Source organism: Mercenaria mercenaria, chromosome 1, assembly GCF_021730395.1.
Source record: "Mercenaria mercenaria strain notata chromosome 1, MADL_Memer_1, whole genome shotgun sequence".
In the NCBI taxonomy this organism is placed as follows: Eukaryota; Metazoa; Mollusca; class Bivalvia; order Venerida; family Veneridae; genus Mercenaria; species Mercenaria mercenaria.
Window position 1 is genome coordinate 64,962,509 of NC_069361.1, and position 121,896 is coordinate 65,084,404.

Genomic DNA, 121,896 nt, shown 5'->3' on the forward strand with positions numbered 1-121,896 from the left:
TTGTGAACATTGGAACAAAGGTTTTTGTTTCTGAATTATTTCTAAATGCTAATCAAGAGAAAAAAACATGTCTGTGTCGGCAATCGAACCCGGGTTACCTTGGCAACAGGGTTGTAGTAATGCTAGTGCTAATGCATTAGTAATGCATTTTTTCTTCTCCAAATAATGCCAGGTAATGATTAATGCCACAATTTCAGCATTAAAAATTATGCTAATTTTATGCCAATGTTAGACGTATGCTGTTATTTACACGGGTTATAGCAGTTCTCTAATATAAATAGAAAACGATAACGAAACATTATCGGAAAAGTCAATTATGTCCTTTTTAGTAATCCAGGGTTTACTTTATGGCAAATCATAGTCCATACAATTTAGAAGTAGTATAGAGACCGTACCATAGCTCTTTGCATACTTTGATTTTTCAAACTAAAGTGATTTTTACAAGTGCACCGGTTACGATAAAAAAATGTAAACAACGGACTCTGTCTATGAAACTTTGAAATGAATGAATGACAGTCGATCTTAGTCATAATACTGATTGACAGTGAATGCTAATGACTCCATGTGTTGCAGAAAGGTATTTAGTTTGTAACTGTAATTTCCCATCAATTGAAATCCTCTCAAAACTGGTAAAATAATTACTTATATTTGGCCAAAACTCACCGTCTTTGCCGTTCGACAGCTGCAAAAAGGGCAAATATAAAAGATTCAGTGTAAGTAATATTTCACTGGTACTACCAGTTAGTAAGTTCATACTCTGAACAACACGTCAGAGAAATTTGGGCAGATTTGACCGATTATGACGTTGGCAGCATTAGATTTTATTTTTTCTTTACACAAAAATTGCCGTTAGGTAACAAAGCGAATACGCCGATAATCCGGAGTTCACCGATTATTGTTCCAGTTCACGCAATGTAATCCAGCAATTAAACTGCATAGCTATTAGCTACTGCTGTTATAGGGAAGTGGTAGAGTGTCTGCCTTAGGTGTGAGAGGTCCTGGGTTCGAGTCCCAGTTAGAGCTTAACTATTTAGATTCTGCTAAAGCATTGTTTTGCTGTTAATAGACTGTTCCAGATGTTCTAAATTTTTAGCACACAGTATCATGGATCATTATTTAGCAATCCAGATCAAAGTTGAATGTTAAATCAAATGCACCCAATTAGAAAATATTGACTATATTATGTCCCTTTGATGTTTATGCTCTCCATGTTCAAGAAGAGTTACGTTTTCTTGATCACAAAATTTTCGTTAACATGAAAATATTAAATGCTCATAACTCCACACCTCTGGTTAAAATATTGTCTATATTTCTGTTTTTGAGAAATATATGGACCTTTGTCTTCATTTCAAAGCTTTTTAACTTCAAACCTGTGATTTGAAAAACTTAGGTACTATCTCTAATTAGTAACATTGACAACAAAGACCGTGCGCGAGTAGTAGAGAGTTGTATGTGTTATTAGGGATCCGGACATTTGCCCCCTATGACATTTGCCCCCCCCCCCCATAATGTAGTGGACTGCTGGACATTTGCCCCCCAGTTGAAATGGTAGATAGGACATTTTCCCCCAGTGCTTATTTCTGAAACGGACATTTGCCCCCCCCTCCCTTATTATTTTTGTCCCCTAGTGATTATAACTCAATAATAGGCTATTAGTAACTTAACACCTGAATGTAATTAACATATTCATCAAATTTTTATCAATAAAATAGGGGTTTTTTTTACTGAAAGTTGCCTTTAAGACTAATTTTGATAATAAAACAACATGAAACACTGTATATCTACTGGCACATAGGATAAAAATATGGGGGGGGGGGGGGGGGGGGGGGCAAATGTCCATTCTAGAAATAAGAAGTGGGGGGGGGGGCAAATGTCCTATCTGCCATTTCAACTGGGGTGGGGGGCCAAATGTCCGGTAGTACATTTTTTCATTGAGGGGAAAATGTCCTGGCGGGGCGAGGGGGTCGGCAAATATCCTACAACCGTTTTATTAAACTGTCTAATGGTATAATTGCTTTTTTCAGTGTACATCTGAAAGATTTTGAACTATACAGTTAAAATCAGGGACAGCTCCTAATACAAAGTTATAATAGCTATTAAAGTGTGACATAATTAGTTTTGTTAACCAAAAATATCAAACAGAATCTATTGTTATCTTTTGACACCATTTTATCACTTTATTCTGGTATGCCAGGTATGCGGCCTACGGAGAAAATAAGGTCTGCGTATTGGCGGCAAGGGCCAAATAGGAGAGATCGTGTTTGTATACAAATCCGTTGTATTTTCTATTTTTAGAACTGATAAGACAAGGTCGGGTGGGCAGACGCCGAGCGTCCATGTTTTATTTTGTAAACACTGATGTTTTTTCTAACGGCTTAAACTTTCTTAAAACACAAATGATATCGATATTTTTTTGATAAATGGAAAGGATATAAAACAAGCAATTTATTGATTACTTTTAATTATCATTTCGAAATAAAATGGATTAATTATGAACGCTTAACCTACTGTGTTTTTTTTTGTGTTTTTTTTTTAAATTTTGGAGCATCGTAACGCCGCTGTTAAAATCATATCTCATTTAAAATGGTTTTTCATTTTAAAAAGATATTCAAACAAGAAAATATGAAAATCGTAACCCTTTCCAACAGTGTCTATATGTTTTTTCTTAAATAATTCTTTTACAAATATATAAAATTATTTTATAATTATGTCTCATCATTGCTGGATTTTTTTATTAAAAATAGTTTGTTTGTTTGTTTTGGGTTTAACGCCGTTTTTCAACAGTATTTCAGTCATGTATACGGCGGGCAGTTAACCTAACCAGTGTTCCTGGATTCTGTACCAGTACAAACCTGTTCTCCGCAAGTAACTGCCAACTTCCCCACATGAATCAGAGGTGGAGGACTACTGATTTCAGACACAATGTCGTTTATCAAATAGTCACGGAGAACATACGCCCCGCCCGATGATCGAACTCGCGACCCCGCGATCCGTAGGCCGACGCTCTACCTACTGAGCTAAGCGGGCGGGTAAATAGACGAAAATGCATGCAGGAACCTAGCTTTCATAAATAATGAATTATGTGTATTTTGAACAATGATGTCTCTTTATTGCTGGCTTTTATCATAAATAAAAGAAACTGTATTTAGGCCACACAAAGGGAATTGTATATTCCCAAATCACATTTCTTATACTATCATCATAATTTTATGCAATTAATGAAGTTTTTCGGCGTGCCGTATTAAGCACGATTTTATGACCTCGTATGACCTTATGCCGCCTAATTATGTACCAATCGGATTGCTTGGTAAGGTATTCTCGGTATTTTCAGCCATAATGAGAGATTTTGTAAGAGTGGCGCTGATTGGAGGAAAGGCTGAAAATGCTTCACTCTGAGTCATGTGTGACACTGTAGGGATAATACACGTTTTTTGTGTATTAACGTCTGTAGGAGCCCGCGGGATTGTTCGTAACCGAGACCGAAGGTCGAGGTCACAGACATATCCCAAGGGCTTCTGCAGGCGTTAATACAAAAAACAAACGTGTATTGTCGCTATTCTTGCATAAAAAACATTTCACGACGACTACGACTAAATGCATTGTTTTCATGTGTGATGACTTGACGATTCCGGTACATTTTTTATTTACCATTCTTGTTGTTCTTGGAAACGGTAAACATGTTTTAAATATCCATAACCGGGGCACACATAACAACAACACTACTAAAAGCGTGATTTGAAGGTTTTTGAGCATCTTATTTTTATTTTTAGTTATTACAAACGTTACATTACATATAATTTTGCATATAACTAAAAATATGATAAACAGGAACACAATTATTTTAAGAATAACAACTTTACATTCGAATTATTTTGAGTACGAACAAACAGAGTGCGGATGAGTACGAAGCTAGTGACTAGCTTTCGAGGTTTATTATATGAATTCTGCGAAAAATCAGGTAAAAACAAACCGACTGATACTAACAAAAATCATTAATATAATACCTAAAAACGGGCAATAACACAAGTTACACGCGATACTTATTTATTCACAGTTATTTACAATAACTGAACAGACGCTTTGTAAAGGGAGTAAACTCTAACAGAAGCTAGTGCGTACATTAATGGGGCAGTACGTTTAGGGTTGGAAACTGATAAAGCTAAACATACAATGGATTACATTGTATCTATAATGCTACAAGAAGAGGTTATTATGGAAGAAACAAGATGCAGATGCCAAATATCAGTCTGCGCAGAAATACATACATACGTCCCTGGCAAAGCATTTCAAAAATAAAAATCATGTATTAACAGCACGTGAATTGCCTTGTTTGCACACGATTTTTCTCCCGTTTGTACATGGGCGGATCCAGTGAAAAAAGTAGTTTTTATGCAAGAATGAGTGAAAAACAACGCGTTCGTCATCTATAATCTCTGTAAGTACAGCACCATCGGGTTGTATCTGTACCACTTGAACAGGTGTGCGTAACCAAATATTCATCTGCCTATCCGGACATATTTCTGTTTTGTTAAGTTTTCTTTCCTAAAGTTTTGTTTTTACAAAAAGGTTATTAGTTTTATTCAGTCATTAACTCTTACCATGCATTACAGCAACAATTTCTAACCATTGCAAATCATTACTAACCTGCAACAACATGTCCGATACTGTTAAATTTCTGGAATTGTTGGAAGCAACATGAACCCTTACCCTACTTCAGCTTATTATCAAATTTGTCTATCATTCGGAATATGTATAGTACTGTTTTCATAATTATCTTTCCGGTGAAAACAGTACTGTACATATTCTGAATGATAGACAAATTTGACAATAAGCTGAAGTAGGGTAAGGGTTCATGTTGCTTCCAACAATTCCAGAAATAAAGTATAGAACGTACATGTATTTCAATATTGTTTGCTTACTGTTACCATCTTTTAAGCACCAAAGGCCCAAAGTGAGCTTTTGTGATTGTTTGGTGTCCGTCGTGTGTCCCTCCACAATTTCTAAACACAGTCTTCTTCAGAACTACTGTCCTCATTTATACAAAACTTCACAGATATAAAAACCTCACCAGTTGCAGCTTAATTTGACGTGACATGTAATTTTTAAGCTAGCTTTAACATCACTGTCAGTGTTCAGCTGAAGATCTTTCTAATCAAAGAGCTATAAAAAATAAATTTTGTACTTCTTTGTTCTAATGACACACTATGAAATGTGAAATGTGTTATGTGAACTGACTTATAAGACAAGAAATATCTTTAAAAAAGATGGTCGGCGTGATGTAACTGAAGCACAAGTTACATATGGGCAGAAACCTGTATTTTAAATCTTTTGGCAATGTTGAAAGGGGTCTTCTGGTATTCACTATCAATAGTTTGTAACTGCATTTGATAAGAAGGTTCCCGCCAAGAAATAAATTATTTGCATCGGACCAGCAGTTGTGCTTTATTGTTATCAAAAGACACTGTCTCAAGAATAAATTCTCTGCGTCTGACCAGCTGTAACAGTTTATCGCCATCTGAAGAGCTATCTTTTAAGAATAATGTCTGTTCGCTGGACTAGCTACTCTGCCTTTCTATGGCCTCGCTGTCTTTGTCTCTTTGTTTCACTGAGGGACAGGTCAAATACTTACGGACAATTATACAAGATATGAGCCGTGCCACGGGAAAACCAACATAGTGGGTATGCGACCAGCAGGATCCATGCTGTTCGCTAATAGTTTCTCCAATTCCAATAGGCTTTAAAAGCGAACAGCATGGATCCTGACCAGACTGCGCGGATGCGCAGGCTGGTCTGGATCCATGCTGGTCGCATACCCACTATGTTGGTTTTCTCGTGGCACGGCTCATATACATTTTGTCAAAGGTGTTTCCATTCACTAGTAAATGGCATCTGCAGTTCAGATCGAACATATCGTGAAAATTTCTTATAATAAATACATCTCGTTTTTAACACGAACGTGAGTTGTGTAAGTTGACACATTTTTTTTTCTCTAACGTCATATAGCCTCATACCATGTGGGGGTGAGTGTAAAATTATGTTACATCGCGAAAAATTGAAGTCGGTGACCCCTAAGTATTTATGTGTCTACTAGACGTACACACATTGCGAAACAACATACCAAAATTATACGCTTTTTATCGAGCCGATTTTTATTAAACTGGATTTTAAAGAAACATTTTAAGCAAAACTTGATGTGATTTTTTACGTTCTGACGTCACAATATCGTCACTGACGTCCTAAGCGTCAATTTCATTTCACTGAATTTTATACCATTGAGTAGTATATTCTGTTTGCAAAATGAACATTATTTTGTAATTTTCATTTATATGACATTCAGAGTGCAGGGAAGGAAAAATGCCGAAAACACTCTGACCTCGGCTTTGCATTAAAAGTGACGTTAGGGGCCATGTTGAAAACACGAACAATATGGCGAAAAAGTAAAACCGGAACTCAATCGCATATATCCTGAATTTTGTACAGTATAAATTTCAGGACAATATTCGGCAAAAAAATTTGGGACGCATTCCACCATAAACAGGTACTTGACTTTCTCTTACAATTAAAATGCTCATGAACGCTGTACTTCAACATAAGCATTTTCATAAAGTAATGGTAAAAGAAAAATTCAGATATAATACAAGAAAGTCATACGTGTATTCAGCTATAGATGACCTAGGTAAACTAAAATGCTTAAATAAAAAAAAATAGTGTATGCGAAAGGTAAAGGTAAATTTTATTTACCGTCGCTTTGCGAAACAATTAACGTCATAATCTCTGTAGAGCTTTTGAGAGACCCTATTTTAAGAACAGTGTGATTATAACATGTAATGATTTACAAAATGTAATGTTAATGCTAATGCTAATGCACCCTTTTTCCTACCATCTTTACCAATACACCACAGATGACTTGAAACGCGTTTCTTTTTTCTTTGTAGTCGTACGATCTGGCGGTCAGTCCTTTAAAGGACCACACGCCTATTTTGCCTTAAAATGGCATAAATGGAACAAATTTTAAGTTTTCCTTTACCAATGACTGATGTTACTGGTTGCGAGTTTAGATATAAGCCACACTATTGTATTTGTCTCTAAAACATGTATATTTATGCATCCCCCTCTTCGAAGAAGGAGGGGTATATTGTTTTGCAGATGTCGGTCGGTCGTCGGTCGGTAGGTCGGTCAGTCGGTCGGACTTTCGGTCGGACTGTCGGTATGTAGACCAATCGATTTTCGGATAATAACTCAAGAACGCTTAGAGCTAGGATCATGGAAGTTGATAGGGTGGTTGTTCATAACTAGCAGATGGCCTGTATTGATTTTGAGATCAGTAGGTCAAAGGTCAAGGTCACAGTGACCCGGAACAGTTAAACAGTTTCCAGATGTTAACACAAGATTGCTTGGGTCTAGAATCATGAAAGTTGATAGGGAGGTTGGTCATGATCAGCAGATTTCCTCTATTCACTGTGAGGTCAATATGTCGTAGGTAAAGGTCACAGTGACCACGCACAGTTAAATGGTTTCCGGATGATAATTCAAGAATGCTTAGGTCAAGGATCATGAACGTTGATGGGATAGATGACCACTCCTATTGATTTTGAGGTCAGTAGGTCAAAGGTCAAGGTCACAATGACCCGGAACAGTTAAAAGGTTTCCAGATGATAACTCAAGAACGCTTTGACCTGAGATCAAGAAACTGGATAGGAAAGTTGATCATGATCAACTTTCGACTTCTATTGATTTTTAGGTCAGTAGATCAAAGGTCAAGGTCACAGTGACGCGGAACAATTAAATAGTTTCCGAACAATTAAATAGTTTCCGGATGATAACTCAAGAACGCTTGGATCTTGGATCATAAAAGTTCATAGGGAGGTTGTTAATAATCAGCAGATGACCCCTATTGATTTTAAGGCCAGTAGGCCAAAGGTTAAGGTCACGGTGACCCGGAACAGTTAAACCGTTTCCAGACCAATAACTTGAGAACGCTTGGGCCTATGTGTATCTTGGCCAGCAGATTTTAATGTCAATATGTCAAAGGTCACGGTCACATTGATCTAGAACAGTAGAACTTTTGTATACAGTGACCAAATAACTTCTGTTCCTTGTGCAATTATTGAATGCATTAAGTGGGGTTCGTGTTCTACGAGCTCTTGTTATAGACTGGTATTTGCTTTGTTACCAGTAGAGTGTATAAACTGTCAGATAAGGAATACAATAGTACAATTTCTTGTCTGGAGTATTCCCCCAGCAACCACTGGCTGGAATTCCTTAAAACTTCATTCCAAATAGGAGATTCACATAATTATTATCTTCATGTTTCGTTCAGATGAGTTACTGCCATTTGATTACTCAACATGAGTAAACTATAGCGCCATTATCGTCAGTGGATTCCACTTTTGTTCTTTTAATATGTAATAATGCATAATTTATTATTTCTGGGAGCATCCTACGGTTTTACTGATATATATTTTGTTTCATAAAGTTACATTTTGTACAGGTGTCATGACATTTTTGACAGACAAACTGTAAAGGCAGATGCTACTCACAACCACCAGACGTCTCAAGGCTTTGACTATCAAACTGCATGCAACATTTTGCAATTTATGCAGTTACAGCACGCAGATAAATTCAGAAGGTCAATAAGTGCTCTATATCATATTTATAACCTAAAACGCTGTAGTTAACCATTAGCAACCCGCCACATTCACCAACTAAATGATGTACTTAATGGTTACACTCAGTAGGTATTGCGCAACCTGACATATTAAACCAATGATGAATGAATGAGTAAAAAATTTGGAAACCTCTGGATGTTTGTTGCTAAGGCCCTCGTGGTTAAAGTTCTGCTCACCTGAACTCTCACCAAGGTAAAACAGATGAAAAACAACGCGAATGCTTTGACGCAGGACATGTTTTTTTGTTTAACTGACAAAATATCTAACCATGTTAAATGTTTGAAGCGCGGACCAGTGAAAGAACATTATGGAGTCAACGATGACATCAAATACGAGGATGGGATCAAAAGAATGCCACTGGCTTTTGATAACCTCTATTTTTAGCGCGAGTACAAAATTCACGCCTTGCACGTGTTTCCCGTTGTAATAGCTTTCAATTGACGGATGTAGACACAATATCTCGCTCACAATTCACATTTGCACAAACCCTACTCGTAGGCGGTTAGGCAAAATGTCTGGTAAAAGTGTAAACAAAAAATATCTTTAAAAAGATGGTCGGCGTGATGTAACTGAAGCACATGTTACATTTTGTATATACATTTTGTATGGGCAGAAACCTGTATTTCAAATCTTTTGGCAATGTTGAAAGGGGCCTCTGTGAAGTTTAGTATAAATGGGGACAGTAGTTCTGAAGAAGACTGTGTTTAGAAATTGTGGAGGGACACACGACGGACACCAAACAATCACAAAAGCTCACTTTGAGCCTTTGGTGCTTAAAAGATAGTAACAGTAAGCAAACAATATTGAAATACGTTCTATACTTTATTTCTGGAATTGTTGGAAGAAACATGAACCCTTACCCTATTTCAGCTTATTATCAAATTTGTCTATCATTCAGAATATGTACAGTACTGTTTTCAGTGGAAAGGTTAATTTAAAATTTAGAGTCTAAAATTTAACAGTATCGGACATGTTGTTGCAGGTTAGTAATGATTTGCACTGGTTAGAAATTGTTTCTGTAATGCATGGTAAGAGTAAATGACTGAATAAAACAAATAACCTTTTTGTAAAAACAAAACTTAAGGAAAGGAAACTTAACAAAACAGAAATAACTTAGCAAGAAAACTTAACAAAACAGAAATATGTCCGGATGAGCAGTACGCACACCTGCTCAAGTGGTACGCATACAACCCGATGGTGCTGTACTTATAGAGGTTATAGATGACGAACGCGTTGTCATTTCACTCAGTGTCACACATGACTCAGAGTGAAGTATTTTCAGCCTTTCCTCCAATCAGCGCCACTCTTACAAAATCTCTCATTATGGCTGAATACCGAGAATACCTTACCAAGCAATCTGATTGGTACATTATTCAGGCGGCATAAGGTCATACGAGGTCATAAAATGTCAAAAATGCGCCTAAAGCTGGTCGACCTAAGTCTGCAAGTAGTCTAAGGATTGTTGAAAAAATCAAACAAATACTACTTTCTGACGCAAGATATACTTCTCAGCAGATTGCGGACATGGTTGGCATTTCAAAAGCATCTGTGTTGCGCATTCTGCGAAATATTTTGAAACTGAAGAAGAAAAGTGCTAGGTGGGTCCCGCATTCGCTCACTGATAAGCAAAAACGCACGCGCGTTAACATGGCGCGCAGACTTTTGAAAAGGTTTCCAAGATACGATCAAAAAACATTTATGAATGTAGTAACAGGTGAGGAGTCTTGGATACATTTCTTCGAACCGCATCGAAAAATTAGTAACCGAGTATGGCTCACCAAAAATGCCAGAAGGCCTTGCAAAAGGTTATGTATGCCATATTTTTCACTACTAAAGGTCTCGCCATCCAGGTTCCTGTACCAAAAGGCAAGCCAATGAATGCCAAGTTTTATATGAAAAAAAGTTCTTAAAAAGCGTCTCAAGTATTTCCAGAAACGTCGACCAAAGACGGGTATCCGAGGCATCCATTTGTTACATGACAACTCCTTGAGTCACAAGGCTGGGATTGTGACGTCGTTTTTGAATGAACAGGGAGTATATGTTCCAGAACACCCACCCTATTTTCCGGATCTAGTCCCCTGTGACTTTTTCCTTTTCTCTTGTCTCAAGAAAAAGCTTGCAGGCAGAAAAAATACATCCCGCCAAAAGCTGGGGGCCGCCATATTTAACTTCCTTAGTGATAAACCTGAAAAAAGACTATCAGAAAACTTTTAAGGATTGGATTAAAAGATTGAAACGTTGTGTACCTGTCAAAGGAGATTACTTTGAAGGTTTGAAATAAAGATTTTCTTAACCCAACCTTCAGTTGTCATATAACACCATTGGTTGCATTACTTTTGATCCCACCCTCGAATCGGCATGACGGCCAGTTAATTTCTATTCTGAAGAATAAAGTTCAACATAATATTTATCATCATATTTTAATGAGAATGCTAGAATGAAAATTAAAAAAAAAATGCTTTCTTATAATTTATCGTCCGATTAACAACGTTCAGATGATTGGATATTTAATCACTCTATAACTACACACTTATATAGAAAGAAAGGAAACCCTTCAACAGGATTTTTTAAAAATAGATAGCATCACCTTATATCATTATCCACATGATGAACGTTGGCCTTTAATTAAATGTCACTTTTTATCCCAAACCCATGCACGTTTATGACGAGTGCCTTGTATGTTTTAACCAAAGAGCTATAGAAATAAATGTATCTTATACTTCTTTGTTTTAACGAATAAAATTGAATGATTTCAAGATTAATTATCAGATTTGAACCGGACTTTAAAGACAACGAGAGTAACAGATATACAGATACGGGCTTACGAATGGACCGAGAGAGAGCGAGAGAGGGAGAGAGAGAGTATTTCGAAATGTGTCAAATCTTCAGAAGGTATTAATAAAATAAAATTTTCTTACAGGAACTATAAATTTATAAAAATAAAACTCAACTTGATTACAAAGTTTCATAGTAATTAATACACAGATATAGGAATGTTTTTCAGACCATACGACGGTCATTGATAGGTGGATGAAATTAGTTTGAATTACATGACTTGTCCAGTCTTTATTAAAGGTGAATTTTATTAATGCTATGAACTATCAAATTAAAATTTAGGCAAGTGTCCACTTCATATTTGAATATAACAACGTGCTCGCATTTGCAGTGTCGCAATATTGTTGTTATATCTGGCGAATTATTTGATTCATGTTTACATGTTTCAGTCATACCAACTCAGTAACATGACTCAATAAATCATCGTTTAATTTGTGTTAGTGTTTTATTGTAATATGAATTGATGAATCATTTTTGTATTCCTACGCGTATTTCAGCTGAATCAGATAACAATAGAAGTGTGCACTCTTACATTCTTAGATTCACTAACAGTGACAATGCAATAATGCAGACAAGACCAAACTGAATCAGAGTATATTACCCCTAATAAGGCCATACCAACTTAGACATGTGTTTGAGCGGCAAAACGTACCTACCAGGCAGGCAAAAAAAAACAAGCGAAGACAGTATTGATAAAAATATCTTAACTCCCTTAAGCTTTACAGGCATGAAAAATATACTCGAGTTTTCACTGCAATATATGTAATTTAGGCAAAAAATTATTGTATCATGTATACATATTTACTAAATTGAAATGACCATTGTGGTTATATTTTATACGTCATTGCAGGCCTTTCTAGAATTTTCAGGAATGGTGTTCTTTTCCAATTAGACTGACGAAAACCTACCAGCCCGCTAACATACATCCTATTTTGTACGGCGTAATAAGCTCATTTTCATCAAATTAATCACAGTTTCCATCTGCATCACATGTTTCAGACGATTTCTTCGTAAATGGTGAAAAATCTCCTTGGTCATTTTTGACACTGTCTTGAACCATCGGTACAATTTCCCGCCAAAAGTTCACATCGTCTGCGTGCAAATATTGTCCAACGGAATCTTCCCGGTCAATATTTAGATAATGCTCATCTTCGATGGTATATTTGGGCCAGGGTGTGTCCCCTTCTTCATTAGGGTTGCTGAAATAAGAAGACAAATTATATATACAATGTAGCATAAATTTAAACGTTTGATAAGAGTTGCATATACTGCAAATAATAATTGAATGGCATACTTTATCTAAAATATGTAATCGTTATGGTACAGTAATAATGTAGTTTATTTTCAATATATTTTTCTGGTAAAGTAATAAAATATTGTCTGATTGCGAAAACATACATCAATAAGTTAGCGTATTTAAATGGTGGATCTTTTCTGTCTTGTAGTGCTGTCTTATTTGCGACCCCTACAGAACCACAACGCGACAGCAAACTTGTCGTGTAGCGTTTACGCTAGCACGACAGAATGGGAGCACGACAGAATGCATCTTTATCATGTCCTTACCTGGTCGCGTGACGGCCCCGCCAGCACGACAAAAGACAAAATACTACTTTGTCGTGTCCTCTTCTTGTCGCATGGGGTCCATGCCAGAGTAGTGCAACAACATGACAAAAATCTGTCGTGCCGTTGTGTCCTTGTGCTGTTGTGCTGGTTAGGCGTCCGTAGGACACGACTGCACGAAAAGAATGGTTTACCGTGCTGTCCTGTTGTCTTTCTGGCGAGGGCACGAGGGCACGACACGGCAGCACGACAAGGCAGAAACAAGCCACTGTTGTATATCCTTTACAAACGTTGGAAATCACTTACCCGTATTTAGCAAAATTTGTCCATGCCGTCATCATACGCTCAGACATATCAATTTCCCAATCAGGGGGTGTGTATCCTCCCTTGATGTAGGCTGCCCATTCATAATCAAAATCATAACCAAACACGGGTCCCAGTTCATCAGCATGGTTTGCTGACTCCGACCACGTTGGTGTTTTTACGAAATGTTGTTCCACGAGAGAAGTAAATCTGTACAAATAACTCCCCGGATTTGAGCCGTTAGCGTGCAGTAGACTGAATTCTATTCCAGGGACGTTGAAATATAGATCGCCCAATAGTTTAACAAACTGTTTTCGGACAAGTTTGGGATCGCTTGGATTTTTCCAGTCGGTATATCTCGAGCTAATTAGTGACTTTAAGATTCCAGGAGCCGTTGGAAGGACAGTTGGGATTATTCTATTGTCCATATCTTCTTTCGTTAACAGCAAATCGTCATAGTTCTCCTTTGGACCTTCTACCATAAAAAGCCACATGGCACCTTCCGCTCCATTAAGACCGTTCATTAGTTTTAAAGATCTTAAGAACTCTACTTCAGTGGGTATTTCAGTTTTTGCGAGTTTCATCAACTTAGCTGGGGGCTGTTTTACAAAATCGTTATCAACTGTTGGGGTGAAAACAATCTGCCATAATTTAGCTGGATCATTTAAAGCACTTTTAAATGCATTAAGCATTGCTTCGCTATCGCTATTTTTAATACAATCAAAAACTTGGTCTGTTTTTTCTGTGGTACAGTTAAGCAATTCTGCCAAAAATGTCGCCGCTTGTATATTGTTATCAGTTTGAAAAACATGCGTAAAGGATGGTGATCCGCTTTCCGATATAACATTTGTGAACAGACCCTTATTTTCAGGATACAAAGCCTGCAAGCCAACACTTACTGCGCCGGCCGATTCTCCAAAAATAGTGACCCTATCCTTATCCCCTCCAAAAGATTCAATGTGTTCGTGTACCCATCTAAAAGCCATCTGTTGATCCCATAAACCCATATTTCCCGGAGCTCTTTCGTCATTGAAATCAAGAAAACCCCATATCCAAAGTCTGTAGTTGATTGTTATAACAATTACGTTTCCTACAGAAGATAGACGGTCAGCAATGTATCGGTTTCCTGTGCCAAGGTTGTAGCCACCACCATGGATAAATACCATCACTGCATGTCCGGATACACTGTCCGGTTCCTGGACTGGAACGTAGATATTCAAGAAGAGACAGTCTTCTATGTTAGTGTTTTCAGAAAACTTTTCACCCATAATGTCGATTTGGGCACAAGGTGATCCGAATTTATCAGCCGGAAATGGGTTTGGCGATAAAGGTCCAGCAGGCTCCGGCTTCTTGAATCTAAGCTCCCCAACAGGCGGTTTTGCGTACGGTATCCCAAGAAACCTCTTCACAATAAAATCTCTACTTTTAAATGACACTTCACTGAATATTCCATTTATGACGCCAAGTTTGGTTGACACACTGGGTATTTCTTCAGTATGAACGTTTCCAACAAGTGAAATGGAGAACAGAACGCAAGTAAGGAGATAAAACGCCATTTTTGTGTACAAGTACATTTGTATTTATATAAATTTAAACTTTAATATGTTCGATCGGATTTAATCCACACCGCCAGTCAAAATATAGAACGCAGGCATACGGTACTAATACATGTACAACACAAAATTGGCTTAAAGCTATACATGTATAGCACACTTTGTTTGACGTGGTTAACCGTGAAGCTAACTGCATTCCACGTCAGTTACAACAGCGTAGTTTTACTGCAGACTATATTGCAGACGACAAACTGATGCATGGATCGAACAATGGTCACTTGTGTTAAATTAATTGGAGCGCAGAAACTAATATGTTTCAGTGGATTTGATTGGACAACTGTGATCACTTGTCCGTTGGTTTTAAGAGGTTGCACTGTACAATATCCATGATATATACGTCTGGAAACTATAAATATCTGTCAGTACAATAGGAGACGTTGCACTCAACAGTATAAATGTTTCAAATCTAATGTCAATATCTTTACTTGCAGAAGCGTAAATGTCATGTCGATACCTTTGTACGTTGTCCATACTTTTACAAAAGTTGCATTGTACAGTATACATGTAGAAGTTGACCGACGAATATCAATAGTTTGTATGTGTTTAACACGGCTACTAAACGCTAGCGCCACCACCAAATTATGGTGATAAGGAAAGGAGCTATCGACATTTCCGTGGTGCAGCTATCGCCCGTTTCTACCTGTAAACACGTGAGAGGAATTTATACTTTATCTTATATTTTCATTGATATATTATTTTTCGAAAATCGGAGAATGTAGTTCCGTGTAACAACACTTTTACAACAGGTTGGCTGTGATTTCATTAAAATATTATGCAAATTGTGGTGCCAGGAGCCTTTCTCCCAAATTTGACAGTGGCATATTTTCATATCGGTCAGTATTCGAACACCATTCCGATGATTAGACACACTGTAAGAACATAACTGCGCATGCAAATGGTGTAGAAATGAATTACACGTATTCCCATACACCAAAGAATTACGAAAAACACAGTAAAAAGTAAAAACACGACTATTTTTTAAAGTGGTGGCGCTATCACTCAAGTGGCGACGCTATACAGTAGTGGTGGCGCTGTTGTATATGATTAGTGGCTGATATGTTCAATTTTAATATATGAAAATGTCTTGTCTGCAAGCCACGGAAATTTCTACAATAATCGATGTTATCAACCTATCCCACACACAAAATACATGTAGTAACCTCTACATGATCGCAAAATAATCTACATGTATATGGATTCAGATTGTACATCTAAGTTCTATTGATTAATCATATTTAATCGATTGGAATTGAAAATGCACTGTACTCACCTTTCAGAAAGAATTGTGAAAGTAAGGTCTTTTGTTTACAGTGACATGCAAACGGCATATAAAAACAAAGGGAAGTAACTTTCAGAATCTTAATATAACAAATAAATTCTGCACTATCTTCAAATTATTTCCTGGACACAAATCTTTGTTTGAAATAAAAGTATTGCTACTATTTTTCTTGACCAGAATTTAAAGTACACTTACGTTTGTATTTAAATAGAATATTTAAAGGTTAGAAATAATTCTACATTAACATTTTAAACAAAGGAAAATATTTACTTAGACAACAAGAGTCCCAAGGGTCTGTGAGTATTTTGTTCTTTTTTTTTTCTTAGATAGAGAATGTTTCACAATGGTAAAAAAACTATGATCGTGTTTTTCTTTCTTTAATAACATAATTCCTTGCAGGAAAATTATCAGTTAAGAGAATGTTGGTGTTTGTTTTGTTCCGGATGCGTCAGCAGTTCGTATTGTTGAATGCCGTAACAGCGCCACCACTACTGTATAGCGCCATCACTAGAGTTATAGCGCCACCACTTTTAAAAATCCCGGTATATTTCCTCTAACCCGAGATTCTATTATTCATGGTGTGTGCGTATATAGTTATTTATCATTTCTACACCATTTACATGCGCAGGTATGTTCTTACAGTGTGTCTATTCATCAGAATGGTGTTTGAATACTGACTGATATGAAAATGTGCCACTGTCAAATTCGGAAGAAAAGCTCCTGACACCACAATTTGCATATTATTTTAATGAAATCACAGCCAACCTGTAGTAAAAGTGTTGTTACACGGAACTACATACTCCGATTTTCGAAAAAAGTTCTATCAATAAAAATATAAGATAAAATACAAATTTTACTCCCGTGTTTACAAGCAGAAACGGACGATAGCTGCACCACGGAAATGTCGACAGCTCTTTTCCTTATCACCACAATTTGGTAGTGGCGCTAACGTTTAGTAGCCGTGTTTAAGGAAAAGTTTTAACAGATTAGGATTATACTAAAATGAATGTACCTGTTCAAGGTCGCTCATGTCCTTACCTTGCTAATATTTAAAAACTTAAAGCTTAAAACTGAGTTTCGTAGCGTTTGAAATAGAAAATTTCCCCTACAACGAGTGTTCTTCTTTTAACATTTCGAGTTTATATTCTTCACTATATAACCACAAATGGGCACATTGAATATTAATCATTATTATTATTATTATCATCATCATCATCATCATATTTAATAATGATAAAAATGATAATAATAATAATAGTAATAATAATAAATTCTTTATTTAAAGAGGGTAAAACTCATTAAGTTTTATAAATAACATACAAATCTTATTTTCAATGAGGTTCTCTAATAAAAAGTGTCATAATCTTTCCATAGATCAGATTTGTAAATGAAGATAAACGCACGTTAACATCGTGAATCTCTACATTGTATTCATTAAAAAAAAAGTTTTTAAGTAAGTATTTAAATGCATTTACTGTGTTAGCATTTCTAATTGAGTACGGTATGTCTTTCCAAATCTCTACATGCAGCCATAAAAGAAAAGTTAACGTTTAAGTAAATTTATAATTTAGTTTTAGGTCGAAGGTGCTGTGATCGAAATTCGTTTTAGAACAAAGGGTATAGTATGTATTGTCACAAATTTCAATTGTGTCACACATATAAGGTCGGTCTTGTTTAATGCTTTATAACCCAAAACAAGAATATTGTATTTAATCTTGTTTGGGAAAGTTAACCATTTATGTCTGGAATGGTGCTTTCAATATAGGTCGAGCTGCCCTCTTTTGAATTATAAAGATTTTTTTTCTATATTTGAGCCGTGCCATGAGAAAACCAACATAGTGGCTTTGCGACCAGCATGGATCCAGACCAGCCTGCGCATCTGCGCAGTCTGGTCAGGATCCATGCTGTTCGCTTTCAAAGCCTATTGCAATTAGAGAAACCATTAGCGAATAGCATGGATCCTGACCAGACTGCACGGATGCGCAGGCTGGTCTGGATCCATGCTGGTCGCAAAGCCACTATGTTGGTTTCCCATGGCACGGCTCATTTCCTTTAAAGCAGTTTCCCCATATAGTTCATGTATAGTCAAAAATCGGTAAAACGTATGACTTATCTACATTTCAAAATATTCATACCTCGGCCCTATTAAAAAGACCTGCAAAATACTGCAAACCGTTTAAAAATATAATTCATAGTCTAAAGTCAACTCATTTGAATTAAACTTTGCAACTTTTCCTCCACTTTAATATTAACATTATTGTTTTTTCTTAAATATGAAAAACCGTTGTTCCTTTCTGGCTATTTTGATTATTCAAAAAATGTATATATTTAACGCAATCGAAATGTAATAATTTTCACTTTGAATCGGAACACACTTTACAGAAAGCTATGGTTCGGACACGATCAACATCTGGGTCTACCGACAATTTATCAGAAGAATTTTGCTGTGGACCAGAACCGCTCGACTTCACTTCGCAATGTTGAGCTATTAAAACCCAGACGACGGAATATCTGACTGAAAAGTTCTTGAGTTACGGCAGATCTGCACATCACTAAAACATGAAAAAGATTTTTTTAAAATCTTGAAAATTTTGATATCGGGCTTAAATGTGGTTTAAACACCTGCGCAAATTTAACACAAAAAATTTATAACATACCAATCAAAGCCATGGGAAGACTGATGGGGCGGATATTAGTACACAAATTTTGAAATGTTCTTTGTTCAACACATTGTGTTTAAATTATACTAAATTTCAAAAGTGCATTTTCAGTATTTTTAAACATACTTGGAAAATAAAAAATGGCGGGTTAGCCTGTTTTGTTCGTCGTAGTTAAAAAGCAGTTAATGTCACATGAATGAATGTTAGATATGAATGTTAGATAGATGTTTTGGTACTCAGTCAGAACTCACTTCACAGACATTTGCGGTTCGAAAAAGCTAATTCCCTGAGGTCAGACGAGCGGCTTTCGTCGTTGCATTTTTGCCTTTCTCCCTTTAGCATATAACCATACAACACCAGTGAAAAACGAGATCAATATTTGACAATATTCAAAGAAAATTTAATCAGTTATTGGCGAAAATATATAAAATGATTGTTCTATGGGCCAGAACCGCTCGTCTGGCCTCTCGAAATCTTCAAGACTTACTACTCTGTTATTGACTTTAACTGGTTTCCGTCGTCTTAAGGTAGTGGAAGCGAAGTATCTGCAAAATTTGATTCGTGTAAATTTGCTACTAACAAAGTTATGACAAATTGAAAATTTGCCGTTCTTAAAGTCTACATTGTTGAATCTGAGCCAAGGATGTCGTCATTATTTATTACTGAGCATATACAATATCTAAATACGGATAAACAGATAATAAGGGTTAAAAATATAAATAAAATACATGTATTTGGCAAAAAAAAGCTAAGCAATTGATTGCTAAGTCTTATAAATTTATCAAAATCTATGCTGTTTCACTTTCCTTTAAGTTGATTAAAAACTGTTGAGAAGTTGTTTTACGCCTCGGGCATTCAGTTATCTATCAGTAAAGCATATTTCAGAATTTCATTTCTGTCGTTCCTTTGTGGTGCAAGGTGTGTTATACTTGGAAAAAGATTTTAATTTTGATATAACCGCGAGAATGATTTAACTTTTATACTAATATAAATACTAATATAAAATAATGTATTATTGTTCTTTTTACAATGCTGATAAAATACATTGTTGCGTCTGCTGAATATGTAGCGCGGAGCAGGGCAGGGCAGAGCAGAACAGAACAGAACAGAACATACCTTTATTAACTTAAAACTTATTACAGATAAAAGTGTGGGTGTGGGTGTCCGTATCCCTATTCTGCGTAAGGTAACAAATTTATACATAAAACATGGTTCCAGTTCAGCTAACCAAAAATATGCTTCGTAGGAAAAAAACGTATATTTGACAGCAATTATGAAAAGCGATTGAATTAGATATATCTGTAAGAAAAAAATACATAGAATTTGTTGTAATGATTACGAGAATGGGCGGGGAGTGGGGCGACTGTAAAAATATCATCATGGGGTTACCAGTAGTATACTTTTGTCCCATCGATTATTATTACTACATCCTGGCTTAGGTTCAATCCCTATTTATTATGACTAAAACATATAACAATGAAATTATTTTTTAAAAATAATATATGAAATAATACAATAATTGCACAGAGAATGTTTCACGCGTTCTCTAAGAAATAAATACAAAATACAGTTACAATATTAGGCCTAATCATATCTCAAAGAAAGTTTCCAATACACAACGTCCGATGAATAATTCAAATATAAGAAAGAAAAAGATATATCTCTAATTAACAAGTAGTTTATCCTCGTTTCAGCTCGTAACAACTGCAAGTCTTCGTTACGGTAAAAGGAATTTTGCGTTTTAAAAGCACTGACCTCCAGATTTTGGCTAAATATAATGTTTCTATAATGGACAAGGAATGCCTGAAAATATGTTAATTCTATATAAAAGCCATCCCCAGGCCTTTCATAACGCTGAAAGAATTTTTAAAATCGGAATACATTTCAAATATCTAGAAATTTAACAAGTCTGCCGTTTTGACTTTTTGTTGCCATGAAACTGTGACAAAATTCGTTCAAGTTTCACCCTCATCCAACTATCATAAATTTTCATTCTTCCCTCGTACGTATATCATTGGAATGCCTTGCCTTCAGATGTTGTCAACTCGTCTGGGCCAGTGTTCAGTCAGGCTGTAAGCCAAATTGAGCACATCTCACCTTAAGGTAGTTCTGCACGTTTGATAAACCGGAAGTGATGGCGTAACGTTATCTATCCGGAAAACGTAGAATAAAGCCTGGATTCGGCGTACGAAAATGAAAATCATTTTATCAATCAATGACAACCTGTTAGCAAATATATTAAAATGACACTGTTACATATTTCTAAAGTTAAAATAAAATATTTAAACATATTACACGTTAAATAATTCAAAATAATGTCTCAAAATTAGCGTGGAATATTCGGTGCACTTTAATCATGGTTAAATATCTCAAAAATAAGCGCACGGACCTATACATTTTATTTCACCACATTATAGGCCATATGTTTATTTACAACTGTGAGAAGTTTCATCAAAATCTACATTGTAGAAAAATTTCTATTTGCGAAAATGTTATAAAAGTTTTGATTTTCCCATAGACTCCCATTATGAAAATTGCGTGAGATCTAAATTTTTCAGATCTGTCTAGCAAAAAATCAAGCACACGACCCTATCTTTTTATTTGCCAATTGTTCTAGGTAGGCCTATATTCTAAAGTTTTGAAAAATCGAAGTTTAATCAAATTCTACATTGTAGGAAAAAAAATCGATCCAAACGTGCAGAACTACTTTGTTTTTAACATGTTTTTAACCATTCTCCTTCTTGCTTTTTAGTACTTCTTTTTTACTCGTTTAACATTCTTGCTAGTTGACGCGCAAAGTCTAGGTCCCCAGCAGGGGTTTGACTATATGGAAGATAGATAGATAAATAGACAGATAACATAAAATTTATCGCCAGTTCGGGCCTCTCTATTATCCCCCTTTGCCAAGGGAAGTTATCGGGCATAAAATCTTCAGTCGTGGAGTTACAAAACGGTTATACAGACGATGACATGGCGCGGGTCAAATACTTCATAACTTCTTTGATACTTTTAAACTATGCATTTACATTTACCACACAGGTAGAACTTATGTGTGAGGTTGCAAATGTAAAGGTAGAAAGTGAAGATGGCAGGACGCAGACATTTGAGATGAAAAGGCTTGAATCTGTAAAGGGGGAGGCCTGCTCTCTATGTGCCTTCCCCGCTGTCAACAATGCCCCCGAGTTGTCGGCATTGAAGTCTCAGTTGACACTTTATATATCTGACAAGGAACTATCCCCTGTTTGCGGTAAGAACTTGTTTACTCAAACTCCATAACAAGGAGGGAGTACTGATAGTGGTAAATAATGCCATAATAAATTATATGGAAGTAAATTTTTATATATCTTGCCTTTTATGCCTGTTTCTCGTCGATTCGAGCTTTCTCATCGATTCGAGCCCTTGTATTTTGGTAAAAATCATGCTCAAGTAGTATGTTCTTCCATCAGAAACTTGTGTCATTTACATTTTAAAATGCCTTGGGAAATATTAGTCATGAAACCACTGGGAAATTGAGCAAATACCTCTTTTAATATTTTACATCAAAAATTGCTTATTTCAAAAGGAAAATACACAGTGGGCAATATTGTGACCCAAAATTCCAAATTAAAAGCATCCTGAGCATATTTTGACTGTTGTAACAAGTGAAAAAAAAGTCAATCTTTATAGAAATTTGCTTTATGGAAATAGACTGTGCAAACATTAACACTTATTGACCTACCAAACAAAGGGCTCGAATCGATGAGAAAGGTTTAAAATGATGTGGAGTTTGACCTCCTTCAGTCTTTTGCAAAAAAGTTCATATAAAAGATGAGTAACATTGTAATTCTTATTGTCCATTGTTAAATGCAAATATTTTTGTACCTAAAAACAAAAAATATTTAATTGAACAGGTTTACAAAAATATGCACAACCCTAAAAGATTTAAGAGGCTCGAATCAAGGAGAAAACAGCATATAGACCGCCCCTTTGCAAGGTTAGAGAGATTCAGTTTTCCTGAGTCCCTAAAGGTCATTTTCTTGAGTTGAGATAATCAGATTGAGGAAGATTTAAGCTTCTCCTGTTGTGATATTTCTTGGAGAAGTAAAATGAAAGTATGCCATTTGTTTATCAATGAATGTAGGAAGTGGCGATAGTTCTGGTAACTGGACCTTTAGACCTTGGAATCTAGAGCTCTGGTAATCAACATTTATATACAGTATTACCGGTGTATATGGTATATACTTAGTCCAACTAATTTGACGTGGTTGTAGGAAATATTGATAATTTTTTCATATGGGCAATATTCCCACTCGCGTCAAACACAGGTCTTGAAATACCAAAATAATGGAAGCAATTTCCACTGAAATATTCATCGCTGCTGATGCTTTACATGCTAAAGGTGTAAATGCCGATTATTTCACGAATTGGCCATAAATTCAAATAAAACTTGCATGTATCAAAAGATGATTTAATTCCTCATTGATTAATGTAAAAATTATGAAATAATATCAAAAATTTCGATTTTTCTGGTGTTTAAACATACGTATATACTGTACACGATTAACGTTTACCGTGTCATCATGCAATATGCGCAGGCGATAAAACTAATAACTTTAAATGACTGTGTACTGTGATTTATCTTGATGTTTAGATTGCCCATCACAAATATAAATCTGAACGTCGAATTATTTTGACTAGGTTTATGCTGGAAAAGATATGATTAGTTGTCATAAAGCTGCTGTTATTACGTGTATTTTCTTTATTTTTTTTTATAAATAGCCTCAGGGCTAGAGACATATTGCATATAAAAGTGTAATTTAGTTTTTGTTAGTCGCCTTCACTCAATCTCTAACACGCTTTTAACAACTCTAACACAAAGCCTAAAATACTAAAGAAAAGAATGTTTATTATTTTAATCCTTCAGTCCTGAGAAAAAGCTAAGTTTGTTAAAAGCCTCCAATATAGCAAACAAATTGTTAATTTTACTATTAATTAATTTTATTTTACAGGTGTTTTTTATCGGCCGTTCTTATAGCCCTTATTCGGCTATATTCCCAGTGCCAAAAAGTATGTATTTTTCCCAAAATGAATGCAAAGATTCCCATTCTATATTCTGAAAAAAAAATTCATCATAATTGGACAAATATTGACCAAATTATGGACAATTTTGTAATGGAAGTATGTTAAAGAGGTTGTACAATATGAAACAAGTGTATGAAAATGTGCTTACTACTGTTTGCAGATCAAATTGCCCTTTCGTCTTTTCTTAAATCGATAAACTTGTACCTTTACAGCGATGCTGGAGCTATTTTTGGATCTCGTCTATACAGGTAACTCCGCCTTTCCGATACGAGTAAAAATTACTGAATGAACTTGTTTACATAGACGGCGTTTAACTGGATTGTAACAGGTGTACTAGAACTAATCTTCATTTAAAATTTAAATGAATCTTGCCATAATGCAAACTACATTTAGGTAGCGTGGATATGAAAAAAGACACCCTCTTGTACATTACAGGCCTTTTTCTGCCTAAATTTCAGTACCTTTTGCTGCATATTTTTAAATAATGTACCTCGTGTTTATTTTTTTAACAATAATTATAAAACTTGACTGACTCGAGTTGTTGGATTCGCTCATCGTTGATTGAAGGGCATATATTCGATTCCCGGAACCGACCATGCTTCCTTAATTGAAAAAAAAGTCGGCAATTTCTTACGGAATATGTGAGTCTTAGTCTAACTAATTTGACGCGATCCTAGGAAACAGTTACGAGTAGTTTTCTCCACTAGAAAGAAATTGTCATTGCCAGATTTGGGTTTAAATGCTGATATTGTTGCGAATATAAGATAAATTCAAATAAAACTGACATGTATCAAAAGGTAGTCCAAATAATTTTACTCAAGAGTTGAATATCGTTATATTTTTGACTGGTTGATAACAACTATCTATTTACGTCCGATACATTTCCATACACAGGTTTATTTTTAGGTTACACGCCACGCCTATGTCATCCACATTTTTTTTATTTACTCCATGTACTTACTATTCGCATTATGGTTAACAATTTCGTTTTTACTGTATGTTTTCTAAATTGATGGCATTTTCTTCTTATTAAAGATTTTTCTATTCTGTTTTTGCCTTTTCTAGCCGAAAGTCCAATTTTATTTTTCGCATTGATTTCAATTTATTTACTTATAAGACATAATAGCTATTTGCGATCGCGCTGTATAAAATTTTACCGGTAAATTTATGAAAAATCGGCCGTTTTTATGTAATTTTGATTAGTTTAAAGTTTGTATCTTAATGAAAATGCCCTAATATTCTAGCTACATCTATCTTTTATCAACGTTGAAAGTTTGAAGCAAATCTGTTGGATATTAAAAGCTCCACACGCGTTTCCTGTGTACGGGACACCTAAATTTAGCGGTATTATTCTTATCTAAAATTTACCTGGTTACCTGTTTTCGGTTGCCTGTCGTCGTCTGCTTGTTTATTGTACGTTTTCACTACTGGATTTTCCTATGGTGACTTCTTTCTTATATCCATTACTCTGCTTTGTATGTTGTTTATGCCACCGTAGGTCCCTAACATCTATTCACAAATGCTTGCCTAACTTTACTGTAAATGATATTTTCTTCCTATGTTTACTATTTGATTTCTTATAGTTGTTTTATTACCTTTGTTTCAGTTCTATGTAAAACATGTTAAAGTTGTTTCAAATTTTGGTTAAAACTAGCTAAAATATGATAAAATTAAATAAAATCAGCATTGGGTGTGCAAGCGATAAAACCAATAAGGACTGCGATTTATCCTCAATTATTTTGGTTCTTTTAGAGTGACCTTCACAAATATAAAACAAACTAAACGTCGAATTATTTTGACTTATGTGAGTCTATAACTGGTTCTTTCCATGAACGAAGACAAGGCTTATCAACTGCCTGTATGTTAATAACTGATATGGTGTTTAAACGACTTCAAATAAATAGTAGATAAATTAACATAGTTTTACACGTAAACCCCACCAAAAAATAAAATTTAAAAAAAAATCAAATAAATCAGTTTTTAGCTCGACTATTCGAAGAATAGTCTAGCTATTCTACTCACCCTGGCGTCGGCGTCGGCGTCACACCTTGGTTAAGTTTTTGCATGCAAGTACATACAGCCATCAATGAAAGGCATTTAGCTTTGAAACTTATTTCTTCTTTTTCTAGGTCAATTACCAACCTCTCTGGGTCAAGTCCCATAACTCTGACGTGTATTTTGAGCAAATTATGCCCCCTTTTGGACTTAGAAAATTTTGGTTAAAGTTTTACATGCAAGTTACTATCTCCAAAACTAATGCAGATATTGATTTGAAACTTCACATGTGTCTTCGGGGTTATAAAACTAGTTGATAGCAGCAAGTGCCATAACTCTGACTTCCATTTTGGCCAAATTATGCCCCCTTTTGGACTTAGAAAATTCTGGTTAAAGTTTTGCGTGCAAGTACATACAACTATTTCTAAAAGGCATATAGATTTAAAACTTATTTTTTCTTTTTCTAGATCAATTACCAACCTCACTGGGTCAAGTCCCATAACTCTGACATGTTTTTTGAGCAAATTATGCCCCCTTTTAGACTTAGAAAATTTTGGTTAAAGTTTTACATGCAAGTTACTATCTCCAAAACTAATGCAGATATTGATTTGAAACTTCACATGTGTCTTCGGGGTTATAAAACTAGTTGATAGCAGCAAGTGCCATAACTCTGACTTTCATTTTGGCCAAATTATGCCCCCTTTTAGACTTAGAAAATTCTGGTTAAAGTTTTGTGTGCAAGTACATACAACTATTTCTAAAAGGCATATAGATTTAAAACTTATTTTTTCTTTTTCTTGATCAATTACCAACCTCACTGGGTCAAGTCCCATAACTCTGACATGTTTTTTGAGCAAATTATGCCCCCTTTTAGACTTAGAAAATTTTGGTTAAAGTTTTACATGCAAGTTATTATCTCCAAAACTAATGCAGATATTGATTTGAAACTTCACATGTGTCTTCGGGGTTATAAAACTAGTTGATAGGATCAAGTCCCATAACTCTGACCTTCATTTTGGCCAAATTATGCCCCCTTTTGGACTTAGCAAATTCTGGTTAAAGTTTTGCGTGCAAGTACATACAGTTATTACTAAAAGGCATATAGATTTGAAACTTATTTTTTCTTTTTCTAGATCAATTACTAACCTCACTGGATCAAGTTCCATAACTCTGGCATGTATTTTGGGCAAATTATGCCCCCTTTTGGACTTTGAAAATTCTGGTTAAAGTTTTACATGCAAGTTTCTATCTCCAAAACTAATGCAGATATTGAATTGAAACTTCTCATGTGCCTTCAGGGTTATAAATGTAGTTGATAGCAGCAAGTCCCATAACTGATATGCATTTTGGTCAAATTATTCCCCCTTTTGAACTTAAAACTCTTTTGATATTTAACTTTTTTGGGTAATATTTTCCTGCTTCTGGGTCAATATTTCGAATAGTCGAGCTTGGCTGTCTTACGGACAGCTCTTGTTATGGATATAACAATTACATTTTCTACAAGTGTTGCGGAGCTTGAAGGTTCAATGATCAATGATACCTTTCTATAAAACCATGTACTGGTTCAAGTCGTAAATTCGGCCAGGTCGTAAATATTCGGCCACTCACTTTAAAGCTTTTTTTCGAGTCAGATGCTTGAGAACGCATCTGTGTCATCACAAGCACTTGCGTTAGCAACAAAGTCGGCAAAAAACAACAAGTTGAGGTTAGTAGAAAAAAAGTTGTCCTTCCCTAAAGTTGTGTACTCTAAATAGCAAATATTTTGTCTCGCGGGTTGAGTGACGTCATTGCACGGGCTCGTTTATGCTGAGGTCCGGCAAAGGGTAATTCAAATCTAAACTTTATATCACAAAAAGAACATGCGCTAACTAGCATAAAACGCGTTAAAACCAAGAAAATGGATATATTGTCTCGCAACGTCATTGAATTTCCATGTCTACGTTGTTTTTCACGTTGGCGTCATTTCATTTTGAATTATACGTTTTGGGGCCGTAATACGTTTATGCTTTGCCACGGAACCCGCATATATAAAAAGGTGTTATAATAGCACGTAAGCGAGAGATTCTCTTTACTCTCCTGTTGAAACACACCCGAAAAGTGACAAGAACAGCAGTTTTATGCTAGAATGTGTGATAAACAGTGACGTAAAAATTAAACTACGTCATGCTGGTGTGAGAAGGATGACAGGCTCTTTATAATCTCTGTTGGCAAATATTTCCCACAAGGTATGCTATTGAAAATTGATTGCAGTTTGTTGAAAAAAGAACAATTTTGGCTGTAGCATAGATTTATTTCCAAGAAAATGTTGAAAATACAACCAATCTTATGTTTAAAAAGTGGCCGAATATTTACAACCTCTAGAAGGTAAAATGTGGAGGCAAAACCTGTCTGTTATTTTAAGCGCGGTTGTATTGTTTACCATACTATAAACGGCCGTTAATGATAACAATCAATGTTGCTTGTATCAAAGCAAATATGGTAGAAATTTTGTACAAATCATTTGTAAAAGGAAAGAAATATTTATGAAAAACCGCAGAAAGTGGCCGAATTTACGACTCGAACCAGTATACTTTTGCATGGTTAGAAATTTCGTCGATAATAATTGTCATAAAAAACAAAAAACACTGTTTTCATGTGAACGTAGTTGAAATATTCTATATTCTACTTTTGAAACAATATATCTATTATCTCCTTATTCATTGCACTTTACAATGTATGCAAGTACGGCGATACTTCAAAGATAGAGTCAGAGCGCGCGCTTTGTGTGACGTCAAGATAAAGAAAAAAGTTTCACCACAAAGTGAATGAATGAGGCGGGGTTAACCTGTCAGCATTGCTCCAAAAATAGCTTCAGCTTCACAGTTTTTGTGACGTAAAAGAGTAACTCTATCGATTTCAAAAAGGAGGAAAGGGCAATTTGATCTGCAAACAGTAGTAAACACATCCTTACTATAGGACTAAATATTTCCCAGTTTGGATGATTTTGCATCAAAATTCCCAATTTTAGGGGTATAGGCTATGTTCCCAAACTAGCTAAAAAAAGCCCTGTTTTAGTAATAACAAACACCTGCGAGCATGGAGTTACAATTTGTACCTTTAAGACTACATTTAAAATACATGTTAGCTTCTAAAACAACATTAATTTAATGTGAAATAGTCTTAAGACACACAGTACACGTTTCTTGCCATCAAAAGAAGCGTGGTCATACGATGATAATTATTTTACCGATGAATAATTGCTTTCGCATACAAAATGGCACATTGAGAAAGCGCAACTTCCGGTAAACGAGATCTCATTCCGTTACCACGGGATGTTTACGAGATTTGCTCTATATGCCTTTCAAGTTGCTGATTTATTTATTTTTATAGCAGTGTGCGACATTAACGGTAGCCCGATCGCCAATGGCTACGAAAATTCGGCTCGGGCGACAGAAAATCGGCAGACCGTAGCCCGTCGGGCTATGAAAAATTCTGAGGAATAAATTTACCAAAAAGATCATTGCAAACATTGGAGCAAAATAGTTGCTTTGGAGCTTCAAACTTCGCTCAAATCCAATCTCAAAGCGAATTCAAGTCGCCCGAATTTTTTTTGGGATGCGCACCCGCTAATCTTTTGACAATTTTCACCATGTCATAATGTGCGTTGAATACACATACACACTCGCCGATAGCATAATTTAAGCTCCGCCTACTTCAGGTACTTGTGAGATTTTCCCGAGAAGTGTGAAAGCAAATCAAATTATCGGTTTCACCAGAGGCAATTGTAATAGGCCAATCAGCGCCGTGGTTACGTCTTTGACACTTGGCATTTAATTGTCAACACGTGCGAGTCGTTTTCTAAAGAATTGTCAATTACATATGCGATTAATTGGAATTATAGACACAATTATTTGGTATCCATGGTAAAAGAACGACATGTAAAGTATTAACTTCGTAAAACTAACTTTGATGGATGAATTGATTTGAATACCGGTATGTATTTCTAGGTTTGACACAGTTTACTTTCAGTTTTATTCGAATGAGAAACTGTTCACACAAGTGGTGACTTGCTATAAATGTGTATGGTAAAATGATGTAATTAAGAAAATGAGTGGTCATTGAATCAATTCACAGCGTCGAGGTAGAGATATAAAAATTAATGGAGTCTTCCAACTTCTCCCTAAATATTACTAGAATGAATGTCTTGTTCATTCTTGAGCGAAAAATTAGTGGGGCTACGAAAAATTCTGTCGGGCTACAAAAAATTGCAAGTCTGTAGCCCCTTTGGCTACGGTGTTAAAAAGTTAATGTCGCACACTGTTATAGCTCTTTGTTTTGACAGATAAATTATTTTAGTCCCCACTCTTTAATACCATTTTCAGTATTCATATTGATTACTAGACCGTTTTGTATTGGATCCTTAGACAGTACTGTATGGGTTGTCTAGAGGTCCGGTAGTTGTGACCTTCACATACTAAATTTTGATTCTATCGGAAACGTGAAAGGGTCATCACACTCTAATAATAGTTATGTTTTATTACATTAAAGATACAGAAAGAATATGTTTAATTTGTATTTCTTTTATGCATATACTAAGTGGATACCATCCGTCTGCACTTATAAGACTATTTGCCTATAGGACAAGACCCTAACTGATCCCCGCCCCCCACCCGGCATCTACTGATGCGAGAGGCATATATTGATTGTCCGTCCATCCGTTCGTCTTCTAAACTCCTTGAAGGATTTTCATGAAACTTGGGTCAAATGATCACCTCATCAAGACGATGTGCAGAACCCATAGGTCAGCCTTGTCGGCTCAAGGTCAAGTTCACAACTTAAGGTCAAAGGTTTGAGCCTTCCATTTTGTGTCCGCTGTATATCTCCTAAACCCCTTGAAGGAATTTTATAAAACTTGGGTCAAATGATCACCTCATCAAGACAATGTGCAGAACCTATGAGTCAGCCATGCCGGCTCAAGGTCAAGGTCACAACTGAAGGTCAAAGGTTTGAGCCTTCCATTTCGTGTCCGCTCTATATCTCCTAAACCCCTTGAAGGAATTTTATAAAACTTGGTTAAAATGATTACCTCATCAAAACGATGTGCAGAAATTATGAGTCAACCATGCCAGCTCAAGGTCAAGGTCACAACTACCGGTAAGGGTCAAAAGTTTGAGCCTTCTGTTCTGTGTCCACTCTGTATCTCCTAAACCCCTTGAAGGATTTTCATCAAACTTGGGTCAAATGATCACCTCATCAAGAACTGATGAGTCAGCCATGTCAACTCAAGGTCAAGGTCACAACTGAAGGTCAAAGGTTTCAGCTCTGTATCTCCTAAACCCCTTGAAGGATTTTCATGAAACTTGGGTCAAATGATCAACTCATCAAGACGTTGTGCAGAATTCATGAGTCAGCCATGTCAGTTCAAGGTCAAGGTCACAGCTAAAATCAAAGGTTTACCCTTTCACTATCCATAGCAGTGGCCGGGGATTTAGCTGACTTTCAGACTGCCTTGTTAACTTAAGATTTTTGGTTAAAGGTTTAAATAAAGTCAAATATCTCTGTTACTATCAAAGCTATTGGCTTGAAACTTAAAATAGTTATTTACTATCAAAGTCTACACCAGGAGAAATAATCCCTATAACTCTGGTTTGAATTTTGACAGAATTATGCCCCTTTTTAACTTAGAATATTTGGTTAAAGTTTTTGATAAAGTCGAATATCTCTGTTATTATCAAAGCTATTGACTTGAAACTTAAAATACTTATTTGCCATCAAAGTCTACACCAGGAGAAACAATCCCCATTACTCTGATTTGAATTTTGACACAATTATGACTAGGGGTGGGTATTGCCACGAAAATTGGTATTGCGATATATTGCAATATTGTATGTGGATATTGTAATATACTGCGATATATTGTACCAGTTATTTAATGAACAAAACGTGACAAATCATACTGTTTTTTTTTTTTTTTTTTTTTTCAAATTTATTCAATTAAAAATGAGTAAAATGACTAGTATCAACAACACGAGTGTTTGCTCAATCTTCTCAATAAATAAAAATACCAGAAAACAAAAAAATATAAGTTTCGACTAGATTACTGAATATTCAAAAGCGAAAGTAGACTGCGTCGAAATATTATTTAGTTTATTGTGCGGCACTACATTCGGTTTACGGATACAATCATATAACACAGGTTGCTCAATTCACCGATTATAAACGAGGAAAGTGGTATAGCTGTTGTATGAATAAAACATTCTAGTTGATAGAAAAATTACTAATGAGTCGCTGACAAATACGAAATTATATTTATCTAAATTTTCTTATTGGTTTTATTATGTGGAATTGGATCCGTAAAATAGCTGTAAACCAGTCTGCTACCAGCACCGGCAATGAAAGGAGAAAAATGAAAACAAAGTTGAATCGTGCTGGCAAGAAAAGGATTTTTTTTGTGAATCTTCTTGGTTTATGTTAGTGTTACTTAATGTTATAAAATAACCGGTTTTCGAAAATCATATCACAATATCGTATCGTCGGAAAAAACATTGCAATAACCGGTCTACTGCGGTATATCGCCCACCCCTCTTAACTTAGAATGTTTTGTTAAAGTTTTGATAAAAGTCAAATGACTCTGTTACTATAAAAGCTTTTGACTTGAAACTTAAAATAGTTATTTACTATCAAAGTCTGCACCAGGAGAAATGATTCCCATTACTCTGATTTGAATTTTGACAGAGTTATGTCCCTTTTTAACTTGGAATATTTTTTACTGGCAAAGCTCTAATTCAGAGTCAAGCACTGAGAACAGTTGAGTGCGCTGTCTTACAGACAGCTCTTGTTCTGTATCTAAGAACTATGCTATTTCTATTACAGTGATTAAACGAGTTACGATGACTGACTGATAGACAGACGACAAATATAAATTTAAAGTAAAACATTAATACCCAAAGAGACAGGTGGACTGATGAAAGACATTTTATTTGTGCTGACGAAAGAAATTTTAGTGGGGCAAGTGAGTGTTCAATATGAGTGAGTTGGTTATACGTGCTACCAGGGCTTTTTCTGGCTAATTTGGGAACATAGCCTATACCCCTAAAATTGGGAATTTTGACGTGTAAATGTTCCAAATTGGGAAATATTTAGTCCCATAGGATATAGTAAGGATGTGTTTAAGCACTTTCTCATACACTTGTTCCACATTGTAGAACCTCTTTAACATACTTCCATTACAAAATTGTCCATAATTTGGTCATTTTTTGTGTGCAATTTTGATGAATTTTTTTTTCAGAATGTAGATTGGGAATTTTTGCGCTCATTTTGGGAAAAATACATACTTTTTATACGCCTGTTTGAAAAACGGGACGTATTATGGGAACGCCCCTGGCGGGCGGATGGGCGGTTGGGCGGGCGGCGTCCACAGACCTTGTCCGGAGCATATCTTCTACATGCATGGAGGGATTTTGATGAAACTTGGCACAGTTGTTCACCATCATGAGACGGAGTGTCATGCGCAAGAACCAGGTCCCTAGGTCTAAGGTCAAGGTCACACTTAGATGTCAAAGGTCAAATTCAAGAATGACTTTGTCCGGAGCATATCTTCTTCATGTATGGAGGGATTTTGATGAAAGTTGGCACAATTGTTCATCATCATGAGACGGAGTGTTAGGCGCAAAAACCAGGTCCCTAGGTCTAAGGTCAAGGTCACACTTAGAGGTCAAAGGATACAAGAATGAAAAATTCAAGAATGACTTTGTCCGGAGCATATCTTCTTCATGCATGGAATGATTTTGATGTAGCTTGGCATAATGAGAGGGAGTGTCATGCGCAAGAACCAGGTTCCTAGGTCTAAGGTCAAGGTCACACTTAGAGGTCAAAGGATACAAGAATGAAAACTTTGTCCGGAGCATATCTTCTTCATGCATGAAAGGACTTTGATGTAGCTTGGCAAAATTGTTCACCATCATGAGACGGAGTGTCATGCGCAAGAACCAGGTCCCTAGGGGTAAGGTCAAGGTCACACTTAGAGGTCAAAGGAAACAAGAATGAAAACTTTGTCCGGAGCATTTCTTCTTCATGCATTGAGGGATTTTGATACAACTTGGCACAAATGTTCACAAGCATGAGACGGAGTGTCATGCGCAAGAACCAGGTCCCTCGGTCTAAGGTCAAGGTCACACTTAAAGGTCAAAGGTCGGATACAAGAATGACTTTGTCCGGAGCATTTCTTCTTCATGCATGGAGGGATTTTGATGTAACTTGGCACAATTGTACACCATCATGAGACGGAGTGTCATGCACTGGTCCCTTCGTTTGAATTACTTCCCTTTGCTGTTACTATAAATAGCTTATATTGTAACTTTTTCATTACAAGTTGTAGGGAAAAATCGAGACCACTTTTCTGTAGTACAACATGCATGTTACATCCAATTCTGAGGTTTATTTTGAGCTATCTCTATCTGGTGAGGATTTTTGTGTGGACTTGTAATTTTTTTTTTTTTCGATTTTTTTTTTTTTTCTCTTTAAAGATTAACTTCCCTTAGTTGTTACTATAAATAACTAACATTGTAACTTTTTTATAATTGACCGTAGGGAAAAAACAAGACCACTTTTCTGTGGTACAACATTGATGTTACTTTCAAATTTTGGGTGTATTTTAAGGTATCTCTACCTGGTAAGGATTTTTTTTGTGGACTTAGAAAAATAAAAGAATTACAATAATCTCTAAAAAAAACAACATTGTAAACAACTAGAAAATTAAAATTCCATTTGCAAATACAGGTGCTAGTGTAAACAAATTTGCTGTGACGGGCGTATATTGTGACATTCTGCACCCTTGTTGGTATTGGGAATATAGCCAAATAACGGCTATAAAAACGGCCAAAAAAAACCCTGGCTACTAGCCCTACTTGGCAAGTTTTACACTTCAGTAAGTTATAAAACTTTTTTTACAATCAACCTAAAATAAATTAGTTTTAACTAAACCTAATTTCTTTATATCATATGTAATAAACCAACAGCCTTTTGCATTTTTGTCTTCAGATCCAGCAAGAGACGATTTACCACTGGGTCTCTGTTCATTCCATTCAGATTTGAGCACTTGCCAGAAAAATGAGCTGGATAATTGTTACCAAATGTCAGAGGTAAGGGACAGAAGTTATCACATATCATTGGTAATGGAATAAAGTTACCATGTATCAGAGGTAAGAGACAAAATTTACCATTAAAAATGAGAGGACAGAACTTACTTTATATAAGAGGAAAGGGACTGAAGAATTTATCAAATATGAGAGGTAAAAAGACAGATATGGCTTGTGTATCAGAGGTAAGGGACAATTACCTTGGAGGATACTTCTTGAACCTTCAAATGTCTCAAGGTATGGGTTTTTTTTTACCAGGCCAGGCCTGTGATTTGGGGAAAAATAGTTCAGTATTAAATTTTGGTAAAGAGGAATAAAAAATCTGATATAAAGTGTATTTTTAGGAGAAACTGCATGATTTAAAAGAAATTTTCTCGGGGGGGGGGGGGGGGGGGGGGATTATGAAGGAAAAGAAGCCCTAGGGTAAGAAGACATGGCAAGACCACGACTTGAACCCAGTGCCCTTACACTTTAAATAGCATTCCTTTATACTGATGACTGAATAACCAGGCCACTTACATATAATCTGAAATTTGTAATGAAGTTCTATACCATTACATATTTCACTTCACCTTGCTAACTGAATAGGGAATGCTTTGGCAACCAGTAAAGAGCTAGAAAATGGCAAGTGAAAAAATTGAATATTTTCACACTAAAATTACATTGTGTTATTTGCATAACCCCAGAGTTACAGTCTGGTAGTGTATACCACAGTTACATGATATTGATTGTTCAAAAATTATCTTTAGCAAATTTTGTTTCAGAATTTTGGTGAAGATTTGGTTCAAAGAAAACTACTGCCTTTTGCTACAGGAGATGAAGAAATTGACAAAATTTTAGGTATATATTTTTTTAAATACAAGGGAAACGTTCTGTAATAGACAGCAGTTTGAAAATGTTACATTTATGTTTCCTTAACCTTTAGCCTGCTGTCGGCACGTTATTCTGACTTTGCGAGCAGTGCAGACCAAGATCAGGCTGATAATGGTCTGCACTGTTTGCTATTTGGTCAGTAAATTTTTGTTAACACCCCTTCGAATGATAAATGGTTCTGCCAAATTGGACCAGTCTATTTTAAAAATTTAGCAGGCTAAAGGTTAACATCAGTCAATAAATTCAAATGTGCTGTACATGTAATACTAACATTAGTTGTTTAGAATAATGCATTGTGGTATTGTCCAAAGCTTTAAAGAGAAATCATAGAAACACCCTGTGTTGAAATAGGTGACACAAACATTAACAGACAAATTGCCTCAAACAAATTGCTTGTTTGCATACAGTGTAATGTAAACAACAGCTACATATATATCTCATTGAAAATTTTATTTTAATATTTCAAGACTTTGTTTGCCTTTTTAAAATTTGTCATTGTTTGGATACTCTTGTTAAAAACATGATTGTAGTAACTGTGAATATAAGTTATTGATTTTGCCTGTGTTTTGACGGGTTTTATAGTTGGAGGGACATATTCGGGTAATCCATTATTAAAGATTTGAAAAAATACTGACAGTAAAAATATCAAAAGTAGTAATAAAAATGTATAAAGTAACCTTTGTCAACCAAAAAAATGTCTGACATTGGTTTGTTCGTTTTGGGTTTTATGCAGTTTTCAACAGTATTTCAGTTATGTAATGGCAGGCAGTGAACCTAACCGGTGTTCCTGGATTCTGTACTAGTGCAAGTTATTGCCAACATTCCCATATGAATCAGAGGTGGAGCACAAATGATTTCAGACACTATGTCTTTTGTCACAGAGAACATACACCTTGCCCGAGGATCAAACTTGCGACCCACATGATCCGTAGATTTGCGCTCTACCTGTTGAGCTAAGCTTTTGGGCTAAAATGTCTGACATTTGTACCTAAATATGATGTGTCAGGATAAATTTTATAATTAGACTCCTTACATTGATTGCTCTGTGTTAATGATTTTCTTTCCCAACCAAATAAGGAATGGATCGAGGCAACAGCTGCGGAAAAATCCTGAGATGAATAAAATTCGGGAAAAATTACTGTTTAAATATAAAGTTTATATGAGATATTGAATATGATTATTCTGTACAGTGAAGAAAGCTTTTGTTACAGATCTGTATTTTACTATTTAAAGTGCGCCTTTGCATTTGTACTTTTGTTATGCCCCAACTTTAAAAGAAAGGAGATACATTGTTTTGCACATGTTTGTCTGCCAGTTGGTTAACACCCAGGTTTCCAATCAGTATCTAGAGAATGTATTTGCCAGCAGTGGTCAAATAACGTAGGAGGATTGCCTGCAGTCAGTAGATGACTCCTTGTTGGAGGTCAGTAGGTCAACTGTCAAGATCACAGTGACATATAGGTGGGAAATGTTTTCTGATTACTGGAGAATGTTTTAACCTACAACTTCTGCACTGGAAATTACATGCCCAGTTACTTCAGATGTGTCATCATATCAACATGTGTTGAAATGATGTTTGTCTTAAAGATATTCAGTTTGATAGAAAATAGAATTTTTGTGCATAATGCTTGCAATGATTATTATTATCTTTTTCAGGATTAGGACTTGTGTTACTGAACTCTGGAAATATAGATGCAGCTATAGATACATATGATAACCTGATCAGTAACAGGCCAAACACGTTAGCTGCCTACTTTATGAGAGGGGTGGCGTATTCAAGGAAAGGTTTAAAGGTACCAGTGCTATATATTATTAGCATATCTTACAATAATTATTGTGTTTTTCTGTCGGCAATGTACAAATGTCATTTTTGTACCCCCCGACAACAAAGTTGTAAAAGGGGGTATACTGGTTTCAGGTTGTCTGTCTGTCCGTCTGTCCGTAGACGTAATCTTGTGCGCACCATCTCTCCTTATCCCCTTGACAGAATTTAATGAAACTTCACACAAGTGATCAGTACCAACAGTAGTCGTGCATGGGGTATGTTAGGTTCTTTTAGAAAAAAAATTTGCAGAGTTATGGGACTTTGTTTTTTTGTTACTATACTATATACATAGACACAATCTTGTGCGCACCATCTCTCCTCATCCCTTTGACACAATTTAATACTTCACACAAGTGATCAGTACCAACAGTAGTTGTGCATGGGGTATGTTAGGTTCTTTTAGAAAAAAAATTTGCAGAGTTATGGGACTTTGTTTTTTTGTTACTATACTATATACATAGCCACAATCTTGTGCGCACCATCTCTCCTCATCCCCTTGACACAATTTAATGAAACTTCACACAAGTGATCAGTAACAACAGTAGTTGTGCATGGGAATGTTAGGTTCTTTCAGAAAAAAAAATTGCAGAATTATGGGACTTTGTTTTTTTGTTACTATACTATATACATAGACACAATCTTGTGCGCACCGTCTCTCCTCATCCCCTTGACACAATTTAATGAAACTTCACACAAGTGATCAGTAACAACATTAGTTGTGCATGGGGCATGTTAGGTTATTTCAGCGACAAAAATTGCAGAGTTATGGGACTTTGTTTCTTGTTAACATACTATGTACATACAGTCTGCATATGCAATCTTGTGCGTGCCTAATCTACCAAACCCTTTCACACAATTTAATGAAACTTCACACAAGTGATCAGTACCAATCCTAGTTGTGCATGGTGCATGTTACATTCTTTTAGATAAATATTCTGCATAGTTATGGGACTTTGTTTTTTGTTACTATACTGTATACATACAGTCTATATACTTACAGTCCACATAATTATGCAATCTTGTGTGCGTCAAATTGCAATGTACTGTGTCAATGCATGCGGGGGGTATATTCATCACCTTTAGTGATAGCTCTAGTTAATTCAGTCTTGAGATTGAAATCAGTTTGTATTAGAATTTATTTGTTGTTCTCATCGATGAGAAGTTTGACAAAGTGACCTTTCAAACTCCTTTATAGTAAATTTAGCTACAAAACGGGGAAACCAGCTATTAAGTAGGTGGTTTCAGCAGGGTAAGGTTTCAGGCCGAGGATCTGTAAAATGATATAGTGTTTAATGGTTTGTTATTTATAAGTGACTGTATTTAATGGGAAATTATATTTGAGGTGAAAACAAGTCTCGAGATGAAATTTACTTTTTTTTCTGAACAAACCTTTAAAGAAAAACCTATGCTAAATTCATCAATAGTATAATTTATTTACATTGTATACCTTTAGTGTGCATGTTTACTACCTTGGTGATTTCTTGCATTGAAACTAAATTTTCTTTTCTATTGAAATACAGGACCAGAATAATGCTTACAGAGCTATAGATGATTTCAGGGAAACATTGGAAAGAGATAGTAAATTTATACAGGCTTATGAAAGAAGGGCAGAGGTAAATTGTGGATTTTCTTGTTTTGTATTGCTATATGAATATTGGAATAGTCTCCTTTAGTTCCAAGTAAAATATGAATAGGTTAGGCACAAGTTGGAAGTTTGATATTATTCTTTTTGAAGCCAATAGTTTGTATGTGTGTGTGTGGCTATTCTGTTGTTTGTTAAGTTGTGAGTTTGCTAACTTAAGTTGAACAGTGGAGTCACATGTACCTGCAGTTGGTGAAGAAAGTTTAATTTTGCATTACCTTCATGCATTAATGATAGATTGTCCAACTGCTGTTTTTGTCTTGTGTAATAAAGTTATCCAGTTGAATTTTATTGCCATGACTGGTAGTGATACAACTGTGACAGTGGTAATCTCATGATTTCTGGCTGTCTGCTCGATTGCAAGAATACTTGCATACTTGCAGTAGATTTATTTGAAGTTTTATCTGTCTCTTTCCTTGATAGAGTGAAGATATTTTTCTAAAAGATTTCCATTTTGAATGAACTTGAAAAATATTCTGAAAGTAAATGGTAATAATTAATGCGTACAGTGACGCTACATTTTATCAGCGGTTTAATGGTTCAGCATGTAATTTAGTGTTCATTTATTTTCAGAATTAAAGAAAAAGACAACAATACATGATTTTCATTTCTTTCTGACTGAAGAATAAACTATATTTGTGCCTTGTGTTGTTCATATTTGACAATGACTCAATGGAGTTTATGATTTGAAATATTTCAGGCGAACATAGCATTACAACAGTATTCAAAGGCAATTAATGATCTGACAAAAGTTTTAGAGCTTAAAACAAGCAGTAAAATACAGTTTGCCAGAGGAGTTGTCTACCTTCTTTTACAGGTTTGTATTTGTATGTCTATATTTTATGTCCCAGGAGGGAGGCATATAGGAATCTCATTTACCGTCTATAGTTAGTTCGTCCATCAGAAACACTTGATGTGATTCTAATGAAACTCTTTACAAATGTTTAACACTATGAGGTGTGTCACATGCAAGAGTAAAGATCAAGGTCACATACAAGAGTCCAGTCTGTATTGATCAAGGTTTCAGGCAAGTCGGGTCTGTACGGAACCTGGTCATAGGCAAGAGGCAGGTTTGTATCGATCGAGTCAGGTCTTTACCGATCAGGGTCACATGCAAGTCAGTTCAGCACCGAATAAGGTCACAGGCAAGAGCCAGGTCTTTACTGATCAAGATCACAGGCAAGAGTCGGGTCAGTATTGACTGATCAAGGTCACAGGCAAGAGTCAGGTTGGTATTGAACAATGTCATAGGCAAGTCAGGTCTATACATATCAAGGTCCAATGTAAGAGTCGGGTCTGGATTCATATTTGGGTGGCGCTTAGATCTGCCCTTGTACATATGTTTGTCTGCATATACAGTGGGATAGTTATGTTGCAGGAATAATAGGTCAAAGTATTTCTATCTATTCCACAAAAATTTGATGTGGCTAAAAGAACAATAAAGAAAGTAAGGAGTAGTCACATAACTGCAGTACTGTTAGAATGTCCATCTGGTTGTTTGTCTGTCCAGATCTGTGCTCTGCATATCTTTTCAAAAAGTTTTTGACCTAGAGTCATCAAACGTCATATGAGCCGTGCCATGAAAAAACCAACATAGTGGCTTTGCGACTAGCATGGATCCAGACCAGCCTGCGCATCCACGCAGTCTGGTCAGGATCCATGCTGTTCGCTAACAGTATCTCTAATTCCAATAGGCTTTGAAAGCGAACAGCATGGATCCTGACCAGACTGCGCAGATGCGCAGGCTGGTCTGGATCCATGCTGGTCGCAAAGCCACTATTCTTGGTTTTCTCATGGCACGGCTCAATTATTATTGTTACTCAGTGTGTGAAATTGTGCACCTCGGGTTTTATTTGGGATTTCACTAATTAAGAGTTATGGCGGTTTACTTAGTTAAAAACATACATAAAGTTTATTTATTTTGTTGGGTTTAACGTCGCACCGACACAGTTTTAGGTCATATGGCGACTTTCCAGCTTTAATGGTGGAGGAAGACCCCAGGTGCCCCTCCGTGCACTATTCATACATAAAGGGCTTGAAAGTTTTTTTTTGCGCAAATCTCAAAAAGTATTTTACATGGTGTTATAAAATCATAAAGGAATATTATTGTACCCCCCGACAACTAAAGTTGTAAGGGAGGGTATACTGGTTTCAGGTTGTCTGTCCGTAGACGCAATCTTGTGCGCACCATCTCTCCTTATCCCCTTGACAGAATTTAATGAAACTTCACACAAGTGATCAGTACCAACAGTAGTTGTGCATGGGGCATGTTAGGTTCTTTTAGAAAAAAAATTTGCAGAGTTATGGGACTTTGTTTTTTTGTTACTATACTATATACATAGACACAATCATGTGCGCACCATCTCTCCTCATCCCCTTGACACAATTTAATGAAACTTCACACAAGTGATCAGTACCAACAGTAGTTGTGCATGGGGCATGTTAGGTTCTTTTAGAAAAAAAATTTGCAGAGTTATGGGACTTTGTTTTTTTGTAACTATACTATATACATAGACACAATCTTGTGCGCACCATCTCTCCTCATCCCCTTGCACACAATTTAATGAAACTTCACACAAGTGATCAGTAACAACAGTAGTTGTGCATGGGGCATGTTAGGTTCTTTCAGCGACAAAAATTTCAGAGTTATGGGACTTTGTTTCTTGTTAACATACTATGTACATACAGTCTGCATATGCAATCTTGTGGGCGCCTAATCTACCAAACCCTTGCACACAATTTAATGAAACTTCACACAAGTGATCAGTACCAACCCTAGTTGTGCATGGTGCATGTTACATTCTTTTAGATAAATATTCTGCATAGTTATGGGACTTTGTTTTTTGTTACTATACTGTATACATACAGTCTATATACATACAGTCCACATAATTATGCAATCTTGTTTGCGTCAAATTGCAATGTACTGTGTCAGTGCATGCGGGGGGTACATTCATCACCTTTAGTGATAGCTCTAGTTTGTTATGTGAAATTGTGCACCTGGGGTTTTATTTGAGATTTAATCTCATTGCCCACCCCCACCCCTGAAAAAAATTAGCTCATTCAGTTTCTTTTATTAGCTCACCTGTCACATAGTGACAAGGTGAGCTTTTGTGATCACGCAGCGTCCGTCGTCCGTGCGTGCGTCCGTCTGTCCGTCCGTAAACTTTTGCTTGTGACCACTCTAGAGGTCACATTTTTTGTGGGATCTTTATGAAAGTTGGTCAGAATGTTCATCTTGATGATATCTAGGTCAAGTTCGAAACTGGGTTACGTGCCATCAAAAACTAAGTCAGTAGGTCTAAAAATAGAAAAACCTTGTGACCACTCTAGAGGCCATATATTTCACAAGATCTTCATGAAAAATGGTCAGAATGTTCACCTTGATGATATCTAGGTCAAGTTCGAAACTGGGTCACGTGCCGCCAAAAACTAGGTCAGTAGGTCTAAAAATAGAAAAACCTTGTGACCTCCCTAGAGGCCATATATTTCAAAAGATCTTCATGAAAATTGGTCAGAACGTTCACCTTGATGATATCTAGGTCAAGTTCGAAAGTGGGTCACGTGCGGTCAAAAACTAGGTCAGTAGGTCAAATAATAGAAAAAGCTTGTGACCTCTCTAAAGGCCATATTTTTCATGGGATCTGTATGAAAGTTGGTCTGAATGTTCATCTTGATGATATCTAGGTCAAATTCGAAAGTGGGTCACGTCCCTTCAAAAACTAGGTCAGTAGGTCTAAAAATAGAAAAACCTTGTGACCTCTCTAGAGGCCATATATTTCATGAGATCTTCATGAAAATTGGTCAGAATGTTCACCTTGATGATATCTAGGTCAAGTTCGAAAGTGGGTCACGTGCCGTCAAAAACTAGGTCAGTAGGTCAAATAATAGAAAAACCTTGTGACCTCTCTAGAGGCCATATTTTTCATGGGATCTGTATGAAAGTTGGTCTGAATGTTCATCTTGATGATATCTAGGTCAAGTTCGAAAGTGGGTCACGTGCCATCAAAAACTAGATCAGTAGGTCAAATAATAGAAAAACCTTGTGACCTCTCTAAAGGCCGTATTTTTCATGGGATCTGTATGAAAGTTGGTCTGAATGTTCATCTTGATGATATCTAGGTCAAGTTCGAAACAGGGTCATGTGCGGTAAAAAACTAGGTCAGAAGGTCTAAAATTTGAAAAACCTTGTGACCTCTCTAGAGGCCATACTTGTGAATGGATCTCCATAAAAATTGGTCAGAATGTTCATCTTGATGATATCTAGGGCAAGTTCGAAAGTGGGTCACGTGCCTTCAAAAAGTAGGTCAGTAGGTCAAATAATGAAAAAAACGTTGTGACCTCTCTAGAGGCCATATTTTTCATGGGATCTGTATGAAAGTTGGTCTGAATGTTTATCTTGATGATATATAGGTCAAGTTTGAAACTGGGTCAACTGCGATCAAAAACTAGGTCAGTAGGTCTTGAAATAGAAAAACCTTGTGACCTCTTTAGAGACCATACCCTTGAATGGATCTTCATGAAAATTGGTCAGAATGTTCACCTTGATGATATCTAGGTCAAGTTTGAAACAGGGTCATGTGCCATAAAAAACTAGGTCAGTAGGTCAAATAATAAAAAAACCTTGTGACCTCTCTAGAGGCCATACTTTTCATGGGATCTGTATGAAAGTTGGTCTGAATGTTCATCTTGATGATATCTAGGTCAAGTTTGAAACTGGGTCAACTGTGGTCAAAAACTAGGTCAGTAGGTCTAAAATTATTAAAATCTTTTGACCTCTCTAGAGGCCATATTTTTCAATGGATCTTCATGAAAATTGATCTGAATGTTCACCTTGATGATATCTAGGTCAGTTTCGAAACTGTGTCATGTGCGGTCAAAAACTAGGCCAGTAGGTATAAAAATAGAAAAACCTTGTGACCTCTCTAGAGACCATATTTTTCCTGAGATCTTCATGAAAATTAGTGAGAATGTTCACCTTGATGATATCTAGGTAAAGTTCAAAACAGGGTCACGTACCTTTGAAAACTAGGTCAATAGGTCAAATAATAGAAAAACCTTGTGACCTCTCTAGAGACCATATTTTTCAATGGCTTTTCATGAAAATTGGTCAGAATTTTTATTTTGATAATATCTAGGTCAAGTTCAAAACTGGGTCACATGAGCTCAAAAACTAGGTCACTATGTCAAATAATAGAAAAAACGATGTCATACTCAAAACTAGGTCATGTGGGAAGAGGTGAGCGATTCAGGACCATCATGGTCCTCTTGTTTTTTGTTTCTTGATGATGTTTTGTAGCATGCACCCCACTTAAAAATTTGTACCCTCCAACTCGGAGTAACATGAAAATTTACGTAGTATCTGGTGTTTTTCTTGAAAGATTGTAGGGGCTTTCCCGTCATAACTAGAACCATAAATATGTTTGAAATATATCATTACTGAAAAATTACATTGGGATGGGGTCTACTGTGCTTACAAGGAGCAACACTGGCATGTTTTAAAACATTTTTAGCTCACCTGTCACAAAGTGACAAGGTGAGCTTTTGTGATCGCGTGGCGTCCGTCGTCCGTGCGTGCGTGCGTCCGTGCGTGCGTAAACTTTTGCTTGTGACCACTCTAGAGGTCACATTTTTCATGGGATCTTTATGAAAATTGGTCAGAATGTTCATCTTGATGATATCTAGGTCAAGTTCGAAACTGGGTCACGTGCGGTCAAAAACTAGGTCAGTAGGTCTAAAAATAGAAAAACCTTGTGACCTCTCTAGAGGCCATATTTTTCTTGATATCTTCATGAAAATTGGTCAGAATGTTCACCTTGATGATATCTAGGTCAAGTTCGAAACTGGGTCACGTGGGTTCAAAAACTAGGTCAGTAGGTCTAAAAATAGAAAAACCTTGTGACCTCTCTAGAGGCCATATTTCTCAATGGATCTTCATGAAAATTGGTCAGAATGTTCACCTTGATGATATCTAGGTCAAGTTTGAAACTGGGTCACGTGGGGTCAAAAACTAGGTCAGTAGGTCTAAAAATAGAAAAACCTTGTGACCTCTCTATAGGCCATATTTCTCAATGGATCTTCATGAAAATTGGTCAGAATGTCCACCTTGATGATATCTAGGTCAGATTTGAAACTGGGTCACGTGGGGTCAAAAACTAGGTCAGTAGGTCTGAAAATAGAAAAACTTTGTGACCTCTCTAGAGGCCATATTTTTCATGTGATCTTTATGAAAATTAGTCAGAATGTTCACCTTGATGATATCTAAGTCAAGTTCAAAACTGGGTCACGTGCGTCAATAACTAGGTCGGTAGATCTAAAAATAGAAAAACCTTGTGACCTCTCTAGAGGCCATATTTTTCAAGAGATCTTTATGAAAATTGATCAGAATGTTCATCTTGATGATATCTAGGTCAAGTTCGAAACTGGGTCACGTGGGGTCAAAAACTAGGTCAGTAGGTCTAAAAATAGAAAAACCTTGTGATGTCTCTAGAGGCCATATTTCTCAATGGATCTTCATGAAAATTGGTGAGAGTGTTCAGCTTGATGATATCTAGGTCAAGTTCATAACTGGGTCGTGTGCAATCAAAAACTAGGTCAGTAGGTCGAAAAATAGAAAAACCTTGTGACCTCTCTAGAGGCCATATTTTTCATGAGATCTTCATGAAAATTGGTGAGAATGTTCACTTGATGATATCTAGGTCAAGTTCAAAAGTGCGTCACGTGCCTTCAAAAACTAGGTCATTAGGTCAAATAATAGAAAAACCTTGTGACCTCTCTAGAGGTCATATTTTTCAATGGATCTTCATGAAAATTGGTCAGAATTTTTTATCTTGATGATATCTAGGTCACATGTGCTCAAAAACTAGGTCACTATGTCAAATAATAGAAATAACGACGTCATACTCAGTTCAACACTGGGTCATGTGGGGATAGGTGAGCGATTCAGGACCATCATGGTCCTCTTGTTGATATTTAAAGGGAGGTAACCAGTATGTATGTTTTGCAGGATTACACTGCTGCAGAGGAAGATTTTAAGAAGAACATAGATAATGATGGGGATGACTTACAGAGTTTGTTTTATTTAGGACTTTCTCAGTATTACAGGGGAAAAGTCAGGGTAAGTTCTTAATTTGACATTTCTCTGTATTGTAGAACATAAGTAATGATAACTTCAAGTCAAGTGTAAAAATGTTGGAATAAAGACTCTTTGTTAGATGAAAAGGACTAAGCATTATTAATTATTTTCACAAGTGTTTATAAACTTCATTTTCTAGTTTTAAAATTCTTTTTTTGAGGGTTTTGATTCATAAAGTACTGTGTATTTTGAATACAAATTGTGATGCTTCTGTTTAAAGAATGCCATTGAAGTATTCAAAGAAGTTTTAAGTAAAGATCCAGATCATCTAGATGCTTGTACAAGCCTTGCTCAAGCTTTCAGGTAATCATATTTACTTGTATTTAATCTGTAAGACATGTATTTTGAGAGGGTACTCCTGGCTGACTCGGTTAAGTAGACTCGGATTGTGATGGTAAAGGCATAGAGAGTTACATCACTGATGAGATCAGATACTCCGCAGAGGGACATTTAGATTAACAAATTGTGTTAGCACTCTCTACATATGTATTGTCATTTAAAGTTATTTCTTACCCCAAATAAATGTGAGCAGTAGTTTGAAAACCTAGAACATGGTTTGGTTTACTGTTGTTTAACACAATTTGTTGCTGAAATTCCCGTTACAATAAAACATGCCAGGAGGATGGTTATTACTTTGTTATTGAGATTGAAATGTTTGATAATTAATTGTCTTATAAGTAAAATATCTAAATGAAGTAACTGCCTTTAATCTGCTTAGTTTACTTTTACAGAGAGATTGGAAACCTACGGATGTCACGGAGTAAATTTAATCAGTCTCTCTCAATTAACAAAGATCATGTTATGAGCTTACAGTTACGAGGAAATTTATTGTATCATAGTGGAGAACCACAGGCAGCTATTAAAGATTTTAAGGTAAGGTATTATGGTGTAGTAAACTATGTGTGGACTTCCACTGTTTATTTGTAATGTTGATGAAATTCTTCAAATTTACAACACAAACATTACCTATAACTTGAAATAAAATAAACATTTGAGTATTAAGCTTAATTTTATTTGAGAGAAAGTATTTATGCTAGTTTTAGTAGGTTTGACAGATACCTCCAGGATTATTTTGTATAGACCTATGTTAGGAGCCAGGACTGATTTATTCAAAACATTGTATCCACTAGATAAACAATTGCTTGCTAAATTTCCAGTTCTCTGCAGTGGCTGAATTTTGAGTGCCCTTCTGTACTAATTGCTTAGTTTTGAAACCCGTTTTACACTGTAATGGATGAATTTTGAAGCCCTTCTACATACCTTATACACTTTTAAACTAGTTATGTCTGTCACAAACCTTGTCCGCACTCTAAGTCGAACATTTCTCATCCGATCTTCACCAAACTTGAACAAAATGTGTTTGACCATAAGACCTCGGCCAAATTCGATAACTAGCCAAATCGGCCAAGGCACTTTGGAATTATGGCCCTTAAACATAATTACCAACACTACCAATACAGCACTGTAGGCCGGTTATTCCAACACTACCGATTCAGCATTGTAGACCGGTTACTCCAACACTACCAATACAGTGTTGTAGATCGGTTACTCTGACACTACCAATACAGCATTGTAGACCGGTTACTCCAACACTACCAATACAGCATTGTGGACCGGTTACTCCAACACTACCAATACAGCATTATAAACCGGTTACTCCAACACTACCAATACAGCATTATAAACCGGTTACTCCAACACTACCAATACAGTATTGTAGACCGGTTATTCCAACACTACCAATACAGCATTGTAGACCGGTTACTCCAACACTACCAATACAGCATTATAAACCGGTTACTCCAACACTACCAATACAGCATTATAAACCGGTTACTCCAACACTACCGATACAGTATTGTAGACCGGTTACTCCAACACTACCGATACAGCATTGTAGACCGGTTACTCCAACACTACCGATACAGCATTGTAGACCGGTTACTCCAACACTACCAATACAGTATTACCGTAGATACCCATGTATAATGCGCTGTTTTTTTACCCCTGGGACCACCCCCGAATCGTGGGTGCGCATAATACACAGGTATAGACAATTTTCCAACTTCAAAACAAGTTTGTTACCGATGTTCTCCATTTTGGTAAAGGGAAACTACTCCCCGCGCTTACTGTCACCGCTAAAATCTAAGATTGCCGTTACGTTCCGTAAAAGATCGAATGGTTTATTTTTCTTTCAGACAAAATTAATTTCATAAAAATTTAAAAGTATTTTGATGAAGGAAATGTTAATAAATCACAAAAATTATGATACTAATTAAAGATCGAGAATTATCGTCAACCGAGATCAAACTGTGAACAACATAATTGACACGAGGTGACACGTTAATTGCCGATAATTACTGGCTATTTGATCGTGACAAAAAGACTATCACACCTTTTCTTATCGGTTTGAATTGAGAAGCTCATGTCATTTTGAAAGATACCATTCTGAAATATTGAATCAGCTGCTATTTATTTATTCAAAATAGTTAATTAAAAAAGGTAAAACAACAAATACAACAATATTTTACTGTTTTATTTTTGAGAAAACAAAAATCGATAGTACCGCAAGACCGATGCGGCTCTCCGCCGTGGAGATAAAATTTATTACCGGTGTCGATGTAAACTCTACTTTCGTTTTCCATCCATCAAAAAATTGACCAAAAATGTTTTTTTTCCCAGGATTTTGGGCTAAAATCGGGGATGCGCATTATACACTGGTGCGCATTATACATGGGTATCTACGGTATAAACCGGTTACTCCGACACTACCGATACAGCATTGTAGACCGGTTACTCAAACACTACCGATACAGGGTTGTCAATAAGAACCGGCCGCCGGCCGAAATGGACGGTTCAAATGGCATTTGGGCCGGTTCAAATTCGCAAAAAAAAAAAAATAATAATTATTTTGAAAAGTGTCCCAAAATATGGACACAATAATCATCATCCTCCCGACCCGTGTTGAAAGCGAAAAAAAATCAACACTTATCGGTAATTATTCTGATGATAAACTAAGTAATTGGCCGTTTTCATCATCAGTTAACACCCCCTCAAAGAGCTAAAAGAAGTGTGTCGGTTATTGTGGCATCTGCAGTGGAGATCAAAGCGGCATAGTTTCCCCGAGATTGTCATGGCATTACGTCATGTTTTCGCGCCATGTGACACATCACTGTCTGATCGTACTTTCTCGATTCCTTTAATTGTTGAGAAGAAATCAGTAAACAAGTTTTTTCTTTAATTTTTTAAAAGCGACTGTGCAATGTCCCGAATAAACTGACATGTAAATGTGTCAAACCGTGAACGATGATAGTGGATGTCCTACCTCTGTGACCTATTTGCCCTCAAGAAATTTACATTGCTGTTTGAGAAGAATATCTAACAACAACAAAGTGTTGTGTCCAAAAAAATATGTACAAAGAATCATTTAAAACTTATTAAAAACCGCAACGACATCATACTGCTTCATTTTAAAAGCACATTTCTATTTACGTTCATGAGGTCACGTAACTTATTCTGCCGCGCTAACAGAAATCTGTTTGCCAAAAATCGTTTTACTCCATGTATTTAAATTGCTGCCGCTTTTTCATTATTTAAGATTTTTTATTTGTGTTTTTTGTGCTTTCTGGTCAAAAGTCTGAATTTTATTACCATAGTATGTACCGTTTATTTACTTTAAGAAGGAAATAAATGATCAAGATCGCGCTGTTTGAAATTTTACAAAACATTATATGAAAATTTTATCGTTTTTAAAGAATTTTGCCTACATTCCTGTAGATATCTTATTAAAATTGTTATAGAATTCAAACTGTATTAGTTCTCAAGCGGTGTTGAAAATTTGAAGCGATTATATTAAAAAATGTATGCACTACGCGCGTTTTTCAGTCAAAAGTAACCGCGATGTAAATTAGATATTACGATAGGGCGCACATGCTTGTGGAATGGAAAATTACCAGCATGACGTTTTGATATTTTTACGATTCGCGGGTAAATTCCAGTCAATCCAGGTAATTTTGCCGGATGTAATTTCTCAATTTGGTAAAGTTACCACGTAAAAACCACTCGCCCGATCGGTTGAGTAGCCCATTCGTGCTATCCTGACTTTAACTCGCCAATGATTATAACTGTAGAATGCCGTACTTAAGACAAAATCAACTTTCGTTTTGTGAATTCGCCGATATGGGTACGATTTCCCCCCTATTTTTCACTTTTAAGGGTTTTATTTTATTTGCAGACCGTGACTGAAAATTGGTTGACCGTCGGTCTACCCAACTTTTGATAGTGGACCTGTCGATATTTTGGTTGCGTTGGTCCAACGGTCCACCGCTAAGGTCGAGGCCCGATTAATATTAGAGATCTATGTGAAAATATATTCATCAGTTATCGTAGTGTCAAAGTTATATTTTGTAGCAATAATTTCGGAAGAAAGAGTGATGGGACATCCGCGATAATTTCCAAGAATTTTGAAATCATGAGTGTCAATGGTCCCGATTTAAAAGAAAAGACAACAAAAAACAAAACAAAGAAATTATCTACAAGCTCCTTTACATTTAATAATCCAAAATCGCTCATAACTAATCTGTAAACAACAATTTTCGGATATTTTCACACCTATTTACCCCTGTTGAGTGCTGTTTATTGCATTGTATAACAAAGCCAGGTGTTGATTATAATGTGGGACAACTGAGACAGATATTTAATTTCTATAAAAAAATTATTAATCACAATCAAATTTAGATCAGAAAATATATATTGGCTTTTAGTTGTCGCGGTATCAGCCGGCCGATTTTTGATAAATATTTCTCTTAAATCATTTTAATAAGAGGAAATATCATGGTAAATTTTTATATCAGATACTGTCAAATGCTGTTAAACTGTCTTTGCACCATCATAATTTGTCAAACACATCCTTTAAACTGGAGATTTGGTCCCGGACATACAATTTTGGATATCTGGATTTTGATCAATAAAAAATCGAGGCTAGGGGTTTTGGATAAGGATAGGTGGGATGAGAATCAAACAGTTAATTTTCTATGCTTAAACTTGTATTACTTCTAACTCTGTACATTTTGTTTTGATGGTTCTAACAGTGACATTTTTTGTCAGGCCAAATTGTAAAAATTCATCTGGGGAATCTTCTTCCCCACAAAAGAAATATGAGTAGACCTACAGGTTTAATTCTCAATAGAGTTTTGAATTTAGATATACAGTAGTTCAATAACTATTTGATTTTGCAAAGAAGTACAACAAAGAGTTGGAGTGTGGTGACAAGTTAGATATTAGCATTTCAGGACTTGAAAATGCATTAATGAACGTGTAAACTCATTTTTATTATTATCCCCAAATTTACCAGGTGAGCTCATAAAAATGTGAAAATAAGGGTATATTGTATTTAAAAATGCAGTGGAAAAGATGTTCTTAAATGCTTCCAAAATGCCCCAAAATGCAGGAAATGAAGCGCTGAATTTCAAAATTTTCCGGACCCCCCTAGCTGGCCGCCTACATTTCTATTTCAGCCTGTTCAATAAAAACTTATTGACAACCCTGCCGATACAGCATTGTGGACCGGTTACTCCAACACTACCAATACAGCATTATAAACCGGTTACTCCAACACTACCAATACAGCATTATAAACCGGTTACTCCAACACTACCGATACAGTATTGTAGACCGGTTACTCCAACATGTGAATACCAATAGGCTACAAACAGTATACAAAGACAGACTTACTATTCAGATGATTAGGCAGTTGGCCCTCTTGTTTCTGTTAACAGTTTTCTCAAAATTTAGTTTTTTTGTGTTTTCATATACAATGTTGCTCAATGAAATAGGGACAAATATATACATATAATTTTTATGCCCCCAAAGGGAGGCAGATTAGTTTTCAACTGTCCGTCTGTCTGTCCGTTCGTTCGTTTACTCGTTAGTTCGTTCGTCACAATGTTAACTTTTTGCATGAAGGCACTTTACTCGCGAACCACTGCACCCAGGACCTTCAAACTTCACATGCTGATATTACTTATTGAGTACACGACCCCTACTGACTTTGGGGTCACCAGGTCATAGGTCAAGGTCACCAGGTTGAAGGTCAAGGCGCTGCGGGGGCATTTGTCACCATTAGTGACAGCTCTTGTTAAAGAACAATAATTTCGATGTGCCTTTAGAATTGGAAACGGACAGAATTCACAGATGTTAAGCAAAAAAGAAGTCTTGCAAATAAAAAGTGTAATAACAGTTTTGAAGTACTTGATGTTGATTTTTTTTGTAGAAATGTATAGAAGAGGATAGGGACAATATAAACTGTGCTTATATGAAGGCGTTATCAGCTACTGCTGTCGGTAGATTTTATGATGGCGTAAAATCAGCAACAAAGGTATGAAGTTTATATTTTACTCCCTGGACAGAAATACTCCAATGGTTAGGAAGTGTAAAATGTGTGTTACAAAAGACCCATTTAAAGTTGATTTTAATATTAAGGATTTTCATGGTAGTGAAAGATACCAAAGAATTAACGTTACTCTAGAAAGTGTTTCAGAGACTACAATGTTTAGCTCAGGGTGAGCTATTATGATCACTCACCGTCCGGCTCAGAGTGAGCTATTGTGATCACTCACCGTCCGTTGTCCGTAAACTTTTACTTTAAATGACCTCTCCTCATAAACCGCTAGGCCAATTTCATCCAAACTTCACAGGAATGTTCCTTGGGTGAAGCTCTACAAAAATTATTCAAAGAATTGAATTCCATGCAGAACTCTGGTTGCCATGGCAACTTAAAGGAAAAAGTTTAAAAATCTTCTTCTCAAAAACCAGAAGCCCTAGAGCTAAGATATTTGGTGTGAAGCATTGCCTAATGGCCCTCTACCAATTTTTTTTCAAATCATGACCCCGGGGTCAAAATTGACCCCGCCCGAGGGGTCATATGATTTTAAATAGGAAAATCTTAAAAAATCTTCTTCCCAAAAACCAGAAGCCCTAGAGCTTAGATATTTGACATGTAGCATTGCCTAGTGGACCTCTACTAAAGTTGTTCAAATCATGACCCTGGGGTCAAAATTGACCCCGCCCCAGGGGTCACTTGATTTTACATAGATTTTTATAGGAAAATCTTCAAATTAAAAAAAAAATAAACCAGAAGGCCTAGAGCTTAGATATTTGACATGTAGCATTGCCTAATGGACCTCTACAACATTTGTTCAAATCATGACCCCCGGGGTCAAAATTGACCCCACCCCAGGGGTCACTTGATTTTACATAGGAAAATCTTCAAAAATGTTCTCAAAAATAAACCAGAAGGCCTATAGCTTAGATATTTGACATGTTGCATTGCCTAGTGGACCTCTACGAAATTTGTTCAAATCATGACCCCCGGGGTCAAAATTGACCCCGTCCCAGGGGTCACTTGATTTTACATAGGAAAATCTTCAAAAAAATTCTAAAAATAAACTAGAAGGCCTAGATCTTAGATATTTGACATGTAGCATTGCCTAGTAGACTTCTACAAAATTTGTTCAAATCATGACCCCCGGGTCAAATTGACCCCGCCCTATGGGGTTACTTGATTGTACATAGAAAAATCTTCAAAATTTTCTAAAAATAAACCAGAAGGCCTAGAGCTTAGATATTTGACATGTAGCATTGCCTAGTGGACCTCTACAAAATTTGTCCAAATCTTGACCCCCCCCCCCCCCAGGGTCAAATTGACCCAGCGCCAGGGGTTACTTGATTGTACATAGGGAAATCTTCATAAATTTGCTAAAAAATAAACCAGAAGGCCTAGGTCTTAGATATTTGATATGTAACATTGCCTAGTAGACTTCTACAAACTTTGTTCAAATCATGACCCCTGGGATAAAATTGAAACCGCCCCAGCGGTAACTTAATTGTACATCAGAAAATCTTCAAAAAATTTCTAAAAATAAACCAGAAGGCCTAGAGCTTAGATAGTTGACGTGTAGCATTGCCTAGAGGACCTCTACAAAATTTATTCAAATCATGACCCCCCGCGTCAAATTGGCCCCGCCCCAGGGGTTACTTGATTGTACATAGGAAAATCTTCCAAAAATGTCTAGAAATAAACTAGAAGGCCTAGAGCTTAGATATTTGGTGTGTAGCATTGCCTAGTGGATCTCTACCAAGTTTGTTCAAATCATGACCCCGGGGTCAAGCTTAAATGCAAATCTTCATAGCAACCATTTAACCAGGTGAGCGATATAGGGCCATCATGGCCCTCTTGTTAACATTTTGTGATGACTGATATCTGCTCCTCTAACTTCTCGCAAGGGAGTTGTTGATTAGAATACATAGGACTTCAGCATTGGAATAGGAAGTCCTGAATTTTGAGTGCATAAACAGTACAACATTTTCTTGCTGTGACGTAGTAAATGTAGTAATAAATTCTATATATATTTACTCTTTGTATTTATAGCCGCAATAGATGCAGTTGCGATAGACTTTCAGCATTCCGTTAAATCCTAGGTTAAATTTTTGCATGAATTGATTTTGGCGAGAAAAGGAAAATATAGAAATAGCAAAAATTAATACCTGACATATTTGATTTTACATTAATTGAAATGCTCATATTGATTATTGGCCATTCATGATTAACCACTTTCAAGGAGTATTTGGAAGACAGTACTTGATTTGCATCAGGCATGTTTTAACATTTTAACTTTTTTTTTTAAGGTTATGGTACAGAATAGACCAGTATTAAAAGCCAGTCCTGATTTTTTGAAAGCACATTATCTCAGGGGTATGTATATATTACTGGGAACACTTTTCAACTTTGATTGAAGAAATATTTGAGCTATTGCACTCGCCCTGGTGTTGGCATCGCCGTCGCCGTTGTTTAAAGTTTTTGACAAAGTGACTTTAAGTCAAATTTCTGTTTCTATCAAAACTATTGACTTAAAACTTAAAATAGTTATTTACTATCAAAATCTACACCAGGAGGAACAATCCCCATAACTCTGGTTTGAATTTTGACAGAGTTATGCCCTTTTTTAACTTGGAATTTTTTGGTTAAAGTTTTATAAAGTTTTTACTGGCAAAGCTCTAATTCAGAGTCAAGCACTGAGAAAAGTCGAGCATGTACGCTGTACGCTGGCTCTCTTGTTACAGATTATGTATAAGTGAGGGAGAAAATGCGCAACAAATTTAAGCTGTAGTAAACTTTATTTAGTTATACAATTTCTCAGTGATTGATATTATAAATGAAATTCTTTTGAATATACATGTATAAAAAATGCCAAAGATAAAAATGATGTGCTGTAATGTTATCAAGCTAAAGCCAATTTATTTTATATGGATGACTATCTGTAAATAATTCATGGAAACATGATGAATTTCGAATTTTTTATTGCGATTCTAGGGGCCTCCATGGTTAAAGTCTCTGGCTTTGATCACTTGGCCTTCACATATATTACTCCAGAAGCTCACTTGGGGTATAGATTTTATTGTGTGAAGAGGATTGTACCCTGGCTTACAGAAAGTTGGTGATTCTACCAAGCTCATGGCTGAAGCAGTGCCCTAGAGGGACTCCTTGGGTCTTCCTCTGCCATAAAAAGCTTGAACAAATTTCATATGACCTGTCTTATATCGCTGTGACTTTAAACCTAAGAAAACACAACAAAATATCCCATTTTCTCATTAATTAACAATAAGTAATAAACAATTGCTGTAGTTCATGTTTGTCAAGTATGTGTGAAGTATATTCGAAGTTATTTACCTGTATTATGAAAAGGTTATAGAATGATAATTGCCAGACGATCTTTCCTTTTCAGAATATGCCCGTTATTTACATGCTAATTTGGACCAATCATTAGAATCACTGACAGTTGACACAGATTTTTCTGATGATTTTAAGGACCATTGGTTGAAAAATTTACCATTTGAATTCCAGGTACTGCTTTCACTTATAAAACTGCAGTTGCATTAAGCTATATTAATATTTCCTTTTAAAAAAATTACATGAGCTCTTTTGTTATTTATATTCAGCCATTGCTCTAATAAAACTTTTTAACAAACTGTAAATTCTTGGCTGGTGGCTGAGAAAGATGTTAAATTTGCATTTGTTTGACTGGTGGCTTAAAAATTACTTCCCTTTCAGAGATTAGCATATTTGTTCAGTTTCATTAAATGAAAGGAGTTAAAACATTTATGTTTGCAGGGTAGTTACAAAGAACAACCAGGAATACAGCCGCATATAAAGTAAGTTTAAGAAGATGTTATTGTGTCTCAAACATTAGGTAGTTTCCTGTTTGTGGAAATTAAAATAGTTAAATAGTTGTGACCAGCATTTTTTGGCTGTTGCCAGCATTCACAATGGCTCATTGTAAGGCAGTTGACTTGTTATTATTGGCAAAGTACTATGTAATAACATCTATGAGGAACCTTTTGAAGCATATAAAGCAACCAAGAAAAATAATAGTAGACTCACTTTGATTGAGATTGGCTTTAAATCTGGTAGTGACAAGTTGAAATACTCATTATCCTTAAAACAGGAAATTTACAAATAAGGTCTAAAACATCTTCAACTCTATGTAGACTGTTGGGTAATGAAATTAAAAGACTTGCCTCCAGATTTATATCAGACAATTTGAAAATTTAGAAAATAGGAACAAGGTGATTGGCAGTGTTTTCCTCTAAAAAACACAAATGTAGCATATACATTTTGCATAAAAGCTTTCAAAAGTGTAAGTCGGTAAAATATTGGTGTTATATGGCAAGAATTTAGCTTTTCTTTATACCATGATTGTGTAGTTTTGACAGATGATAATGATTCGTAATTCAAAGCGCTAATAAGATATTTTTATGCCCCTGGCATCTACTGATGCGGAAGGCATATAGTGATTGTCCTGTCGGTCTGTTCGTTCGTTCGTCCGTCTGTACGAGGTAAACCAAATGGGACCGTTTCGTCTAGCATCAATACCCCTTACTAGAATGACTTTATACTAATGCAGATGTAACCTGTGACCATTCCTCATCTTCAGAATCACCTGACCTCAGTTTGACCTTGACTTGAACTTGACCTCGTTTTGGACTTAGGTTGCTTTGTATCGACAAGGATGCCACCGGGAGCATCAAGCGTTTATTGAACACAGCTCCTTGTTAATTGCTTGTTTGACGTGATCAGGGTGAGATAACACCGTACCAAATTTTGGGTTTTACACTAGATTGATATTAACCCTTAGCCTGCTGCAGGCGAATTTAACAGCCTTTGCAAACAGCTTGGAACCAGATCAGGTTCCAAGCTGTTTGCTACTCTGACAATATTTCTTCCAATTTTGGAGCAAATTGAATGAACTTTACAATTTTAGCAGACGACAATTTATCTAGCATGCTAAAGGTTAAACAATTTAATGTTTGAAATCATTTCATATAGAACATGTTGGTCGAATTGATTAAATCCACAAGAGGTAAAAGAAAAAGAAATTTGAATTGTTCATTTGAAAAAGCTAACATGTGATAAAAAGAAACAAAACGTTTGTGTCTTTCCACATTGATTTTATTAAACTCTTTGAATGAAAATGATAAGATTTTATTCAACTACTTGAATGAAAATGATAAATGCCTGGCACAGCCTCACGTTTTATTATTTTATTGAACTTGCTTAGTATGAAAAGACACTTGTTTATATCTTCTATTTAATATCTGTATAAGATGTCTTGGAGATTGTGACATTTTAAAGTACATCTGAAGGGCAGTCCCTTTCTGACACTGGTAAAATCAGAGAATGACATATGTATAGATTTTTGTTATTTTTTCAGAGATGTAAGTCAACTGGAAATTGGTGATTATCCTCGCCCAGTGCAGAACCTGATATGTAAGGCCCACAAGATTGGCTGGCTCATGCAGGTTAACACAGATGGATATACACCAAATAAAAGACTAAATTTAGCGATGGGTCTTTCTTCAATTCATATAGCACAGTTATATGAGGTACGTATTGACATCTTAATGTTGGCATTAACTTTGATTGCTGCGGATTTTTGATTTTTTTTTGGTTTATTAAAAGGTATTAAGTATAGATAGTTCGCAATGATTGTTAGGGATATCTTTGTTTACAAAACTATCTTAAGCTTTCCCTTTAAGTTTTTTCTAACATTACAAAATATAAACTGTTATTGGCCATGTAATCCTTTTTTGTCAGTACACCAAGTTTCATAATTAGGAAATAATGTATAGAAAAACAGTGTTTTAAAATGTTATTTATGCACGAAAAAAGAGGTTATATGTACGTGGAATAATTTCACACGGGCATAGCCCCAGTAAATTATTTTTGGTACGTATTACCAATTTGAGTGTATTAATTTAAGTAAAGCACCATTTTGCTCTCTATTATATTGATTTTAATATGTTCTTGACATAAAACATTGGATAAAATACAGCAGAACTCTTTTTTTGGGTCACAACAAAAGTATTGACATCATTGCACGTTAATGTGACATCTTTTTAGTGTTAGCGTGATTTAATAGAAACAAGCATATTTATTAGAATGATTCTTATTTTATCAGTAGCTGATTTTATATTTAGGAATGACCCTCAAAGTAGTGGATGGGGTTAAAGGGTTTGAAATCTTTTCATATTATTGCCCTGTCTTAAGAAAATATGGGTAAAAGTTTAGCTTGCAGGTTTCATTGTCATGTTTAAGCCTTTAAATTATGATAAATAACTTGGATATATAAGTCTTGTTCGACTACTATGCAAATTACGACTCTTGTTTGATTAAAAAGTTTTTAAATAGTAGAGCATGCTGTTTTATGGAAAGTTTGCACTAAAAACGTCAAATTGTGGAAAAGAGGGGAAAAAAATTGTTCTTGTTTACTTCAGAAAAAATGGAGAGACTTGAGACAGAATAAAGCTATTGGTAAGTATGTAAACTACATTTGCAGTGTTTAGAGATGGCGGAAAATGTTTGTTTTTTTTGACAGATATGAAATTTCCTTTATTACACTGTTATTAGAGATATACTGTCTACACTTAAATAGCAATAGCTTTGTTTGAGTTGTCTAGATTGTATTATTTGTATCCTTAAAGAAATCATCCAGAATCTTTATCACAATATCGTACTGTTTTAAAACTGCAGTGTATGAAATATGAAAAATTACGATTATATCTATATCATTATACGGCACATACAGTCCAGCGTGATCATCCGTTATTCATCTCTAGATAAATCTCTGATAATTTTTAATGGATTTTTAAATAACTACACTTAAATGTTTTATAAATATGCACGTCCCAAGTCACTGGGCCCAAGGTTAAGGTTTTCAGTTCAGATGAAATTATACAAATTTTGATAGGAAATTAATGACTTCTGGTATGGTTATCAGGTCTAGTTAGTATTTTGTTATGTCAGTTTGCTCAGAACTCAAATGCACTTAGAAGTTTTTAATGACCGTATTTAAAGTTGGTGCAATTATTACCATGTATGCTGTTATTTGGCATTTCTTGTTGGCAGAATAATTTGCTGCATATTTTTCCACATTTTAGTTTGGCAGCATATTTTATGACATTTCAGATTGGCAGCATATTTTATGATATTTCAGGTTGGCAGCATAGTTGGCGAGATCTTTTTAACATAGCTGTGCGATATCGTAGATTGGTTGATCCAGAACAGCCGGTTTTATGGCTAGATAAGATGCCAGATCATAAAGACAAGGATGGATATAAAACTGTGATAACTCTTGTAAAGTGAGTGCCAAATTTCTTTTATTTTTGTAGATTTTTTCAGACTGATTAAAAGGTGTTCGGTGTATAAAAGGTTATTTTGCGCAGCGATGGTTTATAGTTAAAAAATAGGTTGCTTTGTAAAAACTTCCTGTTTTAATTGTTTTGCTCACGTCAGCTATACCACCAGTTACTTTCAACTGAGCCTTTGGCTATCTAACTATGAACCCTTGGTCCTACTAGTATCAGACTCGGATAATTGCCTGTGGTCAAGCAATTATCCTTTTTGTTTTCTCTGCAAACATGTCGGTGTTCAAGGTTACATTGACATATAGGCTGACAACAATTCTAAGCCAGTATCTGTTGAAGGTTATGGTATAATAGCTGTCACATTTTAAAGGATAAATATTCATGGGTAGTAGATGACCCCTATTGTTTTCATTTCAATAACATCACAAGCTGGAAAGTCGCCATAAGACCTAACGAGTATCATTGGAAATTTGAGAATTCTGTTTAGCTTTAGGAGAGATAAATGTCTTACTTGGATTATTTTATATCTTCATTTTGTAATATGAGCCGTGCCATGAGAAAACCAACATAGTGGGTATGCGACCAGCATGGATCCAGACCAGCCTGCGCATCCGCGCAGTCTGGTCAGGATCCATGCTGTCCGCTTTCAAAGCCTATTACAATTAGAGAAACCGTTAGCGATCAGCATGGATCCTGACCAGACTGCGCGGATGCGCAGGCTGGTCTGGATCCATGCTGGTCGCAAAGCCACTATGTTGGTTTTCTCATGGCACGGCTCATATATATGCTTGTATCTAAAAGATGTTTTTTGATCATTTTTTCCAATTTTAACAAATGTCATAAATTTTGTTTCAGAGGTTCCGTCCACAATATAAAAACAATGCCTTATTTCAACTTGGTTTTCAAACTTGTGAAGACAATGTTGGAACATTATTCTGTGACAAGGTTAGTTCAAACTTTTACAGATTTTTCCAACTTGCGAAGTTAGCTAAACAGATTGGCGCAAGATTACAAATTTAGAAGTCGCCAGTTTGATCACTTATTTCCTCCATGTCAGTTTGACTGAAGATGATTGTTCCTAAAACTTTTAACAGTGTTAAACCTAAAGTCAATATCTTTGTTATAATGTCATGAAAAGCAACTACAAATATTGTCAGTCATTCTTTCTCCAAGTAATTTATGTCGAAAGTTTTAACTTAAATTGTTATTCAGACAGAACATTGAAACTGTTGTATCTAATTTTTGTATGTTCCATTTACGCCTACCAGTAGGGTTGCACATTGGTCCAGTTAATAACCTTATCAAAAATGTTAGTGTAAGAGGTACATGACAATGATATTCATTACTCACTTGTATATTTCCAGCGAGATTGTGAAGTCTAAACAGGCTACAGCAAAGGAGGAGATTGAGGGTGCGAAGACGTGCGAGGATCTACTGGAAGTCACAAAGGTTAATGTGAAGAATGTAATACCTTGTTTAACACTATACCCCTACCCTATATAACTGAAAAACCTGAACAAAAATATACATACACATACAAAGGTTTATTTCATACAATTGAAGAATGTAATGCCATGTTTAACTCTACACTCTTACCCTATATAACTGAAAAACCTGAACTAGAATATACATACATATACAAAGGTTAATGTTGAAGACTGTAATACCATGTTTAAATCTATACCCTAACCCTGTTACTGAAAAAACTAAACTAAAATACACATACATTCACAAAGGTTAATGTGAAAATGTAATACCATGTTTATCGCTGTACCCATACCCAGTTACTGAAAAATCTGAACTGAAATATACATACATATACGAAGGTTTAATGTGAAAAATGTAATACCTTGTGTAATGCTGTACCCCTATTCTATTATTGAAAAATCTGAACTGAAATATACATACTTATACAAAGGTTTAATGTGAAGAATGTAATACCATGTTTAACGCTGTACCCCTACACTGTTTCTGAAAAACCTGAACTAAAATGTACATAAATATTTATAAGGGACAACATAACAAAGGTTTATGTGACATAATAACAGTGTGTAACAGTATACCCCTACCCTTCAAATGAAAAACCTGAACTAATATATATATATATATATATATATATATATATATATATATATATACACAAAGGTTAATGTGAAGAATGTATTATTTTGTTCACCTCTCTTCCCCTACCCTCTTAATACTGTACTGTGTTGGTGCGCCGTAAACCCCAAATAAATAAATAAACTTAATACTGTTAGATTTCAAATAAGATATACAAACTAACATGCACAGTCAAACCTGTACTAAAAAAACCTCCTGTGATGACGTGGCTCTCAAAAACACTACAGTAAAACTCGGTTATTAGGAAATTGTCAGGCCACAAAACAGTGTTCACTTTATACAAGGTACACAATTACCAAAGTCAGCTGTAGATGAACAATATTAGGAACACGTGACATGTAGTAAGCAGGGCTGGGAAAACTGATTTGAGCCATTGTTTAATAACTGTTCAGTTTTTCATCATTGATTTAATTCTTAACTTTCATTCCAATTCATTTTCTCAGTATTGGTAATTACCAAAAATTGACATCTTGAATTTTGTTTGGTTAATGCTTTACTTCCGTCTGAAGAACTAACTGATCTAGAATTGGTGTTCAGATGATTATCTCTTTTGTTGGTAAAAATGCATGACATTTTAATAAGACACTATGAATAATTCAAAAACCAATAATTGTTTACCAAATCTACTGTAAGAAAAGAGTGCATAATGCAATAATGAGTGCATAATTTCATGTACATACAGTACATGCATAATTATGTAGATATAAAATTCCATACATACACTGTATTTTAAAGTGTATAAATTTGAATACTTTAGTGTCTTATCAATAGCTATGAATGTAGAAATATTTTCCTATTAACCAAGCTTTTGCTATATATTTGTGTTTGTTATATCCATTTGTTTCGTCATTTAATTCCCCGAAAAACCCAACTCACTCACTCACTCACTCACTTAAATAGGGGAAGAATGAGGCCATAAAAATGAGTTCCTTATAACAGATTTCCTTACAACAGAGTTCATTATTAGTTTTAAACAGTGGCTTGTGAATAAAGTGCACTAGTTTCAAGATAGATTTAAGCATTTGCAGAATATTGTGATTTGTGAATATAGACCACTTGCAAATGAAGACATTTTTATGCCCCCGAAGGGAGGCATACAGTTTTTGAACCGTCTGTCAGTCTGTCCGCAATTTTCGTGTCTGGTCCATATCTTTGTCATCGATGGATGGATTTTCAAATAACTTGGCATGAATGTGTACCACAGTAAGACGATGTGTCGCGCGCAAGACCCAGGTCCGTAGCTCAAAGGTCAAGATCACACTTAGACGTTAAAGGTCATTTTTCATGATAGTGCATTCGTGTCCGGTCCATATCTTTGTCATCCATGGATGGATTTTCAAATAACTTGGCGTGAATGTGTACCACAGTAAGACAATGTGTCACGCGCAAGACCCAGGTCCGTAGCTCAAAGGTCAAGGTCAAACTTAGATGTTAAAGGTCATTTTTCATGATAGTGCATTCGTGTCCGGTCCATATCTTTGTCATTCATGGATGGATTTTCAAATAACTTGGCATTAATGTGTATCACAGTAAGACGACGTGTCTCGCGCAAGACCCAGGTCCGTAGCTCAAAGGTCAAGGTCACACTTAGACGTTAAAGGTCATATTTCATGATAGTGCATTGATTAGCGTGTCCGGTCCATATCTTCGTCATTCATGCATGGATTTTAAAATTATTGGGCATGAATGTGTACCACAGTAAGACGACGTGTCGCGCGCAAGACCCAGGTCCGTAGGTCAAAGGTCCTAAACTCTAACATCGGCCATAACTATTCATTCAAAGTGCCATCGGGGCATGTGTCATCCTATGGAGACAGCTCTTTTTAAATATTTCTTTGTTTGACATGATACAAATGCTTATCTTTAACTCACAAAAAGAATTTTCCTAGATTTGTTGAGATCAAGCTGCATGTCAAGTTTCTTAAACACAAGTGAATTAGGTATTCAGGAGGCTCATAATTCTGTTCGTTTTTTCACCTCACATCTAAAGCAGTTTGAAATTTTTACCGAGCTTTTTATTCATTTCTTTAACATTTAGTTTGATATTTTATAAGTCATTTTCTAAATTTCACTTTTGTTATCCTGTTTTTCCAACTACTATTTAGATATCGTATTTTCCTGTCTTCTATTCTACAGAAGTTTTAGGTTACAAGTTTAATGAAGTAATTATATAATTAGGAAATTTTAGCATATTCTTAATCAATTTTGTCTATAGGAGATTAGTACAAGACATTTGTTAGAGTATAACTTTAGATACTGTAAATTTAGTAATTTTCTGGTAACTTGATTTTCTTATTTGATTGACAGATATATTTGTGTTACAGTCGAACTTCGATGGCTTGAACTTGAGGGTCCCGTGGAAATTAGTTCGAGTTTTCCGTTGTTTGAGCCATCCAAATGGCGGCCATTTTGAATTTGGGAATTCGAGTGCATGACGTGTTACAAATCTTACATCATAATATATTGCCATATTGTACCTAAATATGTGTATGATACAATGATAAATGTAAAACAAATGCTGAAATATGCTTATTTATTTATTTTCAAAGAAAAATAACACAGATAAAACACTAATATAATTATAAGAATTTGTTTTAGACGGCATCAAATAGAAAGACATGAATAGCAAACCTTTATGAATCATAGTCCAGTACAAATATTATCAAATATATTGCTTTCCAGTAGCCGACTTAGCTATCACCCTGTTTCCGGGTCCTTTACTAACTTGTTCAGCCATGCTAAAGCAGTATGAAGGTTGATATCAGATCTCCTGTTTTTATGCAGAAAAAATAAAGACAGACATTGCTCAGTTATTTTAAATAATTTTATTCAGATAAATCAAAGCCCATTAAAGCATTGCAGTGAACGAAAGTCACTTTGTTTAATTTGTTTGTCGTATACCGACACTAATTACATAGCATGTGAAATTTAAGCACGTGCCAGTTAAAGGGGAAGCTTGGCAAATGTCGGGCAGAGGCATGAAAAACTTTGTAAACACAAGCCATTCTGGCGACAAATTGTCTGTTCGACTGAATAGGTGTAATTAAGCCGAGGGGACCACCAAATGAGTTAGAGAGTTCGAGTTTTCAAAGTTCGACTGATCCAAGGTAGAGCTATATAGAATGAAAGAAGGAATAAATTCAGGACCGGGCGAAGAGGGATGTTCAAAAGATCCGAGTTCGAGCCATTGAAGTTCAACTGTATCAAAAACTTTTACTTCATAGCTGGTTAAGCAATATACTTCTAAAAATGATGTTTCTTAATGATATGCAAGAGCATTTTAAATTTGTATGCTGCTTTGTTTGTGAAATTAGTGAAAATAAAACATTGTCAATATTATTTAATCTTCAGTAGGCTATACATATATGAGCTGCACCATGAGAAAACCAACATAGTGCATTTGCGACCAGCATGGATCCAGATGAGACTGCGCATCTGTGCAGTCTGGTCAGGATCCATGCTGTTCGCTAACGTTTTCTCTAATTGCAATAAACTTTGAAAGCGAACAGCATGGAATCTGACCAGACTGCATGGATGCAAATGCACTATGTTGGTTTTCTCATGGTGCAGCTCAGTTATATAAATTTGTTCATCATCTTTCAAAACTTGCATTGATGTTACATTGGTTAGGCTGGATTATTTTCTTGTACCTCTAAAGATGGGTCACAGGTAGGATTTACTATTAAACCCCATCCTATTACCCCACTTCCTATCACCCTTCTTCCTCTTACTGGCTTTTGTTTTCATTGTCTGTACGTCATAAAACAGGATAAATGTGCGTAAGTGTTACAAAAGTGTACTTTACCTGTAGAAGGGGCATGTCTCAAAAGCATTTTTATTGTGTGGGAAATTTAGTAAAAGCTTCCATTAATTAGTAACTGTAAATAAATATTAAAATATGGTCCATTGAGGTCTATGCAGTATTTAAAAATAAAATAGTTTAGTAGATTTTAAAATATGTAGAAATGCTCCTTTAACCATTGCACAGGACAAAATGTGACCTGAACTATAAGAAGTTTAGTTGTATAATGAATTACATTAATTAAATATCAGTTTCAATAGTATTAATCCATGGTTTTTGATATTGGATGCTCATTTGGAGACTTGTCCCTATACATCTTTAATTTGGCATACATTTGATTTTGAAATTTTTCCTCTGCAATCTTAGAATGTTGGATTTCTTGAAGACTCTTCTGCTTTATCCTGTTTTCTGTTGATACCTTTCGCTACCTCTTGGTTGGAATGCAAGTTCCTGTCCTGGTTTTTTCCATAAACCTATGTAATTTGAGACTCAAAAGCTGCATGAGTGTAGGTCTTACCTTCATAAGTCAGCTGAATCTAGTAAGTCAGGTACTACACTAAACTTTATCTTAGCTTATACCATATAAGACTATAACACATAGGAATTGATCATAACTTCAAAGAAATTCATCTTGTTTAAAAAAAAAAAAAGAATTTGCCTGAACAAGACAACATTTAACAATGTTTAAAAGTCTGTTATAAAACTGACACCATTTTAATAGCTGCACACATGTCCCTATAAGCTTTGCTCATGTCAGTCTGTTGGGCCTTAGATCTTTGAGGCCTTTGATATATTACTTTGTTTCAGATCAATAAATGTTAAATTTATGATTGCTTGTGAAAGGTTAATGACTGTCATAGTGTTGGGGCCAGTAAGTCAAATTAAAAGTCAAGGACACAGTGACTTAGGTTCCCAACAAATTCCAGTGGCAGGCTGTTCAACTAAATAGATTGATTGGGGGTAATCATTAGCTCACTGTTATTGATTTAAAGGTCACTAGGTCAGAGGTCAGGATCACAGTGACCTTGAGACTTGAAATTAATTCTCATCATTAACTGGAAAAGGCTTGAGTCTAAGGCAGTTGGTTGTCTGTGGTCAGTACATATTCATTCTTGTTGTTCAAGGATGCATATATCTTAAGACTGAAAATTACAGATAAAGTTACCTCAAACAGGCAATTATTTGGGAGGGAGCTTTTTATGTTTTACAAACAGCATTTGTTTATGATAAAAGCACATGTCATTTAAAGAACTTGTTCTTTACTTCTTTTCTATTAGACACCTGAACTGCCTGTCTTTCATTTATACCAGTTTCAAAGCCAAGTGATCTGGTCCAAGTTTGATTCAGACTTTCAGTAACAATGTGCATTGACGGTTTGGTTCCCAGCCTAAACATATTTGTTGGAAGTTTGGTTCCCATCCAAATCCTGTCTGTTGGAATTGTGGTTCCCATACTCACCATGTTTGTTGAACATTTTGTTTACTGTTCAATTAAGTAAGAGAACCAGCCACAGTGGTGGCTTGGTTATGTTTGCTGACTTGACTTCTGTTGTCACTCACCTCTGTTGGTAGAAATGTGGCATATTTCCATGTGATGAAGCTGTCCAGCTGGCTTATGGAAGGGCAGTGGTTCTGCCTAGATGCTGGCTGTGCCTGATGTAATATAAGAAGAGCCTTGGGTCTATGGCCATCATTAGAACTGAAAAGACTGACCCCTGTTTTGTCTAAGACTTAAAAATGTTCCAGAAATTAAGAGAATGGCATAAGTTTTTTTTTAATTCATGTTTGTAAGTATTTACAGTTACATCACCAAAACCTCCGGGTTGATCTTATTATTGCATCTACCATGTTTAAAATAAAATGTTTTCACTGCTTGTGTCAGTATAATTCTATCAATCTTTGCTTCTTCCTGCATGTTCCTGAACAATGGATCTGTCAGGTATTGCCTGCATATTAGCTATTGGGCTTAATTTTATGGAACAGATGTAGAACATCAGGTCTTGTGCAATGTATGTATTTACATCATGTCTGGTTCTGTAACCTGAACAAAAGCAGTAATTGTCCTAGGAATATTGCATTTTTAGCTCACCTGAGCACATAGTGCTCATGGTGAGGTATTGTGATCACGCTGTGTCCGTCGTTCATCAAGTCATCCTTCATCAACATTTGTGTTTAAACAATATCTCCTCCAAAAGCACTGAATGGATTTTGATGAAACTTGACCATGATGTTCCTCGGGTGGTCCTCTACCAATGTTGTTCAAACTGTTTCGCTTGGTTGCACATAGGGGCTGCCAGAGCTAAAAATAGAAAAAACTTCACAAACGACATCTCCTAAACAGAAAATTTGAAATAATTTCACACAAATGGTCCTTATGTCACCCTCTACCAAGATTATTTAGATTATTTTGATTCATCAAAAAACATGGCCGCCAGAGGGCATGGTCACTTTTCCGTATATGTATATAGTGAAAACTTTAAAAATCTTCTTGTGTGAAACTGCTGGCCCGATTTTAGAATAATTTTACACAAATGGTCCTTGTGTGATTCTCTACCAAGATTGTTCAAATTATTCTGATTCGTCAAAAAACATGGCCACCAGAGGGCGTGGTCACTTTTCCCTATATGTATATAGTGGAAACTTTAAAAATCTTTTTTGTGTGAAACTGCCGACCCGATTTTAAAATAATTTTGCACAAATGGTCCTTGTGTGACCCTCTACCAAGATTGTTCAAATTATTCAGATTCGTCAAAAACCATGGCTGCCAGGGGGTGTGGTCACTTTTTCTTCTCGCCCCATGTGGTTCTGGGACGATCTGTGTATGAAAAGAATTGGAATCACTGCCTTACCCTTGCATGATCGTAAGAGGCGACTAATAGGGTCTTAACACTTGGTTTTGCTGTAACTCTGTAATTCCAGCAGGTATGCAAATTTTAATTCCGTACCTCATGTTTTTTTATTTCGATGTAAATGAGATGTGAAACCAAAGTTTGTAGTCCTGTTTGGCGCCATGTAACCTATAATGTGTTGGTGCGTCGTAAAACCCAATTAAATAAATAAATAACTTTTCTTCTCTGAATCAATAATAGCTAGAGCCTTGATATTTGGCGTGTGATATCAGATTTATGATGTCTACCATAATTGTTCAAATTATTGCCCTAGGTTCAAAATTGTTTGTGACATGTATATAATATAGGCTAACATGGAAGAAACCTAACTCTGTATTAAATAAACACACTTGAAGCCTTGTACACAGGTGAGCGCTTTAGGGTCAATGACCCTTTTTTACAAACATGTATTTGTAAAACAACACTGCTTTTGATATTCTGAGTTTTCATTTTACAGTAAAGTTATAAATATTAATAAGGGACTAACTTTCACATTGATATAGTTTTCATCCAAGTAACTCAATCCCAACAAACAAATGAAATTCATATCAAAGATACCTTAAAAAATTGAATTTTCCGTATCCATGTTCCCACAAAATTGTAGTTTAAAGCCTATTGACTTTGATCACATTTTCATTTGATGCCTGCTTGTATCTATATTTAGGTGAGGATACTTGTAAGTTGGTAACAAGAAATGTTTTTTTATTAGCTCACCTGTCACAAAGTGACAAGGTGAGCTTTTGTGATCGCGCAGCATCGTCCGTCCGTCAGTGCGTAAACTTTTGCTTGTGACCACTCTAGAGGTCACATTTTTCATGGGATCTGTATGAAAATTGGTCTGAATGTTCATCTTGATGATATCTAGGTCAAGTTCGAAACTGGGTCACGTGCCTTCAAAAACTAGGTCAGTAGGTCTAAAAATAGAAAAACCTTGTGACCTCTCTGGATGCCATATTTTTCACAAGATCTTCATGAAAATTGGTCAGAATGTTCACCTTGATGATATCTAGGTCAAGTTCGAAACTGGGTCACATGCCGTCAAAAACTAGGTCAGTAGGTCAAATAATAGAAAAACCTTGTGACCTCTCTAGAGGTCATATTTTTCATGGGATCTGTATGAAAATTGGTCTGAATGTTCATCGTGATAATGTCTAGGCCAAGTTCGAAACTGGGTCACGTTCAGTCAAAAACTAGGTCAGTAGGTCTAAAAATAGAAAAACATTGTGACCTCTCTAGAGGCCATATTTTTCAATGGATCTTCATGAAAATTGGTCTGAATGTTCACCTTGATGATATCTAGGTCAAGTTTAAAAGTGGGTCAAGTGCCATCAAAAATAGGTCAGTAGGTCAAATAATAGAAAAACCTTGTGACCTCTCTAGAGGCCATAATTTTCATGGGATCTGTATGAAAATTGGTCTGAATGTTCATCTTGATGATATCTAGGTCAGGTTCGAAACTGGGTCAACTGCGATCAAAAACTAGGTCAGTAGGTCTAAAAATAGAAAAACCTTGTGACCTGTCTAGAGGCCATACTTTTGAATGGATCTTCATGAAAATTGGTCAGAATGTTCACTTTGATGATATCTAGGTCAAATTCGAAACTGGGTCACATGCCATCAATAACTAGGTCAGTAGGTCAAATAATAAAAAACATTGTGACCTCTCTAGAGGCCATATTTTTCATGGGATCTGTATGAAAGTTTGTCTGAATGTTCATCTTGATGATATCTAGGTCAAGTTCAAAACTGGGTCACATGAGCTCAAAAACTAGGTCACTATGTCAAATAATAGAAAAAATGACATCATACTCAGTTCAAAACTGGGTCATGTGGGGACAGGTGAGCGATTCAGGGCCATCATGGTCCTCTTGTTGTACTGCCTGTATTTATATAATTTGTGGAAAAGTAGTCTTAAGGAAATGTTCAAAGGCATGAAAGCTCTTATGCAACATTATGGTCCAATGGGCCTCTGTGGTTGTATGGTTAAGGTTGCTGACTTTAAATCAGTTTCTTCTAACCTCTGAGTTCGAGCCCCGGTTGAGCTGTCATGTGTGAAAGTCAATCAGCTGGCTTGCAGAATGTCAGTGGTTCTTACCCTTTTGCTCACCTTGGCCTGAAACAAATACCTGGAGGAGCACCTGGGGCCTCTTCAAACATCTTTTCTGATTTTAGAATTAACCAGTGGCAAAATTGCATTCTAAAACCCATCTCCATACCCAATATTTCATCTCTTTAGTAGATTTTACTAACCTAGACTTGCTATATTTTATTATAGAAACACCAGACAGATCAGAATGGTTTTGTGGTATCAACACAGGTCCCTAGCACACGTAAAAGATCAGAAAAAGATCGTCTTGAAGGAGCTATGCTTGTCCTCACTGATGATTTGTAAGTGATGCTTATTTTCCTTAATTTTTATTTGCAGCGCAATTTGTCACCTTTCAAAATATCTTGTCTATTCTTGATATATTCATTTAGGGGCTAACTGAAATAGATTAAACTTCAATGTGTCAGAGTAAAACACAAGGCCAGGTTTATGAAGATAGAATAATACTGATTTATAGATCATATGGGGAGTTGTCAGATAAGGTTCAATTAACATGTCAGTAATGCATAAACCTTTACACTGCTAAATTTTTAGCTCACCTGTCACAAAGTGACAAGGTGAGCTTTTGTGATCGCGCGGTGTCCGTCGTCCGTCGTCCGTCCGTGCGTCCGTGCGTCCGTGCGTCCGTAAACTTTTGCTTGTGACCACTCTAGAGGTCACATTTTTCATGGGATCTTTATGAAAATTGGTCAGAATGTTCATCTTGATGATATCTAGGTCAAGTTCGAAACTGGGTCACGTGCCATCAAAAACTAGGTCAGTAGGTCTAAAAATAGAAAAACCTTGTGACCTCTCTAGAGGCCATATATTTCATAAGAGCTTCATGAAAATTGGTCAGAATGTTCACCTTGATGATATCTAGGTCAAGTTCGAAACTGGGTCACGTGGGTTCAAAAACTAGGTCAGTAGGTCTAAAAATAGAAAAACCTTGTGACCTCTCTAGAGGCCATATTTTTCAAGAGATCTTCATGAGTATTGGTCAGATTGTTTACCTTGATGATATCTAGGTCAAGTTCGAAACTGGGTCACGTAGGGTCAAAAACTAGGTCATTAGGTCTAAAAATAGAAAAACCTTGTGACCTCTCTAGAGGCCATATTTTCTCAATGGATCTTCATGAAAATTGGTCAGAATGTTCACCTTGATGATATCTAGGTCAAGTTCGAAACTGGGTCACGTGGGGTTAAAAAACTAGGTCAGTAGATCTAAAATAGAAAAAACCTTGTGACCTCTCTAGAGGCCATATTTTTCATGAGATCTTCATGAAAATTGGTCAGAATGTTCACCTTGATGATATCTAGGTCAAGTTCGAAACTGGGTCACGTGGGTTCAAAAACTAGGTCAGTAGGTCAAAAAATAGAAAAACCTTGTGACCTCTCTAGAGGCCATATTTTTCATGTGATCTTCATGAATATTGGTCAGAATGTTTACCTTGATGATATCTAGGTCAAGTTCGAAACTGGGTCACGTAGGGTCAAAAACTAGGTCATTAGGTCTAAAAATAGAAAAACCTTGTGACCTCTCTAGAGGCCATATTTCTCAATGGATCTTCATGAAAATTGGTCAGAATGTTCACCTTGATGATATCTAGGTCAAGTTCGAAACTGGGTCACGTGGGGTTAAAAACTAGGTCAGTAGATCTAAAATAGAAAAACCTTGTGACCTCTCTAGAGGCCATATTTTTCATGAGATCTTCATGAATATTGGTCAGAATGTTCACCTTGATGATATCTAGGTCAAGTTCGAAACTGGGTCACGTGGGGCCCAAAAACTAGGTCAGTAGATCTAAAAATAGAAAAACCTTGTGACCTCTCTAGAGGCCATATTTCTCAATGGATCTTCATGAAAATTGGTCAGAATGTTCACCTTGATGATATCTAGGTCAAGTTCGAAACTGGGTCACGTTGGGTCAAAAACTAGGTCAGTAGATCTAAAAATAGAAAAACCTTGTGACCTCTCTAGAGGCCATATTTCTCAATGGATCTTCATGAAAATTGGTCAGAATGTTCACCTTGATGATATCTAGGTCAAGTTTGTAACTGGGTCACGTGCGGTCAAAAACTAGGTCAGTAGGTCTAAAAATAGGAAAACCTTGTGACCTCTCTAGAGGCGATATTTTTCAATGGATCTTCATGAAAATTGGTCAGAGTGTTTAACTTGAAGATATCTAGGTCAAGTTCGAAACTGGGTCACGTGGGGTTAAAAACTAGGTCAGTAGATCTAAAAATAGAAAAACCTTGTGACCTCTCTAGAGGCCATATTTTTCATGAGATCTTCATGATTATTGGTCAGAATGTTCACTTTGATGATATCTAAGTCAAGTTCGAAACTGGGTCACGTGGGGTTAAAAACTAGGTCAGTAGGTCTAAAAATAGAAAAAACCTTGTGACCTCTCTGGAGGCCATATTTCTCAACGGATCTTCATGAAAATTGGTGAGAATGTTCAGCTTGATGATATCTAGGTCAGGTTTGTAACTGGGTCATGTGCAGTCAAAAACTAGGTCAGTAGGTCGAAAAATAGAAAAACCTTGTGACCTCTCTAGAAGCCATATTTTTCACGAGATCTTCATGAAAATTGGTGAGAATGTTCACCTTGATGATATCTAGGTCAAGTTTAAAAGTGGGTCACGTGCCTTCAAAAACTAGGCCATTAGGTCAAATAATAGAAAAACCTTGTGACCTCTCTAGAGGCCATATTTTTCAATGGATCTTCATGAAAATTGGTCAGAATTTTTTATCTTGATGATATCTAGGTCACATGTGCTCAAAAACTAGGTCACTATGTCAAATAATAGAAATAATGACGTCATACTCAGTTCAACACTGGGTCATGTGGGGATAGGTGAGCGATTCAGGACCATCATGGTCCTCTTGTTTAAATGGACTGGTCTGTCAGTTTTGCCAGTACCATTTATTATTCGAAAGGGTTCACTGACTGAATGGCGAACAGTGCAGACCATGATCAGCCTGCATAGATTGTGCATGCTGATCTTGGTCGGCACTGGTCGCAAAGGCAGAATCACTTACCCTGAGTTGGCTTAAGATTAAACGGAAAAGACAGCATTTATGAAAATGAATTTCAAGATAGTTATATTATCAATTATTGAAACATGTTCTTTCAGTATTAAATTCTTAGAGAATCTTTAAAATAGTTTTTCATTTTGGAAATACTTTTCTCAATCAGAGCAAAACAGATCTTGTTTACGATTGACGTGGCCAATACTCGTACACGGACATTTGAATATCATACTGAATTAGACTACATCTACAACCAGCTTCAAGATGAAATTAAAAGGACCAGCTCAAGTAAAGTCTCAGTAAGTTTTTTAGCAGAGTTTAGGCTTTATGAGACATGTTTCCCCAAGGTTTGGTGATGGAATATGTTAAAGTTTTACTTGCATTTAGATTTAAAGGGATGTGATTTCCAAAGACACTCTAAGAAGTTATTATATTGTTGCAATTGGAATAGAGTTTTGAGCTGTTCTGTGACAGCAATGTTCAGGATTTTAAATGATTTCACAAGAATGATGTAATCCTGTATCAGAAAACAATAAGGCTACATGATCTTCTAATGTCACGGCTGTTAAGGGTTGAGGGTCAGTTTTACCGGTATATTTGTCTATAGAAAAAAGACATTTTTCCTTACAGCCATACAGATTTTTTGTGAGTAATAAAATGTTTGGATCAATTTCCTTTAAACTTTATAGAAAGAATTTCATGTTGTAATCCAAATTTAATGTGCGCTACAATTTGCAAATTGAATTGAAAGAAAAAAAGATTTCTACTTTGAAATTTGTATGATGATGATATCATTGTAATTTTTCATAATAAGTGGAAGGTATAAGAGAACTGTGTATTTTGTAGGAGATGGATTCAGTAGTTAACATTATCCTGTCTCTGGCATATTATTTCTACAATCTGATGCCTTTATCTAGAGGATCAAGGTAAACTTTCATTCATCTTGCTTTTGTTTCTGAAATTTGTGGTCTGTAAAAGCTAATGTGAGTGAAGAAACCCAAAAAAGGTTTTGCTTTACTGTAATGGCCTGTTTAATACCTTTCAGAATTGTTTGATCCACCAGATCTGTAAAATATTTTTTTGTGAATTGTAGCTTGATTTTGCAATATTTTTTTGTGTGTGAATTATGTCTCCCACCACACAGTGGTGTGGGAAACATATTGATTTACTCCAGTCTGTGTGTCTGCCACAAATCTTGTCTGCACTCTAAGTCAAACATTTCTCATCTGATCTTCACCAAACTTGAACAAAATATGTTTGACCATAAGACCTCAGCCAAGTTCGATAACTAGCCAAATCGGCCTAGGCACTTCGGAGTAATGGTCCTTGAATTACTGAAAATGGGCCTTTTTACTCTTGTCCGCGCTCTAAGTTGAACATTTATCATCTGATCTTCACCAAACTTGAACAAAATGTGTTTGACCATAAGGCCTCAGTGCAGCCACTTTAGAAGTATGGCCCTTGAATTACCAAAATCGGCCTTTTTGCTCTTGTACGCGCTCTAAGTCGAACATGTCTCTTCCAAACCCTCACCAAACTTGAACAAAGTGTGTTTGACCATAAGTCCTCGGCCAAGTTCGATAACTAGCCAAATAGGCCCAGGCACTTCGGAATTATGGCCCTTGAATTACCAAAAATTGGCCTTTTTACACTTGTCCGCGCTCTAAGTTGCACATTTCTCATCCGATCTTCACCAAACTTGAACAAAGTGTGTTTGACCATAAGTCCTCGGCCAAGTGTGAAAACTAGCCAAATCGGCCCAGGCACTTAGGAATTATGGCCCTTCAATTACCTAAAATCAGCCTTTTTACTCTTCAAAGGTATATTTGTAGTGAGTAAATAGTATATAAAGACTGACTTACTATTTAGATGATTAGGCAGTTGTGGGAGACATGCACTTTTCTCAAAAGCAGCTCTAGTTGTGGCCTGATTTGAAAGATTCAGTTTTAATTTATTCATCATTTTAAGTGTCCAGGGGTAATAGTACGATGTTTTTGAATTATATCTTTGTTATGGACAAAATTGTTTATTCCTTATGAAAATTCAAGCCTATGAAGGAATTGAAAAATAGCTATTTCAAAATTTGAACATTTTTAAGGAAAATGTCGCTTATTGCCAACTAAAATATTATGAACATGAACAATTAAAGTTAAGATTGAAATTCTAAATGTTACTGGTGTCCAGAATTTGTGAAATTTACAGTGGAAAATACCCTATCAGAATCTTCTTTTCTTTACGATATATTCAAAAGTAATCAAGATGTTTTAACAGTTTACAAAGTTGCTGTAATAACCCTTGGAGTTCTTTAAAGTGATATATATGTTACGAATATTTTTTTTTTTTAGCTCACCTGTCACAAAGAGCTTTTGTGATCACGCGGTGTCCGTCGTCCGTCCGTGTGTGCGTGCGTCTGTAAACTTTTGCTTGTGACTACTCTAGAGGTCACATTTTTCATGGGATCTTTATGAAAGTTAGTCAGAATGTTCATCTTGATGATATCTAGGTCAAGTTCGAAACTGGGTCACGTGCCTTCAAAAACTAGGTCAGTAGGTCTAAAAATAGAAAAACCTTGTGACCTCCCTAGAGGCCATATATTTCACAAGATCTTCATGAAAATTGGTCAGAATGTTCACCTTGATGATATCTAGATCAAGTTCGAAACTGGGTCACGTGCCATCAAAAACTAGGTCAGTAGGTCTAAAAATAGAAAAACTTTGTGACCTCTCTAGAGGCCATATATTTCATAAGATCTTCATGAAAATTGGTCAGAACGTTCATCTTGATGATATCTAGGTCAAGTTCGAAACCGGGTCACGTGCCATTAAAAACTAGGTCAGTAGGTCAAATAATAGAAAAACCTTGTGACCTCTCTAAAGGCCACATTTTTCATGGGATCTGTATGAAAGTTGGTCTGAATATTCATCTTGGTGATATCTAGGTCAAGTTTGAAACTAGGTCACGTGCGGTCAAAAACTAGGTCAGTAGGTCTAAAAATAGAAAAACCTTGTGACCTCTCTAGAGGCCATATATTTCATGAGATCTTCATGAAAATTGGTCAGAATGTTCATCTTGATGATATCTAGGTCAGGTTCGAAACTAGGTCACGTGCCTTCAAAAACTAGGTCAGTAGGTCAAATAATAGAAAAACCTTGTGACCTCTCTAGAGGCGATATTTTTCATGGGATCTGTATGAAAGTTGGTCTGAATGTTCAACTTGATAATGTCTAGATCAATTTCGAAAGTGGGTCACGTGCCGTCAAAAACTAGGTCAGTAGGTCAAATAATAGAAAAACCTTGTGACCTCTTTAAAGGCCTTATTTTTCGTGGGATCTGTATGAAAGTTGGTCTGAATGTTCATCTTGATAATATCTAGGTCAAGTTCGAAACAGGGTCATGTGTGGTCAAAAACTAGGTCAGTAGGTCTAAAAATAGAAAAACCTTGTGACCTCTCTAGAGGCCATACTTGTGAATGGATTTCCATAAAAATTGGTCAGAATGTTCACCTTGATGATATCTAGGTCAAGTTTGAAACTGGGTCATGTGCCTTAAAAAACTAGGTCAGTAGGTCAGATAATAAGAAAACCTTGTGACATCTCTAGAGGCCATACTTTTCATGGGATCTGTATGAAAGTTGGTCTTAATGTTCATCTTGATGATATCTAGGTCAAGTTTGAAACTGGGTCAACTGCGGTCAAAAACTAGGTCAGTAGGTCTAAAATTATTAAAATCTTTTGACCTCTCTAGAGGCCATATTTTTCAATGGATCTTCATGAAAATTGATCTGAATGTTCACCTTGATGATATATAGGTCAATTCCGAAACTGGGTCACGTGCGGTCATAAACTAGGCCAGTAGGTATAAAAATAGAAAAACCTTGTGACCTCTCTAGAGGCCATATTTTTCATGAGATCTTCATGAAAATTAGTGAGAATGTTCAGCTTGATGATATATAGGTAAAATTCAAAACAGGGTCACGTACCTTCGAAAACTAGGTCAATAGGTCAATTAATAGAAAAACCTTGTGGCCTCTCTAGAGACCATATTTTTCAATGGATCTTCTTGAAAATTGGTCAGAATTTTTATCTTGATAATATCTAGGTCAAGTTCAAAACTGGGTCACATGAGCTCAAAAACTAGGTCACTATGTCAAATAATAGAAAAAAAGACGTCATACTCAAAACTGGGTCATTTGGGAAGAGGTGAGCGATTCAGGACCATCATGGTCCTCTTGTTGTATATTTCAAGAGAAATCAAGAGAACAAAATCTTTTTACAGAAAACGTGGATCAAACAGTAGCTTTAACCCTTACCATGCTAAATTTCCAAAATGGACTGGTTCAACATTCAATTTTGGCAGTACCATTTATCATTTGAAAGGGTGTTTACTGAAAATTTACTGACTGAATAGCGAACAGTGCAGACCATGATCAGCCTGCACAGATCCTGGTCTCCTGGTCTGCACTGATCGCAAAGGCAAAATCACTTGCCGCCAGCAGGCTAAAGGTTAAACAGTGGAAGACTGTTTTTGTTGGATTTTCAAAACTGTATAGAACAAATATTTGAAGCATCATCATCCGCAGGGCATTGTTAATGCGCAGTAGATAATAACATACATGATAGGAAGTACTGAAATGATTGGAAATTTAATAAACAATAAGTGAATAAAAAGAATATTATCATAGTTTGTAAAACATTATAATTGTATTTCTGTGTGTTTTGGTATTGTTTACAAATTCAGATAACCCACCCGCTTAGCTCAGTAGGTAAGAGCGTTGGTCTACGGATCGTGGGGTCATGAGTTGGATCCTCGGGCGGGGCGTGTGTTCTCCGTGACTATTTGATAAACGACATTGTGTCTGAAATCATTCGTCCTCCACCTCTGATTCATGTGGGGAAGTTGGCAGTTACTTGCGGAGAACAGGTTTGTACTGGTACAGAATCCAGGAACACTGGTTAGGTTAACTGCCCGCCGTTACATGACTGAAATACTGTTGAAAAAGGGTGTTAAACCCAAAACAAACAAACAAACAAATTCAGATAACTCTGAAAGAGCTAAAATAAACTTAAACACTGATGGTTCATACATATGCACCTCTTATATATAATTATTTTTTCTGTACTATAGGTTATGATTATTTTGTTGGCTTTTGCAGTGTTGTAGCATATTCAGTCGCCCTTGGTCTGATAATGTCCATACATCGTCAGGTAACAGGAAAATTGCCAACCAGTAAGGTAAGTAACTCGCTGAATGTGAAATACATAGTAAGTTTTCTTATGTCAAAACCATTCATGTTTCATATAAGGTAATTGAAACCTGAACTACAAGAAAAATACAAAACTTACATTGAGACAGGATTGACATCGTCCAGGATTACTTAAGCTTCACAGTTATTTTAAGTCACATTGTAGAAAGTTTTGACTATGTGCATGTATGTGCCAATAATTGTTTTTGATATTAGTCCTATATTTTGGTAGGACATGTAATCATGAAACCTGAAACAGTTTCGATAAATTTTTGTAAGCATTATTTTCCAGTCTGCTCCCTGGAAAAGCTAGTACAGGTTGTAATAAGCAGAGTTTGCTTTAAAATTTATAATATACCTTCTCTCTCAGATTCAAGATATTAGCAAGATGAAAGTGCTGTCGATGATAATAGAATTTACATTACTTGTCAATATTTTACTAGTATGAGGAGATGTAACTATGACCTAAGAAAGACTTTAACCTAGATAATCCTGATTGAGTTACTGACTTTTTTTGCACTAGACCACCACTCCAATTTTAGTGGGGGGTGGGGGGGGCCCCTTTTGCACTAGACCACCACTCCAATTTTTGTGCCCCCCACATGAGTGGTGGGGGCATATAGGTTTGCTCTTGTCCATTCGTCCTTCTGAGCATGTTGTCGCACCTAGCTCCAAAAGTATTTGACATAGAGTCACAAAACTTTACAGGACTGTTGGTCAGCATGTGTAGTTGTGCACTTGGGGTTTCGCATCCGGATTCATTCAGTCTTGTAGGAGTTATGGCCCCTGACTTAGTAAAAGATTGGTCATTTTAATGTTGTGTCGCGTGTAGCTCCAAAAGTATTTGACCTAGAGTCACCAAAGTTTACAGGAATGTTAGTCAGCATGTGCAGTTGTGCACCTGGGGTTTCGCGTCCGGATTCGTTCAGTCGTGTAGGAGTTATGGCCCCTGACTTAGTTAAAAATTGGTCATTTTAATGTTGGGTCACGCATAGCTCCAAAAGTATTTGACCTAGAGTCACCAAAGTTAACAGGAATGTTGGTCAGCATGTGCAGTTATGCACCTGGGGTTTCGCATCCGGATTCATTTAGTCGTGTAGGAGTTATGGCCCCTGACTTAGTTAAAAATTGGTCATTTTAATGTTGTGTTGTGCGTAGCTCCAAAAGTATTTGACCTAGAGTCACCAAAGTTTACAGGAACGTTGGTCAGCATGTGCAGTTGTGCACCTGGGGTTTCGCGTCCGGATTCATTCAGTATTATAGGAGTTATGGCCCCTGACCTAGGAAAAAATAGTCATTTTAATGTTTTGTCGCACGTAGCTCCGAAAATATTTTACCTACAGTCATCATTTCACTACACAAGACCAGACTTCTTGTCTAGACTTACTCAAAAAAAAGGTTTGTGAAACATGTATGTTAAAATGTACATGACCTAGAATCATAAAACATTAGAGGATTGTTTAATAGCCTATGAAGTGTTCTCTTTAGGATTTTACTCAGCTAGGCCAGAGTTATGGCCTACTAAGTGAAAGATACACATAAGGTTCTTAAAAGTTTGTGTTGCAAACATCTTAAAAATTGTTTAACCTGAGTCATTAAACCATGTTACAGTGGCAGGAGTGGGGGCACCTGTGTCCTATGGACACACATCTAGTTGCTTTAACCTTTAGCCTGCTGAAGGCAGCCTTTGCAACAAGTGCAGACCAAGGTCAGCCTGCACGTCCGTAAATTTTTAGTGAACACCCCTTGGAATAAGTGGTACTGCCCAGATTGAATGATGGACCAGACCATTTTAGAAATATAGCAGGATAAAGGTTAAATTGATATTGATGATGATAACAAAATTGTATTAACACAGTCTTCTTCTTCTTGGCGTTCACGTAATAACACAGTAATAACCCTGTATTTGTATTATGAGTAGTTGATTTGTGTTTTGTTGTTGTAGTTACTAGAGATGGAGGCCATGTTATCTGGAGCACCAGATGCCTTTATACTCGTAACTAAACAATGGATGAACATTAAAAGGTGAGACAAATTCTATATGACATGCTTTTTGATGAAAAGAGGTCCAAGGTTAGACAAGAGATTGAGTTTTGACACTATTTTAATGCAATTTAATTGTTGTACTAGGTTAGAAAATGTTCGTAATCGTTTAACTTTTGCTGATAGCTGCTCAGCAGTGATTCACAACTTTGAAACAGATGTTTTAAAGAGTGAAAATTTTACACTTAGCTCAGTGACTTTTTTCTCAAAATTGTGAATGTGTCCGGTACCAGATAAATTGTGAAAATTAGCGTTGTTTTTCTCAAAATTGTGATTTTTCCCCCCATAATTCTGATATTTTTAAAATACTTTGTGAATCAAAATGTTTAATGATTGAATATGAATATATAGGTGTAAATAGATAGATATCTAAGACTTACATTCATATATTTATTCCAAAGCATTTAAATGATTTGTACCTAAAAGCACTATGAATTAACATTTCGTAGCCAAACCACTATGAATTAATGTTCATGGGTCGATAATGTAGTGTGACGGAATTTACAAATCTTGATTTATAACAAACTTCTTCAACTCTTACCATGCTATAGATCAATCGATCCACCTTCAAGATTTTAGCAGTATCCTGCGAGCCAAGGAAAACTAGAAAATGCTTTTGTAAAAAAGCGCATGTCTCCCCCAATGCAAAGTCTTATAGGCAAGAAGTCAGTAGGGGTCAGGAGCAAAAATCAAAGAGACACTGATGGTTGGCTGCAATAGGGATCATCTACTTGGCATGTCCAGTCATCCCGCTAAATTTCAACACTCTTGGCCTAGTGGTTCTCCAGTCACTCCTCCTGTGACCTTGACCTTTGATCAAGTGACCTCAAAATAAATAGGGGTCATCAACTCTGCATGTCCAATCATCCTATTAAGTTTCAACATTGTAGGTCAAGTGGTTATCAAGTTATTTCCAAAAAATGATTTTACATGAACAGGCCACTGTGACCTTGACCTTTAACAGACTGACCCCAAAATCAATAGGGGTCATCTACTCTGCATGTTCAATCATCCTATGAAGTTTCAACATTCTGGGTCAAGTGGTTCTCAAGTTATTGATCAGAACTGGTTATCAATGTTCAGGCCCCTGTGACCTTGACCTTTAACGGAGTGGCCCCAAAAACAATAGGGGTCATTTACTCTGCATGAACAATCATCCTATGAAGTTTCAACATTCTGGGTCGAGAGGTTCTCAAGTTATTGATTGGAAATGGTTTTCCATGTTCAGGCCCCTGTGGCCTTGACCTTTAACAGAGTGACCCTAAAATCGTTGGGGGTCATCTACTCTGCATGACCAATCATCCTATGAAGTTTCATCATTCTGGGTCAAGTGGTTCTCAAGTTACTGACCGGAAATGGTTTTCAATGTTCGGGCCCCTGTGACCTTGACCTTTCACAGAGTGACCCCATAATCGTTAGGGGTCATCTACTCTGCATGACCAATCATCCTATTAAGTTTCAACATTCTGGGTCAAGTGATTCTCAAGTTATTGACCGGAAATGGTTTTCAATGTTCAGGCCCCTGTGACCTTGACCTTTGACGGAGTGACCCCAAAATCGATAGGGGTCATCTACTCTTCATGACCAATCATCCTATGAAGTTTCAACATTCTTGGTCAAGTGGTTCTCTAGTTATTGATCGGAAATGGTTTTCCATGTTCAGGCCCCTGTGACCTTGACCTTTGACGGAGTGACCCCAAAATCGTTAGGGGTCATCTACTCTTCATGACCAATCATCCTATGAAGTTTCAACATTCTGGGTCAAGTGGTTCTCTAGTTATAGATCGGAAATGGTTTTCAATGTTCAGGCCCCTGTGACCTTGACCTTTGACAGAGTGACCCCAAAAACAATAGGGGTCGTCTACTCCAGCAGCCCTACAACCCTATGAAGTTTGAAGGTTCTAGGTCAAATGGTTCTCCAGTTATTGCTCAGAAATGAAGTGACGTACGGACGGACGGAAGGACGGACGGACGGACAGGGCAAAAACAATATGTCTCCTGGGGGAGACATAATTACGCCCTCTTGGATACCTCATTACATCATACTCTAATCTTAGTAATGTTCAGTGTTTTCAAATGCACATGCGGGATACAGTTAGTACCAGTAGGCATTGCAAACATGGCTAGATAAATACAGAGGAGGTTTTTTCTTTTTATGATTAGTACTTTGAAACTTCCTGGTGACCATAGGTTACCAAAAGTTACCAAGGTTAACAAAGACATAGAGTGGTAACAAAAAGACAGCTTCGTGCAGAGGTGCTGTTTTTGGACCATATATGAACATGGTAGCCTCCATTAAAATAATGCATATTTACGTTTTTCTACTAATTTTAGAGGTTTTCACACCAGTTGTGAATGGGTCCACGCGGACCCAATCTGAAAATTATGATAGACTGTTTGCAGTTGTTAACAGGTCTGATTTTTCGGTACCACTTATATAGGGGAAAAAATCACTGTAGCTGTTCAATTGTGAAATATCTTAAGAGGTGCATAAGTATCATGTTTTAACTAAACTCTGTTTAGAAAAATATTGAATTGTTACTTTTCAGATTAGCATCGCCTATGTCTGGTCATCCAACAGTTTGGGAGACGTTTCCAACAGTGCGCAGTGTCCTTGAAGTGCTCAACGTTAATACTGATTCTTGCTCCTAACTAATACAGCCCACATCTTTCAGAAAATACCAACCAAAGTCTTATTGTGTTTACCCTCAACGAAATATAGCTTTTATATAGTACAGTGTAACCTAGGTTGAAGACACCTGAAGAGAAGATACCTACTTACAATGGCTGTTATTTCATTCATTCTAAATAGACTATATTTTTTTTAAATGGCTGTTCCATTCACCAACTAGATCCTTTGTAAATTGCTCTTTCATTCACCAAAAATCCTTTATAAATGGCTGTTTCATTCGCCAACTAGATCCTTTTTAAATTGCTGTTTCATTCACCAAAAATCCTTAGTAAATGGCTGTTTCATTCACCAACTAGATCCTTTTTAAATTGCTGTTTCATTCACCAAAAATCCTTTGTAAATGGCTGTTTCATTCACCAACTAGATCCTTTGTAAATGGCTGTTTCATTCACCAATTCCGCTATATGGTTTTCCCATGGATTCTCTTTAAATTGTAAAAAAGTACCTTTGATATTATACATCCTTCTAAATAATTTCAGTACTTTGAAATTTTTGTTCCATTTAAATTAGTTCTGTATTTCTTCCATAAAAAAGTACATTTTTTCAAGTATTTAAAAAAAAGATTTTGTTTTGTCCAAATTGTGATATGAGCCGTGCCATGAGAAAACCAACATAGTGGGTGTGCGACCAGCATGGATCCAGACCAGCCTGCGCATCCGCGCAGTCTGGTCAGGATCCATGCTGTTCGCTAACAGTTTCTCCAATTCCAATAGGCTTTAAAAGCGAACAGCATGGAGCCTGACCAGACTGCGCGGATGCGCAGGCTGGTCTGGATCCATGCTGGTCGCAAACCCACTATGTTGGTTTTCCCATGGCACGGCTCATATATTAAAATTTTGTCACAGGATTTGTTATGAAACCTTCACAAAAGTTGCAGTTGAAATTCGACAAGTTCATACTACTATCCACCCTAGAAGACTGTATAATGAAGAATAACTTTTATCTAAAAGTTGCAAAGTAAAGAAAAAATCTGGAAAAAAAAAACGCTATTATGGAATAGATTGAGCACATAGTGACATCTAGAGGGACAGCCTCTCTACAATGGTATTTGCATGCAAATTGTTTTTTTTTTTTTTTATGTCTTTTTTTATGCACACTAACATTTTAACAACACCATTTTTGTTCTTGTCACTCTGACTGGAATGTAATGTGGAACTTTGTTCAACATACACTGTTCATTGTTTAACATTATGTTCTTAGCATTCTTGCACCAGTTCTTCAGAAACGTACATTCTCCTCAAGATTAGCATGCCAAAAATGACCCCTTAGTCAGTTTTCAGCCTTCCTAACTGATTGTTTTACAGAGGTTGCACTGTACTCCTTCCTCTGCTCAGCTATTGTGAAATCATTTAATTTCATGGGCAGGCAAAAAGTTTCAAGGTTTTGGCCAAAAAAGGGACTAATTTTGCGGGGACATGAATTCAAGGATTTCTAATTTTGGAAATAAATTGAATGGGAATTTTGCATGTTCATTGGGATTTTATTTCTTTGATTGATGCAGCTGTGAAATCCATGAAAAACAGTCCCCCCACCATGAATATTATTGATTTAACAGTATTGATTACATTGTTAGCTTTGATAAAGTTTAAGGTAAAAACTGTGATAATTTAGTTTATTTCTAATCATTTGAAATTGAACTGTGCTTTTTATTTTGCTAGTAAAGTGGAATACATAAGAAAAATTAATCACAACAGTAGTTGTAATATATGGGCTGCACCATGAGAAAACCAACATAGTGGTTTTGCGACCAGCATGGATCCAGACCAGCCTGCGTGTCCACACAGTCTGGTCAGGATCCAGGCTGTTGGCTTTCAAAGCCTATTGGATTTAGCGAACAGCATGGATCCTAACCAGATTGTGCAGATGCGCAGGCTAGTCTGGATCCATGCTGTTCGCAAACGCATTATGTTGGTTTTCTCATGGCATGACTCATATGTGTTTTGTCAACTTCATTTAAAATGCTTTAAATTCTTGTTATTAACTCAGGAAAATTTAATTTGGGACCACTTGAATAATCTTTTTGTAGGGCACAGTTTTGTATTTTTGCTATGGTACAGTAGTTGGAATGAAAAGTGTTGGCGAAAGTTGTTTTTGTTAAAATTTGTTTATGTTTTTGTTTTCAACATATTTTGACTGTTAACTGAAGTTTAATTCCTAAACTCTGAGCATGGTAACTGATAAATGAAAAGAAAAATGGCCTGTTTATAATCCGAAGTTTGTTATTTGTGTAATGCAAGTTTTGTATGCAGACTTTAAAGTTTTTAAGTGGATATTGTAAGAATCTTTCCCTGGTTGAAGGTGTGGATGGAAATATCTGGCTCAAGGGTAACTGTTTAGGTGGTAATAAGGCTTTCCTGAGTTACAGCAAAACAGGCTACCTGAGAGCCAGATATTTCCATCCGCAGTGTTAACTAGTGATAGATTCTTTTTCTAGCATGCGGAATTCTTAAATTAGTAGAAGAAATAAAATAAAACGAATGCTTTTCTTTTTATGCACTTTTATTCTAGTAGCGTATTTACACATTCATACATAAATTGCAGCACTTACACCCCAGAGTGTAAGAGTTTTTCTAGCACCAGCAAAAACATGGGAAAATCTTGTCTTGACTTCAAGAAGAATTAGTCTCTTCCAGTCTATGCAAATAGTTCAGTAGTTTGTTGTGCTTTTGGTATGTTAGTGTTAAAAGATATTTAAGGATGAGCCATATGCAATCTATTAGAAGTCACAAATATTAATATAAACTACAAAGTACCATATGTGGTCTTTAAGCATTTTTATGCCCGGTATTGTTTTGTTCATTGTTGGTGGACCAGTTTGTTTCCGATCAACAACTAGAGAATGCTTGGTCTCACAATGGTCAAACTTATAGGTTGATTGCTTGAGGTCATTAATGATCCCCATTGTTTTAGGGGTCAGAAGGTCTAAGGTCAAGGTAACAGCAGCCTTGAGAGTGGAAACGGTTTCCGCTCAATAACTAAGATCGTTTTGGCCTACAATTGACACAATTAATAAGCATAGGATCATTGCCTATGGTCAGCAGATGAACCCTATTGCTTTGGGTGTCAGTAGGTTAAAGGTCAAGGTCACAAGAACTTAAGACTGAAAATAGTTTCTGCTCAGTCACTTGAGAAGTGACCTTAATACTGAAAATAGTTTCTGCTCATCAACGTAAGAACCATTTGGCCTCCTGTCTTCAAGTTTCATAGGAGATTGCCTGTGGTCATGGGGTTTAGTAAATGAAGTCTATTACTTTATGGTCAGTGGTTCAAAGGTCACAGTCGGAGTGATTCTGAAAATGGTACTTGCTCAGTAAGTAAAGAACGCATTGGCCTTCAGTTTTTAAACCTCAGGATGATTGTCTGGGGAGTATATAGCCCTTATTGCTTTAGGGGTCAGTAGGTCAAAGGACAAGGTCACTGCGACTGCAAAAGTGAATTTGGTTTCTGCTCAGTTACTTGAGAACTCTCGAGTATCCTGCCTTCAAATTTCATGATGATCTCTTGCAGTCAGCAGATGACCTTGTATTTGGGTGATTTTGGGGATTGAAAATTGGGAGTATACATCTTGTCCAAAGTACATATATTTAGAAAAAAAAATTAGTACATTGTGTAGGAGAGTTGAGATAAACGTTTCACAATTTTTCAACTTATTAGCAGACCTTATTATGAAAGAAGAGTGCATGTAACAACTGCATGCTGGTATACACTTAATTGTAAGGAAACCTCTAAACCACTGCAGGCTTAAAGCAAACGTTATTATTCATAAATTTTCTTGTTCTATGTTCTATTGTAATACTTTGTATAGATATTCGATGATTTGGTTGTTATTTTCTGATGCTGTTTAATGATACATAATTTTAAATCAGGAATATGTTAAGATTTCTTTCCCTGTTTTTCTAACGATTATGATAATGTTTTATAATATTTTCTATGCAAGATTAAAGTGTGATTTTTATACTTTGTTAATGAATAATAACAGTAGTGAATTAAAAATAAGATCTAGAATGTTGTTTCTTATTTTATCATTTTGCTTTTGAATTGTTTCACTGGTACGTACGGAAATTATTACATAGAAATGTTCCTTGGGTGACCATGATATAATTTTGATTTGTAAAATAACAGGCCTGCCAAAGCTAAATGCTGTCTCCTAAACATCAGGTTGGATTTCAGAGTAATGTGACCTTACTCTAAATTATCAAAGCTGTTTAAATAAAAACAAAAACACTGCTACAAGAAGGGGCTAACTTCGAAAATCTGTTTCTATAAATCTTCAAGCCAGTGTTTTGACTAGAAGAGGTTTTTTTACTAGACTGTTGCCGCCTGATCATGGTCTGCACTGGTCACAAATGCAGAATCACTTGCTACCAATCAAGCTAGATGTTAAATGCAGATTCTGAGAATTCTTAATCGTTTGTATTTCAGGAATGTAGGATTTAAATCGCTTTTGAAGGTGTACATGAGCATGAAGAGAGCTATATAAATGGGTATAATACTAATATAAATCAAAATAATACATGTTTCCCTTGAAACTCGGAGCAAGACATTATATCCATATAGCACTGTTTATATCCAAATTTACCAGAAATATTGATTCGAATGTCAAAGAACTCTGCAGATTATTTGGCATTACAAAATGTACTGTAACGCTGCTTCAGCTGTAAAAATACGAAATACATGATACTACAAACATGTATATGTAGGTTTAAAATAACTTAGAATATTTAAGTGTAAAAAGAAGGGTCATTTATTAGAATGCATGTCATAAAAATCGAGTTTATTAATAATATGAAGGTTACGAATGACAGATGTGAACAATAACTCTGTCATTTTCTCGGAGTCCATAATTCATGCAAGGGTGCTCAAATTGTTTAGAAAGCTCTATACTGACTGATCTCGTGTGTGTTTGTAAAAAACGTATTTCATACTGTAATCCAGACACGTGATTAAAGTGAGGTAACGGTTAATGACATGCTAGTGAATTTGTGTACACAGAAGCTCTATCATTTAAACATTCCAAACACTGAAGTTGAAGAACATAAAATAAGTAGAGATGACTTCATACAAACCAGGCAAGACTTAACACGACCGTTGACCGCTTTATGCGCCCTTGACCTTTGAGGCAAACATCTCTGCTAAATAAAATAAAGATTAATCCATGCACGACTAAATTACGTTCCGGACAAAGTCTAAAATGATCCTATCCCTAAGTGTGGCATTTACCTTTGCGGTTGGGCCTGGTATTTGCAACCAATTTAGGCACTTTTTTCTGCAAAAGACGAAAATAATGCTCCGTCTGACAATATTACCACCCAGACAAATTCTAAAATGACATTTAATCCTCAAATGTGACATTGGCCTATGAGACAGAACCAGGTCATAACTATCTAATAATTTAACAAATATAAATGAAAAATTGCCATGACCGAGCATCTTTGGAAGTTCGCAAACAACATCCAATTGATATACCTTGCCGCAGTAGTGTACTTATTTAAGTAACTGTTAAATTTCAAAACCCTATCTGAAATAAATAGTTATACTGATTGTAGCCTTGCTTCATTGGTAACATATCGATTACGTTTATTAAACACGCGCTATTGCAAGTCTAGTTATTGAATGAGACATCATATCTTAACCTGGGCAATTTACAATACTAAAATAAGAATTCTGTCTTACCATGATTTTTTGTACGTTTATTAATATTAAACATATGGAGAGATGGAAGTCTAAAAAGGGTACAAGTATTAGAGCACCATGCAATAAACGGCATCAACCATTCGACCAATATTGGATTATCCATATTAAGAATATCATCCAGATGCAGTAATATTAAATGCAGTGAAAACCTGTTGTTGCCTATTTAAGAAAGGCAAAACAAAGTCCCTTTCATAACAATACAAAAACAGGTTTGCGATAAGTGGTGCACAGTTGGTTCCCATGGTGACGGAAAACTGCATTCCCAAAGCGGACATAAATGTTATTATATATATATATATAAAGACAGGGCTTCACAAACCAAACTTCTCAAAAATGTTTCATTGAAATTACATGCAGAAAATGTTGATGTTACATTTGTCCAGGATTTCGGCAGGATGTTTTACTGACCAATTTATCATAGTAGTAGTTTTATGGACTTAAATGTCGGTTAGACATGAAGCTAACATTCAGAAATATTGCCAGTCATACAAGAGCTTAAATTAGCCATGACAGGAGCTTTACATGTTTGTTTACTTAACTTAGGAATACAATACACAATGGAAAGTTGATCTTGTCGATCGTTTATAAATGCAAACGTATAAATTCGCCATTAACCTAGCTTGACCTATATTGTTTGTAAATTTAGACCGAATACCATTCTGTTTCACAACAAAATATCGAAAGATGAACGTCGAATATCAAACTAATTACTTCTGCCTTTTTACCCCTCACCTACATTTTATGTATTTTGTCAAAGCAATTTCTTACTAGAATATAATAGAAACATTTTTGATAAGGACCAGATCTGACAAATAATATTCATAAGATACTTGTCGTGTTTTAGTGTCAGCGGGGCGAAGTCCCGACAACACGACAGCACGACAAATAAAGGGCGCCAACACGACATATTCATACCCGCCAACTCGAAAACTCGACAAATAAATATGTCGTGTCGGCGCCCTCTGTCGTTTTTTTTTCGTGTAGAATTTGTCGAGTTTTCGTGGTTTCGCCTCGCCAACACGCGAACTGTTTTCTTTTTTTTGCATTTATCCTGTTTTTAATCCTACTAACGTCTTCCTTTCTGCGAAAAAGTTTATTTGTATATATATTTTGTAGTTAAGGGAATTAAGGTGTTAGGTTTTTGCATCTTTTTTATCACAAATGTTAGGAAGCACTAGGTGGATTGAGTAGCTTAGGAAACTTGACAGTCTTTTACTTTCTCTAACCCCCCCCCCCCCCCCCCCCCCCCCCCCCGTCACGCATGGCATTGAACGTTTGCCATTACTATAAATGATGATGATGATGAACACGACATGGCAGCAATCAGCAACCATAGTTTCCTGATACATGTATATATAAGAACCTTGAACTCAAAACAATCTTCCCCGATATAAAAAAAGCTGAAATGAAAAAGAAAATTACTCCTTCAGGATTTCCCCCATCATCCATTGTGTTATTATAGTAAGTACTTAAAACGCCTGCACACCATCAAGTATCACAATTACATACTTAATTTCCTGCCAAGGGAAAGCTTTCATACTTATCTCTCTGCTTGAAAAGTTTACTTGAATAACGAGCATTTATATTACTGGATATTTTCTTCATTATTTTCCAGTCAAAATCTAAAAAGGTAAATTATTTTACATTATTATTGCTTTAAATATGAAAATATGTCTTTTTAAAACTTCATAATCTTTAATTGGGTATGCCTAGAGATGGGTTTCCGAGTTAATCAGGTACTTTGCCACTAATGTTTTTAAGCCTACGTTTATATGAAAATAAAATGAAAATTGTATATATAAGATTCTTTCACTGGTTATAGGGCAGATGGGAATTTCCGGTCTCGAGGTAACGTTTAGGCGGTACGAGGTTCCTACCGAGTTTCCGCTAAAGTTACCGAGAGCGGATTCCCATTGCACCTATAACAGTAAAGAATTTTTTCTTGCTACCGATATCAAGAATAATAATAAAAATAAATCAGTCGACGGCTTCTTTTAGATCTATTTTATAGCAGCGTATTTAAACAAAGGCGGGAAATCAACTCCGTAACAGAAGACGTCATGGCTTTCAAAGACAATAACAATGTTAGTTCCGGTTTTGTTTTATCAGTTCCAGCGTAACGTTATGAATTTTGTAAAATAACGTGTTTGAATCGAATATTATCAAGAACAAAGAGGAATGTCAAGGATGGATTTTATTCCGTTTTCGAAATAAATATAAATAACTACATAAATCTCTACTATATGTAGTTCTAATCGTCATTAAGACGAGTCATCTTACCCCGGGGTGTAAATGGATTTTCCGCACGGTAAAATACGAAATCCCGTCTGTATGCAGAAAGTATTTTGTTGCATGGGGTATTAAGGTACTAGTATTTGTTTTAGACGCGGCGACTTTTCAGTTTTAATGGTGAAGAAAGATCCCTTGTGCCTCTCTGGAACGGACCTTCCGCAAGCAAGAAGAATGACATGCTCAAATGACGATCCAATACGAATGCTATGGAACAGAAATTTAGAAAACAAATAGATCTACTGCATTTAAAACATTGAAAGTTACTTTACTTCTAACTACTTAAAGTAAAATGTAACCGGTTTCCGGACTACAAAGAATAGGTACATCATGAAAATACGAATATACAATTAAGTCACAAATTTGCGTAAATAGGATATCTTAGTGTTTTTGCCTATCAGCTACTGGGGGAAAATGCAGTTGCATTCTACAGTTCTAAATAAAGTTCTAAAATTTACATAAGTCGTCTCATGGTGATTGTTGACGAGACGTACATGTTAGAGACCACCAATTGTTTTCCCATAGATTAATTGTAACATTATGGCGTGTACGGCTTCCATACATCGAAACATTATATCTATTTACAAGTTTTTCAAGAACTATAGTTCTACCAAAATATCGGACGAAAAAATATGATAGTGAATTTATTTAAGTAATTTCGTGTGAATGAGATACCCTGTTTACATCATTTGACATGGCGGGAGAAATTCGTTGATTAAAACTTTTTTTTCATAACATAATAATGTAGCAAATTTTGTCTAAAATGTATATAAAAATACTGTAAATGCGTGAATAAAATATCAATTTTGAAAAATATCACTTCCTGGGTTTGTTTACATGACTGACCAATCAGAACGCACAGACGTTACCTTATTCCCAGGTATACACTTACCTCATTCCCAGTAAGTTCCCTGTACTTTTTTGAATTGGTGGTCTCTGACCACATAGACAAAATTGTCGTTCTTTTAATATTATCTTATAAAGCCCTCAACTAGATTTATAGTAATGAAATAAAAAGGAATAACAATTTTAATATCGTTATCATGCTTTGTGAAGCTTTATAAAATTTTGTTATTAGTAACAAACGGTTCGTTGCCGTCTTAAGTACTATGGTTAATGTTTTCGCTGTATAATTTGAATATCCACAAGTCGGTAAAAAACTGACATGAAAACTCATTGAAATCTTTTCACATCTATGTGTGACAATGACCTGTAAGCTATTTGTCCTACTTATACGTGATATATATCGTCATATTATGGAGGCTATTACTTGTTTGAATCTTCATATGTGCATACAAAATTATAAACCAGAGAAAAATGACCAAGAATCTTTGACCTGATTGTGAATTTGATTTTTGAGCTATATGACTATGGGTCGTAGTCACAAAACCGGAACATTGTCTTGTTACAGTAATTTATGTTTTGCCAAATTATTTGAATACTCATCAACGCGACCTGATAAGATGAGTGACCTAAATATTAGTATGACATTTACCTTCCAGTTAGTGTATTAGTCTTACATGCAAAATATTGTCTTGACATGGTGAATGTTTGGCCTGATTTATTTGAAAATCAATCTATGCTGGCTAAGAAAAAAAAATGAAACGGGCTGACGGAGGGACAGACTGACGGACGGAGCTTAAACCTATAGTTTTCAAACAGTAAAATGCCAAAAAAATAAGAATTAAAATGTTTTCTATAATGACTTTTATACTTATAAATACATATATTACAATATATTTTCTATGAGTAAATGTACATTTTATAATGTTTAAGTTAATTTTAAGAGTTGGAAACCGTAATAGAGCGTAATAGAGCCGTGTTGCGTGCAGCAGGGTGGGCTTTGATATAACACAAACTTTATAAAATGGGTACTATATAATACTAGTAAATTTTTCGCTCGGGGCTCAGCATTAAGAAGTTAAATATTACTGGGTTTGATAGTTTGGCGTGTGTCTTATTCAAGATACACAAGTGAGACATTACTATAAAGTAATTGCTCTAAATGTATTTTGTAATTTTGTGCAGCTCACTAAAGTCATTATGAGTATGTGTGTAACTTACTAAATAGTTCGCGTGATTGTGTTAACTTGATGAAATTAGTTAATAAAGGTATGTATATTGTAATTAAATGTTTTCGTTTAATTTTTGTGTAACTTGTTTAACATGTCCTTAACTCGATAATCGGATCTTTGGCGCCACACCAGTAGATGAAATGGATGGGGGAAATAAGACATGTAAAATCAGTCTATTATGGTAGGGAGAGATACAATGTAATTAGATTATTTTGACCGTCATGTTTGTATACAGAATCTTTATAGAAGTTCAAATCTTTAGCCAAATGTGAATACAAATGTATGATTATATAAATTTCAGAATGTTTAAAGTTCCTGATTGGTACTTGACCATGTCAATGGGACTGTCTGAAGTACTGGATGAGATTGGGGTAAATGAGAGGATGATTATGAAGAGAAGAAGGACGAACTTACTGGAAGAGACTATGATGACAATAGCAAACAGATTGTCTGATATTCCGAGTTCTGATTACTTTCTAGGAAGTCAGTCAGAGGGAACAACAACAGTAGGACTTCAGTCAGACTGGGATGTTCTTACGTGTAATAATGAGGTTATTGTTATACAGGACTTGCCTGAATGGGCTCCGGATTTAAACAATATACTGATGATTGAAGATGCAACAACACCTCCTGGATATTGTCTATTACAAACACTTAGACAGGATGTGCCGCTTCCTGAAACTGTCGAATATGAGAACTGCTTGGTTAGAGATACACATGGAAGGATACTGTTCAAGAACACAATAATTGATGCTTTTTTTCCGGAAGGCCAACGGCACGGCCCTGCGGGATCAAAGCAAGGGCGACAAGGTTTCTATGATCAAGATATAGTGTTTGCTTTTCCCTTAAAAGGATGGCCAAAAGCAGCTAGACATTGGTTACACCAACAAGGAAGAGACATATGGCCGACAGAAGACATGCAAAGGTATATCAAGGACGCGGAATGTTTTATCGTACATACCGGCAGCAAAATCAGTGAAAATGATGCATCTGAATATAGAATATCTACCTCCTTGGCTGAGAGATGTTTAATGTTCAATTTAAATATTACTCAAATAAGGTGCTACATATTAATGAAGATGATTCTTAAAACATACATAAATACTCATCATCAAGATTGTTTATCAAGTTATATGTGTAAAACAGTTTTGTTTCATTGCATTAAGACGAAATATGCAAGTATTTGGCGGCCATCTAATATTTTAACTATTTTTTCTTACTATCTGTTGACATTACAAAATTGCATAATCAGTTCAAACTGTCCACATTTTATCATAAAAGGAAATAATCTAATGGCTGGAAAGTTTTCATCTGAAGTAAGACATCAGTTAGTTGAACTGATATCAAACCTGAGACAGAATATTGGCCTTGCAATCCTTAGGATCCCGAATGATGACCTCGGCCTGCGTCTGCAGATAAAGCTGAACATGGTACCTCGGTTACAATACGATATCAAGTCTTCGATTAATATTGATTTATTTATTGCTGGCCGTTTATCATTGCATACTGCAAAAATTATTTCTGGGCGATATCATGTCATTTTACTTAATATCACACAAGAAAGCTTGGGTAACAGCATACAATTTATATTCAATATTTTATTAGACCTAATGCAGCACTATAGAGAAGGTAACAAGTGGGAGAAGACAGCATGCAGACTTCTAGCCCCTCTGTTCTGTACAACGATTGGGTCGCTGAGAGCATCATACAATATTCAGCATCACAACATTGTTTCTCTACAAATACTAGCCTGGCTTTCCGCAGGAGTCAACTCGGATATTGCTTCTAGTAGACTTAAATTTGCTTCTGTATACTACTGTATGGGGGATATGGAAAATGCAGCTGTAATTCTAAGAGATACTGAAGAATGTTATAACGCTGAGGCTGTTGAAGCTGTGTGTGTCTGCTATGATTTTCAAAAAGGTTGTATAAGAAAAGGATTCTGTTTAAAATCCCTGCAGAGCAATGAAGAAACAATCAGACATTTTACAGCATTTTGTGTAAGATTTTTGCCCCTTGAAATAAATTCTGTACCACATGAACTTCGATATGAAATGTTCAAATGTACAGAACAGGATCGGGTTCACTTGAGTATAAGGGACCGGTTGACTGACTGGGCTGTAGTGGATAGTCTCTCTTACCTCTATTTCCTGCAATATAAAACTTTAGGTCACCTTCAGAGATATGAAGCCAAGCAACTCGCACTGAATAACCTTGTGCAGGTTATAGAAACCGAATCAAAATTTGGCCACATAGAAACTGCACTAAACCTGCTAGGACAGTGTATGGAACAGGAGAACCGGGCTGTAGATGCTTTCCGTTGCTACATGTTGTCCTTACAGATTAGACCCAGGAAAAATGCTGCAACGATTCATACATGTGTTTTACTATCCAAACTTATCAACAACAAAGGTAATTCAAACCATGCTCTGTAAATACAAACTGTTTTTCGATTAGAAATTTCATAATTATTAGTCGAGCAATAAAGAGGACCAAAGGCTTTAGTGGAAACTGAGACTGAAATGTGATCATACATATTTATGCATTATTAATGATATTAAGGTTCATATGAGGTGATTTATTCAGAACAATCAGAAACAGCATTATAAAGAGCTTGTTGTGTTTTGAAAACATACCTTTTGCTATATAACATAAATATATGTAGTAGAATATATCAAACTTCGTTTTAAACAAATATTTGTCATTATGTTTTATTTCTTACAATAAAAGCAGCTGTAAAAATGTTGCAAAACAAAGCTATTGCATATGTTTAAGTACAAAATTTGCAAAATGAAAGTAAAAATTGTTGTTGTTGTTGTTGTTGTAGTTGCTTTTTCCGATAGAGTTTATCATGGAAACTGCGTTTTGTTATTGTTACGTGTTATATTTTTTTAATAAACACAATGTTACATTTTCAACAGCTAGAATGCAGCTCCCTTGATTGTTTGGGGGTTTTTTTTGCATGCGTGCGTGCGTGTGTGTGTGTGTGCGCGCGCGCGCGCGCGCGCGAAATGAAAGATAGGAATGGAAGCCACACATTTTTCCTTTCTGTCTCAATGGACGCCTTTTCTCCGCGTCATTAAACACTTTGTTCATTAATGATGTCGGCGGGTTATGGAGAAAAACATATGCCTTGAAAGATCCGTTTCTATTGGTCACTTTTAAATAAGCCAGTTACCTTTTGTGTGTCATTGCACTTCTTCTTCTGCTCCGTGTTTGTAATGAGGGAGAAAGCTTGAAAACCATACACTCCCTAAAAGTGTTCTGTGTTTTGCGACTTTCCTGCTTTTCAAGATAGAGAAAGACCCGAGGTACGTGCCCCTCCAGGCATTATTTTGGACACGAGCGGGCACTTGGGTAGAAGAACCACCAACATTCTGTTAGACTGGTGGCTTCCTCCCATGAAAGAATTCTGTACCACTAGTGAGGTTTCAAACCCAGTTCAGGGCAAGAGATCCGAAAACGTATATTGACAATTACCACAAAACCACTGAAGACTTACAAACCGCCCACTAGCCAGTCTAACCATCCACCTCCCCAGTGATTATTTTGCTGTTTTTTTACAGCCGAATACATGCGGTTTCCCCTGGCTAAAAGTAGCTATATGATCCCTAAAATTGTTACATTTTCTCTTAATAAAGGTCATATTTTCCCCTTTGAGTTTCAAGAAATGTTCCATAGAATGCATAGTGAATAATTTTATTAAAGTAGGAATTTATATGTCATCAACTCCAAAGCTTCCCAATGTGATGAGAAGGTTTCCGAAATTTTCTAAATAGCCATTTAGTGGCAAAAAATTTAAAAATCCTAACCCTTATAGTATTAATAATGGAAAAAACTATATACCTGCCCTAGTCTGGGGAAGCATAATAAAAGAATAAACTTAAAAAAAAGGGGCTTTAAATTCGTTCACAAGATGAATAGCCACATCTACACCTAAGATTTCTTTCAGGAAAATGTCGATAATTTCAGAAAATAAGTTTCCTTGTGTAACTCCGTGTGAAATACTGACGCATGTAGGGACCCAAAATTGGGCCAAAAGTACCCGGATCGAACAAACTTGGAAGAAGACTGCTGGCCAGTGTTTATTTCAAAATATCGTAAAATATATGTCTAAAATCTAATTGATAGCTAGAACAAGTTTATAGTTAAAACGTATTATAAGGATGCTGAATGCATATGATACAAACCAAGCTTTATTTATTGCGGTTGAAACGAAGGAGGGAAGTAAATATATCGGGAAAATACTAGTTCTTTCCTTTGCCAAACCCACAGAGACATTAATACAAATAATCTTCCCCGACTCTGAATAAGTTGAAACCTCGAGAAAAGAAACAAAATCGTTCAAGGAAATTAATACTTTGTTCGTATGCAAAATGATTTTTACAAAAAAACAACTACAAAACAGGAAGAGAATTTAAACTTTCAACATTGTTTAGTCTTCTTCAATAAACTTGATTTATGACTAACAGTATTATCATTTTATAGTATCCCTAGGAACACACGAAATTATGTTTATGATATTATAAATATAGGTTCATGTTAAACATTAAATATATCTAATTCCCATCTTTCACTAAAAAGTTTTATTTTAATGTAAAAATTAATCGTGTACATACATGTACTTAAATGCCATGCATCAACAGCCATCTAAATAAAATCTAGTCTTCTTAAAGCTACAGTCACACATACGGATATGTCCGTGCGTTGAGGTACGGTGCGGATAGGATTAGTCCGTGGGTGTATAACTACGGAGCAGTACGTCTTAGTACGGGAAAAATGGTGAGAAACAGGAAACAAAACAATACAGGACGCGAATAAGTACGGATAGGTACGAGGTACTACGTTGAATTACGTTTTACTGCGCCTTGCAACTTGCCCAGCGCACGAACGGGTCTGCGGTAAACTCCGTTGAACTATGCTCAAGTACGAGCAGCCTCGGATAACTACGTTCGGCTACGGCGAGGTACGTAACAGCACGGATAACTACGTTTAAGTACGTTTAACTACGGATGAATAAGTTTCAGCCAAGTTGGACTAAAGTCACGCTCAAATGGCTACGTTTCGCTCAAACTTTTGTGCATGTTCAAAAGTTGGAGAAACTTGCAAGTTTGGAATAAGTTTTGAATACGTTTTGACCACGTTTTGGTACAGATTAATACGAATGACTACTCTGAGCTACGGATCAGGTACGGATCGATACGGATTACTACGTTTCTGTCCGTAGCTAGACGTAGCTTACCGCGCCGTATGTGTGACTGGGGTATTAGTGGGAGTACACTATATATGGAAATGAAATGGAGTTTTGTTAGTTTTGGTTGGGTTTTAACTCATATCGGCACACCTCAGACAAGTATTGTTGAATTTTCAGTTTTATTGATGGACAAAGACAACAGGTGTCCGTCCCGGCACTGTTTCTGACAATGGACCTTCAACCGCCAACCTTCCGTAAGCCAGTTAGATAGTCTCATGATATGAAGAAATCGAGATGGGGCTCGAGAGATGAATTGCTGCTTATGTAAATAATGAAAAATCCTACTGCAGACTAAAAAATCCTTATGTTTCGGACAAAAAGTAAAGAATAACACTAATACAAAATGTATACACATATAACAATAGTAATAAATAGTTTCCTATACCGGTATTGGATAAGATAATTCAAAGTATTCGTATTAAATGTTAATGAACGTTAACATAGTCTGTTTTGATCTTAAAACGTTCTTCCAGGCATTTAGGCATTATGATTACACATGTATGCTTTTTTGATCAGCATATCAGGGAAACATCTTATTTAGATGACCTTTGTGTCATCGTATGATTTTACTTGTTTTTGGTTCTGCCTGTTCTCTGAAGCACACAGTTAAAATAGGCATTTCGTCGTGATAAAACTTTAGTTTTATTATGTTTAGTTCAGGAAAAAAATTGTCTAAAGTAGGTGTTATTCAGAGCTATAAACATGTTGCGATTTTAAAGTATTTCAGTATATATATATATATATATATATATATATATATATATATATATATATAATATATATAATATATATATATATATATATATATATATATATATCAGAATGTTTAATTTATTTATTTATTTATTTGGGTTTTACGGCGCACCAACACAGTATAGGTTATATGGCGCCAAACAGGAATACAAATTTTGGTTCCACATCCAGAATGTTTAAAGTACCTGGTCAATGTCAATGGAGGCCATCAGAGCAACTGGGTAAGACTGGGGTGAATTAGAGGATGGTATCGAAGAGAAGATAATTCTTGCTGACAAAAACTACGATGAAGATCGGGGAAAAAGGTTTCTAGAAGTCCGTTCTCTACTTACTTTCTTCATAGTCAGTTAGAGTGAACAACATCAGCTTGCATGTGATTATATAATTGTCCTCTTCACATCATAGATATGAGGTACCTCTTCATGATTTTTAGACACTGATATATGAGAACTTTTATGTCGAAGATACGTATGGAAGGACAGACACTGTACAATGGTACAGTTTTTCATGCTACTCTTCTTAAAGCTCAACATTCAGCAGTATCACACTCCTTTGCTTCAAAACATGATATTAAGGTTCATGTGAGGTGATTTATTCAGAACAATCAAAAACAGCATTATAAAGAACTTGTTGTGTTTTGAAATATAAATTTCTGTAACATATCTATTGCTATATAACTTAAATATATTTAATAGAATATATCAAACTTCATGTTAAACATTTTTTTTTATTATGTTTTATTTCTTACGGTAAAAGCAGCTGTAAAATGTTACAAAACAAAGTTATTGAATATATTTAATTACAAAATTTGCAAAATGAAAGTAAAAATTGTTGTTGTTGTTGTTTTCAGATAGAGTTTATCATGGACACTGCGTTATGTTATTTATATATACTTCATTTGTTTCTTTCCGCGTCATTAAACACTTTTTGTTCATTAATGATGTCGGCGGTTAGGCTGTGACTAAAGAAAAACAGATGGTGTCACCCCAGTATTGAAGTACTTCCGGGTCGTTGTATCCTAGGAAGTAGTTCTTTGAAATTTTGAAGTTCCCAATTTAAAGCCACCCCTACTTTGACATGTTATATTTTAAATGTATTTACTGACACTGTGTACATTTTGTGCCATTTCTGATGTCTTTAACAGTTGTTTTGTCTGTGTTTTTCAGGACTATATTCCTGTGCGGATGGATTAAAAAACTACTCCAGTCTGGTAGACATGACAGATGTGTATTGGAAATATAAACATGGACTTAAAACTTTGATGTGTAGCAAAAAAAAAAATCGTTGATGATAATGATTTTCTAAGCTATATTGACTGGAACAGGGTCATTCTTCAGAAATACAGAGCTGTCAATGCTGCAATTTTGTTGTGAAAGTCACAATCCATGTTAGAACTTGCTTGTTTTACTATACAGCAAAGAAGAAGAAATTGTACTGGGCCGACACCAGATCTGGTGCGCCTGTGATATATTACAGACTCCGGTATATACCGGATTCAAGCAATTTGAACACTAAAAATATCTTAAATTTATATATTTTGCATCCATGGTGATACTAACCCTAACATTTAGTCAGTATATTCATATTATACACTAAATGTTGACATGCAAAAGATTGCGTAATTTTGCCGTGCGCTCCAATTGATAATCATTCCGGGCATGCACAGAACGGCTGCACCAGATCTGTTATGAGAATCATTCAGGAGGAAAACATATGCGTTGAAAGATCCGTTTTTACTGGTCAATTTTCAATAAGTGTATCACGTATATAAATAAGAAAAAGCTGGAAACCATACACTTCCTCAAAATGTTCGGAGTTTTAGATCAGGTAAATCCTCCAGTAACACCGTCTCACCAAGGCAGTCAGCTACGTTACTCATAAATGCAGTATCGAATATGACTATAGGTAGTAAACTGGAGCGTATAATACACTGACTAAACCGGTCAGCTACGTACGAAGGGAGAGTACTCAGTACTAAGTGACAATAAATTATTCATACAAAAGCAATAAAAATGTTTATAATTTTAAGCTCATAACACATGTTTTGCATTTTGTTTTAGTCGGGATTAACATCGTCACATCGACCAAGTAGACAATATATAGCGACTTTCCTGCTTTTCAAGATGGACCCGACCAGGTATTACTTCGGACACGAGCAGGTACTTTGGTAGAAGAACCACCAACCTTCTGTTAGACTGGTGGCTTCCTCCCATGAAAGAATTCTATACCACTAGCGAGGTTTCAAACATCAGTTCGAGGCAAGTGATCTGAAAACGTATAATGACAATTACATGTACCACAAAACCACTGAAGATTTACAAACCGCCCACCTCCCTCATTATTTAAACAATATATCAGTGTTTCGTACGTGGGGAGTTGTTTCCCGTTGATTATATTTATAAGATGTCTGGTGGTTGCGGGTTTTGGTAGATTTATTTTCTGTTTAAATGCCAATCTATAGAAATACATGAATGAAAAACAAATACAAATTTGCCTCATATCTAAGGTGAACTCTGCCTGAACTAGCTTGTAATGTAATCATGGGCTGGAAAACCTTATCATTGATAGATCTTATATAATCTAAATGGTCAGTGTGAATGGATACAGGTTGAATCAAAACCGCTTGATCATTGATAATTCATCCGCATTGTTCATGAATGGTACTATTTTGTGTAGCACATGAACATCCTTTGGGTGTGATTTGGAATAAAATAAAGATGCTAGATGATTGTCAGAAATACACTTGTAACTTTGGTAGCAGGATAAACCCGCAACCAAAAATGTGTTTCACATAATCAAGTCGAAAGACAGATATGATCCATCTGCCAGCTCTGCGAAAAATTTGCACGAAAGTTTAACTGAAGTAATTCACTGAATTAATGAAAAAGTTATCTTTCTGTTTGCTACATGAGAACATAATACTTGATTGTGATTAGGACTTCTATAGTACACCATACGTTTTTTGTTACTATACAGTCAGAGTTCTTAAAAGATCTACTTAACTTTCTTTATTTTGGTACCTAGCCATAAAGATTACGAGGGGCGTTCAATATGTAATGTTACTCCATATGAGCCATGCCATGGAAAAACCAACATAGTGGGTATGCGACCAGCATGGATCCAGACCAGCCTGCGCATCCGCGCAGTCTGGTCAGGATCCATGCTGTTCGCTAATAGTTTCTCCAATTCCAATAGGCTTTAAAAGCGAACAGCATGGAGCCTGACCAGACTGCGCGGATGCGCAGGCTGGTCTGGATCCATGCTGGTCGCATACCCACTATGTTGGTTTTCTCATGGCACGGCTCATATGTAGTTCCGTAACCGTTCATTATTTTTAGATGCGGTTTTCGGCACATTATAGAGCAATTTATTGGAAACACAATGCTATATATATTATGAAAATCAATAGGTTCAAAGTAAAAATATAATCATTTGAGTGAGGTGTACTCAAGTATACTGGACCATGATTATAATTTAGGTTTGTCCTGAGCATCCAGAGTCTCAGAAAAATAGAATAACTTGTAAAATCACAAAATGCTATCATTTTTCTACGAGGTACAGCAATTTGTGATGAGTTTGCGTTTGTTTTAAACTATTTATTGCATTTTTAATTTTACAAAACAACTAAAAACTCTAAACTCGATCTTGATTCCGTCTGGAATGAGTGTTGAGGGCGATTAATCAAAGTTGTAAGAACTAGATTTGCAATCGAGAATTGAGGTACTAGTATCAACTTAAACTACAAGATTGTTTTAAACGATGATTATCGCGCCTGACAATTTATACTTTTTCGAGAAAAAATATACACATTCAATTTAATACTGTTATAAACTTTTTAATTTTAATTTTCAAATGTTTTTACGAAGATCATGATTTGTTTTATCTGTTTATACTGAAAATTGAACTATAATTCTAGTTGTAAAATAATAGAATAAAGGAGTTGCGTATTACAATCTCAATATTTTGGACACAGAAAAAGGATTATAATTTTACTTTGAATCTACCGATTTTTATCATTTATATAGCATTGTGTTTCCAATAAATTGCTCTATAATGTGTCAAAAACCGCATCTAAAAATAATAAGCGGTTACGAAACTTCATACGGAGTAACATTACATATTGAACGCCCCTCGTATTTATTTTGATGTGAAAACAAATTTTGTAACTTTCTTAAAGAGAATATTTTCCTAGTTTTAATATCACCAAAAAGAGGAAAGAGTTAAAGGGATGTAATCTTACATCTGGCCTGATTAAGTTCGGTGAAAGGTCACAGTTAATAAATTCTTTGAAATCATACACTCAGAATTCTAGCACTGGCTGTGTGATGAGAAGGTTTTCGAAATTTTCTAAATAGCCATTTACTGGGAAAAGAATCTAAAAATCATAACCCTTATAGTAATAATAATGGAAAAACTATATACTTGCCCTAGTCTGGGGAAGCATAATAAAATAATAAACTAAAACCAAGAGGCCTTAAATTCGCCCACAAGATGAGCGAACAACATCTACATGTAAGATTACTTTCAGGAATATCGGTAATTTCAGAAATAAGTGTCCTTATGTAACTCTGCGTGAAATACTGACGCATATAGTGGCCCTAAATTGGGCAAAAAGTACTCTGATCGAATAAACTTGGTAGGAGACTGCTGGCCAGTGTTTATTTCAAAATATCGTAAAATATATGTCTAAAATCTAATTGATAGCTAGAACAAGTTAATAGTGATAAAGTATTATAAGGATGTTGAATGCATATGATACAAACCAAACTATCCTTGCATAAAGTATTGGGGATGAAACCAAGGAGGGAAGTAAATATATCAGGAAAATATTAGCTCTTTCCTTTGCCAAACCCACAGAGACATCAATCCAAATAATCTTCCCCGAGTTTGAATAAGTTGAAACCCAAAGAAGGAAACAAAATCGTTCAAGGAAATTAGTACTTCGTTCGTATGCAAAATGATTTTAAAGACAAAACAACAAAACCGGAAGAGAATTTAAACTTTCAACATCTTTTTTTTAAAAATCTTCTTCAATAGACTTGACCATTTCATAGTATCCCTAGGAACACACGAAATTATGTTGATGATATTATAATTATAATTAGGTTCTTGTTAAACATTAAATATATCTAATGCCCTATTTTCACCAAAAAAGTTTTATCTTTCAATATAATTGTATTTAACTATTTTAAAGTAAAAATTAATCGTGTACGTAACTAAATGTCATGCATTAACAGCCATCTAAAAAACTTCTAGTCTTTTTTAGTGGGAGTACACTATATATACTGAAATGAAATGTAGTCTGTTCCACTGATCTGTCTAGTTAATATGTAGTATAAACGCGTGGAAGAGTCTAATTGAAATGGAGTGTTGTTGAGTTTTAACTCATATTGGAACACCTCAGACAGGTATTGTTGAATTTTCAGTTTTAATGATGGACAAAGACAACAAGTGTCCATCCCGGCACTGTTTCTGGCACAGGACCCTCAACCACCAACCTTCCGTAAGCCATTTAGACAGTCTCGTGATATGAAGAAATCGAGAGGGGCTCGAGAGATGAATAATTGCTTATGTAAATAACGATAAATCATCTTACTAAAAAACTCTATGTTTGTGACAAAAAGTACGAGATAATACAAATACAAAATGTATACTTTTAACAATAGTAATAACAAGGCAGTCTGAAAGACAGCTATATCCCCCGCCGCTGTTATGGATAGTGAGAGGGTTGGTGGTATTGGATGGAAGCACTGACGTTGTTAAGTATATTTTATAGACCATGTATGACGACATTAATGAATTTGTTCCAAGCGATATGCTGAGATATCGTAGGAATAAGTTTGATGAAGAATCATGAGTATACAATTCATCAAAGAAACTCTGGCAAGTAGATCGGTAATTGAATATCACAAACTTATGAATTTATTCATGAATGGTTTAGGAGATACAGAGCGAACACAAAATGGAAGGCTCAAACATGTGACCTTGAGTTGTGACCTTGACCTTAAATCAAATGGCTGACTCATAAGTTCTGCACATTGTCTTAATGTGGTGATCATTTGACCCAAGTTTCATGAACATCCTTCAAGGGGTTTAGGAGATACAGAACGGACACAAAATGGAAGGCTTAAACCTTTGACCTTAAAGGACGGACGGACGGAGACCATTCCTATAACCTCCTGTAAGTATCCGCATTCAATGTTAATGCACGTTCACATAGGCTGTTTCGATCTTAAAACGTTCTAGCTGGCATTTAGGCATTATGATTGCACATGTTTGCTTTTTTTGATCAGCATGTCAGAGAAACATCTTATTTAGATGACCTTTGTGTCATCGTAAGATTTTACTTGTTTTTGGTTCTGCCTGTTCTCTGAAACATACAGTTATAAATACGCATTTCGTCGAGACGGAACTTTAGACACGGATGTGTCACATATTATGCTTAGTTCTGGATTTTAAAAAAAAAAATTATATCTATAATAGTATTATTCAGAGCTATGAACATGTAGCGATTTTAAAGTATTTCAGTATACAATGTATATATATATTAATGTATAAAGTACCTGGTCAATGTCAATTGGGGCCATCAGAGGAACTGTGTAAGACTGGGGTGGTTTAGGGAATGGTGATGAAGAGATAGCGAATCTGTCATTGGTCTTCGGTTAAGATCAGTAAATCCCAACCCTCTGGCGCACCGCTCAAGTCTTAAACGAGGCTGTGCCGAGTTTAAGATTTGAGCGGTGCGCCAGAGGGTTGGGATTTTCGATCTTCACCGAACACCAATGATGGATTCTATTTCTCACTTACCACAACAGAAACAATGAAAACAAGTATGAAAATATGGAACTTTTTAAAACGCGGGAAATTGACGTCCGTAAGCAGAAGTGACGTCATGACATTTCAGTGACGCATAATAACAAAGTTCTGCTTTAGTTTTATCGTTTGTAGCGTAACGGTACGTTCTTGTCATAAAGTAACGAATTTTGAATCGAGAAATACACTATAAGGAACGGAGAGAAAAGATAAAGGTACCTGATTTTTAATTATTTTACATAAATAATATGTATATTCAGTGTATGAAATAGTCCGTCACAGGAGTGTGGGATAACCCATGTGAGATAAGATTTTCCAGCATTTCTAAAAATAGAGATTTTTCTGTCCGATAAGTGAGAAAAGATAATTCTTGTTGTCAGAGACTACGATGACAATTCGGGGGGAAAAGGTGTCTAGTAGTCCGTTCTATACTTACTTTCTTCATAGTCAGTTAGAGTGAACAACATCAGCTTGCATGTGATTGTATAATTGTCCTCTTCACATCCTAGATCTGAGGTACCTCTTCCTGATTCTTAGACACTAATTTATTATGAGAACTTCTATGTCGAAGATACGTATGGAAGGACACTGTACAATGATGCAGTTTTTCATGCTACTCTTCTTTAAGCTCAACATTCAGCAGTATCACATTCCTTTGCATCAAAACGGATTGTCTAAGCATACGCCTTGCAGATAAAGCTACACATGATACCTCAGTTACAATAATATTATAACGATATCCCTTGTTTATATTAGTTTACTTATCGAAGGTACCTTATTATGAAATATGACAGGAGCTATTTCTGGGCGTTTTAACAGTATTTTACTAAACATTACAAGGAAAGCTTAATAGTGGCACAGTACCATGTTAGATTTAATAAGGTACTGTATAGCAGAAAGTAAGTGGGAGGCAACAGCATGCAGTAACTTGTGTTTCCTCTACTCTGTGCACCATTTGGGTTACTCGTTTGGCCTTCAGCACCGGGTCACTCAGATGCTGTATCTAGCGGACTTAATCAAGTTTGAACGTTTCAATTCAGTTAGGTAAAACTATTAAATATTGAATATGTATTGTAGGTGAATTTAATCCTTATGATACATACCAACCTTAACTTAACTTCCCTGATTCACAGAAGTTTTAAAAAAGCACAAACAAACAAACAAAAACAAAAAAGAATTTTTTTTTTGAGGAAAATATTAGTTTGTTAAAGAACAATGCATCAAAACAGGCTACAACCGAACCACCAAGCTAAATAATCTTCCCTGCCTTATAAAAGTTGAATCCCCAATCCCCAACTCATTCCCAAACAGAAGGAACAAGAAAAATGTTACTACATTTGTGCAAAATCAATTAGAATAGGAAACAAAGAGGGGATGATTCTGATCGAGAATTAGAAAAAAAAGACAACCCAATACGAAGAACAATAGTAAGGTAAGCAGAATTTCATCGGTTCTTAACTACAGGTTATACTAACAGTTAGCAAGTATTTAACAGTTTCCAATACGAACATACAAAATATCAATTGTTGGTTCGAAGTTTTTTTAAGGCGCAGAAGGATTGTTGATTATGCAACAATTCTGTTTTTGTTTGTTTTTGTTTTTAACTTCATCGATTTAATACAAGGTAAACGATACGTTACAGCTCGTAATTAGTTCGTGTTAAATTCTAAATTTACGATAAACATAAAATTCACACAGCCTAGAAAGCGCTATCATTTGCTATTTATCGTAAACAAACTTTTAAGACAATTTGTTATCTCGACTGTTCTATTCTAACATCCTTGATATGGTCTGTGAATATATACAAAAAATGTTTAAAACTACTTAGAAATAGAAAAGATTCTTTCATACCGAACTAGATTTTCCCGTATTTTTTGTCGGTGCTCAAAGAACTCATATTACACCCCTGGGTGAAACACGACACACGTGCAGTAATACAAATCTATGAATGAATGTAAATTCATACGCTACTATATTAAAATAGTGCTTGAAAGAAAAGCATTCGTTTAATTTCATTTTTTTTCTAGTAATTAAAGAATACGGCATGCAAGAAAAAGAATCTATCTAGTTGAAGGTGCGGATGGATATATCTGGCTCGAAGATTACTGTTTAGGCGGTAACGAGATTCTGCCGAGTTACCGTAAAATCGTTACCCGAGAGCCACATATTTCCATCCGCATCTTCAACCAATGAAAGATTCTTATAGTATTATACATAACACACAGCGAAGTCTGGTTTATTCTCGGGACTGTGGGCGAGATGTTATTATGGTAACGCTAATGGTCGCCAGATATAAAGCGGATTGTGTGGTACAGTGGTAACACTGTTTGATTACGAAACCAGGGGTCGTGAGTTCGAGTCACTGCTCATCCAAATAAAAATACTAACATCGAGATAAAAGTCTCGTGTATGGGTGCCTTACACTTGATCCGCTAAAGAACTAGGGAAGCTACGCCCATATGGGTTAACAGTGGCTTATAAACAAACAGAAAATTAAATTTATTATTATCGGATTATTAATTACATGTTCAACAAACATTAAAAACAAACTTTTTTTCTGAGGTCTAACAGGCATGTTTTATATCAGTTACCGTGAGAGTATGTTCAGTTAAAAGTAGGATGTGATATCCACTTTCAACTTGATTCATATTACAAAAAAAAAAAAAAAAAAAAAAAAAAGTTATTCCTAATATAAATAGTGCTAATCTTTCTCCCTTTCCTCGTGCCCTTTCTCAATAGCATCGTGACCGCGTTTCAGTATGTATCACTTAGCATTCTATCGAAATCGGCATGTTCATCTATCGCATGCTAGGTAAAAAAGGCGGCGTAAGAATTGAATGTCTTGAGTAAATTCAGCGGGTTGCATTTAACGAACTGTAGCGTTCTTATGTAAAAGTTAACACCCCCTTTTCTTTTTGTTTTTCTAAAGTAGAGATATAGTTCTTTATGCGAAATAATCCAAAGGAATATCTTACTAAAATTAGTATGACAATCATACTGTTAGAACAAACCACAGACACTGAAAAATAGTGGCGAATTTTCCTTTCTGTCGTAATCGTCAAATTCTCTTTCTGTACTCAAAATACCGTCAAGTAATTTCATTGTTTATACCGCCACACTTTCTAAGAATATTGCGTTCAGAATTTATTTTTAAATGATATTCTTCCATCTAGAATATCTAGATTATACCTTTAATATTATCTTATCGGCATGTCGTTTTACCTAGTCATATTGAAACATACCAATTTGTAGTTGACATAAATTGCCAAATTTTCATATGTTTTTGGAAGCAGTATGTTATGTGACTATATATTGAAAATGCTCTACCTCATATTCTTTTATCCAGCATCCTACAAAATCCGACCCACAATATACCTTCTTTTTAAGTACATCTATATTATTATACATGCATACAAAAAGAATGCTTCATCATAATATAATAGTAAGTGTCATTGTTGAATGTTACAGTACAAATGAATATTGAATGTATCCCACTTCGGCCAGTTCAGCAGTCCTCGGCAAAAAACAATTAGAAATATTCAATAGTGATGTAATATTAATGTCGTTCTCACCAATACTAGTGAAAGCAACAAAAGTATTATGCATTTCTCTAGTCTTTTCGTATTTTTTTTAATACCTGATATAGCAGATCAGTTATTTACTGTCGCCTGGGGAAGCAGACACATAAAAAGTTTTGATGACACCAATCTGCAGCCGTTGTATGGAATGTTTCTAGGCACCATATAAAAGTTAAAAAGACAATTACGTATTCCTTATTTCCACCAAACAAGTTTGATTTCGATGTGGAACATTTAATTTAGCTATGCCCCTTTTTAACTTCGAAGTTTTTGGTTATATTTTCGATTTAAAGTGAAATATCTTTGTTACTATCATAGCTTTTGACTTGAAACTTAAAATAGTTATTTACTATCAAAGTCTATATAAAAAGAAACAATCCCCATAACTCTGTTTGAAATTTGACACAGTTATGCCCATTTTTAACTTCGCGTGAACTGTGAAAGTTTTTGACTTGGAATTTAAAATAGTAATTTACTACTACAACAGGAAAAACAATCCCCATTACTCTGATTTGAATTTTGATATAGTTATGCCCCTTTTAAATTTAGATTTTTTTGGTTAATGTTTTATAACGTTTTTACTGGCAAATATCTAATTCGGAGTCAAGCATTGAGAAAAGTCGAGCGTACTGTCTTACGGACAGCTAAACAATATGACATAACTCTATCCTCCTTATTTGTTTAATTATCTTCCTTCATTTGATATTTGTCCATATTCGTGTCGAGTCGAGCTCGTGAATGAAATTAAAAACCAAACTGGCACTTAATATAAATTTCACGTAATGGTTCAAGTGAAATTGTGCGACGCACACGAACCTTTACTCTACCCTACGTTTTGAGTTACGTCCATTTAGTAAGTTTTACTGTCCAGGGCATTTCACTACAACTGATGTAGGGAATTTACGCAGATAGTGTACAATGACAGAGGACACTGAGATGAAGTCCAGCGTACAAGGACATAACTTTTCCACACTTATTTTTAAGGTTATATCCCTATATTAATTTCTTTTATATACTGCATAAGTATCTAAAAATACAGACTACAGCAGTTAAATTATATATACTTAAAAATAATTTGTTTATTTTTTTTATACGCCAGTTTTGAAAACAAGGGACGTATAATGGAATGACATTATCCATCCATCTGTCCGTCTTTCAACATTGTAATTGGTGTAGCTTTTAAACTGGACTAAGCACCACTTTGGAAGGATCCTGTATGTTTTTGTTTTCAGTCGATCAAAGGTCAAGGACATATTGGCCTGGAGACTAAAAAAAGAATTTTCACCACATCGAGAAAATGTGCAGTGTGCAAATTTTAGATGGCTGGTTTCAAGGTCAAATTCACAATTAAAGGTCTAAGTTCATATTCATGCTATGCACGAGTCAGTTAAGTACAAATGATAGAAAGAACCTAAATAAAATTGCAGATTACTTTGAGGACTAAGGTACAATGCATCATCTCTTTTAAAATGTCAAAATTGTACACCCTGCAATGGACTCTCATTTGATTTTTTTAGTTACTCGATCAAATTCTTTTTAAAAAAGGATGGAAAGATACTTCATAAAACCATATTCATGGGACTGAGAATTAAAATTGGAAAATTAAATGAAATTGATTTGTAATTTTGAAACTTACATCATTTTTATAACCTACAGCAAAGATCCGTTATTTATGTTATAATCCGGTCTAGTAATCAATATTTGATGAAATAAATGCAATGAAACGTTGATATATTTGTGATACATTTGACTTTCAATCCAGAGGTCCAGCTAGGGTTCAAATACCAGTCAAGCGCTTGACATTTATGTGATGCTCTTTAGAGTAGACCACCTAGGCATAAGGTGTGCAATGAAATAGTGATACGTGTGTATTGATGCTGTACACGAGGCACATTAATGATTAAAAAAGAGCCAAGTTCAGTAAGCCAGAAATGCCTGTTACGACTTCTCTCTTTCTATTACTTGGACTTTCTCCCGCTCTATCGCTCTAGTCAGATCGCTCTGTGACTGTACTGAAAGAGGATGAATTTGGCATCCGGAGTGGCTGCCTCTGTATGTAAACTTGTTCATAATGGACGGGTGCTGAGTAAATCTACTAATCTTATAATAAAAATAATATAATAACAATAGAAAATAATGAGAAGAAGGAAGAAGAATGCAATGTTGCGTGTTGGCTGCATAGTTAGATCTTAAATTTACAGGCAAATAATTGTCCCTAGGTAGGACCAAAGACTTATGTGGGTTTCGTACAAAAAAAAACACGCGACTTTAACACGAAGATTATACCAGTATGAAGATATGTTATTACTGTTCCATCTGAATACTTTTATAGACTGACATTTTTATGTTGTTAATTGTACATATATTGTAGGAAAACTGTGTTTTAATTACGATGCTACATGTAATTATATAATTTTTCTATTTTTTATTTCAAATATTTCTTTTTCTATTCATTTCTATATTTGTAATTGCCAATCTTTATACTGGATTAAAAACTTCAAGAAGACATCTCGTTAGAACAATCAAACAACAAAAATGTCGTGTATACAACATCAAACAACAAAATGTGGCATGTACCAAAATATTTTTTCAATGGGAGGTTTTAGAAGTAGCAGATAAAAATCTTAAATTACAGTATAAATTTATGTATATGTCCAAGTCAATAAACATCCCGTTAAAAGTTCGTTTTAGGTTATAACACACTAAATAGTTTTTGTTCTTTATTCTATATAAAATTGACCTATTTCCAATGGCGCAGCACACACCAGGACCCATTTTAAATGTCTGTAACCTACATTTCCTTGAAGAATATTGTTAGTGCTAAAGAAAAATCAAAAGAAAAGTGGGGGTCATGTTTGATGCAAGAAAAATAATTTCAATCAAACACACAAACTGCAAAATCAGCTAAAAAATGAGACCCCAAATTATACTAGTGGTGTATGATCTAAGTTTCCATGAAAAATTTTGTCATGTTGTTATTGCATTATGAAAATGCTACCTACATGTCAATCATAGATCTGTCATGTGATTTGAGCAAAAAAAATGCAAAGAAAATAAGGAAAATAGCTCTACAGAGCCAAAAAACTGAGGACTATTTGTGTCCGCCATTTTCATGGCTACAATTTTTTCGTCACTATAAACTGCCACTGTACCTTCAATAACTTTTTAAGAAACAAAGATAAACATGCAAGACCAAAAGCCGAGTGAAGATAAATTATACGACCACCAACTGGGCGTTATCGTTTGAAAATTCCGGTATATAATAAACACACATACCACTGCAAAATGTGTCCTCTGTTAGATCAAAAAGTAACAAATGACGCCATTTTGAACTGCAATCAGCATTTTTCTCGGCTAAAAGCAGAAAATGTAAAATACGTCCACCTCCCTGTATCTCGTGCATTAGTATCTTTACTCAAACTGGAGGTAATATAAAATAAACTTTGACACTTTGAAACTCTGTGTATATATTGTGTATACAATATGTGTGCAAGTGTACACACACAATCCAATATGGAGTGATGTATTGTTCTTATTATCTTTAAGTTTAACTCTGACAAATATGTTTCAGAATGTTTAAAGTTCCCGATTGGTATCTGACCGTGTCAAGGCGACTATCAGACGTATTTGATGAAATTGGGGTGAATGAGAAGATGTTGATGAAGAGAAGGAGATCATTCTTACTGGATGAGACTACACAGGCTATCTGGGAAAGATTGTTACCAACGAAGTCTTTGTTTTATTTTCTCGGTAGTCAACCAGAGGGAACAACAACTACAGGACTTAACTCAGACTTCGATCAAGTTGTTTGTTATACTGGCAGAGTTATCATACAGGACATGTCTGAATGGACTCCCGAAGCTGACACTCATCTAATGATTCAAGATGAAAAAACACAACCCGGATATTGTCGTCTACAGAAGCTTAGAGATGATGCTCCACTTCCTGTTATTGGGGAATATGGGAACTATTATGTTAAAGATACACATGGAAGGGTATTGTACAAAAACACAAATCTTAATGCATTCCCTCTTGCGGGTCACCGGCAAGGACCAGCGCAGTCAACAAAAGGACAACTCGGTTGTATAGACACAGATACAGTACTTGCCCTTCCATTGAAATCCTTGCCACAAGAAGTTAAATGTTGGCTAAACCAACAAGTGGGAGGAAGCTTGGTGACAGAAGATGTTAAAAGGTATATAGAAAGAACAAACTATTTTGTTGTAGGTATTGGAAACAGGGCCAGTGAAAATGAAGCATTTGAATGGAGAATATCTACCACCCTAGCTGAGAGATGTGTAATGTTCAATTTAAATATCACTCAGATTAGGTGCTACATATTGATGAAAATCATTCTTAAAACATACATAAATCCTCATTATCCAGATTGTTTATCAAGTTATATGTGTAAAACAGTTTTACTGCACTGTATAAAGAACAAACATTCAAGTTTATGGAAGGAGAATAATTTTTTAGCTTGTATATCGCATTGTTTATTGACATTACACGATTGTATATTAAGCAAAATCTGTCCACATTTTATCATCAAAGCAAACAATCTGATGGCTGGAAAATTTTCATATCAAGAAAAGATTCAGTTAGCTAAATTAACGTCAAATCTGAGACAGAACATTGACAATGCAATCCTTGGAATTCCGATTGATGACCTCGGCCTACGTCTGCAGATAAAGCTACACATGGTACCATGGTTACAATACAATATTAAGCCCTCGTTTTATTTTGGTTTAAAAACTGCTGGTAACTTATTATGGAATACTGCATATGGTTCTGATAGACGGTATCGTAATAAAATACTTAAAAAACTTACCCCAATAAATCTGAATATGAGCAATCACTTTTTATTCAATATTATGTTGCACTTAATAAGAAACTTTAGAAAAGGTAGCAAGTGGGAGAAGACAGCATGTCAACAATTGATTCCTCAATTCTGCACAACAATAGGATCTCTGACAGCTTCATACAACATTCAACAAAATAACACTGTTTCTCCTCAAGCACTTACGTGGTTTTCAGCAGGACTGGACACTGATGTTGCATCTAGCAGACTGAAACTTGCTTCTGTATACTATTGTATAGGCGATATGGAAAATGTAGCTCATATTCTTGGGCATATTGAAAAATGTTACTCTGACCTTGTAGCAGCTGTGTGTAGCTGCTATAACTTTAATAACGTTAATGTAAATATAGGATTCTGTTCAATTTCCAGTCAAAGCAATGAAGAAGCTACCGGACATGTTATTGCATTTTGCGTACGATTCTTGCCTTCTGAATTTAACTGTGTACCATATGAACTTCAGTATGAAATGTTTAGATCTACTGAAGATGAAATACTTCACAGGAATAAAATAGAAGATTTCTGGATGGACTGGGCCGTTGTTGATTCTCTTCCTTATCTATATTTCCTACAGTATAAAACATTTGGTCAACTACATAGAAATGAGGATCAGAAACACGCTCTGAGAAACCTTGAATGGGCTATTTATACACGACAAAATCTTGGCCACAAAGACACAGCATTCAATCTGCTAGGGCAGTGTATGGAACGGGAGAATCGGCCTGCAGATGCTATCCGTTGCTATATGATGTCTTTGAATATCAGACCTAGGAACAATGTAGCAAAAATCCATATTTGTGTGTTACTGTCTAAATTTATCTGCAATAATATGTAAAAAAAAATCAAGCAAAGTTTTTTGTTGGGTTCACGCCGACACAATTATAGGTCACATGGCAATTTTCCAGCTTTTCATGGGGATGAAATACCCCAAGTGCCCCATCCAGGCTTTGTTATAAGCACGAGCAGGCACCAAGGTAGAACCAACAACCTTCTCCAAGGCAGCTGAATGACTTTCTAGATGACCGTCTGGATGACCTTCTCTCTTGAAAGAATTCTACGTCCCAAGTGAAGGCTCGAACCCACAGTAGTGTGGGGAAGGTGATACGAAGGCTCGAACCCACAGTAGTGTGGGAAAGGTGATACGATGACTCGAACTCACAGTAGTGTGGGGAAGGTGATACGATGGTTCGAACCCACAGTAGTGTGGGGAAGGTGATACGATGGTTCGAACCCACAGTAGTGTGGGAAAGGTGATACGATGGCTCGAACCCACAGTAGTGTGGGGGAGGTGATACGAAGGCTCGAACCCACAGTAGTGTGGAGAAGGTGATACGAAGTCAATGGCCTTAGCTACTCGGCATAGGAGACACTCTAAGCAAGTGCAATGCATTGATAACTGGTATTAGAAATTTTATCACGTTGCTTCAACTGTCATAATAATATCTTTAAACTGAATGAACTAGAATATTTGAAGAATAAAAGGAGTCATTATCTAATAAAATACAAGTAAGAGTATCTTAGTAAAATCGGATGGTTATCCCGTCTCTACGCAAAATATTCTATGACTGTCAGGGATAGGTTCGAAAACGCGTCAACGTTATAGTTGTTAATTCTTTTCTCGAATTGAAATATGCAACAATCAAACATCTTATATTGAATATACTGACTATGTGATTATACATAAAATCTATTTCGATAGCTGTTTAAATTAATTTAACATAAAATTATAAGCCTAATAGGGCTTAAACATTTACTTCAATTTCCTATTTCCTAGTAAAACCCTGTTTTCACGGAGATTAAATGCATTGGGATACATTATTTTCTCAAAAAGACCCATATAGTAAATTTCGGAGTGGCATTAAATAAATTAATTGCCCGTCTGCTTAGATAAATAGGGAGAGGGCAGACTATAGATCGTCGGGTCGTGAATTCGAACTCCGGGCGAGATATGTGTTTATTGAAAACATTGTACCTGAAATAATTCGTTCTCTACCTCAGACGAATGTGGAAAAGTTGGTAGTAACTTGCGTAGTATCTTTTTTTGTAACTTCATCAATTTAATGTTAGCTAAACGATACTTTACAGCTCATAACCAGTTTTTATAAAATTCCAAATTTACGACTAACTTCACACAACTTAGAAAGTGCTTTCATTTGCTATTTATTGTAAAGAAAATAAAACAAAACGTTATTCAGTATGTTTCCTGTTGTTCTTTTATGGCAACACTGGTGTAATTTGTGAAATATTCAGAAAAATATTTAAAACTAGCTTAAGATAGAAAAGATTCTTGCATGCCGGACAAGATTTTCCCGTATTTTTGTTGGTGCTGGAAAAAATCGTATAACATTAAAATAGTGATTTAAAGAAAAGCATTCGTTTTATTTCTTCTATTTATTTAAAAATACGGCATGCAAGAAAAAAATTCTATCTAGGTGAAGGTATCGAAATATCTGGCTCGAAGAGTACAATTTAGACGGGTACGAGGCTCGGCAGAGTTACCACGAACGAGTTTTCTGAGAGCCACATATTTCCATCCGCACCTTCAACCAATGAAAGATTCTTGTAGTATTTTACATAGCTTGTGTGTATATAAGTTTATTTATAGTCGCCACCGGTAACCCATATGGGCGACTCCTCCAGAAGACTGTCAGTAATGATAATAGGAGGATAGTGCAAAATACAGAGGACGCTCCAATTCCAGAAGCTTCTCTGTTTTTAGCGTGTTAGGTGTAAAGCACCCATACACTGGACTCTTATCCCAATGTTAGTAATTTTAGTTGGAGGAGCGGGGGCTCAAACTTACGATCCCTTGTTTTGTAGTCAGACAATGTTACCACTAGATTACTGCGTCTGCTCTATTTCATATAACACACAGCGAAGTTCCATTTATTCTCGGGACAGTGACACTATTACGGCCGCCAGACATACCGAAGAATATTCCTCCGGCCAATAATCGATAGCGGTCAGATTTTCTATATAGAAATAAGAAGGGCATGTACACATTTTACTTAATAACAAAATTACTAAAAATAAGAAACCTTAGGTGCAAAAATATTACCAAAGATCAGCATTTGATTCATCACAAGGTTGTTTTTTTTTTTTAATTAAATTTTATCTTAATTTTTGATTCGTTCTTCACATGAAGTTTAATGCCATCATTTCGTCATTTTTTCCCTGCTATTTTCCATATAAAATGTGCAAAAATCTCATGCATGCGTTTCTTCAAAGCATTTTTTTTTTTGTATAAAACCATTGATATGAAAGCTTAGGTGCAAGAAATTTCCTATACTCTCATTGAATTTATCTTTTGATTGATATTTATTTCATTTTTGTGAAATAAAGATTTGATTCGTTCTCAGACGGTTTATTTCCACTAATTTGGAAGAAAAATTAACTTCAGCGCGAAGTTGCTGGTGTAGCGTCATAAGCAGACGATATTATTATGCCGCGTGAACATGCGGCATTGTGATCAAAAGGTTAAAGTAATGATTAAATCATTTAATGTAATTTTACTTCGCGAGTAATTCTTTTTGTGTTAATATCAAAAATTAACAATATAAGAAATGCAATTAAATATTGCACTTAATATTTCGGTTTTAAAAAGAAAGAGATGCGCATTTCTTCTTATGTTGTTGTTCTCACCTTATTTCATATACATTTAAATATCAGTGATCAGTGCCAATTATGTCAATTAAACGTTAAAAGAGATAGCTTTTCTATCGGCCCTTGGATCACAAATGCAAACTGTCGGTATTTTCTACTCTGTTAGGCCACACCAAATTGATTACTTGGTCAACGGATTTTCCGCTCCATTTTTTTCCAAAATCAAAAACAAATATTTTTTTCTGAAAATCAGCTTCCGCTCGCTTCAGTTTTTGCAGACCGATTTCAAAATTTCAGAGCGGGCGTTTTTCACTGTTTAGGGGCCTTATTATCACTGTGAAGCGATAGTAATTCATAAAATTTAATACTTTTAATCATAATTGTCCATTAAAACACCAGAAGAACATGTTTGAGACTCTGTGTTGCCCCAGTTTGCAAAACTGACAGCCGAAATGACAGTTAGATTGTATAAATAACTCCTTGAAAGATCATCATAAAGAGTTTCCGCAGAACATTTTTTTCTCAAGATGAACATCAATATCTCATTATTTCATTATTTAAAACAGTGTCATTTAATAATGGCTGGTGATTAAAACAACGTTTTGCCGCAATCCTTAAAATTATACACATATATCAGCAGTAATTTGGTAGTACTTAAATGATGAACAGGCGGTATAATTCAGTTTGGACTTCACATACAGTGTTACATCATAAATAATGTATTGTTGAAATAACTTTGGTTTTAAGGCCTGGAACATTGCTTCTATCAGCTATGTAAAATGAACACAATTTTCTTGCGGAGAAGGGGTACGCACATGGAACTTTATTAGGGCAAAGGAATTCTAAAGAGCTTACAAACTCACAATCCAAGAAAACATGCATTAAAGGCTTACTTTTTTATTTTTCAAGTAGAGTTGAAAAACAAGAATATTATATAACTGTTTATAGATCCTTTTTCAAATTTGTTTAATGGGTACCATCAGATCTATTTATCAAAAAGAAACTGAAGATGATAATGCTTTTATTGTTAAGACTTGCATCATCAAAAGTAAGTCTTTCCTTATCTGCCAAAGTTAAATGTGAAATCAAAGAACAACAGAAAGTGCAAAATTTGTCATTGAATTTACAAGTGAATTTGGCCATCAGTTGATGATGGATTTCTTGGTATCTTGCGAAATTGCATTGAAAGTTGACAGACACTGTGATGTACCCAGCTTCTCTGAAAAGTTACCACCATAATGGCCCTTATATTATAAAAATCGCACTGGACTGTGTTAAAAGCATAACACGACTACATTTTTGACGCAGCTGAGACGTCACTGGTATAAAGATTTGTCAAATTCGATTAACTCCATTTGAGGCACGGGTTGCACGTGCAAAATGACTTTTTCCAGCAATGTCGACATGTACGAATTTTCTATCGCAAATCATTCATCGCACTTGAAAGTTAGTCGACAGCCTAAAAGGAATAGGTTAAAAAACCCAGAATATCCTTGCTAAGAATGACACGTTTAAGGCACAATCAACGCCATCAGGCCATTGGCATGGTTGACGCTGAACTTTCATGTCGCGAAATTGCACGTCGTACATGCTGTTCTCACCTGACAGTCATGAAATGGGTTAGGAGACATGATCAGACAGGGTCTATGAGTAATAGACCGCTCACAGGCCATGAAAAAGTGACGTCGATACTGTATAAAATAGTAAAGAGGTATATATAGGTGGTAACTTTTCAGTGACGCTGAGTATATATAGGTCATGAGTATACCTAATGTACTGGTGAGGTGACTGCAGAATTTTTCATATATATAATGATTTCTGTTAAACACTACATGGCTTTCTTATTCTTATGTAGTGACATAGAATCTAAGGCAAAACCCTTTATGTGGCCAGGGTACTGGCTTGCCTAGGATAAAACTTAGCAAACACATTAGTTCTATACACTAGAAATACGGTCAAATTGCCAGATTTTCTTGTATCCGCCTGTTGTCCCCCAAGTTTGTTTAAATGTCCAAATGTTTGTAATGTATTTTTGGAACAGTTTGTAATTAAACCTTCAACATTTAAAGATCTTTGGTTCTTTTATGTCTTTTCAAGCCATTTTGATATGTTTTTGCAGTGCTTGTTGACTTTTGTGACAAGGTCTTTCATTTTTTTCTTCAAATCGCTCCTCGCCCGTTCCAAAAGTAGGTGAAATCCAAAAACAAATATTTTTATTTTTATTTCGCTCGCTCGCTCCTAACTTTTTTGTAAAAATTCCGATGACCAAGAAATTAATTTGGCGTGGCCTTACAGTACAAAAAGGTAGAATATAGAATTTTTTGTATATATTACTTAATAAATTTTAGTAACTAAATTCAAGGTCCGCCTTGATCAAATTGAAGATGGAAAATATGTCCGGAGTATTTTTGTGTACAAGAATGTTTTTGCAATGTAAATAATATCTGCATTTAAAACAGAATTGAATTTTACTTCAGTAACTTAATGATATATTTTTATTTTCGTGAACATTTTACCTAGTTTTATGATCTTTTCAGTTATCATAAATGTCGTCGTGATTAACTTACTTTCATAATTTATTGTACATGTTCAATTCAAGATAATCAATTGGTTAATTTTACATGAAACCAATTTCTATACTGTAATCCTATTGAATGATAGTTTATAGAAGTAACAAAATGTGTGTGTGTGTTGAGTTTATTTACCCTCGCCACCGGTAAACCGGGAAACGGACAAAATCCCCCCTGGACAAAATCCCCCCTGCTATTTTTAATCTACCCGGACAAAATCCCCCCTGTGAAATTA

The 121,896-nt window shown here is 35.7% G+C and overlaps 4 protein-coding genes across 7 annotated transcripts; 3 read left to right on the forward strand and 1 right to left on the reverse strand.

Moving 5' to 3' along the window:
* Positions 1–10,089: 10,089 nt before the first annotated feature.
* Positions 10,090–15,033, reverse strand: LOC123545527 (cholinesterase-like). The gene is made up of 2 exons (XM_045331851.2): positions 13,371–15,033; positions 10,090–12,703 (listed from the first exon to the last, which is right to left on the reverse strand). The coding sequence occupies exons 1-2, from the start codon at positions 14,939–14,941 to the stop codon at positions 12,469–12,471; spliced, it is 1,806 nt and encodes a 601-aa protein (XP_045187786.2). The 5' UTR covers positions 14,942–15,033; the 3' UTR covers positions 10,090–12,468.
* Positions 15,034–21,856: 6,823 nt separating this feature from the next.
* On the forward strand, positions 21,857–88,182 carry LOC123535621 (tetratricopeptide repeat protein 13-like). Of its 4 annotated transcripts, none has more exons than XM_053549640.1 (25): positions 21,857–22,166; positions 34,994–35,094; positions 35,856–35,931; positions 37,621–37,757; positions 39,310–39,402; positions 40,132–40,248; positions 46,438–46,548; positions 46,787–46,869; positions 47,298–47,439; positions 52,838–52,942; positions 55,252–55,318; positions 56,349–56,467; positions 56,735–56,775; positions 58,335–58,506; positions 59,398–59,434; positions 60,117–60,261; positions 61,123–61,212; positions 61,632–61,731; positions 66,019–66,057; positions 71,353–71,465; positions 74,367–74,499; positions 75,047–75,126; positions 79,353–79,431; positions 81,388–81,467; positions 84,035–88,182. In XM_053549640.1, the coding sequence occupies exons 1-25, from the start codon at positions 21,890–21,892 to the stop codon at positions 84,135–84,137; spliced, it is 2,640 nt and encodes an 879-aa protein (XP_053405615.1). In that variant the 5' UTR covers positions 21,857–21,889; the 3' UTR covers positions 84,138–88,182. The 4 variants fall into 4 exon arrangements, with proteins under 4 accessions (XP_053405615.1, XP_045174282.2, XP_053405626.1 ...); XM_045318347.2 differs by having other exon boundaries at positions 61,632–61,716; XM_053549651.1 differs by lacking the exon at positions 66,019–66,057.
* A 6,206-nt stretch (positions 88,183–94,388) lies between these two features.
* Positions 94,389–95,963, forward strand: LOC123535640 (uncharacterized). The gene is made up of 2 exons (XM_053549664.1): positions 94,389–95,160; positions 95,841–95,963. The coding sequence occupies exons 1-2, from the start codon at positions 94,514–94,516 to the stop codon at positions 95,857–95,859; spliced, it is 666 nt and encodes a 221-aa protein (XP_053405639.1). The 5' UTR covers positions 94,389–94,513; the 3' UTR covers positions 95,860–95,963.
* A 12,391-nt stretch (positions 95,964–108,354) lies between these two features.
* On the forward strand, positions 108,355–117,682 carry LOC123545526 (uncharacterized). The gene is made up of 2 exons (XM_045331850.2): positions 108,355–108,487; positions 114,205–117,682. The coding sequence occupies exon 2, from the start codon at positions 114,206–114,208 to the stop codon at positions 116,321–116,323; it is 2,118 nt and encodes a 705-aa protein (XP_045187785.2). The 5' UTR covers positions 108,355–108,487; position 114,205; the 3' UTR covers positions 116,324–117,682.
* The last annotated feature ends 4,214 nt before the right edge of the window (positions 117,683–121,896 follow it).

Excerpts from the sequence above, each read along its gene's own strand:
- LOC123535621 (XM_053549640.1), top strand. The coding sequence starts at position 21,890 with ATGGCGCGGGTCAAATACTTCATAACTTCTTTGATACTTTTAAACTAT. Across the intron at positions 52,943-55,251 it reads GCGTAAAATCAGCAACAAAG|GTTATGGTACAGAATAGACC; the intron begins GTATGAAGTTTA and ends TTTTTTTTTAAG. Across the intron at positions 60,262-61,122 it reads ACTGTGATAACTCTTGTAAA|AGGTTCCGTCCACAATATAA; the intron begins GTGAGTGCCAAA and ends ATTTTGTTTCAG.
- LOC123545526 (XM_045331850.2), top strand. The coding sequence starts at position 114,206 with ATGTTTAAAGTTCCCGATTGGTATCTGACCGTGTCAAGGCGACTATCA.
- LOC123535640 (XM_053549664.1), top strand. The coding sequence starts at position 94,514 with ATGTATGATTATATAAATTTCAGAATGTTTAAAGTTCCTGATTGGTAC.
- LOC123545527 (XM_045331851.2), bottom strand. The coding sequence starts at position 14,941 with ATGTACTTGTACACAAAAATGGCGTTTTATCTCCTTACTTGCGTTCTG. Across the intron at positions 12,704-13,370 it reads ACAAATTTTGCTAAATACGG|CAACCCTAATGAAGAAGGGG; the intron begins GTAAGTGATTTC and ends TTCTTATTTCAG.